This window comes from Staurois parvus, unplaced genomic scaffold (genome assembly GCF_062004578.1).
Source record: "Staurois parvus isolate SC_StPar_1 unplaced genomic scaffold, SC_StPar_1.0 ptg000287l, whole genome shotgun sequence".
In the NCBI taxonomy this organism is placed as follows: Eukaryota; Metazoa; Chordata; class Amphibia; order Anura; family Ranidae; genus Staurois; species Staurois parvus.
In genome coordinates, this window is record NW_028318083.1 from 9,599,288 (window position 1) to 9,743,466 (window position 144,179).

The 144,179-nt window shown below is 40.2% G+C and overlaps 2 protein-coding genes across 3 annotated transcripts in view; both read right to left on the reverse strand.

Moving 5' to 3' along the window:
- Window positions 1-3,931: 3,931 nt before the first annotated feature.
- On the reverse strand, window positions 3,932-77,693 carry SCGN (secretagogin, EF-hand calcium binding protein). The gene is made up of 11 exons (XM_089682227.1): window positions 77,494-77,693; window positions 75,969-76,036; window positions 52,572-52,664; window positions 45,544-45,633; window positions 37,948-38,004; window positions 31,158-31,235; window positions 25,579-25,634; window positions 25,066-25,111; window positions 12,300-12,359; window positions 10,549-10,617; window positions 3,932-4,544 (listed from the first exon to the last, which is right to left on the reverse strand). Exons 1-11 carry the CDS (start codon window positions 77,561-77,563, stop codon window positions 4,416-4,418), a joined length of 816 nt encoding a protein of 271 aa, XP_089538353.1. The 5' UTR covers window positions 77,564-77,693; the 3' UTR covers window positions 3,932-4,415.
- A 39,615-nt stretch (window positions 77,694-117,308) lies between these two features.
- Window positions 117,309-144,179, reverse strand: part of CARMIL1 (capping protein regulator and myosin 1 linker 1) — a 401,711-nt gene continuing 374,840 nt past the window's right edge. For both annotated transcript variants that reach the window (XM_089682230.1, XM_089682229.1), the window contains 5 exons: window positions 143,162-143,621; window positions 139,545-139,608; window positions 131,457-131,663; window positions 124,506-124,646; window positions 117,309-120,070 (listed from right to left, as the gene is read on the reverse strand). In XM_089682230.1, coding sequence (XP_089538356.1) covers window positions 119,907-120,070; window positions 124,506-124,646; window positions 131,457-131,663; window positions 139,545-139,608; window positions 143,162-143,621 — 1,036 coding nt within the window. In that variant the 3' untranslated portion in view covers window positions 117,309-119,906. The remainder of the gene's footprint in view (window positions 120,071-124,505; window positions 124,647-131,456; window positions 131,664-139,544; window positions 139,609-143,161; window positions 143,622-144,179) is intronic.

A 144,179-nucleotide genomic window follows, 5' to 3' on the forward strand; every position in this document is an offset into this window, starting at 1 on the left:
AGATTCAAACCATGTATGGGTAGGCTGAATGTACCCAAGTTGATTAATCGATCAACTAGGGTACAAAGAGCCTGTCAGATTTTACATGCAATTATTGCTAGCGGCTATTATAGCTGCTAGCAGTAATCACTGTGTTCTCCTGGCCAGGCCCAATGGCTCCCGAGAAGGGATTCCCCCATCAACACTGAGCTCTGCCTATTGCCAACTTTAGAGAAATGGCTTATCTATCCCTTCTGGGTAGGTGTTTTTTTTCCATGCAGACTGTATCTTGAGGAACTTTTAGTAAAAGTCCAGCATATACCTGCAATTGTTTTCATTTAACAAGTACAACTGCCATCTCTATGCCGATGACACTCAAATCTATCTCTCTACCCCTCGCCTCACCCCTTCAGTCTCTGACCGAATCACTAGCCTTCTGAACGACATATCAGACTGGATGTCACTCCACTTCCTCAAATTAAACCTTGCCAAAACAGAGCTCCTAGTTTTCCCTCCAGCCCACGCCCCCCCCGACTTCTCCATCATGACCAACAACGCCACCATCAGCCCCACCCCGCAAGCCAGAGTACTAGGTGTCATTCTAGACTCCAATCTGTCTTTCCAGCCCCAGGTCCAATCGCTGACAAATTCATGTAGACTCCACCTCTGCAACATCTCCAAAATACGTCTGTTCCTAACAGAAACTACAAAGCAACTCATTCACTCTCTTAATATATCACGACTTGACTACTGTAACTCCTTCCTCACTGGCCTTCCTCAACACAGGTTATCCCCGCTTCAGTCTATCCCCGCTTCAGTCTATCCTGAATTCTGCGGCCAGACTCCTCCACCTTACTAACCGCTCCGTATCCGCCACCCCCCTCTGCCAATCCCTCCACTGGCTTCCGATTGCCCAACGCATAAAATTCTAATTACTAACATTGACGTACAAAGCTGTTCATAACACTGCCCCAAACTACATCACCAACCTGATATCCATCTACCACCCAAAACGCACTCTCCACTCCTCACAAGACCTCCTACTCTCTAGTTCCCTGGTGTCCTCCTTCCATGCCCATCTCCAGGACTTCTCCAGGGCTTCCTCCATCCTCTGGAACTCACTACCCCAATCCATCAGACTGTCACCTACCCTCCTCACCTTTAGGCGCACCCTAAAGCCTACCCCGCCCTCACCTAATTGCCAATCTCCTCCACTCTTCCTTCCACTCCATCCCCCACAGCTATTTCCTCCTGTACCACTATTCCCTCCCTCCTAGATTGTAAGCTATAAGGGCCCTCGATCCCCTTGTGTATTTTATTGTATTGTTACTGTACTGTCTCGTGTACTGTCTCCCATTATAATGTACAGCGCTGAGCAAACTGTTGGCGCTATATAAATACTGTATAATAATAATACTGGTAATTCTCTGTTATACTTCTTTAGGATGAAGGTTTTATAGACTTAAAGAAGAACTCCAGGATGGTGATAAAATTTGCACATTAGCCCTGTGTAGTTAGTTAAGTTAGTAAAACTGCTAAAAAGTAATTTAGAATAAAATTGCATGCTGTGTACAAAACTCACGGTTTTAAAAATCAGTGATGTCATCTCGTCAATTTTCTCTATCCCTGGGCTTCAGGAATAGGGATCTCTGAAGCGGCGACATCACTTCCCATTAGTGCTTATCAACGCATAGTAAGACTACAAATCCCATCATGCCCTGGAATTTAGAGTCTGATAGGGCGGCAGTGTAGGCAGGACTGTGGGCGTGCATGGTATGAGCTCTGATGAAGAAGGGACCCCCTTCGAAACGCGTCAGCTATACTGAACACCCATTCCCTTGATTGGACTCACGCTATCTTCAAGTCCCTGTGAGGACTTACATGCCTGATTTCATTCGCTGTTTGTGGGTATGTTTTTTACAATTAATACATTTTGGTAGCTGGGGTAGTGCGCAAGGTTGGTGCGCTTCTCGTTTTCATTTCATTCTGCCGTGCATGGTATGAATCAGACTTCTGGAATGTCCATCTAACTATGCTATACAGTGGGAGGACCTGAGAGTCTCAGACTCCCTGTCTGATCTGCCCACTGTACAGCATAGTTAGGTGTACAAGGCAGGAGCCTGATTCATACCATACACATATTCATTCCATACACTGCCACAGTTCTGCTCACAATGCTGCCCACTGAGACTGTAGTTCTCAGTAAATCCAACTCTTGCTGCAATGGGCAGACCACAGATTCTCAGACTCCATGTCTGATCTGCCCACTGTACAGCATAGTTAGATGGACAAGCCAAGAGCCTGGTTCATTCCATACACACCCACAGTCCCCTCCACATTGCTGCCCATTCAGACTGTAGTTCTCAATAAAGCTCCTGAATCATTGGGTGGATCAGATAATCTCAGACTCATGGTCCAATCTGTCCACAGTCTGAATGGGCATGTATGGGAGGAATACAGTATGTATATGGATGAATGAGAATTCTGGTCTATGCTGTACAGTGGGCAGATCAGACCGGGAGTCTGGGACTCTTGTGTCTGAGCACTGTTGTTCGCTGTGATGTTTTCACATTACTGCTCACCTTACCAAGAACTACAGGGGGGAATGTTCAAGGCCAGTGGCCAGAGGAATAGAGGGAAAAGCAGCCACAGATCTTATGGATAACAGGATATGACGAGAACAGAGGCTGCTGTCAGAATAAAGAAGGCTGGATTTCTGAATTCCAAGGGGACTGTGCACTACAACACAAAGAAATTCTTTAAAGGTATGGGAACATCTGTGGACATATAGCATACAATTTCTGCCTTACTTTGCTTTACTACTACAAAGATAAAGGTAACCAATCTGTGTTCCCTGAGCAGTGGGATCTCCTTATGTATGAGGGCTTTCCAGTAACTTCTGAAGTTTGCACAGTATTGATCCAGTATATGTCTCAATACAAAGCCACTGGGGTGGGACAGAACCACCATATTTGAGTCATTGTGCCTTTAGTAGTGCATTTTAAAAGCATGTTGATCAATACGTAGGGATGTGTTTTGCTGTTCTTACTAAGGCAAGATACCAACTGCTGGGAACCTTTTAAGTATTTTCCAGCAAAGTATGTGATCTCTCCCGACCTTATTAGGTTTTGAGTTTCCTCATCAGGCTTTCCCCAGTTCTGCTTTTGGTTTTATAATGTATAAGTGGTTTCTAAAGGGATGGTAAAAAATTAATGTAGGGAATTAATTTTTGTAGCATGGGGATCTCACAAAAACCTTTATAAAAACTTTTAAACAATTACAAGTAATTTTAAACAATAAACAATTACATGTTGAGCTAAAGCTACCTAAAATGTCACTGTTGAGTATGTTATGTTTCTCTTATAAATGCTGCAAGGATTGCACATCACCCCCGGAAAGCAAAATTCTTAAAACTATTGAAGTCTAACAATAGCAGGCTAAGGGGTGTTGATGTGGAAAATCGGGCACTGTACTCAATCTGCCATTGTTTATCAAGATAAGTGGCATGGGTCACAGATCAGAGGGGAATAAACTTCATGGTAAAATGTGAGCTGGATGGCAGTTTCCAACATCCAAAAAAAAGTCAAATGAGAACTATAGCAGAAAGACATGCATATACTGCATGTGAAAAATCAATGATATGTCTTAAAGGGAGTTTTAAATTCTTTCTTTGCACAATGGCCAATTGCAAAATATGCTCACCACTGCTGAAGTCCTTAGGCCTTGCACACATGGATGCTGGATGAAGGAGTGAAGCATACCCCTGTGTTCCTTGGAGCATTGTTTTCCTGGATTTCACTCTGAAAGAGTTTGACTTTAATATGCAAAAGTATTGACCTTCGAACTTTCATGACCATAGTTAAAACATTCTTGAAAGTTTTTTTTTTGCAAAACATTTTTTCTCTGAGGGTTCCAGGAATTATTTGCAAACAAGCCAATAATGACAAACTGCTCAGCATGTCAGATAATCTTTATTGTGAAAGGCCAGGTAATCAACAACTCACAGTTAGATTGCTGTTTTTAAAAAGAACATAAAACTTTATTGTTCCACAACAGTGCAAGATGGCAAAAAGCACATGCACTTATCAAGTGTTGTAATTAACTAAAACTGTTACTTGCAACAAATATTACAGTTAGGATTAAAAGGAAATATATTATCTTTTTTGCTTTCACTAGATTGTCATTGAGAAAAAAAGTGATACTTTTAAAGAACTCTCAGTTTTTAATCATAGAAGTAAACAATTTTGCTGGAAACATTGGAATTCGTCAAAAGCCTTTCATGCACTCATAATGTGTCTACTCATGCATTTAACTTGCATTTGCTCCTAACTCCACAATCACCAAGTGTGACAAGGATCTGTAGCAGAACATAGTTATTCTTAAACCAGCAAGTTCTGACATAAGAAGAGGCACAAAAAGGCAGATTCTCCATGACTTCATGGACTTATTTTCAGACCGAGGCATAAAGCCAGTTCAGACTTCTGGATTTTACCATCTCTGTTCACATCACAATGGTTTAGTAGAATCTTACGGAATTTGTCCAGGTCCACACCACTGATACTTGGCTGTTAACAAAAACATACACATATAACATTAGCAAATGTGAATCAAGTTAAACAAAGCTTCACTTATTGACTATATCTAAATTGGGGTGTCATTGGTCAGGATATAGTAGAACTGGCTCCCAATCATGTGATCACTGTGATTAGTCAATCACATTCAGCACTGATGTGAAGACTCAACCCAACATTGTTTCTCCTCTGTGAAGAGTAAAAAATGTATTGTATCTTTTGCTCCTCACTAGAGGAGAAGTCTAAAACAATGTTGAAAAAAATAATCAAATAACTAAAGAATAACTATATCAGGGCTTGATCTAGTTAGTGAGTGTTAGTGTTAATGTAGTGGCAATGTCAGTGTGTCAGCTAGTGGCTGTGTTCTTTACCTAGGAAAAAAAGGTCCTATATTTAGTATCAGTGCGAGCATTAGTGTCAATGTGTTTAGGTAGAATGAAAAAAACAAAATGCATACTATTATTTCTTGGCCCTGTTTCGGGTACAAGGAACAAATAGTGCACATATACGAGGAGTATTTATTTTATGGAATTTTTTTGGTGGTGCATCATGGTAATGTCATAAAAATATACAGCTAAATTTGAAAAATATATGTTTTTACTATTTACTATTATCCAAGTTTTCCTTGGGTAATAAAAGAAAATCATGAGATATCCATTAAAATTAACCACCAAATGAAAGCCTAATCTAAAAAGATCAAGGTGTAATCCACCTGGACATACTAAGCAGTTGTAAAATGTACAGTTTTACTAGCAATATCAACGTTTCAAAACTGGATTTGGGAATTAAGATTTGTTTTGACCTTGGTCATGAAGTGGTTAAGCCTTACAGAAAATCATATCTTTATATCCCTTGGTCCTCAATCTTTTTTTAAGACCCTGTGCTTCATTTTCAGAGTATTCATTCTTTATACAGTTTCTACTGTTAAGTTTTTTTTTACCTGACACATTTTTATTAATTTTCACAAAGAATACAGAAAAGCCATGCAGCATGAACACCATGGCTTTAAAGTGTACAGTACCAAAAAAATATCAGGGCAACAAAAAAAGGAAAGATTCTCCAATCATACAGCAGAGTTAAACATGGATCAGTTTAACAGCTGGTAATTACTGGTAGGTATTACTGTATATCTGAACCAAGTACTCCAACGATCAACTTTTTTTAGTGACCCCTGCATTCTTCCAATATAATATTGCTTGCTATGGGCTTTCTATATAAAATTGTGTACAATTTTCCTTCTGGGTCTTTCCAAATTTTGATATCCAAGTGAAAAAATGTTTAAATACAAACAGCACAAATAAACAAAAAAAAAGTAGCTAAGGGGAGAAGCATGGTTCAAGTGGAACTCCACCCAGAAGGGGAAGTTCCGCTTTAATAACTGGTGCTCCGCTCCCCATTAAGGATTGGCAACTTTAGGGAGCAGGTACCCGAAATTGACAGGTAATCGGAAGTGGAAGTTGTCCTCCCCCTCCCTGTAGTCTTCTGGGACTCATGACAGGTCCCAGAAGACTACAGGACCATTCAGAAAGGGCAGCACTACTCGCTCATGCGCAGTAGGCACCTGGCTGTGAAGCCACAAGCTGTCACAGCCGGGTGCCCACAGTGAAGATGCCAGCACCGGGAACACAGGACGGCCTGTGAAACGGGCTGTGCGGAGGACACCGCAGGATCCTGGGACAGGTGAGTGGCTGTTTTTTAAACATTAGCAGCTACAGTTTTTGCAGCTGCTGACTTTTATTTTTTTACAGTGTGAGTGAAGCTCCGGTTTAAGGCTGATTAAGATGAAAAAAGGATTCCAATGTTTATTAAAAACTTGGCAAGTTGCTTTAACCGACATTAGAGAAGATCATAGCAGGTTCCTTTGAAATCATAATAAAAAAAAAAAATTTAAGTTATGTGTTTAGAGGAAAACCCTTCCTTCAGAACTTCAAACAACACAGGACAGAACCAAGCTATCACATAGCCTACAAGTTTTTTTTTTTATACTTATACAGGAGAGCTGATAGTGGCTCCTGTATAAACTAAGCATGCAATGCAGATTTTTTTATACTACAGCTGCTGCAACACAGACCAGGACCTAACTATTAAAATAAGATTTGGTTGCAGTGATTTCAAGTGCCCCTGCCAGAGGGACACCCAAGGGAATAAGCCTTTTTTGTCTTATTAAAAATATCTCCCTGCCTAAAACACTACGCAGGCAAAATGATTGTCCAGTATTTAGGTATATTGTTTAAAATAAAAGTCATATGACCACCACTGAAGGTTATATACGAAAAGTCATACGAAAATTCTTTGAACATTAGGTGAATGGACGAACGTTGTTCGAAAATTGTCTTTTGCTTTTAATCTATACGTGTCTGGCCAGCTTAAGACCTGTGTTTTGAAATGGGAAAAATATAAGACAGGTCCTCTTTGCTGATTGTTGTGGCTTGTCCTGGAAAGCTTTTTTATATTTGATCTTCTTTAAATCTTACCCAGTGTTAAGTGCAGCATAGTTACATGGAAGGACAAATTAGGTATACCCTTTTAAAATGTCAAAGTCAACTTGTTCCATAATCATTTCCAGCAAAATAATTATTTAACCATCCATTATGACCTTTGCAAGGTCAGCCAGTAATCTACTTGTAATATGAAATCACATTTTAATCAGCTTTAATCATCGTGTGACTTCCATACAAAGACCGGAACCCAGCACCTGAAGGTTTATAATACACCGCATGAAAATAAAGCAAATGCACTGTGCTTTTAAAAGTACATACTTTATTTATTCATGCCAGGGTGAAAAAAAATAGTTATTGTTTTTTTTTAGTCAAGTAAACATGAATTATTGCAAATTAATATTTTGCATTCTTGTATACAGTCAGAAATTGGGGCTTTTCACATTTCCTAAAGTGTCTGAAGTGTAAATTGGCCCCTTAAGGTGTTCCTGGAATGGGAAGTGAGGGTATATCTTCTGATGGGGATACTTGTTGTGGTGCAACTGTCTAATAGTGAATTTCCACAATTGTGGAGATGTCCTCTCACTTCCTACTGCATCACTAAGACAGGAAGTGAAGAGAAATCTCCCAAACAGGACACACATGGAGTAAAATTTATTGTTAGGGGTTTTAATACTTCTGCACATTATCCAAAACAATAAAATTGAAGTGTTGGCTATACATACACTTTAAAAAGCAATGAATGAATGAGCTTTAAAATATGACCTCGCTGACACTGTACAGCAAAGTGAACAATCAAAGCACTGAAGTCCTACAACTCAGGTGGAAGCAATATTGTCTTCCCCCCTAAGCTGGCCATACATTATATACTTCTTTTATTTACTTTCCTTCAGATTTACCTTCAATTATGTAATGCAATGCCTTGAATGACTGCAAACAAATTGAAAGTGTTTACTGTAGGTTTGACCTAAAAATATATGGTTTTGGTAAATCTAAAGGAAAATTGTATAATGCATGGCCAGCCTTACTGTACACCTGATTTGTGTTTACATTAGATATTAAAAGAGTCAAAGCAGGGAGCAGAATGAGCTGAACTACTAAAAGTGAAAGAGATATGCCTGTACACTTTGAGGATGAATTACTCCACAATACTCTTTAATTGCACATAGCAGCCTTTGTTAATCATCAAACCATGTGTTATCACAGGTCAATTGAGAAAAACAAACATGTAATCTGAGTGTCCCTGATGTGGACTGGTGATCACGAATGGAATGGTCTGTTTATTCAGGTCAAGCAAGGACAGGGTGATCATCAATGGCTTGCTTAAAAAATTTAATAGACAAAATATACATTGAACAATATAAAAATGCTATGTTCTTTCCCTTATTGCAAATTAAGTTCAAGTTGCTCTTTTTTGTTTGGTTTAAAAAAATTAGTGGGACAGTAACAAACCCAGAATTAAAGATTTTTCAGACTGCTATTTCTACACCATTTAAAAAAAAAAACTTAAATAAGAAAAAATGTACCAAAATAAGGGGAAAAACCTAAGGGAAGGGACAATGAAATGTATATGTTAATATATTCTTAATCGATGTTGGTAAATAATTATTCTTTAATAGTGGAACATAAATACCAAAAATGAACCAATATCAAGCCATTATAAAATATAGAAACATTTTAAACTTTTTTTTAAATTAAACTTTTTTTTTTACCAACACACCGTGTAATTAGTAAGTTAAGTGAGGACATGATAACCATGGAACTTTTGTATACAGACATCACAGTGCCTTTGTATACAAACAAGGACACATTAGCAGAAGGTCCTTGCTTGGCCTGCTGATCAAATTCCTTTTGTTATATGAACAAATGGTATATCACACAGCAATAGGGTTCACAAATACAGGTATAGGATTAGCAGGTCACACAAGAACCCATCAATCGCTAGACTTTTGCTGACATCTTTAAAGACGGCAGTGATTTCACCTTTTCCAATACTTTGAGGAGATGTCAGAAATTTTGTCTAAATATTGCTGAAGGGAAAATTGTCAGTTTTTGCTCATCCCTACAGTAAAGCAAAACTCCTAGTTTGTGAACAAAATATTGATTGCATCTGTAAATACCTTCTAAAATGATTACCCTACTTCTATCTGTGTAACAGTAAACATCGCACAACCACTCACTATCACTATTGTTTAGAACCCTATATAGCCCCACAGACTAAAAAGTGTAATCATGATGTTACCAGCAATGATGATGTATGGGAATGAATGGATTGCAATTTATGCACAATCCCACCCAGTTATTCCTGTCCATTGAGACCTGCTTGCAGCTTGCATTGAGTAACTATGGGTTGTGGGCATTGATGATGTTACGCAGTACTCCTCTTTTATCACCCACAGAATTGCTCATAATTTACCAGATACTGCATGAGTTCCAAAAATTATGAGACTTAAAAGAGATCTATGGCCAAAGCATTTTGGCCCTACTTGATCCCAGGAGTTCAGCACTCCTGTGACCTTTAGTTTACAGCTTTAGCCTGTTGTCGGCTGATGTCACAGAGCCGATACAGGCTCTGAAAAGATCTTGATCAGGATCCACCCAGATGCCTGGATCGGCAGCTGGTTCAGCCATTTAGCATGCCGCTAGGAGCCTGAGCCAGCCAATCCTGCCTCCTCCACAGCTCAGGATGGTCAGGATCCACCCAGATGCCTGGACCAGCAGCTGGTTCAGCCATTTAGCATGCCACTAGGAGCCTGAGCCAGCCAATCCCGCCGTCTCCACAGCCCAGGATGATCAGGATCCACCCAGATGCCTGGACCGGCAGCTGGTTCAGCCATTTAGCATGCTGCTAGGAGCCTGAGCCAGCCAATCCCTCATCCTCCACAGCCCAGCACTCCAGTGAGCGCTGGAGGGACAGAGCAGAGAGTTGGAGATTGAAACTCACAGCTCTCTGCTCAGAATGGAGGGGAGAACTGAGTGATCAGCGGTCTTTGATCGCTCAGTTCTCACAGTTCTCAGTGCAGTGCCAGCATGGGATTGATGTAGCATCGACCCAATGCTGCATCCATGTAGCTGAGTTTAAATGTTTTTTTCATAGCCCCACACCTCTATATTAATTTCAGAAAGTGATACCAACAGCACACCCAAACTTCCTTCTGTTTCCCTGGATTTTCAATTGACTCAGGGTAGACACAATTTTTACCAAGTAAAATATCGGATGTGGTGGCAGATTTGAGAGACAACATATTTGAGGGAGGTGAGTTAATGGAACTTTAAGACATTGTCATGGGAAAGTGATCATGAATTGGGAAGCTGATGCTTTTGGCTCTCACCTCTAAAAGCATGAACACATATTAGTAACAGTCTAGACAGACTTACTCATGCATGCACTTTTTTCACACTTATACAGGTGCAAGTGAACATGTACTGTGTCTGTGTATACACATGCATGCTAACATGCAGAGGGACATGAACATAATAAAATATCATTAACTGTGCTGCTATTTTGGAAGGCTAAGCATTTTTCATGTTAATATTTTGTATCTGGCTATAAAACTCACCTTCACTAGTTCCATCATATCTTTGACAAATCCATCAACTTCAGGCCCTTCAAGGGCTCCTGTTTTACTCTGGAAAATATTACATATGGTTATTCAGCATATCTAAGGGCCCAAAAACCTTCTTGTGTACAGTGAACATAAAAACCATATAGAAACCCCACTCTTAAAGTGTTACTAAACCCAGGAACATGCATTCTCTCTATCTGGTCTCCCGCAGTACACACAACATGGAAATGCAATTATTTTAGTAAATATAAACTGCTATATACCTTTTCTCATCAGCAGTTAGAGCAGTCTTGTGACTGCTATCAGTGTCTAGTCAAGCACATGTTAAAACTTGTAGGAGGGGTTTTATTTCTGCTCTAGGAGGATGCAGAGCCCCTGTCCTCTGTCTGGAGAGTGCTGATTAACCCTGTGCTGATCACATGCACTTTCCCAAGAAAAAAAAGCCTCTCTAGCAATATACACTAAACTGAGCATGTGCAGAGTGTCTCCACACATATATCTTAACAGGACATCAGAGGGGGACACAGGAAGAAGGGGAGGATCAGAGAAATAAGGATTAAACAGCATTTTTGCACAATGCAGAGGATTAACCCCTTAGGTTCCACAGTGAGTATAACAAGCATGCTTTACTGCATATACAGACTGATTTTACTGTAGAGGGTTTAGTAACACCTTAAGAGTAAACAATTCAAACGTGTCTTTAAACCAAAAATCTAAAAATATAAATCCATCACTGCCACCACAATAAAATATAAGATATCCTAATCAACTTGAAATAAAAGTAAAAATCGCTTTCACTCCAGTCTGAAAGCAGTGCAGTGACTTATCATTATCTCAAAACCTCAATGCCATTAAAATATATATAGTGTTGAGTTCATAGAAAAAAGTCCACACAGAGTCCATTCATTGTGCAGAAAAAAAGTAACCGCTTCCACCAGGAATTTTCTTTAGTCACCACTCTAGCATCTGAGACACTTCCCCCTCCAGGAATAAACTCACCAAATCAATATGCCACCCTTTCTCATGACTGGCATAAAGCACCTGTATAAAATACCACAAATTCCTGGGATGAATCACCACTGGGCCACTTATCCATCCGGCTCATAAATCACTGAAATCGCAGAGCCTGCTCCAGGCTTTTACTGGAAAGAGCTGCAGCTCCTGTGTTATGTATGGAATCCTGCCCCTATGTGCAGAGGCTCCAGTGAAGGGGGCAGGCAGAAGAAAATACCTTGTCATCAATCAATTTTGAACAAAACCAAAGAATTTCATTAAAAATATTCTGGCGGGTCTGGATTGTGAATCTGATTGTAGAAAAGTAGGCATATTGTTCAATGTATGGCAAATTGAACAATCTTTTCGATCTTCTGATCCTATTTTTCTCCTGCATTCTATATAAAAATTGTTCCCCATATGGACGCCATTAGATAACCAGCACTATGTGAGGCAATGTAGCCCAGACCAGCTTTCCAGTCTGTATTGCTATGCACATGAATACAGAAAGCTAAAATAAAGACATATGCAGGTACTCATATTAGCAGTATTTCAAAATGCATGTAAATGCTTGTAATTATAATGTAATGTAATGCTTGTAATTATAATGTAATGTAATGCTTGTAATTATTACATACATTGATTTACATCTGCCTTGGATTTAGGATTAACCCCAAATCTAAAACTTGATATTTATATTTCAGCCATACATAGTTATGTTGTTAAAACAATGAGCAGTTGATGGTACTTACTACATCATAGTGTGCAAAAATAGTTTCAAAGTCCCTTTTTCTCTCATCTTGACTGCTTGCCTAAGAAAGAAAGAATGTCTGTTAAGCATGTTGGTTTGAATGTTATTGTGCTTCTATTTATTCAAGTTCATTGGTTGATTGTGTGTAAAGCACAGGCTTGCTTATACAAGTGAAAGGCCTTGTACACACATTTTCTATTTTTTGCTGCTCATGCAATTTTTTTTATATAAAATGGTCTGTCCATATTAATTTTTGACCAGTTATGATTTTCTAAAAGTGACAAAATTCAAATATTGAGTCCATGTAGTCATGTTAACCATGTAATGTTCTAGTCTTTTTTTTCTCTTACTACGAGACAGGGACTGATCATGTGATTATAGCAGACCGGCCCTCTCACCTAGCACTCAGGAAGTGGGAAGTGATGGGAATCCAAAGAGAGTAATAAGACATTAGGTTTTATAAAATGCTTGAAGTATATACAGTATATCATTTTTTATTGACAAGTGGACTTACACTTTAAAAACAATCTTGTAGTACTTAGAAATGCAATGATGATATCACACTTTATTCATTTGACACCTTGTTTAGTTATTTAAACACTGTCTAATCTATGGTAGACAGCTTCTGCCTCCTTGGGTCAATTATTACCAACAAAGGATCTAGCAATCAAGAAACACTAAACATAATTGCCTTTGGAAGAGCAAGTCTGAAAGACCTAGTAAAGATCTTCAAATGTATTGAGGTGTTTATAAATACAGCAATCAGTACTGGCTCAGGTTGGGATAGCACAGAGTGGGGTGGAACTGGCAGTAATTCTTCTTGGATAAAGTATTTTCTTGGATAAAGTATTGCACTTCTGCACTGCATCATCTGAACATCATTTCTCTGTCCCCTCACAGGTAACCTATGCCGATTTCAACATCCACCTCTAACTGAAATCGACTCATTACTAACAATGTGCTTCATGGTAACCTATGCTGCTTTCAACATAGCCCTCTACCTGAACGTGAATAATTACTATCCATGTGCTTCATGGTAGCCTATGCTGCTTTCAACATCTGGAACCCTGTCCATATTATTGTGATGTGTATTATGTTCTCTTATTGTCTCACCTAAATTATGAGCTGATCTTAAACTTTACAACTCTACAACTTGAAGTCTGCATGCTAGCCATATGTCCTTTATGAATTCCCCACCCATCCCAATATAAATTTAGACCATCTTTATGGGGAAAGCACAGGCTGAGTGACACTGGCAATTATTCTGCTTGGATAAAGTAATTTAATGGATTAGCTATTGCACTTCTGCACTGTACTTTAGCTAAGGCACAAAAAGAGAAAATCAGCAACAAATTACTTTGCAAAACACTAAACCAACTGCAGGTGACTCTGTGCCCCAATCCAACTCTTTCATCTCTAACCAATTCTGCTTCTTATTATTTCCACCCAGTAACATGTGCCCTACACTCTTCCTCTCCTTCTCACAGTTGTGTCCTATTTCTTTAAACTCTCTTTCGCCCCTCTTGTGCACCCCACAGCTGAAATATATATCCCTCACTCCTGTACTCTCCCTAATACTGCACTCATCAACCCCTGCTAAATCTAAACCCATATACGAACATAACCTCCAGGTCACTGGTGCATGCCCCTCCATATAATTCAATCACACTCCCATATTATCTCCCTCATCCTTCTTTGTCTCCTGACTTCTGGAGATATTTCCCCAAATCCTGGGCCTCCATCACTTAACTTTGACCAACCCCTCATCCTCTGGCAGCAGCCTCAATCCACACAATCTAGTTTCTATTTGTCTCCCATGCGCTCTCCTATGATGGCCTCCTCTGGACCTACTCTGCCAGACCCAGTGGACAGAAGGGAGGTGAAGTGGGAATCCTTCTATCTCCACATAGCACTTTTTAGATTCTTCATTCACCTCCTTTTCTGTCGCTCTCCTCATTTGAGGCTCATTATGTTTGTATATTTTTACAGTTTCTTTGAGAACTGCTGTGATATATCGGCCTCTTGGACTGGTACCAAGCTTCCTTATTGATTTCTCTGCCATACTACCCTACTTTCTTTATTCTGAATTTCCCAATTCTCATTGACTTCAACATCCCTATTCATATTACCACTCCTGCTGCTTCTAAACATCTCAGCCTAACCTCCTCTTTTGATTTAAAACAATGGACACATGATTCTACTCACTCTGAAGGATACTTCCTTGACTTTGTATTCTCTTACCTATGCACTCCTTGCAACCATTCCAACAATCCTTTTCCCCTCTATGATCACTACCTCATAAACTTCACTCTCTTTCACCTCCTTTCCCCCCAACCACCTAACAGTTACCCGTAGAAACCTTTGCTACTTTAACCCTTCTCTTTTCTGAAACAGACTACATCTATGAAACAATCTCACCCCTGTGCTGCCCCAACCTAGCCACTTCCATCTACAACAATTCACTGTCATCCTTCCTGGACACCCCCCTTAATACACACAGGATCAGGCTTTCACTGCTACAACCTTGGCAAACAAACAACAGAAGTCTCAAAAAACGTAGCTACACTCTTGAGCATCTGTGGTGTAAGATTAAGTGCCAGCAAGACGTCATCCAGTATAAATCTGCCCTCCCAAAATATAATTCCTCTCTCTTTGATGCCAAATAGACCCTTTCAACATTCTCATTAACAGCCTCTCAGGCAGTGCCCGTCAACTCTTTCTTACCTTTTTACTTTGTCCTTCACTGCCTCCACCCACTAATTCATCCACTGTCCAGGAGATTGCAAATCACTTCAAAATAGGATTGATACTATTCATGATCCACTGTACAGATATCTGCCCCACCTAACAATCCATGTCCACCTGCACGCTCAATACTTCCCTCGTTTAACCCTGCTACTATGGACAAAGTTACTAAATGTTTTTATAATGCCCACCTAACCACTTGCCCCCTGGACCCTGTTCACTTGCAAATACTACGGCCACCCTCTCTCCCTTTCTACTGGCTTCTTTCCCAACATTCTAAAATAGGCACTCCACAGAAACTGCTTTCCTAGAACTCTCAAGTGGTTTAATAACAGCTAAAGCCAATGGTCACTATTCTGTACTCTTGCTCTTGGGCCTCTTTGCTGCCTTTGATGCAGTTCACCACCCCCTTTTACTCAAAAAACTCCATTCCCTTGGTCTTCATGCTTGTACTTTTTGTTCGCTCTTACCTATCTCACAGCACCTTTAGTGTCATTTATAACTCTTTCTCCTCTTCCCTTCCTTTTTCTTTCAAGGTCCCCCAAGGTTCTGTCAATCTACACACCTCCATGGGTCAGCTGATAACCTCCCACAGCTTCCAATACCATTTCTATGCTGACGACACCAAAATCTATCTTTCAACCCCTCAGCTCACCTCTTCAGTCTCCTCACGCATCACTAACTTAGTATACAAAAATTAGCTCATAATATTTCCTCCCCCACATACCTCTTCTCCTGACTTTTCTGTTGAGATTGATGGCACAATTATCAGTCTTTCCTCGACAGCCAGGGTTCTAGGTGTAGTCCTGAACTCTCCTTTTTGCACCACATCCAATCCAAGGACACCACAAACCTTCTAATTTCCTCTCTCGTTATCTCTCGCCTCAACTATTGCAACTCCCTCCTCATGGGCTTACTTTTACATAGCCTATCCTCCCTTTAGTCCATCATGAATGCTGTTGCCAGACTCATCTACTTTATTAACCATTCTGTGCCTGCTATCCATCTCTGTCAATCCCTCTATTGGCATCTGCTCACCTTACAAATAAAATTTAAAATGCTTACAGCAACCTACAATGCCATCCACAACTCGGCCCCCCGCTAAATCACTAATCTTGTCTCAAAACTCCAACCAAACCATCCTCTTCAATCCACTCAAGACCTCCTGCTTTCTATATCCCTCATTACCTCCTCTTATGCTTGCCTCCAGGTTTTTTTCCAGAACCTCTCCTATCCTCTGAAACTCCTTACCCTAATGGGTTTTACTATCTACTACTCTATCCACCTTTAGGTGATTCCTGAAAAAAAACACCTCTTCAGAGAAGCCTATTCTGCCTCCACCTAACAACTAAACATTTATTTTTCTCCATCAGCATAGTTATTACCTTTTGTATCACTTGACCCTCCCTTTTACACCGTATATTTTTCTGGCAGGTACCTGCTCCCACTTCCCCTCTGTTTTTCTAGACGAGCAGAGCAAAAGTTTGCCCCCCCCCCAAATTCAGAAAGCACAGCATGGCTAGCACAGTGGGTAACCAGCTGTGAAACACCAGAGAGTCACAGCCAGCTTCCCAAAACCAAGGTGTCAGTGCTGGGGACCCATAACTGATGAAGAAATGGCCCGGGTGGAGACAGTGCTGGACCCCTGGGCCGGTAAGTGTCTCTTTATTAAAAGTCAGCAGATACAGTATTTGTAGCTGATGAATTTCAATTTTTATGAAAATTACTGTAGCTGCTCTTTAAAGTGAGCTTTAATGTCTGGAGGCAGAGCAGCTTCCCAATTGGCTAGAAATAACAAATCTATGGTCACTTTTTCAGTACTTATGTTATGTCTTGTCTTGCTAAAAAAAATAAGCTTAGTGTTCTTGTACATGGATTCCATGTCTGAAGCAATGCATTTTTTTCCTGAGCTGAGCCTCTTTTGGGTTATTGTCTCTCTGTCTGAGCCATGTAGTTGATTTACAACACAGGTTCATTTTCCTGTTATTCTAACATTTCTTTATACAATGGGTTTATAGATATTATGGGCGGTTGTATTCCTCTGTGCTGCCAGTTTCATTTTGTCAACAGTATCATACTATAATTCACATGGCCATGAATGTTTTATAGAGAGGTTATGACAATGGTATGAAATGGAAAAAAAACTGCTTTTACAGGAAAGTCTTGTTTCGTACAGTACAGGACACGGGGTCTTTAGTCTTGACCATGAGTTACGCTCAGGGGTGTTTCTGAATGTATTGGCCCTGTGTGCAATACCATGTGGGCCCCACTGTGGGCATACAACAAGGGACAGCTATGCCCCACTACAGCCAAGTACACATGTACATTTTTTATAACCCCCCCCCCCCATACCAAAAATAATTTTAGTAATAAAGTGGCATGTGCAGTGTGCTGTGCCAAATAGAAGTGGCCAGATTGTGCTTATAGTCGGAGTGTCTTAAAAGGGCGTGGTTAAATAACTGGCAGTTTACCAGATGTACAATGCTCAGCACAATCATTTGAAAAAAAAAAAAGAATTTTCCCATTAAATAATATATTTCAGCCTACCTTACAGAGGAATAATCAGTGACTAACTAGCAACTAGAAAGCAGGCAGCAGGGCAGTGACATCAGGATCCCCCCATTCACATCAGGAGCTCCCTCTTACATCAGGGTACCCTATTACATCAGTCTCCCCTTACATCAGAGTACCCCCTTACATCAGAGTCCCCTCTTAAATTAGAATCTCCCATTACATCATAGTCCCCTCTTACATCACAGTCTCCCCTTACATCAAAATTTCCTCGTACATCATAGTCCCTCTTACATAAGAGTCCCCTTAAAGCAGAGTCTCCCCCTTACATAGGAGCTCCCCCTTACATAGAAATCTCCCTTATTTGGCAGTCCATCATCCAACCTTACATCTGAGTCCTCTGTTACACAGATGTCTACTGTCCCTTCCTTACATAGGTGTTCAACCTACATCCAAGTCCCCCGTTTACATTGGAGTCACCCTCTTACATAGTTGTCCACTGTCCCCCACTTACATCAGTGTTCATCCCTTACATTGGAATTTCTCCTTTACATCTCAGTTCCCAATTACATCAGAGTTCTCTCCCCATGGTTAAGATGAAAGATCCTGTGTCCTGTACGGAACAATTAGGAAAGAAGGAATTTCGACTTACCTGTAATATCCATTTCTTGGAGTACAATACAGGACACCATTATTAGGGGATAAGTAAGCATGGGCAAAAATTGTAATTGTTACAAAGCTATTGTCAAGTTTCATGAAGTAATGAAGCTGCTCTTACGTGGCCAGGTTGGGCAGAATTTCTGTTGTCAGCTATGGGTTGGTTATTTGGCAAAGCTTTGGTTGTTTACAGTGTGAAACAGATGTTGGATGATAGAAAAGTCGGTGAATGTGAATGCAAGAGCCAGTATTGTCTTTGAATGAATATATATTCCATCCCAGTTTTTCTATAGCTGAATGAATACCTGTGAGCCTTAAAAATATCCTTATTTTCTATACAGCGACTATTTATTTGCAGGCCATCATACCCATTTTTTTATAGTGCATATTTGGCAATGGAATTGATTTTTCTGTATTTATAATTAGCTTGGCTTACACACAGCAGCACCCCAACTGGACAAATTTTGATGTTGCAAAACTCATCTGCTGCTGGGCAATTCTATCAAACTGTCATTCAGAACTAGGAAACTGACAATAAATCAGTTTAAAAATTGGTTAGCAGCAGGGCAGTTTTAATGACTAGACTAGGCCAAAGAGAATAGAGACACAAGGCAGAGGCAGTTGTTTTAATTTATGACGGATGATTAACAAGTGTAAAATTGGCCAGGATCAGTACAATTTTAATCAAAAAGAATAGATTTAAGTTGTTTAATTTTATTTTTAATATGGGAATGGAGGTGTGCTGAATGTGAGTGGTAAGGTAGGTTTTTTTATTTTTTAGGGCCGGTTCACACTATAGAATAGCAGTCCATATGTGTTTTTCCATGCACATTTTTGATGCATTCCAATGCATTTTTGATGTGTTTTACCACTTTCCAGTGCAGTTCTGTCCAGAAAAAATGCAGCCTGTTCTACTTTTTTTTCTGCAACTGGAACGCATTGGAACTGCAAGCACTGATGAGAACTATGACATTGACAACCATATTGCCTACTTTCTGTGTGTTTTGGATGCAGAAAAAAAGCAACTGAAATGCATGTAGTGTGAAATGGACCGCAAACAATGCACTTGCATGTTGTGAACAAAAGGCAGTTCCAAGTACAGATTGTCTACAACCAGTAAATTCTGCACTTTAACCATGCCAAACTTAAAGCAGACCTTGAATTGCCAAGCAAGGTCTGTTTTTTTAAGGGCCACCCTTTCTTGTAAAAATGCTGTAGAAAGCTGAAACTAGCATAGTTGAATGACAAAGGTTAGTATACAGTATATACTTATCTTACCCCGCCTGCATGTTGCAGGGGTAATATCACCATTCTTACTATCAAGATCCCAAGATCAAGATTTGCTGAGTGCCTGAAATCTTGTGAGAAAACACTCCATCACAGTGCATTAGCATCTTCTTGATAGATTTCGGGTGTTCAGCAGTGCGAAAGATCTCCCCAGTGGGGATGGCGATGTTATCTTTGGTTACAAGGTAAGTATATTAACAACCGCACACACACACACTCACACACACACACACGTGTTTTATTTTATTGTGCTGCAGTGTTTGGTATGGAGAACAGGCCATAAAAAAAGAAAAAAAGCAGATTTGCATTTTTAGGGCAACTAGGCCCAATTAACATACCATAAAAAACAAAATACCCTAAAGGAAATGAACACCCCAAAACACCACCGTGAAACAAAAGCCCACATTTTTTAAGCCGAAAACATTTCTATGGATGGAACAGCATCTAAAAGTGACCACTTCCCTCACATCAAGCACATGCAATAAATAAGAACAAAAAAAACAACAAGGCAGCAAAAGGGGTAAGTATCTAAAGAGTTAGCAAGCAGAAGAAATGTACAGTTTCCTAACTGACCCTAATTTTTCCCCTCATGCAGTTTGTCAGCTTTCTACTTCCCTACAACAGCTTCAATCACTATCCCTTCTCCAAACCCCCACTTTTATAGTGAGGGAGCTGGCCTATTCAAAAGTGGATTTATTGGACCTTATAAACTTGCTGACATGGTCCAAAGGCCAATCAAAGCAATCTAGTTAAAATAAAAATCACGAAAGTGTGGCCTTAGCCACCCTGAAATTTATAGACAAATACTCATTTTCTAAAAGATAAAAACTACATTGGCATGCTTTCCACCTCCTATATGGCAATGCTGGGTTTCCGCAATAAGGCTTTCAGAACTTTGCACTGCTCTAGGACATAGAGTAGGGGGGTCTGCTTACCACATACCAAGAAGTCTGGATTTTTTAACATCAAGCCAACTTTTACTCTACTCTACTTTTACTCTACAGTCCGAGTAAGATATTGCACCTAATAAAACCTTCTATTCAACAGTAAGCTTAGTTTATAGAGTTTTAGTACAGCACAGGTTTACCTTAACCACTTGAGTTCCAGAAGATTTTACCCCCTTCATGACCTGGCCATTTTTTGCTATACCACACTGCGGTACTTTACCTGGTAACTGCGCAGTCATGCAATGCTGTACCCAAACAAAATTTATATAATTTTTTCACACAAATAGAGCTTTCTTTTGGTGATATTTGATCACCACTGGGCTTTTTATTTTTTGCTACATAAACAAAAAAGAACGAACATTTTTAAAACAACACAATATTTTTTACTTTCTGCTATAAAATATATCTAATTTAAAAAAAAAAAATCAAATACATTTTGGCCAAAATATATTCTACTACATGTTATTGATAAAAAATCCCAATAAATGTATATTGATTGCTTTGTGTGAATGTCATAGTTCCTATAAACTATAGTATATCTACTGGAATTTTCATTTATTTTTTTTATACTACTAATGGCGGTGATCAGCGACTTATAATGGGACTGTGGTAGTGCGGTGGGCAATCTGACACTAACTGATGCTGGGGGGGAACTAACTAACTGCCACTGACATCACCAGTGACATTAATACAGATCACTGATAATATTATAAACTGTCACTGTACTAATCACAATGGTTGGGAAGGGGTTACCATCTAAGGCGACTAAGGGGTTAAATGTGTGCCTAACTATGTATAATGTGTGTAAAGTGTGCTGTTTTTACTACTAGATCTCTACGTTTCTCATCTCTGCTTTGCACGGATGAGAAACACAGAGATCATTCCCTCTGTACAGAGCTCTGTGTTGATTGTCAACAGTGTCAATCTGTGTTGATTGTATACAGCCAATCAGATGGCTGAGGGGTGCACATACACATGCCTGAAAAACGGAAGTAGGTAGCAACGTACGGGTACCTCGCTTTGCCTACAGCGACTGCCCGTCCACAGTATATTGTGGGCAGGTGGTTGTTAGGTGGTTAAATAAACTGTTAAAATACTGTGTTTTGTCTCTAGGAAACTCTTTTGTCAGTAAAGATTGCAGATAACATATTGATTGACTTACAAACAGAATTTTCCTTTCAGTGTAAACATTACTGTTTATAGAGAGGACCTTATGTAGGTTGTCAGACTGTAAAAAGCTGTGTGCTGCAGCTCATACTGTCCAGTTCATTTAACACAAGTGAATAGTAAAGGCAATCATGTGTATTAGGCCTCACATGTCAAATTGGAAATCTAGAGTTGTAGGTTTTTTTTTCTGGAGTTAAAACACATTGCTGGCTAGATGCATCAATCTCAAAAAGCACAGTGGCTAACAGGTTAGCACTTCTGCCTGGCAGTACTAGGGTCGTTGGTTTGAATCCCAACCATGGCACCACCTGCCTGGAGTTTGTATGTTCTCCCTGTGCCTGTGTGGGTTTCCTCCCACACTCCAAAGACATGCTGGTAGGTTAATTGGATCCTGTCTAAATTTGCCCTAGTATATGTACAAATGTAAGATAGGGACCTTAGACTGTACAGCCCTTGAGGGTTAGGGACTGATGTGAATGTACAATATATATATATGTAAAGCGCTGTGTAAATTGATGGTGCTATAGAAGTACCCGTAATAATAATAAAAAGTAAACCTACATAGCTAATCATCAAGCAAAACTGCATGAACATTTTATTCTGTGTGAATTAACCCGCGTTTGCTTGTTATTTTTATTTTTTTCCACACAATGTAAAAAACTGTAGTGGTTGTGCAAATGGGGGTAAAATCAACTGTTCTTGGGGTATGTTTTCTTATTGAATGTTCTTAGGAATTTTCTCTTTGGACAGAATGTTCTTAGGGTATATTTTCTTCTTAATAAATGCCAAATAAATGTTATAGTGTATAGTTATAGTGCAAGACAACTTAAATTTCAGAAAATAACATTTTGCACATTATGAAAACACTTGCAAGGCTGTTAATCATGATTTTTGTGAAAATGCTGCTACAGTCGCATAGCATATTTTATATAAAAAGCTTTGTGTATTGTTGTGTTTTTGTCTTCATATCTTTGAAAGAGTTGCTATTGTTTTTATTATTCTGTATTTAATATTTTGTATCGTTTGCTTTTTTTTCTACACAGCTTTCATAGCACCTTTTTCACAACTGTCTACGACTATCTGCTGAAGATAATTTTCAGTCAAACATAATTTTTACACATCGTTTTTGACGTCTTCCTAAATGATCTGAAAGACAGTAAAAATGATGGCTTAGTTGTTGGAGGAGATGGAGCAGTTTGGAAAGGGGAACAAGGTGGGTCAATTGGCAGTAAATTAATAATAAAAAATGAAATTTTTTCTTGCTGCAGACACACTGATGGTCTTTAACCTCCCTAGCGGTCTGATTATGTCCATATTTCTGTGCTCAAAGCATACATTTTTTTGCATGGAAATATGTGTTTTTTTATTGTAGGCCTGTAATTTTTAGGAATACCTCACTGAAATCTGACCGAACAAGAGTCTAGTAAACATCCCATGTATGTTAAAATTTGAAACACGAAATCATAAATTATAATATAATAAATAATCATAAAAATATTAATATAATAATAATACATTTAATTCAATAATATAATCAAACCAAAAACCCTGAGATTTGAAATAGAGCGCCAAGTTTGCACATCACTGAGCAAAGTCGCAAAATCGTTTTCAGTGTCTGATGACGAATTTCCCCACGAATCATTATCACTCAATTCTGCAAGTAGTTCTAATTTACTATCTCCGTTCTCTAGCTGGTTTAAAACCGATCTTGACCTAAAGGGACGCTTTTTGGACGCCATGGACAATTCTCAGTTTCCAGGCAATAAGAACAGTAAAAATGCAGGCAGGGCACAGGACAAAGCACTAGGGACAAAATGTATGTGAAATGGTTTGATACAGGAATGTTTTACTATGTTATTTTAGTGAATTTAGTGAATGTCACTTTTTGTCATTTTCAAATTTCTCGTCGTTCCGTTCCCGTACGTCCCAACGTCGCAGGGGACGGAGCCCAGAAGACAGATGCCGGTATCCGCCGGAGGACAATACAGGGGACACTGCAGGAGGGACATCGCGGGAGCACAGGACAAGCTAAGAGAAGAACAGATCCCGGAGCAGCGCCGCATGGTAAGCCCGAGTGTAGCTCGGGGTTACTGCTTGTGGTACTGAAACTTTACCCCGAGCTACACTCGGGAATACCGCCAAGGAGGCTACGTGCCTTGGATGAGTCTGAATTTTTTTGTGTGTTGCTGCATATCTTTAGGGAAAATGGGGTAGGTAAGCAATTTTAAACCCCTGTTTCTTTCTTTTGCTATTGTTTAAATTACCAGTAATGTTCTAAAACACAGTTTAAATGTACCTTATTATAATGAACCTCTATTTTCAGATTTGATTAGTTTCAGATGAAGAATTTCCACGGAAGTCATTTGTAAAATGGACTGCAAGGTCCAAAGCACAGTGGCAAACATAAAGTTTGCATCTTATTCAACAAAACCTAGGTGGTAAATTCTCATCACTTTCATCCATGATTCACACATTTTCAATTGGAAAATAGGTGTAAATCTTGGATAAAATGTATCTGAATATTGAGTAAAACATTGATAAAACAGACCCCCTAGTCTTTCTCCGTCCATCCATCCACACCCTTAACTTTTTTACTATATTGGTACAGCACATACCATTTTACATTTCATACTATAACTGCAATGTAAATTCACATATGACAAATACAGACATGGCTACATTTTTGTTACTGTACATCAAATGTAGTTTCACAGATGTGTCTACATAAACTTTGCTCACTATACAAATATTTTTCTAATTTCACGATACCCATCCACATCCGTTACTAATCATAAAAACAATATGTTGGGAAATAAGTATTCATCAGCAGCTGGCATTGCAGAATCTGGTCTAATAAATAGAAGCCATTGAATGGCATAAGGATTACAATGCTACTAAAGACTGGATATTTTTTACCTAGAATTAAAAAAGAGGTATATACTTAACTGCTCTTTGCAAATATGTTGCACAGAGCAGCCCTTCCCTTCTCTTCTGGGGTCCCCTGCTGGCACTGTCCGATCCTCCTCTTTTGGATGTGCCCCCATAGAAAGCCATGTGCTCAGTTGAGCGCCAAAGCCAGGCTGTGTGCATCCATAGATGCACACACACAGCATGTCTTGGCATTGACCTCTGCTCCACCCTCACTAAATTTGAATGACAGCAGCAGGAACTAATGGCTCCAGCTGCTATCAGTCTGTTCTCTGAGAAAGACTAGTACTGCTGCAGACGGGCACAGTGCCGGATCAAGAGAAGGGAGAAGGAGGAAACAAACAGCAAGGTGAAGGTTTTGTCTTGTGGGTAATGCATTAAGGTAAAAAAAACCTCATGACTATAGAACCACTTCAAATGCTTAGAATTAATATGTATGAATTCATTCAAAACCTGTCAGTAGTTTACTATGACAAGTTGGATATTTAATCACATATACCAGTAATATGCTGCTGCTGTACTTACATCCATTTTAAACTGGAGCAGAAAATTTTCTTGAAGTGCTAAAATCCTTGAGATAAAACATAAATAAACAAGTAAATTAAATACATTGAAATTAAAACGTCTTTAAAATAGCCTAGTAAAATACTAAATCTCAATTTATTTACATGTACTATTCAAAAAAGTCTGTACTGCCAATGGTTTGCTAATATTTTATTTCATATGCAGCATAATGAAATGCATTTATATAGGACAAATAAAGATTTGTTTTTATAGTAGCACAGATGAAGGCCATATCAAATGACAGACAACCAGTAATAGCTTTTCTAATCACTCTCCATCCATAGAGAACAAATATGAATAAGCAAGGTTATGGCATGCAGAAACCAATGTTATAAGTTAATTTTACTGCTTTTATAGTGATTGTATTAATAATTCTCTATGCCTTATTTTCCATGTACCATTAAAATTGCTCTGTAAGATGAAATATTTAGAGTACATTTAATAGATTGCGACTCAGTACAGTGAAATACTCACTTTGCTAAGTCATTTAGATCCAAACGACCATCTTTATTCTTATCAAACAGGTTCATCTAAAAGGCACAAATTATACAGTCAGTACACTGAAAAAAATGATAAATACAATGTAATGGTATATTTGATGTCCATCTTAAAAAAGTACCATACTGTTTATTACCAAGTAAATATCATCAGTGTGAGAACTGTCATATGTACTATTTAGACTCTCTGACCCCTTATATCCAGCTGTGACATCTTTCACTAAACAAAATGTGCTGTCCACTGTATGTGGTTTTTGTTCTTGTAAAGGCTTTTGATACTCCTACTATGACCAAAGACTGTTGGAAGCATAACTAATTGCAAAAGGAGTTCAATTTATAAATAAATCAAGGAAATACTGGCATAAATACTTTGCACAACATTAATGTCATTTAAGACTCTTGACCCTTCCCAAAGCAATTGTAGGACCTATAGTTTTAGACCAATCTCAATGAGTAATGTTAATTTAAAGATCTATGTGATGACTACAGCCATATAATGCTTCTGATCTAAGATAATCCACCCAGAACAGAGGGATTTGCTCCATAATGTGAAGCACAAAATTACAAGATTAAAGCCATCACCCTCATAAATTATTTCCATAAACATGAGCAATCCCTTTGCCTATTGTCCTTAGATGCAGAGAAGATGTTTGATCACCAAGACTGGGGTTTTACTCTTGCCACTGTAACCAAATAGTCTTGCCTACCGTACCACCTAAATAATGGCACAATACTCCTCTCCCAACACCAGTATTAGAGTAAATGGACTCCTCTTCAACTAGGTAACAATATCTAATGGAACCTGTGAGAGCTGCCCCCCATCCCTGTACATTTTAGCAATGGAACATCTGGCCAATGTTCTAAAGGCCAACAGCTCCATTCATGGAATAACAATTGGAGGCACCACCCATAAGTTGAATCTCATTGTGGATAACTTTTTATCTCTGATAAGTGCTTTGGGAATATACAGTATTTCAACTACATACCCCAGCAACTGAGGAACTAAATATACAGTATGCCATCTGATCCTACATGTTATTGGGACTTTGTATAAGTTCTATTTATAATTGTTTCTCAAGAGTTTGTTAACAACGTTCCACTTGATATGAACACCTATAGGGAGAGAGCAGTGACCAGGTTTAATTTGTTTTTAACAGTGTTGGCCAATATGGTTTTATTTAATGTGTTTGTGTTCCTCTTTTTTCTGTTTGTTTTAAATTATTTTCACTATAGCACACTTTGTATACTACTGTATGTTAATTTGATGGTTCCAGACTGTTCCCAGAAATAGTATTACAGTATTCTACAATATTTTTCAGGATACATTATGGAGTTGGGTCTAAGCCAGCTTTTTATATGCCAGAGTTGGTATATTAGATAAGTACATACTGGTAACACCTCCTGTTCTTTATTTTGGAAGCTCTGTATTTTGGTATTGTTGAATGATATGGGATTTTGGAGGACTCGTGAGTTCAGCATATGACAATTAGAAAAAAAAAAATTGCCGTTAAATGACATTTCCCTGCCAGCTTGTTTTTTTTTTTTTAAAAGAATGGCACGAGGATCCCACAGAATTAAACAAAAGTCATGCCCCCTAGGGATATTTACAAAGGAAAAAAAGCTATCCAGTTTGCAGCAGCTCTTTTGATAGGGATTAAAGGTCAATAATGTCACTTCCCGCTGCAGTAGCTGCCAGAGGTTTGCACGAGCGAACAGACCAAATCTAGCCAACAATTTGCCTTGTCCATGAATCGAGAATATACAAAGTTCAATGAAAACCCTGGCCACAAAGACAATCCTCATCCCTACTTCCAACGTAGACACTTCCACACTTATCTCAGCAACCTTGGTTCACTTTCATGGGAACTGACACCTGTTGGGAAGCTATGCCTAATTCATATTGAATGTCCACATATTATTTCTCAACTCTACAACTTGGAGATGAGGCATGTGTTCCTAAAATGACCCTCTTATACTAGTTAATGGGAGAGGGAACTGAGGCATTCTATTTCAGACTAAGATTGTCTGAATTAATTTTTCCTGCCGAAATTTAAATTTAGCATTGTAAGCCAAGCACTAGAGAGAAATACAAATTTAAGATATTGATCTGGTAGTGTCTCTGCACAAAATATTTCCCTTTTTTGGATGCTGTTGGAGATGCAGAGATGCAGATGGCACTATTCTCCACATCTGGCAGAGCGGCCTTCACATTCAGCCTTTCCATCTTTTAACCTATGCAACCAAATCATGCAATGGTCAGAGACTCCTGATGTAACCCTACTTTCCATAATCCCAGAACTTCTGAAGGCAGCAGAAAAGGTTCTCCTCTCTGTAGGGAGACTGCTGATCTACAGACATTGCAGAACAACAACCATTCCACATGTTAGAGTATAAATTAATTAACTCAATCTCATCATGAGAATAGAAGACTTAAGAATCCATGTGAACGCTACTCAGCCTTTAGTTTGACATGGAGCACCTGGATCAAATTCTCCAACTGCACCCATCTTCTTTTATACCAGAACCCCTACCCCTTCCTCTCTTTTTGCCTTATTGTTTTCTCACTACCCTCTGTCTATTTTGGACGGTGAGGACAGAATGCTCCCCAACCATATTAAGCACTTTGATTGCCTTGGTTTAATTTGCATCACAGGGTTTTCCTCTTCGCCCATCTTCTCTTGACACACCACAGCCATCTCCATCGCCCATTATAACTCTATGTATTTTGCATAGAATCTACAGTATCTCAGATGTTTTGATGTTTTTGGAAGGGTAAGTCTGTCTCCAACTCCTGTGCACTTTATGCCGTATGCATTTATGTTGATAATGTTGCTCCATTGAGACAACACAAATAAAGTATACATTTGGGTAATACTAATGCATCCATTAGTAACCTTGGGTAGCTCTTCACAAAATGAAATCATGCTTCAGTGTAAGATCTATGTTATACATAACACTGGTGCTTAGAAGAATGAAAAGGTTTTAAAAACTGCTGTAGGTACATACACTGCTCAAAATAATTAAAGGAACATTTTATAAAACACATCAGCTCTCAATGGGGAAAAATATCATGCTGGATATCTATACTGATATGGACTGGGTAATGTGTTAGGAACATAAGGATGCCCCATTGTTTGATGGAAATGAAAATGATCAACCTACAGAGGACTAAATTTAAGGACACCCTGAAAATCAAAGTGAAAAAATTATACAGATGACTGATGGTGTTCTGGGGTATTTCTTCCCAGATCTGGACCAGGGCATCACTGAGCTTCTGGACAGTCTGAGGTGCAACTTGGTGGCATTGGATGGACCAAAACATGATATCCTAGAGGTGTTCTATTGGATATAGGTCAAACGAGCATGGGGGCCATTCAATTGTATCAATTCCTTCCTCCTCCAGGAACTGCCTGCATACTCTCGCCACATGAGGCCAGTCATTGTCGTGCACCAGGAGGAACCCTGGACCCTATATACCAGTGTAGGGTCTGACAATGGGTCCAAGAATTTCATCCTGATACCTAATAGCACTCAGGGTGCTGTTGTCTAGCTTGTAGAGGTCTGTGCATCCCTCCATGGATATGCCTCCCCAGACCATTACTAACCCACCACCAAAACGGTCATACTGAACGATGTTACAGGCAGCATAACATTCTCCATTGCTTCTCCAGACCCTTTTAATGTCTGTCACATGTGCTCAGGGTGAATCTGCTCTCATTTGGGAAAGCACAGGGTGCCAGCGGTGGACCTGCAAGTTCTGGTGTTCAATGACAAATGCCAATCGAGCTCTATGGTGGCAGGCAGTGAGCACAGGGCCCACTAGAGGACGTAGGGCCCTTAGGCCACAATGATGAAGTCTGTTTCTAATTGTTCAGTGAGAGATATTCACACCAGTGGTCTGCTGGGGTCATTTTGTAGGGCTCTGGCAATTCTCCTTCTGTTCCCCCTTGCGCAAAGGAGCAAATACCGGTCCTTCTGTTTTGGTTAAGGACCTTCTACTGCCCTGTCCAGCTTTCCTAGAGTAACTACCTGTCTCCTGAAATCTCCTTCATGCTCTTAAGACTGTGCTGAGAGACGCAGCAAACCTTCTGGCAATGGCACATATTGATGAGCCATCCTGGAGGAGTTGGACTGTCTGTGCAACCTCTGTAGGGTCCAGATATCGCCTCATGCTACCAGTAGTGAAACTGACCCTAGCCAAATGCAAAACTAGTGAAAAACAGTAAGAAAAGATGAGTAGGGAGAAAAATGTCAATGGCCTCCACCTGTAAAACCTATTCTGTTTTGTGGCTCGTCTCTGTCAAGGTCCTACCTTTTCCCTGAGGTTATGTTACTCCATGTGCTGGCGTCCATCTTGGATTCTGCTGTGCATTATGGGAATCCTTTTATGCCTTCAGGTTTCTGTGGTCCATCCCCCAGAGGGGTGTGGCTGATGACATATAAGCCTGTGGCCCGCACATGCTCTTTGCACTTGTGTCTTGTGTCTTGGTGTTGCTATTACTCTGTTCTGACTCTCGTGACTCTCCTGGTATCTGATTCGGCTTGTGACTTAACTATTCTTTGTATTCTCCTTTGATCTGACTCTCTGTTGCTGAACCCGGCTCGTGACCTGTGATTCTCGTCTGCTGTACTGTACTGTTTTGTCCTGTTGTTGTTGACCCCAGCTTGTCTGACTACTCTTTTGTCTCTTCCACCAGCTACACGCCATTGGCGGCGGCCATTACCGCAGCTGAGGTGTCTCGGGGGCCGCGACCTGGTTCCTGGCTGCGTCAAGTCCATCCCCACCATCAGGGGCCCTGGTGAAGGGCAGCCTGGGACTTAGACTCCGCGCCCTGAGGGACTTCGGTCTGTGGGTGGTGGTTGTCGTCAGCCAGTGCGTTACATTGTTAGGCCTGCCTGTCCGTTCCTCAGCTCCTGCCCTGACAGTCTCATTGTTACCCATCTAGTGCACCTGTTGTTAATTTCATTAACACAAAAGCAGCTGAAATAGATTAGTAACCCCCTCTGCTACCTAACTGACCAGATCATTATCCCAGGAGTTTAATTGAGTTGATGCTATACTCTGATTAGAAAGTGTTCCTTTACTTTTTTTGAGCAGTGTATATCTGCAGCAGCCCCAAAAGACTGAGGTTACGTCCACAGGGCAGGCTGCTCTGATTGATTAAACTCTGAAACTTCAGGGTAATATCAAAGCTTGCTGCTACCTTTCACCTCCAAAACTGATACTGGCCAGTCACTATAATAAGGGCCTAGCTGGCAAAGGAAGGGTGAGCAGGCAAGCTCTGGCACAACCAACACTTCGCCTGTCAAGGCAGGCAGACATAACTTTAGGCTATCAGAGGATGCATTGAGTGAGTGCAGGCACCTAGGAGCATGTACTTTATACCCAAAGCATTTTTTTTAACAGACTGATTCTCTTTAAATTTGCAACAACCTAGAACGGCAGACACATATGACAATTTTACAAGCCTTGAACGTGAGTGGTTTTTCACTTTGAACATACACAAATATAAACAATAAAGACATAAACTATATATCTAAAAAGCTGCAACTTACCATAGTATCAGTGTACTCATCCAGTTTATCAGGAGTTATACATTTTTTGTGTTGTGAAAAAAGATCCTGTAGAAAATTCTAAGGTAAAAAGAAGTATTAGAATTTATTTTTTAGTATTCTAAGTTTCAATAAATTCCAAAATGTTAACTTCCATTTCACAAATGGTGCTGTTTTATATTTTCCTATATGGAATACAACAACAAATCTTAGCATTTAAGAGATGTAGGGTGTTGATCAGGTTATCAAAAACACACTTTGCCCATAATACACTGTACCCTCTTTCAATTATCCCGTAGCTGTGACTGGGAAATTTAATATATTCCTATTGCTATTAGCTCACCAATATCTAAGAATGAATCCTAAGCCTGGTTACCTTAGCTGACTTCATACTATAGAAATGTCATTACAAACTGATCAAATGACCAAGCCCTAGCCCCTTCACGAATGTGTACTATCTTCAATAAAAAGGTAATGTTGCTTTCCAGAGGGTTTACAATTGGTCAAATGCTACAAACTAATCCTGTATATACTACAGCCAAAACGTGGAATAGTTAGTCCCTACAGAACTGCGATAAGCATATGTCTGTCCTGATCATCTGCCAAGCCAAGAAATTGGGCAGGGAATCCTTGAAAGAACATCTATATTCTTCCTGTAGCTGAGCATTCTTGTTACATTTTCCATTATCATTACATTTCTTATCTTTATTTGTTACTATATAATTAAATGTTATATACAGTTTAATTTTAACTACAAGTGTTTGTGTGATCTCTCTTTGCACATCTTGAAACCCCCCAAAACATAAACTATCATGGAACCGTGATAAAACACAAGTTACCCATGTAGCCTTAAATACTGGTTTATGTTCCAGACACTCCTGAGGAACCGAGGAAGCTACTTGGGTGAGTGGTGAAACATCTCTAAAATGACAGAACAATTTCAGCTAAATAAAACTAACTAATAATAGCTATACAGTATACTACAATGCGCTCATTAAATGCCTGGCTGTGTAACATGCTTTTGTACAATAATTACATCAGTCAGTATTTTATTCATTTACATTACTGTGGCTTTACCATAGGCAAACATTTTAACAATGACAGGTGTTTTGCCAGCATTGCCAAAAAAATGGGACAAACTTCTTAAAGCACCAATACTAAAAAGCACCAGGTTCTTTGGTGCCCTAGTGCCCAAGAGGGAATGCCAGCATTGTGCTCCTTTTTGTTTGGTGAAGTTTATGCACAAAGAAAGATAAGTTGTTATCCATTATCCATGGTCCTGTTTGGATGGTTCTTTAGTTCTAATACCTGTGCATTCTGAGTGCACGACTGTAAAAAGAAGAAAACACTTACCCCTTGTTTACCACTTTAATGTCAAACATTTAACAAAAGTATAATTCAAATATTTATTTAAAGGCATATCTGGTATGGGAGAGAAAATAAAGACCACCTATTGATTATACTTTGTTCTAAATTAAGAACATTAAATTGGTAATGAAGTTGGGAAGACTATTACGTGTGTACGTATTGGGTATAGGTAAGGATTCTGATTGGCCTATTTATCAATATATAGGGGGCTGAAACCGGTCTTCTTTAGCTGTTGTATACAATCCCCCACTCAGTGCTAACATTCCCTGCTGATCACTGGGGATTTGCAGATTGCCCAATCTCATCAGCATGAAACATCAGTGCTCTTTCAAAGCACTCTTTGATTGGGAAAGGTGCTACAAAATGACTTTTAAAAAATTATCACAACTGAAAAATGTTACTTGTTTGTCCCGAAAGTTTCTTGAGGTTCAAAAGTTTCAGTTATTAGTTAATAACACCTAAAATTCTAACAACTGATGCATTCTTTTTTACAAGGTGAAAGAGCTATAAAAGAGCCTATATAATCTGGAGTCTGACATGAACAGATGGCTGAATGGTCTTTCCGTTAGTTCCTGACTCACCTGTGACCTGAATTGCTACTTCTGCCTTCCCATGTATGACCTGGTTTTCCTTTGACCTGTCTCTGGATTCTTGTCTGCCTGTTGTGACCTCATGCATGGAGGTAAAAAACCTTCTGTGTGCAGCATCCCCTCCCCCCCCCCCAGCCTCCCCCCTAATACTCACCTAAGCCCCCTCTCAATTCAGCGATGTGCGATGACGTTTAGGATATCCTAGGACTCCCTCTGCTCATTAGCTGAGACAGAAGCAGGAGCCATTGGCTCCCACTGCTGTCAATCACAGCCAGTGAGCCATTGAGAAGAGAAAGGGGTGGGGCCGAGCTGAGACTCTGTTTGTGAATAAACGCACAGAGCAGTGGGTGCCCCCATAGCAAGCTGCTTGTGTGGGGGCACCCAACAAAAGGGAGTGGCCAGGAGAGCCTGCGGAAGACCCAAGAGGAGGAGGATTCAGGCTGCTCTGTGCAAAACCACTGCACACAGCAGGTAAGTATAGACATGTTTGTTATTTTTTCTAAAAAGAAAACAAGCTTTTAGAATTACTTTAAGTTTCAGTTTTCATCACAGACTCAGGCTCATAGGATCGCAGGTTCAGAAAGTCATTGTGTTCTTACACTTCAAATAAATGGACAAGCATCCTCTATACAGGGGATTAACCATGTTATATAGTTATCACTGAAATCGCATACTGACAAGATTCCACATTTTAAATGTATATAATGTGATCTAGTTAAGTCAACATGTTATTAATGGATTATCCTTTTGAATCATAGCTAAACATATTGTTCTCAAAAAATGTCTCAAAACTTGAATTCTATACAGAATATGAGAGTCGATGTTCATTTTTATGGTGATGTTTCTTTTAATATAACTAAACAGGCTAATCCTTTTTGTCTTCTTTTAAGAAAAGTAGTAAGGATTAGAAAGCCTATCCTGACCAGAACATACACACAAGAGATCACATCATATCCTACACCCACTTCTTCAATGCCATTATTTAGTAGGTTGGCATTAAAGTATTGCTTTATAGTAATAATGGAGTAGAATGTAGAGTAGAAAGAGCTGCATTATTGTGTGCTGGTGCTTCAAGAAGCCTGATTTCATTGTGCACAAGTGGGATCATACATTTACTACTATTAAATTCTAAAATCTTGCAATCTGTCTCTTAGGGGCATGACATTTACTGAATATCCATAACTCTACAACTGAATGTTTCAACCATAATATCTATCAGGGCAAAGTCAATGAGGGTTATTACATATTCACTTAGCAGATGAGTGACTAAACGACACAGCTTAGTTCCACGCCATTATGTTCATAGAACACTACATCTCGACAAATCTATTGTAGAAACAGTCCACTGAGTCAAAGCTGGCCCATTTCCACCTCTGATCTGCAACATTCTCAAATACAATTTATTTTCATTTTGCTAATGGCTTTACACAGCCAGTCACTAAGTGGATGGTAATGGTTCCTCTGGGCGATCTGTTTCCTTTCCAACAAATAACTGTTGTTGTTGTCCACTGTAATCATTAAACACTGCACTTTGCTTTATACAAGACAATACACAGTACTACAGTACTGTTAGAATTTTAAGGTCTGAATATATGTTAGAAACTGAAATAAAAAAGGATTTAACTGGAATTTTATGCTACTGATCTACATATAAATAAGTCTGTAATGCAAGTGGTAAAAAATCCCAATGATTTCTCAGATAAGCTGTGGTACAAACCAACTGCCTTTAGGAATTATATAAGTAGCTAAATGAAAGCACCACATAGCATTGGATTATTAAAAATGCAAATTTTGAACATTGGTTCCTAATCAAAACATGATAAGAATACGGTACAACCATGATTCTGACGAGATAAGGCTGTCATCCGAAACTCGGCCTGGGACAGAATGTTTTTAGTCTTGGAAACAAACAAGAGGCTAATGGGAACTATTAAAGAGCTGCTCAGATCCACAGCTGAAATAGGAGAAAACACTAGCTGGACTGCTGAAACCTGAACAGTCAAAAAGACAATGCTGAAAAAACTCTATATCACATCGTCTTTTGAGTTTTCCTGAGCAACGTGTGTGAGACAGGTGGAAAAAAGATGTGTTTTGAGAAGATGAAAACTGAACCTTTCAGAAAGACAACACTGCTCATCACAAAGGGTTTAACGAAATACAGAACACTTGTTGAGTAAAAACCAAACCAGCCTGCAATAGAGAGGAGACTGAGATGAGATTTAACTTCTAACAGTATGTAAGTATGTAGACGTTAAACAGAATGCCAAAGCTATATTGGAACAGTTTAACCAAGAACCTGAATGTTTAGAAAGGACCCAGTGATACACAGACTTCAATCAAGTTGAGAATCTGTCACAAGACTAAAAGTTAGTTTTCATGAACAGTCCACATTGAACCTGACAGAGTAATACCATTGAAGTAAATTGTGATTATGCCCCCCGCACCAGCTATATAAAAACCTCCAGAAGCATTATAATATTCCTTACTGCCTTCATTAAATTCTCCAGCACTTGCATCATTATCATCTTAAAACATCTAGGGTGTCTATCAATGTTTTCACCCAAGATTCACACAACTTTTACCCATGACTCATCCATTTTCTTATTAAATCTTATGGGGAAATAAATGAACCCTGGGTAAAGTTGTGCGATTGTTGGGTGAAAACGTTGATAAGACCCCTTAGTATTATTATGATCTCAGCCACCATTACAAAGTAACAAAGTGAAACTAAATTAGAGAGAAGCACCCAAAAAACACTTTGTTGCTAATTAAGGTGAAGACCCTATGGCGTATCCTTACTGTGTGCATATCACTTTGGCCCCAAGGCTTAGGGTCCCACTACGCACTCACTGCTCACATAACCTCGGTCACATCGGGTGTGACTTGGCATGTGATCTGCATTTCATGCAACTTGCAAATCGTATGCCAAGTCCCACCCTGTTGTCCACTATTGCAGCGGTCATATTGGTGCGGTTCCGACTTGGTGCACCGATTTCTAAAGTAGTAGTAGTACGGGGGTTGCTAGGCATTTGCCAAGCGTTAAAAACACCCCACAAATGCCTATAATGAAGTTTGAATGGTGTTAACGCTCCGCAAACGCCCCGCAACCGCGTCGCAACCGCACCGCAAACGCCGACCGGATGTTTGCGGAGCGGCACCATAGACTTGAATAGGGGGCTTCAACTCCTCCTGACTCGATCAGAGGAGTCTGTTTTGCCGCGACGCAACACGACGCTAACGCTCCTGTGTGAACAGCACAATGTGCTGTAATGTGCAGAATTTTCACAGGCATTTGGGAAACGGTAAAAACGCTTCCCAAACGCCTGTCTGCCGCTTGCAAACAAGGCTAGTGTGAACGTAGCCTAAGTCGCACAATTTAAAAATCGGCTTTGATGTGACCGGGGTGTTAAAGCTGTTGTAATGTCTCAGTAATAAACTCCTATTAGCCTCTCTCTTTTAAGACCATTGTAATTACAGTGTTTTTTTCAATAACATCGCCTAACACCTCTTTAAACCAGCACTTCTGTGCAGTCACATGCAGTTCTCTCCTCTCATTCCCGAGCACAGAGAGTCCTATGTATGTAAGATAATCATTCTTTCAAGACAGGAGGGAAGGGGAGCAAAGAAGAGCAGATTTACATAGACCACAGAAATGACAGGGAGGGAGGAAGGGTAGAAAGGGAGATACAGAGACTCTGTGCAGAGAGACTTATAATGAAAGATGTAAACTGACCACGCTATCATGGATCGGCAGCCATGATTAGCATGGTCAGTTTACAGACAGGAAAAGGCAGGATCAACCAGGTATTCTACAACATGGAAAGGACTATATAACATTGCAAGATTGCTAAGCAGTTTATCCTACTTTAAAGAGACAGGAACATGATTTGTTTTTAGATTTACAAAAACTTTTGGATTTAATCACCCATTTGCAAGAATAGAGCTGTCTCAGCTAGCCTCAGTCAAGATCATTTTTCTGTGCACCCTAGCTAGCAAGCAAAGGGAGGGAATATTGTGAAACAACTGTTCCACTCCACTGTTTCTGCTGTCAATGCCACACACTCCGTTGCTATAACTCCACCCTTCTTCCTTTCTTCCTTGCTGCTTTGACTCAGGGTGAGAAGAGGGAAAAGAGAAGGGGAACCATGGAATGGGTTTGTTGTATTTTGATGTCATTTATTGTGATCTTTAATAAATAATAATTGGGTAGTATTAAATTGAGGGGTTACTTGCTTTGTGGTGCCATAGTCACCTTATCTTCTTTGGTAGGTATATATAATTGTGGTGAGGGAACCTTCCAAATATTTTTTTTTTGAGCAACAAGAAAAAGACACAAGGAAGAGCAGAGTTGATATCAGTATGTGAGTATGTGGGGTAGCATTATGTACATTGAACTCTGGAAGAGGCCCAACTTAAGATCCTGCACACAGGCCCACTGCATTCAGAAAATGGCCCTGTAAAGACAGGATTTTTTGTTTTGTTTCTGAAGGGCTATTATAAAATTTCATATGGTGTATAGGTTCACTTCAGTATTCAGCATAAAATGTTACAGCACGTCAGATGACTTCAGTTTTGGCTTTTTACCATTTATCATATCCTACTGTATGTATGGTCACTTTCTCTAGGACATGGGAAGAGCTCCAGCTCACTATATATTGGAACTATAAAGGCTTTCTTTAAAACTGAGAATAAGTAGGATAAATTAGATGTAATGTGTACCAAAAGAGAAATTCTACTATTAAACATTTAATCTGAAATATTTTAAAGTTCAGTAACACTTTCAGCAATGACAGATTGTGAATTATTGGAAATGAAAAAGAAATGTGAAACATTACCCTAAGTTCCACTGCAGAGATAAATCCACTGCTGTCCTCATCATATTTCCGCCAAATCTGAAAATAAAAATTAAAATGTGTAATTTAAAAGTTGGATAACAACATAAAGTACCCTAACACATGAGGGTCTATTTATAGAGATATATACACCTGATTTACATAGCTTCCTCCCTAGATGCTCACACTTTTCTAATTGGATTCAATTGGAATAATGTGAGAATCCTGGGAGAAAGTTGTGTGAAAATGTTTATAAATATACGTCATAATATATATACATAACCCCAATCCACACACATTAAAATGACAGCATGATATACCTGTCTACTCACTAAAGTGGGTCTCAATTACTATATATAATCATGTTCTATCTTTTGTTGTCCATGTTCCATGTACCTTCTGTTATTTGTCACATCTTAAAGCTGTATTTACACCTGAGTGAGCTTTATACAAGTCATTTAGGAGCATTTTTTTTGTGTGCTTTTAAACATTTTTTTGGAGTATTGAGGCTTCAGCATTTTTGTGTAAGCCAATATAAAAGTAGTTACCAGGAGGAGGAAATTGTTAGTTAGGCTCATTTCAAGCATTTTTCAGGCACTCTCATTGAAGTCTATGGGGCCAAAGAATCCCCATTCGGCTTCAAAAGGCATTGAGCTACAAGCCCCTGAGCATTCATATGGGAATAGGTACAATTCAAAAGCATAGCATTTTGGTTGTTGAGCATTCTGGGGATTTAAGATTCAAGCTACAAATCGCTTAGGTGTGAATGGAGCCTTACTTCTTGACTGAAATGCTTGCTATTCCTTATTTGCACAATACTCAATAGTTGAGGCTCAAAGGAAACAGCTGTGTGTTTGTAATATTTTAATGTATATAAATTGCATATACACAAAGTATATATATATGTATAGTTATTTGCTATTAACTGTAAAGTGTTACTAAACCCACAACAGTAAAATCAATCTGTATATGCAGTAAAGCATGCTTGTTATACTCACTATGGAACCTAAGGGGTTAATCCTTTGCATTGTGTAAAAAGGCCATCTGATCCTGTCTTCTCTGCCCCTCCTCTTGTTCAAATGTTCATGTCTTATCTCCTGATAAGACAGACTGAACCCGTAGCCATTCTGCACATGCTCAGTTTATTGTGTATTGCTAGAGAGGTTTTTTCTTTTCTTGGGAGACTGCATGTGATCAGCACATGGCCAATCAGCACTGTCCAGACAGAGGTCAGGGGTTTTGCATTCTCCTAGAGCAGAAAGAGAACTCCTCCTACAAGCTTTAGCCAGTGCTCTGCTGGACACTGATAGAAGTCACAAGACTGCTCTAACTGCTGATGATAAAAGGTATTTAGCAGTTTATATTTACTAAAATAATTGCACCTCCATGTTCTGTGTACTGTTGGACATAGTGAACGCAGGGTCCTGGGTTTAGTAACACATTAAGGATGTCAAATAAACATTACTCAAAACAGTGTAAGGTTTTATCTCCCCCCACTTCTTGTTTCAATTAGGCAAAATAAAGTGAATTAACAGGCACAACACAATATATCATTAATCTAATAGAGGATTGTTAGTAGCAAAATGAGCACTGGGCACATTTAAATAAATATTATGATATATTCAGATAATTAACACAGTTACTACGGAGTAGTTTAGAATCTACCAGTTAAGAGCAAATAAAATAATATTTCATATTTACCTAATTCAAAAATATAACTATATATATATATCTATATATATATATATTGTTTACATTTTCATGTTTTAGGCTCCATTTACACCTGTGCAGTTTGCTTTTTGTTCATTTTGCCGTGCTTTTCGCAGTTTGTTTTGCGTTTTTCTACAAGTTTTGCATTTTGCTCAGCTATTTTTTTTTGCTAAAGTGGAATTTTTTTTGTAGCTGGGCAGATTAAAAATACAAAACTCAAAACGCGGCAAAAACACGGCAAAAATGCACTACCATGCATTTCAGCAGCCTCTCCAGTGAACTCTATTATAACAAAAATGCTCCTTTTTGCTTTTAAAAGAGTACCTGACCCTTTCCAAAAATACAGCAGCTCAAAAAAGCATAGATGTGAACATGTTCCATAGGAAACCATGTTAAATGGTCTGTAGTGTGTTTCTGCAAAAAGCACTAAAAACGCATTGGTGTAAACGGAGCCTTAGTCCTCACCTTAATACAGAGAAAAAATATTTACAAAACCATGATAAATGTATTCACAAGAGTACACAAATGCATGCAAATCTTCTCACAAATTCTCTATCCTATAACTGCAGCAAATACATTGCCACTAAAGGTCTTTAAAAATTGTCAGACATATACCAGAACCATCCTGTCAGCTAAATAAACCCCAAAAAACGTCATCTTATTTACTGACAGCAAATCATGGCATAGTACCCTCATAGCTAATGTAGTTTGCTGAGTAAATTTAGTGTAGTCATTGTAGCAGGGATTGATTGCGGCTGCTCAGTGCCTCAAATGCTACTGATATGACTGCTTCCCCCTGCATTCTAGAGGATTCTAGAATCATAGTGGGAAGAAGGATAGAGAGACAGCTTCAATATTTATGGGGATCTGGCCAATACTTGGGGAGGTGTTCAGTAGGTGGCTGGATGGCCCATAAATAGCCTGAGACCTGGGGCAGAGTGTGTGGATCCCAGCTTCAGTCCTGCTAAGGGGAGACCTCTGTCTAGAGGCTCTGCCCTTGAGGGTAGGCTGCTGGAGGTGCTGTTCAGGAGTTATCAAGGTCCCAGCTGAAGTTTAAGCTGGGGGGCCTATTTGAAAGTCTGGTCTGGGAGTTTTCTTTTGGGTCTGGAGAGCTCACTGAAGAGTACCTTGTAGAAGTGGGGGGGGGGGGAGATTATCCAACTGTCATGTGGTAATGTGAGTCTGTGTCGACCTCACTGAAGACTGCCCGGTAGATATCAGGAAGAGGCAGCAGATGATCCTCTGGCAAAGTGATGTGTCTTAGTGACCGTATGCAGTTTTCTAAAGGAAGTCATAGGCATCTTTCAGCCAGTAGAGAGTTATGTGGAACATTTTGTTGACATCTGTGTGAATAGAAGAGTCCTCACAGAAGTCAGTTCAGAAATTCTGGGGTATCGCTCCCTTCACCCCATGCAAATTTATTCTGCAATTAAAGCATAAAAAGACACCCCTAGACTGTTCTGTTCAAGTCAATGGAATAGAGAATTAGCTGTGTGCCTGGCCGTGTGAGCACTAATCATGGAGAATGGAATCAGTTATCATTAGCTGCTATTTCAGGAGAGCGCTACAATAATATAATAACCCACCTTAAAAGCACATCAGTACAAAAATGGGATAATTATAACTGAAACCTACTAATTTATCTTGTTACAAAAAGTGCAAAACCACAATGTTAGTAAGTGAATATCAAAGAGCCCTTGTGGGGAGGGAAAACATAATGAGGTGTATTATGTCATCAATCATTGTAATGGGAGACATTTCATTCAAAATTCAGGCCAACCAGTAAAGTAAAAATTCAATACGCCTCCTGGCAACATAATTTAGGAAACATGTCCCCTCCCCTTACTTAGTATATTATAACTACTTACCTGGAAGTATGGCTCATCAATAGAGGGAGCTGTATCAACTACCAGCTGGGACTGGAAACATCATAGGCAAACGAACATATTTGCCAGTACACCATGGATCTCGATATGGTCCAAAAAGGTTTTTAATCCAAAAAGATCACATCACAAAGAAAAGTGCAAGTTTCAGAGCCACGCAGGACCCCTTCATCAGGCATGTGATATCACATGCTTGACAAAGAGGTCCTGCGCGGTTCAGAAACATTGCACTTTTCTTTGTGATGTGATCTTTTTGGATTAAAAACCTTTTTTGACTATATTGAGATCCATGGTATGCTGGCGAATATGTACATTTCCCTCCCCTTACTTAGTGTCGTATTATCCATGTGTGCAGAGTGTGTGGTGCACACAGGCCCCGAGGGCAGGGGGCCCACTGTGCGCTGTCTCACTGTGGCCTCATGGAGTCAGAAAACATTTGAAATGTAATGTGCATTTTTTTGGTCCCAGAAGAGGGCGGAGGGCAGGGCTGTGCAGAGCAGGAGAGCGGTGCCGCTGCTGAGGACTGGAACCTCCTGAAGTCTTTCTGGCTGTGTCAGGTGGTGGTAATGGTGGGACTTGAGCCAGAATGGTGTGACATACAGAAGCCTGCTGCCCTGCCCTGGACTCAAGCAGAGAAAATACTGTCACTGTGCCCTTTTCTAAGCAAGCTAGTAGTAGCAGTATTTGTTTGGTAAGAAGAGACTGTGGCCGGCATCACTGGATTAAGCAAGCTAGTACTAGCTTGTTTAATCCAGGGCAGCAGACCACAGTCTCTTCTTACCAAACAAGTACTGTTACTACTAGCTTGCCTAACCACTTCCAATCAGTGCCCATCAGTGCCACCTATCTGTGCTACCTATTAGTGCATCCTCATCAGTGCCCATCAATGCAGCCCCACCAGTGCTCATCAGTGCATCCTCTCCAGTGCCCATCAGTGTAGCCTCACCAGTGCAGCCCCACCAGTGCCCATCAGTTCAGCCTCGTCAGTGCCCCCCTCATCAGTTCCCATCAATGCAGCACCAAATGTGTCAATCAGTGCAGCCTCACCAGTGCTCATCAGTGCACATCAGTTCAGCTTCATAAGTACACATCAAACTTGCTGGCTATTGGCATTCCTTTCCTCAGTGTAAGGAAAGGAGAGCCGGTAGCTGGTAATTCTGATAAGGCACATTTACACTGATAAGGGCACTGATCATCAGTGCAGCCCCATCAGTTCAAATCAGTGCCACTTATCGGTGCTCATCAGTGCAGCCTCATCAGTGCAAATTAGTGAAGAAGAAAAATTACTTATTTGCTAAATTTTATAGCAGAAACAAAGAAAAAAAATTTTTTTTTCAAAGTTTTCAGTCTTTTTTTTGTTTGTTTAGCAAAAAATAAAAAAAACCGTGGTGATTAAATACCACAAAAGACAGCTCTATTTGTGTGAAAAAAATCATAAAAATGTAATTTGGGTACAGTGTTGTATGACCGCGCAACTGCCTTTCAAAGGGTGACAGCGATAAAAGCTTTAAATTGGATTGTGCAGGAAGGGGGTGAAAGTTCCCACTATTGGAGTGGTTATTCCAGGGCAGCAGGCCACAGTCTCTTACCAAACAAATGCTACTTCTAGTAGTAGCACTTTTTTGGTAAGAGACTGTGGCCTATTGCTCTGGATGGATTAAGCAAGCTAGTAGTACTTGTTTGGTAAGAGATTGTGACAATGTATGTGACTTGGTCTTGGTGGGACACAGGCTGTGTTGCAGATAGTATACTGACCTGACAATTTGTGAATCACTGTTGGACCTGTTTTCACAGATCACTCCTGGACATCAGGTGGTGGGAATGGCAGGAGTACCTGAGGCCTATGACACACATAGTGTATGCTCTCTGTTGACAAGATTCTACAGTTGTTTAACACAATGGATCTGAATGTAGATATGTAATTGCATAAAATAAAATTGCAGAATTACATCTGCACTTGTGAGTTATAAATGACCTTGTTTCCCCGATAGACATTTTGAAGATTGACTCTGTTTTACCTTTCTTACGACTACATCGCACAAGTGAAACACCCTTTCCTATCCTGTTAATTATTTCAATGGTGGTAATATCTTAGGGTTCTCATTTTGCTCCACTATGCCAACCCAGCCTCTCCATGCACTCATCATCCTTTTTGGTATGGGGGGGGTTTTACACTTGGCATCTTTGCTCCTTCGTTCTGCACTGCACATTCCCCATTTACCATTATCACATTCTGCACTATGTAAGTCATCTCACCCACAGTCCCTTAAGCCACACCCAATAATTAGCACCATTTAAACCAAGCTTGCTTTGTGCACTGCATTTTTATCTTTCTTGATTCCTAAGGCCCATTTTTGATCTTGCACACGGGCCCACTGATTTCATGATACTTCCCGACCTCACTGGGTTTTTTATGTATTCAGTCATTTGTATTGTTAAACTATCCACATTTCTAGCATGTACATATATAAAATGTTTCACCACAGTCAGTATATTACTTTTGATATTCCAAAAGTCTATCGCATAGGTGTTTATTTACTAAAGCTGGAGAATGCAAAATCAGGCTCACTTCTACATAGAAATCAATCAGCTTTTAACCTCAGCTTGTTCAATTAAGTTTTGACAATAAAACCTGGAAGCTGATTGGTTTCTATGCAGAAATTAACCACTCCAGCTTTAGTAAATAAACCCTATAGTCTCCTTGTAGTACAACCTACATACTGTATCCCACAATCTTTGCAGGTAATAACATACACTATAAAGCCAAAAGTATTGGGACACCCCTCCAAAACATCGAATTTGGGTGTTCCAAACACCTCCATGGCCACAGGTGTATAAAATCAAGCACCTAGGCATGCAGACTGCTTCTACATACATTTGTGAAAGAATGGGTCGCTCTCAGGAGTGGTGGTGTAAAGCCCGCCACCAAAGGACTCTAGAGCAGTGGAGACATGTTCTCTGGAGTGACGAATCACACGTCTCTGTCTGGCAATCTGATCGGCGTGTCTGGGTTTGATGGTTGCCAGGAGAACGGTACTTGCCTGACTGCATTGTGCCAAGTGTAAAGTTTGGTGGAGGGGGGATTATAGTGTGGGGTTGTTTTTCAGGGGTTGGGCTTAGCCCCTTAGTTCCAGTGAAGGGAACTCACTGGAACTAAGGGGCTAAGCCCAACCAAGACATTTTGGACAATTTCATGCTCCCAACTTTGTGGGAACAGTTTGGGGATGGCCCCTTCCTCTTCCAACATGACTGCACACCAGTGCATAAAGCAAAGTCCATAAAGACATGAATGAGCAAGTTTGAGGTGGAGCAGCTTGACTGGCCTGCACAGAGTCCTGACCTCAACCTGATAAAACACCTTTGGGATGAATTAGAGTGCAGACTGTGAGCCAGGCCTTCTCGTCCGACATCAGTGCCTGACCTCACAAATGCACTTCTGGAAGAATGGTCAAACATTTCCATAGATACACTCCTAAACCTTGTGGGCAGCCTTCCCAGAAATGTTAAAGCCGTTATAGCTGCAAAGGGTGGACCAACCTAATATTGAACCCTGAGGACTAAGACTGGGATGCCATTAAATTTCATGTGCGTGTAAAGGCAGGCGTCCCAATACTTTTGGTAATATAGTGTATATCACATACTGTGTATTGCAATTAACCAAGTGTTTAAAACTATAAACATTGCTTGGTGATGTAGACACTACCTTGTGAAGATGTCCCAGGTGACCACAACAAGAAACCCTAGTTCCTCCACATCTAACGAGAACCCTGAGTTCTCAGCCAACTATTTCCATACATATGGGATCTGGTATATAGGCTAGGTGACAGCTTGGTTTTAGTATGCCTCGCTATACCACATTTGTTTTAGACATTTTCTTTTCTGATAATCTACTAAATCTTTTTTTCATATCAGTTCATCAGTCCTGGTAAAAGCTCTTTTACAAAAACTTGTATAACTAATTTATAATTGTTATATAACTGTGTAGAAGCACCTTTGTCTCACTTACTCGCATGAATTCCACGCTGTTATCCAAAGGAGTTTCTCTGCGAAAAAGTAACAGAAAGTTTTCATCCTCTGGCAAAATCATATTTGCAAGCTGCAAGAAAAAAATACAGTATAAAGGCTTTAGAACAATAAGAATAATTTAAATAATCAAATAATTTAAATAATCAAAATGTAATCATCACACAAGAGTGCATGACTTTTTAATACTATACAAAAACTAATAGTAACCTATATAAACATTATTTTCACTAAACTATGTTGTATTAGTATCTTCTTTTAGACAGTCACAACATTTTCTATCATTTTTTGTTGAATATTATTATTAACAGCAATTACTGATGTTTTCATGATAACAATTCATTTCAAATATAGTATTCTATAAGAATTTTGAAATGTCAGGCTGCATTTCTAGGTAATGTATAGTCTTAGTGCTTCCACCCCAGGTAAAAGGTGTTCTGAGAATATGAAATGTCATTTTCTGTGGTCTGAGTTAATATTGCTTTGATGTCAGAAAAGGGGAATGTTGGTCCCCGAGAGCATTTCACATATTAAGTAAGGGCTCCTGCAGTACAGCTTCTCTAAATGGTTGGGTGGATATGGGACAAACATGCTGTCTCTCTCTTGTCAAGTCCACAGCTAAAACTGTTCTGCATTACTTAACTTTTGACAGATCTATGATAACACCACTATGAGTTTTATACTGCTAAATGTGTCAGTGGGTCAGAATGAAATAGCAAAACACTTGTTACAAATCTTGAAAGAGCAATGCATAAGGAGAGGTACTTTTATATTTATATTTCACAAACATTTCAATAGCTGGAGCTTAATAACTTCTTCTGCTGCCAATCTCTGTTAACCAAATTATAAGGGACCTTTGTTAATTCTGGCGCACAGCAAGGAGATGCTAAACAGGAGCAGTGAGACATATAATGAAACATATTTCCTGTAAGATCACTACTGAATTTATAAATTCTTCCCTTTGCTGTGCTACAGTAGCACTACAAGAACAGAAAACCTGCCCCTGACCACTTCTTAATTGTGCATGTGTTCAGTTGTGCAGTTGGCTGCCCAGAATTACAGGTGCAGGAGTTGCAAATACACCATTGTATATGCTCTGATCATTTTTTTTTGCAAACTCTTTTTATTCAATTTAAAAGTATAAAAATATAATGATCTGACAAATTTGTCTCATTATGTGTACAGAAGTGCTACAAATCCCTTTTAGGTTTTCATGGACCACCTTAAAGGTGGTATTAAACCTTTTTACCTAAAAAGCGTCTAGTATTGATGACCTCAGCACTTACAATATTTGATGTGTGCCTTCTTTGTAAAGTTTGACATTGCTTTGTAATCAATCCCCTTAAAATCTTCCCTCCTTTGTTTCTTGCAAAAGGGCTCATGAAAGCAGACATAAAAACAGAATATGCTGTACACAGGTATACACAGTATACTCTGTACACAGGTATCACTATCAATGTAAGGAGGACTACCTTGACCATCAGTGTAAGGGGGACTACCCTGACCACCAATGTAAGAGGACACTAGACTGATCAACACTGTAAAAGGAGACTATATTGAATAGCAATGTAAGAGAACACTACACCGATCACAAATGCAAGGCAATTGTCAACAGACTATCAATAAAAAGGGAACATGACAATTTTCCTTGTTTGCATAAGTTTCACATTATTTTTAATGGGTTTTCCAGAAAGGGTGATATAGAAATACAATGGAGTATTATATGTTTCCATACAAAGGTTTTAGGTAACAGTCAGATGTTATGTAAGAGGCACCAAATTAAAATTCATAAGACATTCGTAAGTGGAGAGGAAGGGGTGGGTTTATTTGAGGCATAGGATACATACATGGGCTTGCAAATCCTGTGTAAATGCATCTTTGGGGGGTGCAGTTTATTTTTGATAAAGCAATAGATAGGAATATATGGGACTGAACATTAGAATATATTTAGTGATGTCTTGAAGAGAATCGAATTCAGAGGCCGGGAGAGGGCATACAGAGGGAGAGAAGCCCAAAGCTTCAGATGGAGTATAAAGTGTGGACAAGGGGAAATGGAAGAAGAAAAATCAGGAGAGGGAAAAATATGGAAAGGGGAGTAGGGGGTGGGCTCAGGAAAGATAAGGGGGCTGACGGAGAGTGCAAAATCTGGTGAAGCTGTGCATGGTAGCCAATCATCTTCTAACTTCAGCTTGCCCAATTAAGCTTTGACAATACAACCTTGAAGCTGATTGGTTTTTATACAGAGCTGCACCAGTGCTTTGTTCTCTCCACTTTTAGTAAATCAACCCCTTTGCCAGTGAATAGCATATGTTTAGCATATTTTTATGTTGTGTTCTCAGGATTTCAAGGCTGTGAATTCAGGGGTAGGACTGCCAAGGGTTCCAGAGCCAGTAGAAACATATGGGGTTAAGGGGGCAGCCTTAGTACGTGTCTCGTTTTATAGGGAAGGGTTAGAATTCAAAGCTCATGTATTTATTGGAAGCTGAAGGGTGGACATAATTGAAAGAAACCCAAGAAAAAAATGTTAGTTCAGTTTGCAAAAAGCAAAGACAATATTCTGAGATTGTATCAAAAGCTTTGTAAACATCAAGGGGGATAGCAGCATTGTCTCTACAGAACCCTGAATGGGCAAGATCTAAGGATCTTCTTATATTATCTCCTGCCTGTCTTGAAGGCAAGAAGCTGACTATTATTGTGAATACGTCAGCTCAAGAAATTATTTATCCTAGCTACCAAGATCTTCACAAGAAGCCGTATATCAGAAGCAAAATTCCTCTGTAAATTGACCATGTGAAGGTCTATGGAGGTTTGGAAAGCATTATAATGTTTGACCTTGATGACTCTCAAGAGAATGAGCTGTGATGTATGATGGAGCTAAAGACAGTGGTTAGGTGGGGTGCAAGGGTTGGAGTGCGCACTGGTTTTAATGATTTCATTGCCTGTTAAATATTCAATTCATGATGTCTGTGTCTAATGTTGAAATGTTGAGCTCTGACATAGAAGGAATGTTCCCTTGTTTGCATTTCTTTTTGGCATAATATTATTAATTTACTTGCGTGATTATTCCTGAAATTATTTTGTTATTGGTGTCACATAAGCTAAGTAAGCCACTGTTTGTGCTTAATGGATAGTTTGCAAAATGTTGTTAATCTGTAAACACATAAAATACTGTGTATTTTATGAGCAATCTATAAACAACAATAGGCAACTACAACTTTTACAGATTCAGTTTGGCAACAAGGGAAAATGCAAACAATTTCAAGTGTCCACAGTAAATATTTCACCAGCTCATCCAAGCATAATATAATAAAACTAGCAGGAAGTTAAAGTTGTAAAGATGATTTCATACTCATGCATTACATTATTATATTTGTGAAAGAGATGGAATTGTGTTGTTCATATGTAAGTGAGATGGTTACGCTATATTTTATTCCAGTTTATTTATACTATAAATATTCTGACATTTTATGTATTGGTTAATATTGCATATTTGATTATTTATTGAATGTATTGGTAGTGACCTGGTGATGCTGTGTACTCTGTCTGAGAAGATTTTAGCTTTTATTGTGAAAGCAGAGACTTTCAGGATTGACTGCTAAGCAACCATAAGCTGCAAGTTCACAGTGTGAAAGAGGCCATGGAGAAAGTGACCTAGATCAATGGGCAGCCAATGCTTGGCTTTCAATTAAATCCCTCCATGCTGTGACAGAGAGTCTTCTGATGACAGATTCTGGATGAGGATGCTTACTTGACTGTACAATAAAAACTGACTGCTTCTGCTCCTGTATGGTATAGTAAATAAGACCTAGGGTGGATCAAGGGCTTAAAGGGGTGATATTTTAACCAACAGCCAGGGAGCTAACTAGAAATCACATGACCAAATAGCAAATATTTGCTGCCCCCCCTTACACACACACATATACATCTACTCCACAACACCCTATTTATCACAGAAGTGGCAATTTGACAGGTATTAACCCCAAAGAGTTTTACTATTATCCAACATAAACTTTTATTGGTGGCTAGTGTTTTGGTTTAGTGGTGAGTGGCAATGCCTGCATTAAATTGATGGTCAATGCCCCCATTACATAAGTGGTTATTGTTAATACCCCTATTACCTTGGTATTCAGTATTAATGCCTACATTATAATAGAGGTAAGTGCTAATGATTCTGATTCATTGTGTTACACTGTTAGCCAGTGTTAATGCCCCATTACAGTGGTGGCCTACATCAATAAGAAGAGAAGTGTAACCATGCTTAGGGAAAAACCTATATATGAGAAAAGCAGGCAGCACAATATTCTGATATGCAATGTTCAAAAAATTGCTAATACAAGTGCAGCATTAATCTCCACCAAGACAATGTAAAAAATCAGTGCAAAAACTCAATAAAGTGATAAATGCGCTTATTTAAATTCACAAATAATAGAATATATATTATAATTAACCATAAATACAAATTCATCAGTAGCAAAGCTCAGAAAAAATGTCCTAATTCTTGTGCAAATATGTGCAAAGAAATGATCTTCCAAGCAGTGAATGCCTTCACTTGATACCTGCACCACTTCTGTGATCATAGTGAACAGTTACCAGATGGTAATGACACCCAATATATGAGTGGTCAAGAACAGCTTTAGGAGGTAGGTCCTCACATAAGACCCACAGGAAAGATACAGGGCTTCTCAAGTATCCACAAATGGCACAGAATATGTATCATCACCAGGAACACACAAAAGAAATGCAGGGCTCCACCAGTATCCCCAAAAATTACTCATATATATGGATAGAGAAAAATACAGAGAACTCCCATAGTGTAAACAAATGTATTAAAAGGGTTAAAAAAAATATACAAACTCATAGTAAGTACAGTATACTGCTATACGGATATGGATATCACAACTCTGGTAGTGGTTGCTGACATGCATGGCAATGTCAGCACGTCTAGTTCCATCCAAAGCATTTTATAAGAATATGATACCATCAGGGGCAGATGAGTGATTTATAGGGATACTGGTGGAGCCCTTTATTTGATTTGTGTGATCCTAGTGATGATACATTGAAGGATACTTGGCAAGCCCTGCATCTTGCCTCTGGGTCCTATATGAGGATATACCCCCTAAAGCAGTTTTTTACCACTCATATACCGTGTTTCCCCTAAAATTAGACACTGTCTTATATTTTTTTGGCTCAAAAAAACACACTAGGTCTTATTTTCGGGGTAGGTCTTATTTTTTAAATGTCCAGGTGTGGACAGGGGGTGCAGAGGTGAGCTGCAGGCAGTTGTGGATGAGGGTTACTATGGAGAGGGACAGTTGATGACAGTTGTGAGCTGCAGTCAGGTGTTGCAGGGGTGACTTGACAGGTGAGTTTCAGATGGTGCAGATATGAGCCACAGACAGGGTGAAGGGGTGAGTTGCAGACGTGGGATGCAGAGCGGAGCTGTGGCCAGGGGGTGCAGAGCTGAGCTGTGGCTGGGGGGTGTAAAGGTGGGCTGCACCCTGTCTGCAACTCACCTGACTCAATTTACCTCTGCAACACCTGACTGCAGCTCACCTTTGCACATCCCCCCTCCACTGCCCTCATATGGTTAACTAGCTTTGCAAAACACAGCTGTCAGCAGCCGGCCCCTCTCTATAGTAACTGTTTCAGGTCCTATCTTCCCACACAGTGCACCAAGCACACTTACTCACTGCTCCACCTCTTCCCCACTGGCCGGTGATCACCCCTGGGGCATCGGCTTCCATGCATTAGGCTGCAGGAGGAGATGCCCCACCCCTAAACACACTGCGCCCGCAGATATCTGTTCCTTCCCTGTCCCACAGTGAGTACAGAGGTAGGGAGGTTCTGTGGGAGCGGATGGTGCTGTCACTTCAGCTGCGCTTCGGTGTTTATAAGAGACAGTAGATATGGGTGCGCACAAGGCCAATGGCGTAGGTGGTGGAATGGCGTTCCACCATGTTCCGGCTGAAAAAAAGCCATGATCACAATTAGGTCTTATTTTTGGGGTAGGCCTTATACTTTAGCAATTCCCAAAAATAGCACTAGGTCTTATTTTTGGGGTAGGTCTTGTTTTAGGGGAAACAGGGTATTAGTGGTCATTACCATCTGGTAAGCATTCACTGTATCACAAAAATGGTGTGAATATCACTTGAAAGCATTCATTGCTTACAAGATCATTTGTTTGCACAGATTTGTACAAGGAGTGTGACTTTTGGTCAACGGTTACCTAAAATACGTGGCTAAGGGGAGTTAAAATGCCCTTTTACATTAGTGGTCAGTGGGAAGCCCCCTCTTATATCAGTTGGAATAAGTACCCCCTCTTACATTGGTGATCAGTTGCAAAAATGCCTTTGCTATCATTGGTGGTCAGTGGAAAAAATGTCCTCTCTTTTACTAGTCATCAGTAGGATGAATACACGTCATATATTGGTAGTGAATGGAAAGAATGCTACCTCATTTATTAGTTGTCAGTAGGATGAACACCCCACCCCCTCCCTTACATTGGTGGTTGGTGTAAATTGGCAGCCAGTGGGAATTTTAAATGCTCTATTTGCATACAGTATGTATTATCAGAAAATCAGCAATGTAGACCTGTGTCCGAGTCCCTTTTCACATTTTTAGATGATACAGAACAGGGTTTGACCCAGCACAAGGTCTTGACTCCATACATCTGCTACAACAACAATATCTTATCCAATTCCAGTTGTTTCAGTTTTGACTCGGCTGAAAGACACATCTTTTGTTTTACTTGTAGCACTTTTATTTTTCATATATTCCTATAGAAACCCCACTAGGCAGGTGACATGTAAACTATGATACATCTCTTTGAAGGTCTTAAATCATTAAAGTAAACCTATCATGATAGGGACTGCTATCACTGACTTTCAGTAAATACTAGTTGCCAGGCTGTTGTGCCTCCCCCATTGACTTCAACATTTACCCTTTACAGGTCATTATACTTTTGAAATATTCCAATATTTTATCACTTAACACTATTGGCTTATTACATACCTCTCGTATTTGTAGGCGGCCATCTGAAGTGACATCATAAGCAGACATGAACCGATCCTTCACTCTTTGGACTTTCTCTGCAGTAATTGCATTCTAGATTTCAACACATAATTGAATTTGAAAGGATTTATAAGGTATGTAACTTGTCCCCATACAACAGTATAGACAATGTTTATGAAGATTCTTATTTATTAAGGTCATAGTATAGCTCTTAGCAGTTGGTCACATTCAGCTGTACATGTTTTATAATCCAATTGGCTTTCTCATTTAAGTTTAAAAGGTGTCTAGTTGAATGAGACTACAATCTATAACTGTAGGAAATGTAATTCTGCATGTACTACATGTGGAAATACATTGTTGGGTTATACACAAAAGAAACCTCCTATAGTTTGCACCAGAGAATACAATTAAAATACATTAACTAGCACTAGCTACAAAGCAAAGATAAAAATGCATATGCTGTTCTGTGGCATTACAATCCAGCATTTGATTTCAACTTTGCTGTGCTTTGACATTAGTATTTTTATCAAATATTCAGAAGGAAACATGAACAAAGACAATTCCTATCTAGTAGATAAATTGATACAGGTGAAAGAAATACTGCAGGCAACAAAGAAGAATAGGACTATAAACTGTACATAACTTAAAAAATAATACTGTATGACCACTGGCTTGGCAGGTTGGAACAAACCTGGTTTGGCCTCTGTGGAGTAAAGGCACACATGCAGTAGCAGCTCACTGATTAATTACACTTGTTGCCTGGAATTTCCCTTTAAATGCAGGCCATAGACGGGTCGTTTATCGGCCGAATTTTTGTCCGCACGAAAAATCGACCGATATTCACGCCAATAGTGGGGCTAGCCTGTCGGTCGTTTTTATTGGTCATGCTGGAAAATCCACAAAAAACGACCATTTTTCGTGGACATTGGTGGCAGCATCGGCAACGGCACCGACCAATTTTTCGTTTATCGGCCAACAATTCGGCAGATAAACGGCCCGTCTATGGCCTGCCAAAGAGACTCTGTCGACAGGTCATCCAGTTAACAACAATCTTTCCATAGGTTTATTTGTCCATTTTATGCTTGTTGCTTAGTTGTAAAAGCCTCCCTTGTGTAGACATTCAAAAGCCATAAGACTGTTGCTGAGCACTAGCAAACACAAATGCTCCTGCGCTTGGGGATGAACTCGATGCAGGCTACAACCACATTAAGAATGATCTGGAACATGCACACCTTGCTGCCCTCAATAGACCGGGGAAATCCAGATATACTGAATGAGGAAAGAACAAACAGAGGGTGCACAGGCCTAGTGCATTACCATAAAAAATGTTTAATAAGAAATAAAGTAGGTGTTGTACTCACAAACGACAATAAAGTCAAGGCACGTCTTAAAAGAACAGCTGGGTCAACACCGCGCTGAGTAACAGTCCGCAATAGGGAGAGTAGACATCCAATAGGTTGACGCGTTTCGAGGACTTGCCTCTTCCTCAGAGCCACTGTGGCTGTGTTGACCCAGCTGTTCTTTATGATGTGCCTTGACTTTATTGTCGTTTGTGAGTACAACACCTACTTTATTTCTTATTAAACATTTTTTATGGTAATGCACTAGGCCTGTGCGCCCTCTCTTTGTTCTTTTCTCATGTTGCTGAGCACTGCCATCATGGATAAGAGGTCAGCAGCCCAAGCAGACTCACAGCTGCCACTCAAGTGGCAACCTGTAGTATTCCCTTTCATCCTTCCCTTGAACGATACAAAAATACTTACGTAGGTTGGTGAGGGAAAGGGCAGAAATGTTGGGCCAGAAAAAAAAATAAGAAGAGAAGACTATGACATGGCAGGAGGGAAGGGCTGTACAAGAAACTGACTAGTCAAATTTTCTGGCAATTTCAAAGGCACATTGCAAATTAAAATGAGCATTTAGGGCTCTTTCACAGCAGCTGTGTTGGAAAGTAGCCGCTGGTGTTTAGTTTTGTTGCGCAAACTTTATTGAAATTTCACAAGTGACATTTTATTAGGTCCTATAGGCTGCATGGTATAGAATGGGGTAGTTGCTGCAGTCCTGCATGCTGTACTTTCTTCAGAGCACACAACTGCACCATAGTGGTGTGACCTGGCATAACAGGAACAAAGCTGTTAGCCCTGGCTTGTATTTTAAAATCTTGAATCTTCTTCACTCTGGTTTGTGGGCAAGCCCACCTACAATGAAGAACTGCTCATCCTGCATTGTTACTCTTGACATAAGAGTGGAACTGACAGATGAAGCGCCAAAGAGTATCAGCTTTGAGGACCAACCGGCCATATGGAAAGGAGAAAGACTGTGAAATAAGGTAATTAAAAATACATTTTAATGGTACTCTCAGTGCCAAATGGGTCCCATGTCATTTAATGGCAACAATGGATCAAAATAATACTGATTTGATCTTGAAAGAAAATTACAGTGAAGCTTTCTCAAACTGTTTACAAAAGATGGAAAAATGAATTAACTCAAAGAAACGAAAACTTTACATTAAAGATTTCATAAAGAAAATACTATATTAATGTAATGTACCCAATAAAAACCTAAAGTACATAAACAATAGACCTTAGGTTCACAGTTTGTCTCTTACAAAGTCATCTTCTGTCCGCTGTCAGTTTGTAAGAAAAAATTGGTCCAACCTATATACATGTAATGTATAATAATGATGGTCATCTCCATCTAGCAGCCAACGTGCACACTATTTAGTTCAATGTTATCCCACTGGAGCGCGAGCACAAGAAACCTCCAGAAACCTGTGATGGAGGCTCCAAGGTTTTGATTGCCTAGGGGCCTCCTCAGGGCATTGGGTACACTTGGCAAAATTGAGCAATTAACCCTTGTAGTGTACTGGGAGACCCATTGCAGAGATAGTATTAATTTTTCCCAAACTAGCTTAAAGCAAATTGGTGGCTTGGAAAACTTCTTGCTGTGTAACATCATCATTAAGGGTTTTTGTTGCTTCTGCTGGCAAACTTATTCAATAGTAATTTAGAAAAATGACTGCCAACCTTGATGTGATGAAAGCTGTCATTAGAGATGAGCGAATCGAACCAGGCGAACCGGAATTCGAGTCGAATTTCAGGAAATATTCGATTCGCGTCGAATCCGAAATTTTGCCTACTTCGGGTGCGCGAATCGAACATTTCCCGATCAGCCGGCAAAAGTGTCCCTGCAGTGAGCTCCGCTATTTCTGACAGTTCTCTGACAGAAGGAACACATGTTTAGCGGTTGAAACATTGTATCTATTAGTTTCCATTTAGGATACAGATGTTTCAACCGCTGTACATGTGAAGAAGCTGTCAGAGAACTGTCAGAAATAGAGGAACTCTGCACATACACTTTTTGCCGGCTTGGAATTATTCTTCTTTTCATCCTACTTCTTCTTCTTCTTCTTCTTCTTCATCCTCATCCTCATCCTCTTCTTCTGAGGATGAGGATGAGGATGAAGAAGAAGAAGAAGAAGAAGAAGTAGGATGAAAAGAAGAATAATTCCAAGCCGGCAAAAAGTGTATGTGCAGAGTTCCTCTATTCTGCAGATACACTTAGAGGAGCTCTGCACATACACTGAAGAAGAAGAAGAAGAAGAAGAAGAAGTAGGATGAAAAGAAGAATAATTCCAAGCCGGCAAAAAGTGTATGTGCAGAGCTCCTCTAAGTGTATCTGCAGAGCTCCTCTAAGTGTATCTGCAGAATAGAGGAACTCTGCACATACACTTTTTGCCGGAAACCGCTGTATGGAGGGAATGTCCCATAACTGTCAGAAATAGACTATTTCTGACAGTTCTGGGACATTCACTCCATACAGCGGTTGAAACATTGTATCTATTTTTTTCCATAAATGACATTCTGCAAATACATTTAGAGGAGCGCTGCAGATACACTTTTTGCCGGCTTGGAATTAATCTTATTTTCATCCTACTTCTTCTTCATCCTCATCCTCATAAGAAGAAGAGGAAGAAGTAGGATGAAAATAAGAATAATTCCAAGCCGGCAAAAAGTGTATCTGCAGCGCTCCTCTAAGTGTATCTGCAGAATGTCATTTATGGAAAAGAATAGATACAATGTTTCAACCGCTGTATGGAGTGAATGTCCCAGAACTGTCAGAAATAGACTATTTATGACAGTTCTGGGACATTCACTCCATACAGCGGTTTCAACCGCTGTATGGAGGGAATGTCATAGAACTGTCAGAAATAGACTATTAATGACAGTTCTGGGACTGTCCTTCCATACAGCGGTTGAAACATTGTATCTATTTGTTTCCATAAATGACATTCTGCAGATACACTTAGAGGAGCGCTGCAGATACACTTTTTGCCTACTTCTTCTTCTTCATCCTCATCCTCTTCTTCTTCTTATAAGGATGAGGATGAAGAAGAAGAAGAAGAAGTAGGATGAAAATAAGATTAATTCCAAGCCGGCAAAATGTGTATCTGCAGCGCTCCTCTAAGTGTATTTGCAGAATGTCATTTATGGAAAAAAATAGATACAATGTTTCAACCGCTGTATGGAAGGAATGTCATAGAACTGTCAGAAATAGACTATTTCTAACAGTTCTGGGACATTCCTTCCATACAGCGGTTGAAACATTGTATCTATTTGTTTCCATAAATGGATCCATTTATGGAAACAAATAGATACAATGTTTCAACCGCTGTATGGAAGGAATGTCCCAGAACTTTCATAAATAGTCTATTTCTGACAGTTCTATGACATTCCCTCCATACAGCGGTTTCAACCGCTGTATGGAGTGAATGTCCCAGAACTGTCAGAAATAGTGTATTTCTGACAGTTATGGGACATTCACTCCATACAGCGGTTGAAACATTGTATCTATTTTTTTCCATAAATGACATTCTGCAGATACACTTAGAGGAGCGCTGCAGATACACTTTTTGCCGGCTTGGAATTAATCTTATTTTCATCCTACTTCTTCTTCTTCATCCTCATCCTCATAAGAAGAAGAAGAAGAAGTAGGATGAAAATAAGATTAATTCCAAGCCGGCAAAATGTGTATCTGCAGCGCTCCTCTAAGTGTATTTGCAGAATGTCATTTATGGAAAAAAATAGATACAATGTTTCAACCGCTGTATGGAGTGAATGTCCCATAACTGTCAGAAATAGACTATTTCTGACAGTTCTGGGACATTCACTCCATACAGCGGTTGAAACCGCTGTATGGAGGGAATGTCATAGAACTGTCAGAAATAGACTATTTCTAACAGTTCTGTGACATTCCTTCCATACAGCGGTTGAAACATTGTATCTATTTGTTTCCATAAATGGATCCATTTATGGAAACAAATAGATACAATGTTTCAACCGCTGTATGGAAGGAATGTCCCATAACTGTCAGAAATAGACTATTTCTGACAGTTCTGGGACATTCACTCCATACAGCGGTTTCAACCGCTGTATGGAGGGAATGTCATAGAACTGTCAGAAATAGACTATTTATGACAGTTCTGGGACATTCACTCCATACAGCGGTTGAAACATTGTATCTATTTTTTTCCATAAATGACATTCTGCAAATACACTTAGAGGAGCGCTGCAGATACACTTTTTGCCGGCTTGGAATTAATCTTATTTTCATCCTACTTCTTCTTCTTCATCCTCATCCTCATAAGAAGAAGAAGAAGAAGTAGGATGAAAATAAGAATAATTCCAAGCCGGCAAAAAGTGTATCTGCAGCGCTCCTCTAAGTGTATATGCAGAATGTCATTTATGGAAAAAAATAGATACAATGTTTCAACCGCTGTATGGAGTGAATGTCCCAGAACTGTCAGAAATAGACTATTTATGACAGTTCTGGGACATTCACTCCATACAGCGGTTTCAACCGCTGTATGGAGGGAATGTCATAGAACTGTCAGAAATAGACTATTAATGACAGTTCTGGGACTGTCCTTCCATACAGCGGTTGAAACATTGTATCTATTTGTTTCCATAAATGGATCCATTTATGGAAACAAATAGATACAATGTTTCAACCTCTGTATGGAAGGAATGTCCCAGAACTGTTAGAAATAGTCTATTTCTGACAGTTCTATGACATTCCCTCCATACAGCGGTTGAAACCGCTGTATGGAGTGAATGTCCCAGAACTGTCAGAAATAGTCTATTTCTGACAGTTATGGGACATTCACTCCATACAGCGGTTGAAACATTGTATCTATTTTTTTCCATAAATGACATTCTGCAGATACACTTAGAGGAGCGCTGCAGATACACTTTTTGCCTACTTCTTCTTCTTCATCCTCATCCTCTTCTTCTTCTTATAAGGATGAGGATGAAGAAGAAGAAGAAGAAGAAGAAGTAGGATGAAAATAAGATTAATTCCAAGCCGGCAAAATGTGTATCTGCAGCGCTCCTCTAAGTGTATTTGCAGAATGTCATTTATGGAAAAAAATAGATACAATGTTTCAACCGCTGCATGGAGGGAATGTCCCAGAACTGTCAGAAATAGACTATTTATGACAGTTCTGGGACATTCCTTTCATACAGCGGTTGAAACATTGTATCTATTTGTTTCCATAAATGGATCCATTTATGGAAACAAATAGATACAATGTTTCAACCGCTGTATGGAAGGAATGTCCCAGAACTGTTAGAAATAGTCTATTTCTGACAGTTCTATGACATTCCCTCCATACAGCGGTTTCAACCGCTGTATGGAGTGAATGTCCCAGAACTGTCAGAAATAGTCTATTTCTGACAGTTATGGGACATTCACTCCATACAGCGGTTGAAACCGCTGTATGGAGGGAATGTCATAGAACTGTCAGAAATAGACTATTTATGACAGTTCTGGGACATTCCTTCCATACAGCGGTTGAAACATTGTATCTATTTGTTTCCATAAATGAATCCATTTATGGAAACAAATAGATACAATGTTTCAACCGCTGTATGGAAGGAATGTCCCAGAACTGTTAGAAATAGTCTATTTCTGACAGTTCTATGACATTCCCTCCATACAGCGGTTGAAACCGCTGTATGGAGTGAATGTCCCAGAACTGTCAGAAATAGTCTATTTCTGACAGTTCTGGGACATTCCCTCCATACAGCGGTTGAAACCGCTGTATGGAGTGAATGTCCCAGAACTGTCAGAAATAGACAGAAACTGTCACAGAACTGTCCTTCTTCTCATCCTTCTCCTTCTTCTCATCCTTCTCCTTCTTCTCATCCTTCTCCTTCTTCTCATCCTTCTCCTTCTTCTCATCCTTCTTCTCATCCTTCTTCTCATCCTTCTTCTCATCCTTCTCCTTCTTCTCATCCTTCTCCTTCTCCTTCTTCTCATCCTTCTCCTTCTCCTTCTTCTCATCCTTCTCCTTCTCCTTCTTCTCATCCTTCTCCTTCTCCATCTTCTCATCCTTCTCCTTTTCCTTCTTCTCATCCTTCTCCTTCTGCTTCTCCTTCTCCTTCTTCTCATCCTTCTCCTTCTTCTCATCCTTCTCCTTCTTCTCATCCTTCTCCTTCTCTTTCTTCTCATCCTTCTCCTTCTTCTCATCCTTCTCCTTCTTCTCATCCTTCTCCTTCTCCTTCTTCTCATCCTTCTCCTTCTTCTCATCCTTCTCCTTCTCCTCATCCTTCTCCTTCTTCTCATCCTTCTCCTTCTTCTCATCCTTCTCCTTCTCCTTCTTCTCATCCTTCTCCTTCTCCATCTTCTCATCCTTCTCCTTCTCCTTCTTCTCATCCTTCTCCTTCTGCTTCTCCTTCTCCTTCTTCTCATCCTTCTCCTTCTTCTCATCCTTCTCCTTCTTCTCATCCTTCTCCTTCTTCTCATCCTTCTCCTTCTTCTCATCCTTCTCCTTCTTCTCATCCTTCTCCTTCTTCTCATCCTTCTCCTTCTCCTTCTTCTCATCCTTCTCCTTCTTCTCATCCTTCTCCTTCTCCTCATCCTTCTCCTTCTCCTTCTTCTCATCCTTCTCCTTCTTCTCATCCTTCTCCTTCTCCATCTTCTCATCCTTCTCCTTCTTCTCATCCTTCTCCTTCTTCTCATCCTTCTCCTTCTCCTCATCCTTCTCCTTCTCCTTCTTCTCATCCTTCTCCTTCTCCTTCTTCTCATCCTTCTCCTTCTCCTTCTTCTCATCCTTCTCCTTCTCCATCTTCTCATCCTTCTCCTTCTCCTTCTTCTCATCCTTCTCCTTCTTCTCATCCTTCTCCTTCTCCTCATCCTTCTCCTTCTCCTTCTTCTCATCCTTCTCCTTCTTCTCATCCTTCTCCTTCTCCTTCTTCTCATCCTTCTCCTTCTCCATCTTCTCATCCTTCTCCTTCTTCTCATCCTTCTCCTTCTCCTTCTTCTCATCCTTCTCCTTCTCCTTCTTCTCATCCTTCTCCTTCTCCTTCCTGATCTCCAAGGGCATTTAAATTAAAGGTACAGTGTTCTGCACTAATTTAAAGGCTCTCTGAAGCCTAGAAACCCTTTTTATAAGCCATCTTCGTAGCGAAGAAATTCGCATCGAATCGAATTTCATACTGGAATTCGCCGAATCAGCCGAATCGAATTTTTCAATACTTCGCTCATCTCTAGCTGTCATCCTCCGACCTCTCTGACTAGGATCAGTTGTGATTAGGCATTTGCAGGAATTTGAATATTTAGCTTTAAAATATTTTAGTTGTGCTGGTGAAATAAATAAATATTCACCTTTTTTTAACTTTACCTACTTTGTCTGAGCCTGACATTTCAGCTCACACACTCTCTCCCAGCACCTGAGAATGTCTGACATAATAATTAAGAAGATAATCAATAAGAATGTAGAAAACGTCAGGACTGCTGTTTAATTCAGTTATACTGTACCTTCTCAGGGTCTGGAAGATAGTATAATAAGTCAGACATTTGACAGGCAACAACTGTCAGACCTTAGATGATCTCTGAATTTTGACACTTATCTGGCCCAGGAATTAACTAATGTTAAATAAGAGGATAAATGTAGTTTTTCATGAAGTGAACCTGTTATAAAGATATAAAAAGGAATATTAAGATTACTGCATAAGCCCAACTATGACTGTTTCTCTTTAACATGTACAATATAAGAATTGCATGTATAATACCACCCTGGCATGGTGGTAACCCCAGAGGCAGAGGTGGGCTATCATTTCACCTCAGGGTGTAGTTCTCTGGCAATAATGGGAAATGTGAACAGGTGGGTACCAGTCACTTATTGGTAAAACAAAAAGTTTATTACTCACGACTACATGGGAGAGAGAGCTAGGATTACAGATGCTACATGTTAAAGCAAAACTCTTCACACATTAATACACAGGATATGGATCTTTAAGTCAAGTTCAACACTCCTGTGTACAGAATCATCAGTAGAAATCACCACTACGAACCGCATTTTACTAGGAGAGTTGACCAGCACCAACTGAGAGTCCATCCTATGCCCATTTTTCTGCATGAGAAACCATTACCACCCTTTGGGACTACACCCTGTATTCACATGGAGACAATTTCAAATCCAGTTATATACAGACCTATGCTCAAGGCCTAGTCACATCTAGGCACCTTTTTAGGCAAGCAGGCCTAAAGAACATGCATCCTCCCCAGGCTGCAACTGGGGAGAAAGGGCTTGCATCAGCTAACCCCAAATATTTATACCCTTTCCCATGATGCACCACTGGCAAAAAAAAGCTCCTAGAGATTGGCTGGAAAAAAGATAAGAATGTTCATAACCTAAGCCCTGTGTGCTCTCTTACGCTAATGCAAGAGGCAGATTTACTAAAACTGGAGCATGAAAAATCTGGTGCAACTCTGCAAAGAAACCAATCAGCTTCCAGGTTTTATGTCAAAGCTTAATTGAACAAGCTGAAGTTAGAAGCTGATTGGCTACTGTGCACAGCTGCACCAGATTCTGAGTGCACCACTTTTAGTAAATCTCCCCCATAGTGTCAGTTACTGACAGAAAGGAGAACTGACAGCTAGGCTGAACTTAATTGAAGCTGAACAAGACACAGACTATAAATTGGCTTTTTCTGACTGCAGTCATGCAGACTAAATTTAAAGAGTCCCTCTTGCTTATGATGTATTCCCTCACAAAATAAACAAGACTCAAAAATTATTTCTGTAACTGCTACTGTACATTGAATGGTTGCTTACTTTTTAATTAGCATACATTAATAAATGAGGACAAATATATAAATTGATAACACCCAGTGTTTTTCTTTATATTAGATTATGAAAGACAGTAAGAATTTTAACACACTTAAACAGGGTTTTCTTACATAGTCCTCCATTGTCCTGTTCGGCCTTTAATTAATGACAAATGCAACATCTTTATTAATGGCTTTGTTAAAAGATGATTTCATTTTGGAGCTTCGTAACTTATTCATCTGTACAATAACGGCATACAGATTTGTAGATCATGAGTGATAATCATCACAAAGCTCATTCTGCACATGCAGACTGCAAACTATAGCATGTTATCTCAACATACTATCAAATCAAAACGACCACCAAGATGATCCTTGTCTCAGTAGTTTGTATTTACTTTCATTATCATGTCACCATAGCTATTTTCTAATGTACTTTTTGCTGTGAGTGACACATATTTGACAACTCAAATCAGGGTCTGTCACTTGAAAGAGCAGGGTTATTGCTATCCATCCAGGAAAAAAGCTTACCCAGATTCAAGACAGGGACTGCTATTGTCATCTCCTAATGAGAGGGTACCATAGATTTGATATAATGACAATCTCTTAAAATAACAAGGCATGTGGAGTGTATATAACATATTCTATGTACTTCACATTCGTCTGTTTCCTATACCACATCCACAGACTAGTACACGTCTTTAATGTTATGTGATTCTATATACTTCACATTCGTCCTACTAGCACTGTATACTGAAACTTCACATAGTAATACTGATTTGTATACATTACATGTATTGAAACAGACATATACTAATGTTAACCTATTATAAAAAGTTTTGCTGAAATATTGCTTTAAGCTCATAAGGAAAAGCAGGTTTTACACTGATATCTTACTCTTTCTTTATCTACCCCAACAAATCTAATGTAAGGTGTTAAGATTTCAGGTTAACATTTCAGTGTTGATCTTCTTCCAAGTGTTACTTTATTGGAAAACAATATCTCCTCTGACTGAATTATATATAGTGCAATATGTTTATCCAACATATATTGCAAATATTTACTAGCTCTGGTTCTGAAGAAAATATCATAAGTCTAGCCATGTCCAGTGTCTAATTGGCAGAGTCTGCCTTCATTACCATTATCTGAACAACATAAGTGTTGCAATAAAAAAGGGTAGACCTGGCCATTTGCATTGCAAGGGCCTTAAAAAGAATCCCACCAAAAATGAAACTTTTCTTATAGGGGATGACTGTAACTCACCTTCAGGCTCAGTGCAGACTTCTGCAGTAGCCAATCAAGCCTCAATAAAATTAGAAATAGTTTATAGAATGACCCAGCTGCCATATTTACAGGGAAGGGATATTGACATTTTTAGGCAGTTTGAAGAAAATTGTAGCAGTTTCAGACATTATTAAAAGGAATAAAATACATTAATGTTAAATTAGAAAATGTCTTGCATAATTGTTTTTATATATTATGTAATGTTTAAGTGAAACTGAGCACGTTTTTCTATAAAGAGGAAATAAACTCTGGAAGCTGTGCTCAAGAAAAACAGGCAGAAGGCCAAGGACTAGTCACCAGTATTGCCTTTGGTCTACCTACAGTTGATCTTTCCACCATTATAGATGTGTTGCCTTTTTCTGCACTGTATCTTTGGAAGAGGCTACTTGCTTCTTCAGCATCAAAGCTTCCAGCAAGGAGAACAGTCAGCAAAACTCTGGTGACATTTACTCCAAGCAGCCAAAGGCATCAGTGCCCTTGATCTCACACTGCAGATATACAGCAGTAGGGCTGTAGGCAAAGGAGTTCCTAGGCACCCTCACATACCAAGAAGTGTACTGCTATTTTTCTGGAGAATTCAACATAAAAGGTACATTTATCAGGGTACTGCTTAGGTACAATTTACATTTCTACATTTTCCCTATAGCATAGCAAGTCCTCACTTTTGAGTATAAGTTTGCGCAGCTTATTGCATTAGGGTGTGCACCCCAAAGCTCAAATACACATGCGTCTTTTCTGATCTCCCTGTGGGCACATTATCTCCCTGCCTGCAAATTCAGAGTGAAAGAGAAGTGCTTCCACACTTCTCTTATAGGCAGAGCCGATCAGTGTGAGATCTTTCCCATCTCTTCAATGGCACACACAGCAATAATAGTAATGCACACAGGGGATTAGGGTGTGCCCAGGCACAGCTGGCACACCCTGTGTGCACGCTTATGCTTTTGAGTTCACTTCCAGTTTAAAAAGAAATTTAGAGATCACTCACGCCAAGTGCATTCAACTAGATCAACATAGGCTGAACACAAAGAACAAGTGCTCTCTTTGTGTCCTGTTCATATGATGCAGGTGCATTGGTGTGCATTGTAACATGCACCATGTAAACCAGCACGTGTATAGTATGTGTATGTACATGTCCATATCAGTCCAAGATAAGTAGATAAGTCAATAGGTAATGAAATCTTTTTCAAAGAGTTGGAATAGCCACTTTATAACTTTATATCTTTGTTTTAGACTTAAATTGGAACTTCACTCTCCCAATCAACATTGACTATTTTTAATCCTAATGCTGCTAGCATTAGTAAATACATAGGAAGGTATATCATAGTTACTTATTTTAAACTTTTTTTTAATTTCTTCAGTTACTTACTAATTTCCAGGCCTAGGCAAATGATGTCATACATTCCATGAGTCTTCTGGAGAGGAAGATGGGATTTCTCAGCTAAACACACCCTCCTGCCTGCATTCCTGAGCTAAGGGTGGATAGATTCTAGTAAGTAAATGCTTCATGAATCATCTGCCCTTATTCAATATGGCCACTGCCAGATATGCTACAGAAGGTGTTTTTAGTAATTTTCTCAGCAAAATAAAGCATGGAGACATGGATGGATGGGTGAGTTTGCTTTGAATATTAAACATGAATTACAGAGGGTTTTGGGTTTATGGCTTTTAGATGCAGTGTTGTTCCACTTTAAGATGGGACAACTTGTCCTAAACCATTTCTCACAGAATATGAATGTACTGTATATAGGCCCAACACTAGTTTAATACCATTGACTGTTTAAAAATTAGGCCTGCCATATTTTATCAATGCATTTTCAACAATAAATAAGCCACTGCAAATATTTACATGTGAATAAGTACATCAAATTATGCTTCCTTACAAAGAACCACCTTTAAATAGTTTTGCTTAAAGTAATTATTTGCTTTTTGAATTTGCCAGCTTTCCACATATTATTTAAGCAATTTTTCCCAACCTCTTTTTATGATACAGATTCAGGTAATATTTGAATGCATTGCTATGTGTTCAAATCTCATAGCTTTGAAAAGAAAAAACAGATCTCTCAACATCGGGTATAACAATTGCAATGAATTCAACAATCTTTTGTTGTAGATCCTTATGTGCCTTTTGTTCTGCAGTTATGTTCTGCAGATATTCAAATAAGTCATGCCAGTGTGCTAGTGGAATGTGCTAAGTGGGAGGGTAAACCTATATAAATTATCACACCATCAGTCTCACTCTTATAATAAGAATTTGTATTGTGTTAATTCGTCACCATCACTTTCAATGTGCAAATATTGATGAAGATCTTTATGTTCATTCACACCATAAAATACATGGCAACATGCATTGTAGTGTGTTTTAATACATTGTTAACTGCACCCCAAATATACCCATATATTTGAAATATATTTTAAAAATATTCTTCCCAAATATATTGCCATATATTTGAAATACTATAATTTTGGGCATATTCAATATATTTCAAAATATATTTCAATAAATATTTATATATATACTGCATGTTGAAATGCGTTTTGAAATGCGTTAAAGACCTCCAAACTTTGTGTGGCCTTCAGATTAGCACAGCAGTGTGTAGAGAACCTCTTGGAATGGGTTTCCATGACCAAGCAGCTGCATCCAAGCCTTATATCAACAAGTGCAATGCAAAGCGTTGGATGCAGTGGTGTAAAGCACACCGCCACTGGACTCTAGAGCAGTGGAGACGTGTTCTCTGGAGTAACAAATTACACTTCTCTGTCTGGTAATCTGATGGATGTGTCTGGGTTTGGTAGTTGCCAGGAGAATGGTACTTGCCTGACTGCATTATGCGAAGTGTACAGTTTGGTGGAGGGGGGGTTATGATGTGGGGTTGTTTTTCAGGGGTTGGGTTTGGCCCCCTAATTCCAGTGAAGGGAGCTCTTAAGGCATCAACATTCTAAGACATTTTGGATAATTTCATGCTCCCAACTTTGTGGTAACAGTTTGGGGATGGCCCCTTCCTGTTCCAACATGACTGCGCACCAGTGCACAAAGCAAGGTTCATAAAGACATATATGAACGAGTCTGGGGTGGAGGAACTTGACTGGCCTGCACAGAGCCATGACCTCAACCTGATAGAAGACCTTGAGATGAATTCGAGCGGAGACTGCAAGCCAGACATTCTTGTCCAGCATCAGTGCCTGATCTCACCAATGCGCTTCTTGAAGAATGGTCAAACATTCCCATAAACACACTCCTAAACCTTGTGGACAGCCTTCCCAGAAGAGTTGAAGCTGTTATAGCTGCAAAGGGTGGGCCAACTCAATATTGAACCCTGAGGACTAAGACTGGGATGCCATTAAAGTTCATGTGCGTGTAAAGGCAGGCATCCCAATACTTTTGGCAATATAGTGTAGGTTTTGTTGAACTGGTCTTGTCTCATAATTTTGTTTTAACCAAGCTTTAGATGAAACATATTTTATATTGGAGTAATTTAGATTAAAGGAGAGCTTGTGGTGGATTTAACACCACAATTCATAATGTTATATATAAAGTTCTTAGTGATGATAATTTGTGTTATATATTAACCCCTTGGCGCCGGCGCCTCCCAGCCCTTTAAGGGTTTCAGAAGCCGGGAGGTGGGGCGGGGTTTTAAGGTCATGTGACCACCGTGATTCGCTGTCACGACGGTCACATGATTGGGAAAGGTCCTGATCGAAAGAGGCGATCGGGACCTTTCCGTAAGTACCGGACATGTGTGCTGGGAGCCTCCCCATTGGCTCCCACTGCTGTCAACCAGTAATGAGGGAGCTGAGAGAGGGGCCGAGCCCCACTCTGTGTGTTTTATGGACAAACAGAGCAGGGCACGGGAGCGAGCATGCTGCCTCCAGAGCAAGCAGCTTGCTACAGATCCACTCGACAGGGGGGTTGTGCCAGGAGTGCAGGTGGGGGAACAGAGGAGAGGAGGGTCAGAGCTGCTCTTTGCAAATCCATTACACAGAGCAGGTAAGTATAACATGTTTGTTATTTTAATACACAAACATAAGCCTTTAATATTACTTCAAGCATACATGGTGCTGGTAATAAATTTGAGCAAATCTACTTTCATTTTTTGTTCTGAAGACATCCAAATTTTGCAAAGTCTTTGTTCTGGCAGCGAGATACGTTGTGGTATATGTATAACCCAAATGTTTTTTATTAGTTTTGGATAGAGTAGGGGATAGTTAAAACTCCAGCCTTTTTTTTTTGTCTGTGTATCAGACAATTGATAAACTTTAAACAATAAATGTAACTTCCTTTCCCAGAGATTTAACAGGAAGTTAGAGGAAATCTATGTCCCTTTGAGCAATTCTCCCCATTAGAAGATTTCCCCTTATTGTTCACGTCCAGTCAATGGCATGACATGCAAAGATGCTCAGTGCTGCTGCTGGGCGGGGTCATCACTTTCAATAGGACCATGCTGGCAAGCACAGATCCCTCCCCTTACCTCCTTCCCCCCAGCAGTGATCACTCAGGTGGTGGGGACTCACATGGCTCTGTGAAGCTGCGGAGAGAGCGGAATGGGAAGGTCCGTGTGGACAGCTATGATAATCTCTGCTAGTAAACATATCTCTAGCCACAGGGATCTTACTAGCCTGCATAGTTGCCAAGAATGTACAGTCAGCAAGAATCTTGCTGGCTGTACATTCTTGGTAATTATGCAATGGGCTAGTAAGATCCCTGTGGTGGCTAGAGAAATGATTAATAATCTTGTCTTTAGTCACCACAGGGCTTTTACTAGCCTATTGCATAGTTGCCAAGAATGTACAGCAACCAGCAAGGATCTGCTATCAATAAATAGGTTAATCATGTCTCTAGCCACCAGGAATCTTACTAGCCTAAGATCCCTTGTGGCTAGAGACATTATGAACCCTTTTATCGCTAGCAGATCCTTGCTGGCTGTACATAATTAACCCTTTCATTGACAGCAAATGGCTGGACATAATTAACTATTTCATTGTTGTCATATCCCTGATGGAAGCACATGATTAACCTTCTTGTAGAATCACACCCATATTAAATGGATGCTCCACCACTAATTAAAGTACATGCAGATTTCTGGACAAACAGAAAACAAGTGTCCCTAAAAACTTGAAATGTTGGCAACTATGAACTTAGAATCAAAAATGAAAACACAGGTTCAGGATGGCAGAAAAACATAAAAGCACTGCAGAATATTAAAAAGCTGCACAAAGATGGTCTCTTCACAGCAATCTCTCTGTGGCTAAATCAAGGTAACATGTCTAGCTTAGAAATATATTTCAGTAAAACAATACAGAACATAGCTACCTGTGATAATTATCATAAACAATGTCCCTCCTAGTAACGTTCATGGTACCTCTGATAACACAGATGAAAACCTAGAAGGATCCAAGACCTGAGGACAACATGCCATCCTACTCCAGTAGGATGGCACATTGTCCTCAGGCCTTGGTTCCTGCTTGGTTATAATCTGTGATACCAGAGGTACCATGAACGTTACTAGGAGGGACATTGTTTATGATAATTATCACAGGCAGCTATGTTCTGTATCTTTTTACTGAATATATATTTCTAAGCTAGTACTCAGTATTATGATAAATTGGGCCTTTTTGTTAAGCTGCATTCTATTAGGCTCCTGCCACCTGCACACATGCTTATTCTGACAGTGGAGGACCTCCCAGCTGGTTGCAGATCACTTGCCTAGCTACCTTTACCTGATCACATCTGCCTATTTGAGCAACTATGGGTGGGAGGCAGAGAAACGTATCTTCCCTGGGCATGTCCAGGATCCTCGGGAGTTGTGAAAAATGGAGGTAAAATAGTCTCTGTCTGCATCTCAGCATGGTAAGTAATTGGGCACTCTGCTACATATACACTTTAAGATCCATTGGATCTGATCAATTTAATAACTACGACCCGAAAATATTAATAAGTGTCTTGAATGAGCACCTTTTGCAAATATTCTTTATTACTGAAGAAACAAGGACTTCAGATTGTTTGGATTCTGCCTCATAATTCTACGGAAACCAACAAGGAGCAGCAGCTGTTTTTCCAAGACATACAGTATACTCCCCTGCACAAATATGAATTATACATTCACCACTGATCTTCTAAAGATGTGTTAGCACCCTCTGTGTTAAGTGTACTTGATTAATAGCTATTAGCCTCAATCAGCTTCTTCAATGATACGGAAGGCCTGTACTGTATAAACAATTTATATTAACAGGCAAAGTAGTTCATTATTTAATTTCAATGTGTGTGTAAACCGTTTTTATCACACAATAATATATTAGCAGGTCAAATGAATCATGATAGAAACCTCAATGTATATGTTACAGACACGTGTCTGTTCATAACTTTTCTTATAATCAATAGTTTAGTCTTTTAAATCTCTATCATTAAGAGGGTGAGTCACCACTATGAGCCAAACAGAGTGCTCTCGCTTACAGGGAACATACTTACGGGTGCAGAGAGCAAGGGAACATCCCTGCAGCAGCCAGCTTTTTCCGAAGCAGTCATGTCTGGAATTAATATATATATATATATATATATATAGCAGCTTACCAGTCCTTAACTGTGATTTCATTTTTTTTTTATGGAGGGGGTTCTTTTATTTTCACCTGGTGATCTGGTCAGTAACACACTTCCTATCTTAGGGTGTCTCCACTTCACTGGAGCAACAGAGACACTTTTGGACAGCAGCATTGTTAGTCTGGGGAGAGGGTATTGTTAGACTAGCAGATTTAGATGGAAATTAACCGCTTTCCCGCCGCCCTATAGCAGATATACTGCTACAGGGCAGCAGGAGTGCACAAAATCACGTATATATAAGTGATTTTGCATTTTACGGCTGTCAATCACCATGATGATTACCCGGCGGCGCCCGGTGATTACCGAGCATCTCTGGCGGGGAGGAGGACTGTTTTATGTACTAACAGTCCTCCTCCCTGTCATCTCAAGCACACTGCTTTGGATGGCTGTGCACAGCACAGCCATCCAAAGTAGTGTGCTTACAGTGAAGCACACTGACACGGCCTCCTAGTAAAACACTCCCTGCACAGAGTTAACACTTTGAACAGCCCTCATGTTAACCCCTTTCTGCCCAGTGTCATTAGTACAGTGTCAGTGCTTTTTTTTATCACTGATCACTGTATTGGTGTCACTGGGGATGTCAGTGACACCAAGTCAGTTCCCCTCCAGTGTCAGAATGTCCGCAGTAGTCCTGCAGTCCCACTATAAGTCACTGATCACTGCCATTACTAGTGAAAAACAAATCCCAGTATATATTTATCGCCATTTGTAAATAACTGTATAACTTTCACGTAAACCAATTAATTTTTGGGATTTTTATTAGCTAAGACATGTAGCAGAATACATTTTGGCCTACATTTATGATGAAATTTGATTTTTAAATTTTTTTTAATGGACATGTTTAATGGAAAAAAGTCAAAAATATTGTTTTTTTTCTCAAAATAGTCAGTCTTTTTTTTTATAGCGCAAAAAATAAAAAACACACAGGCAATCAAATACCACCGAAAGAAAGCTCAATTCGTAAAAAAAAGGATGTACATTTCATTTGGGTGCAGCGTTGTATGACCGTGCAATCATCAGTTAAATTAACACAGTGCCGTAACGCAACAAATGGCCTGGTCAGGAAGGGGGGTAAATCTTCAGGAGGGTGAGTGGTTAAAGCCAGGCTAAACATTTTTAAGCTGTTGCAGCAACAATTTTTATTTTCTGTTGTCATAAACGTTTTTAACTAAACAAATAAAAGCTGACCATTGTCTCTGCTGCTAGAAAATAAAATGGGCTGCTGAACACTCTAACTGCCATTTGTTATGGACAGCCTGGTCTGTTAAACTAAGCTGAAAAAAATTATAGATTTACTGGCCGAATCACAAGGTAAAAATAAATAAAAAAAGGCTTACAAATAAAATGAATGTAGCCACTACATTTAAGAATTGGTACGTTGAAATGTAATAATATTTTGTTTTGGGGTCTAATACTACTTTAAATTCATGACCATCTTCCTTAAATCTATTATGTTATACTTGTTGTCGATTTTTGTGTAGCATTAAAATGGCGTTTAGTCTCTGCATTGTTTGAAGCATCTCTCTTCATGTTTATTTAATACTTTTTGTAGAATCCCAGTTCCCATTCATGGACCTGTTTTCTTTCCATGAATACAGCAAGCTGTTCACTGTATAAAACTAAAGGAGTGTAGCTAGCGTTTATGTTCATTAACTGATAATGTCATTCATGATGGTATTTTCTATCCAACCTGTATGTTCCATATCATAAAAAGACTGGTACTACAAAAGCGATTCAAAGAAAGTGTGAGCTACTAATAACTAGCTAACCAAAGCTGTCAATGCCAGAAAGTTCACTGTTCTTTATTCAAGTTGCCAGTAATCTCTTAAATCAAGATTCTATAAAGCAGCTCACAGGGTCAGTGGGACAGGAACAGTTTGCTTGGTAGAACCTGTGCTTGCGTCCACTTTATTTGCATACCACACAGGGGCGGACTGACCGTTTGGAAAGTCGGGCACTGCCCGAGGGCTGGGGGTCAGTAGAGGGCCCCATGAGATGCCCCTGGTACCTTTTTCATAGGCTTTTTTGAGTTTGGCAAGGACACAGGGGCCCCATGATCCCCTATTGCCTGGGGGCCCCATGAGTTGTCAGTCCGCCCCTGATACCACATCATATTTAAACTTCCAAAGCAGGTTGGAATCTGATTTGTGGGCGAGAGAATATTCTTAGCACTGGCACGTTTTTGCTTCCAGTGTTTGAGAGGCATGAAGTAGCCTTCAGTGAGTGTTTTAGCTTCTCAGCCAAGGAGGATCCAGAGTGACCACTTTAATAGCAAAGGGACTAGAGTAGACTGGTGTAGTAAATATATGTCTGGATGAACAGCTGAGGTACTAAGTAAGCAGGCAGGAAGTTCTCTCTGTATGAAAATCAATGTTTAATTTTTATTTGTGGAGAGTAACCTTAATGTAACCAAGCTATCCAAAATACACACCAAATATTAGTAGGGCTTCAAAGTGATAGTGTTTTACCATTTCTGATACCTCCAATTCAGTGCATGAGCTCCTACCCATAAAGATTCACCGGACACAAGGCAGTGTCTAGGGAACTTATCTTGAAACTAACTTTATCTCAGTAGCCATTTAGCAAGGATGGCATATACACTGTCATTCAAATAGCAACGCGATGAGGAACTGACAATATCTATAAGAAAGGAGAGTACATCCAGGCAGTGCAATTGTGCAAATAATGCCACACAGCATTAAGTATAATTCAAATAAACTGGAATAAATCAAAATATATACACAATGAAAATACATTGTAATGGGTACCATATTCAATTACATCATAATGTACTGCAGTGTACATTCATACATGCACCAAAAGTAGCAAAGTGCTAGTAAAGCTGGACCAACTCATGGCCAGGCTGTAGCTTCAGCCAGCTTGGGCTATTGCTCATAATGGCAATAGGGTGTGGCAAGGCTTTGCAATGTACTTACATCGACAACATTGTGCTTCATCTTGGGGAAGTTGGTAAAAGCTATGCTAGTGCCTGAATACCTACCGTACTTAGGGAAATCTGACTTGATTTTTATTTGTCCTCTGATGTTATAGTGCTTGAGAGCTATTAACTTAATTAAGTAATTAGCATTAATAAATGGTTCTCTCTATTAATGTCTCTGAGTTTGAGACTTTTATGGAATGATTCTCATTCATGATTGTTTGTCCTTTTAACATCTGTACAATATGAAAGTATATAAGGAATAAACCAACAAAGCGAAAACCTAAACCTAAATCAACAAACACCTTAGATTGTACGCCCCTTGAGGGTTAGGGACTGATGTGAATGTACAATATAAAGTGCTGCGTAAATTGCTATATAAGTACCTGAAATAAATAAATAACAGGTGTTGCCTTAACAAGCGGTTTCAAATGACAGGTGAAATCTATCAGTTTTCTACTAGTGCTATCTAAGAAATAGAATGCCCAACACATGTAGGGTGGGGGGGCTGTTTTCTGATGTCTGGTCTACGCTATTTCCAGTTTTTCTAATAATGTATGAATAATCAGTTTTAAAATTCCAAGGTAGGCTTGAATTTGTTTGAATGTTATGAGGACCTTTTGGTATATCAAGCTTTCTGTAAGTGAGAGACAGTAGGAAGCTGACTGCCACAGAACAGCCCTTGCTGTAGATGCTTACCTTGTGACTTGCTGCAAAGTTATAGTGTTACAGTCTGATCAATGGGGTAGAGGGGACTGAGAGAATTGATTTTTAATGCTAAAAGGTGCAACTTAAAAAAAAAAAACAAATAATAATAAAGATGCTGTATATTGTGACACGCCAGGAATTTATTTGTACAGACTTACTGAAAGGTCCATTTTAATTGTCACCATTTACAAGTATAATATAGCTTGTTCCGTAAGTTCAGGATAGAAATATGAGAGCAGCAATCACTGACTTGTTTATGAAGGTGAGTGTCTTTCTTATCTTTACATCAATACATGTTGAATCAGTCATTAAGCATAAGCATATGCATGGCAGGTGTATGACATCTGATATGCATGTTCTTATTGAGGGTTAGTGACTCACCTGGTAGAAAAAGAATAAAGACAACAGCCTTTGTATACTGCACCATCATAAACAAGGTAAATAGATACATTTATAAAGATAGATAGGAACTGCTACTGATTTTATTATTTTTATTATTTATTTATTACAGGTACTTATATAGCAATAAACAATGGGCAGCACAGTGGCTAAATGGATAACACTTCTGCCTGGCAGTACTAGGGCTGTTGGTTTGAATCCCAACTACAGCACCACATGCCTGGTTTTTGCATGTTCTCCCTGTGCCTGCATGGGTTTCCTCAAGGTACTCTGGTTTCCTCACACACTCCAAGGACATCCTAGTAGGTTGATTGGCTCTTGTCTAAATTGGCCCTAGTATGTGTATGTATGAATGTAAGTTAGGGACCTTAGATTGTTTGACCCTTGTGGGTTGGGGACTGATGTGAATGTACAGTATATATGTAAAGCGCTGTGTAAATTGACAGTGCAATATAAGTACCTGTAATAAATAAACAATAACATCAGTAGCAGTTCCTATCTATCTTTATAAATGTATCTATTTATCTATCTATCCTTGTAGGTAAATTGTGGTCACATAATCTGCTGTAGCAAGTAGCGACTCTAGGTATCAAGTTATTTCTTGTTCAATACATTTTTTTATTCAGTTTTACAATACAAACATATAATGTGAACCATTGTGTGTCCATTAGAAAAACACACATAAATAGTTTGGAGGGCCATGGCTTAAGGAAAAGGGTTCAGAATGGTAATGGTCCATCAGAAAACAGTAAAGGTCCAACAGAAAAATCAAACGTGCACATAGTAGGCATTATAAAGTGAGATGCCTGTTATTGAGTTATTTCTACTATAGTAAAAATAGATAATACAATATGTAACTTTGATATAATTAACAAGCAATCTCATCTTGTTTCAATGCACATTCCAACAAAGCAATAATTCAACTAAAAATAGATTCTGACTATAAAGTCAACATTTTATTAATATATAAATCAGCAATATCAACAAAAACACCATTCTTCATACTTGACATTCTGCTAGCCAAGGCAACTTATTGGTAACTAGTAAGAGCTTCCGCTTTGTCAAGTGATACATTAAAGATATAAACTGAATAACGTCTTTCTGTATTATTAAGCCTACATGTGAAATACATATACACAATATCCACATATATATAGTAACTGTTTTTAAATGTATAGCCATATGAATGCAGCTCCTCTCATATAATAATCTTTTATGCACAGATATATGTTAACATTATTTATGTAAGGACTGCAAATGCATGGGCAAATATATATTCACAAATGTATTTATAAAACTAATAGTTACCATTAAAATTTATATTTCTTAAATATAAACCATAATAGTAGAAGATAGAAGTTACTTACTGTGCCTAGCTTCTTAAGAAGGTGACAAAAGAAATCATCAAGCTCTTTACCTTCAATGTAACCGTTGTCTAGATACATAGAAAATATATTTTAAATCCATATTTATGACTGTTACATTTATGTCTTAAACTAGTACTTACAAGCAAAGAATTTATTTCAGTTATGTATAAAATCAATTATTTGGCTTTTTAAATAAGAAATAGACAGATGCAGTAAGCCATGTAAACCAATCAACAATCATTTATTGTTGCTCTGATTGCTCTAAATAATGAAAGTTGAAATACATTTGTCTATTCTGGTCTACCGCAGTTCCACTTCACTGTTTCAACTGCCTCATTAAATAAGCTCTGCTCTGTATATCCTTAATGTGAAAAAATAAAATAATAGAAGACTGATCTGGTGGGTGAAGCAAGGTCAACAATAATGGGTTATACAAGGTATTTTACACTGTTGACATTTCCGAGGATTGGAAGTCTTTTACTAAGTAAATTACATCCAATTTCCGCGGAAATGGAAAATACTTTGCCTTCATAATCTCTTTAGTGAAGTGATACTGTCAGCTGTAAAATGAATATGAAATGTGAGTTGAAGGTTGTTAACATTTTGCACTAATTATGTCTATAATTATTAATAAGCCTGTCCAGAACCTGCAGTATACACCACTGTGTTGTGTATGATATCTATCTATCTATCTATCTATCTATCTATCTATCTATCTATCCACACATATACTGTATGTTTATTTATACTATATACTGTGAATGTATACAGAGCCTTATTTTTTTTTATTTTTATTTCTTGCACAACTTTATATAGTACAGGTTCAGCTGTGTAAGCTATCCATAAGGCACATTTTATTGTATTTGTTTATTTTTTACAATTATTTTTGTAGTGCCAACAGTTTAGGCAGTACTCTACATACTGTACATTTACATCAGCCTCTGCTCTCAAGTAGTTTACAAGCTAAGGTCCCTACCCCACCTACATACACACATATTCCTATCTCACATTCATACACACACATAGCACAGCCAAATTTGTCAAAAGCCAATTAACCTACCAGCATGTTTTTACATTGCAATGTGTTTTGTCATTCTATTGTGTTTGTATTGCTTACAGAATACCTAACTTGCATACTTTCAATACTATTCAATTGACTTTTTGTTTTTGACTGGAGTTTTATGTATGCTTCAATCAAAAGACTGCAGATTTCAAATTACTTTTGTAATATGGATGACCATTCTGAGGCTGTTTAAAGCTTCACTCTTTTTTTGGTCTATTAAAATCTATGCATGTTGCAGTCAAAAGCAAGTATAATTCTCCAAATGTTTACATTTAAAACAAAGCTTATACAAGTCTTTAAATGGGTAGGCATCATTTTTTACATTATATACACTGCTGCACGGTATTATTATGTGCTTAGATGAAATGAAGTTTTAAAATTTTCTCTGTGTGTTTAATTAGCCTAAAGGTTCAAAGAGACTTAATAAAAAATATAAAAACACATGTGGAGCTGCTTGCTTACCATCAGAGTCAAAACGCTGCCAAATCTCCAAGAACTCCGCAGCATCCAGCTTGAGAAAACCGCTGTCCATGGTGCTAATGTTAGAACAGTGCTGAAGGGAGAAAGCAGAGCAGAACAGACTAGAGCTGAGCCTTTTCTTCCAATTCAGCTCTCAGCTTTATTTATGGTTAGCAGCTATCTCCTCCCATGAAGCACTTGTTGAATTGCCTGAAAAGGAGGCAGGGTCATTTGCAGAAATAATGTATCACATATGCTCTAGTGAAGGTTAAAGTCCAATGAGGCTTATCAGAAGTTCTATTGTTCTGCTAGGTGCCTTGCGTCACTGCTATGTTTCACATGACAGTGACAGTGGCATGTGCACGAAACATATTGTCTAGGCAGAGGCACAGACCTATCATGTACTTAACATTATACATTATAAGTATAGCCTTTAGCGTGTAATGAAATGTACAGTTAGATCAAGGCATTATACAAATGCTTTCCGGTGTGTAATTAATACAGTGAATTAAAATGGAACTAAATGCCAATGTTAAACTGCGATGAGACAGGCTCTTCATTGAAGAAGAGACATGCAATGTCTCGTCTGAAACAAAACAAATCTACTTGCCTGTCCGCAGACAGTGTGCATACGCAGCCCAGTTTACATTCTGGCACAGTGCCTGTGTGCCAAGGTGACTGCGCTCCTGCATATGTGCAGATGTGATGTCATCCCAAGCTGGCCAATCAAGATGGCCAAATACCAACACCCAGAAGAAGATGGGGAGAAGGTGCCAGGCCATGCGGGAGCTGGACTGTTGAAGCAAAGGTAAGTATCAATGTATCTGGTTTAAGGTAATCTGATTTCAAAGTTGATTCCATTTTAAATACTGTATATTAAAGTGTTACTAAACCCAGGACCCTGCATTCGCTATATCTGGTCTCCCACAGTGCACAGAACATGGAAGTGCAATTATTTTAGTAAATATAAATTGCTAAAGGAAGGAATTTTTTTCCCCTGCAGGAGCTAATTGGATCATGCTTTGCTGGGTTCTTTTGTGTGGGTATAGGATTATAACTTTTTTTTAATGGTTGAACTGGATGGACTTTTGTCTTTTTTCAGCCAGACTAACTAGGTAACTATGTAAATACCTTTTCTCATCAGCAGTTACAGCAGTCTTGTGACTTCTATCAGTGCCCAGCTGAGCATTGGTTAACGCTTGTAGGAGGAGCTTTCTTTCTGCTCTAGGAGGATACAAAACCCCTTACCTCTGTCTGGACAGTGGTGATTGGCGCTGTGCTGATCACATACACTCTCCCAAGAAAAAGAAAAGAAAACCTCTCTAGCAATACACACTAAACTGAGCAGAATGGCTATGGTTCAGTCTGCCTAATCAGGAGATAAGACATGGACCTTTGAACTAGAAGAAGAGCAGAGAAGTCAGGATTAAACAGACTTTGTACACAATGCAAAAGGATTAACCCATTAGGTTCCACAGTAAGTATACCAAGCATGTTTTACTGCATATACAGACTGATTTTACTGTTGTGGGTTTAGTAACACTTTAAAAATATTTTGAAAAAAAGCGATGTAAACAATACATTGAAGTAATGTTGTAACATGTATTTTTGTCTTCTTATTTTAAAAGAAAAAATTAGGCATGTGAGGTTGAACTGGGTGGAAAATTGCTCTGTTATATTAAATATAAATATATACAGTAGATGCAGGATAGAGTATGTACATATATATTACTTTCAGATGTGCCTATTGTTCAGTCCTCAGTAAATATTTGTTACTAGGTATCAATGTTGAATTGTTGATAAGGTGAGCATTTACTTGCAAAATGAGACTTGTTAAAGCTGACCTCTGACCTCCAGAGAAAAGAAAACATCCCTTGTAGTGGGACTCCACAGAGAAAGGGTTAAATACTCTCTTATACCTAGGGTACCAGTAACAGAACTTTTACTTACCTAATTCCTCATGCCCCAAAGCAGTTGTCATTCTCCTCTTTTTCTTGAGTGTGTCCCGCAGTGATCACCGCAGGTAAAAATAAACAAAAAAGCTTCCTAGTGGAAAATCCTACTGGAAACAAGGAGAAAAATAGCCAGACACTAAGTACAGCAGAAATATTGGATTCTTTGGGCACTGTAAGAGACCGTAAGAGACAACACAGTAAAATACATACAGCCATTTATTGAAATAAAAGAGTCATATATTCATCATTGGACCCATTGTACAAACATAACATACCATGCTTGTACAATGGGTCCTATAAAGAATATATGACTCTTTTATGTCAATAAATGGCTGTATGTATTTTACTGTGTGGTCTCTTACGGTGCCCAAAGAATCCAATATATCTGCCATACTTAGTGATCACCGCAGGGAGTTGCTGCCTGTGCAGACAGCTGTAAATAACTACAGCCGCTGGCAAATTGACATAATAGTGAACAGAGACGTCGGCTTCACCTGGAGATTACTGCTGCTGCAATTCTCCCCAGCCTAAATCGCCGATGTGAATGTAGCCTAAGGTGCTCCAGGGGTTGCAGACATGCTGACCTCTTCAAGTACAATGCAGGGCCAATAGCCAGCATTAGTGTGTGAATGTAGACTTGGAGAAGAGGCTGCGGGGATTGGTTGTATAGCATGAAGGAAGCCTGCAGAGGTGAGGGAGTAGGTAAGTAAAATTCCTTATTATTGGTACCCTAGACATAAACAAGCAGTTAACCCTTTCGCTGCTGGGAGAGCCCCACTGTTAGCCCTGGTTCACATCTTTGTGGTCGTGAGGGTCGTGATTTGTGTGGGCACGAGAGCCCATTCATTTGAATGGACTCCCGTCCCCCAGGACACACAGAGAAGAAGTCCCTGCACTTCTTTGGAAATCACAGCCCGCACAGGAACCAGTACAGTTGTGATTTCCAGTGCGGGTGGCATGTCCTTAGAATTACTGGCACCCGCCCGCAGGTCCCACATTCCTCTGTGTGGGTGGTGCTGCTGCAGGCATTTGTGTGGGTCCCGCAGTGGCTTCACCCACACAGATGTGAACTGAGGGTTAGGGAGGATTTTTCTTTTCCCCAGAGCTCAGGTTTAACCCCTTGGTGCAAGCATCTTGCGGCCCTTTAAGGGGTTTATGATGGCAGGAAGCTGGGCAGGGTTTGGGGTCATGTGACCTCTGTGATTGGCTGTCACAGCGGTCAGATGATCGTAAAGCTCCAGATCACAAGTAGCGATCAGGACCTGTGTAAATGTGGAAGCGTGTGTTCTCGGCACATGTTTGTTTACAATGGGTACGCAAATATGAGGCCTCTCATGACCCATCCAGCAAGAGGCTGCTTATTTACATACCGTCGGCACCAAGGAGTTAAACAAGAAGGGATTACAGAACAGAAATATGATGTTGTGTATTATCTGTGAGTCTGGCAGGAGGTTTATATTACATTATATCTTGTGATGGGTTTCAGGATGACACTATAATAGAAGTTATGGCATAGTGTAAAGCTGTTTATGAAGAAATACAATTGGTAATACTTCCTGTCAGTGACAGTAGGAAGGAGATTCTAATGATAATACCATATGCCACAGCTGAAACCAATGGATTATTTCAGCTCATTTTATTTATTTTTATTTCAGGTACTTACATAGTGCTGTCAATTTATGCAACGGTTTACATATATACTGTATATATATATATATACACCCTGTTCCAAATTATTATCCAAATGATATGTTTCTCATTTACCTAAATAATTGATGTAAATAACAGTCAGCATAATTCTCATGTTATCAACTATTAAGAGTACAATTCAAATTTTATTGAACAAACCTCCTAATGATAACAGGATTTTTTTTAAACATAAAACACTTACAATGCACTGTTCCAAATTATTACGCACAGTAAGTTTCAAAACACTTTATAGGTTGTAAAGAACTGAAAATTGTCTTTTGTTGTGTTTTGCAGCATATTTACTGAAATCAAAAGCTATTTCAATCAAACTTTTAACAACATTTTAACTTTTTAAACATTTTAACAGGTCACGTTACATTTTAACATAGGACCCCTTATTTGATAGCAGCTTCACAAGTCTTGCATCCATTGAACGTGTGAGTTTTTGGACAGTTTCTGCTTGAATTTGTTTGCACGATGTCAGAATAGCCTCCCAGAGCTGCTGTTTGGATGTAAACTGCCTTCCACCCTCATAGATCTTTTGCTTGAGGATGCTCCAAAGGTTCTCAATAGGATTGAGGTCATGGGAGGATAGAGGCCACACCATGACTTTCTCTCCTTTTATCCCCATAGCAGCCATTGATGCAGAGGTATTCTTTGCAGCATGAGATGGTGCATTGTCATGCATGAAGATGATTTTATTACGGAAAGCATAGTTCTTCCTTCTGTACCAGGGAAGAAAGTGGTCAGTCATAAACTCCACATACTTTCCAGGGGTCATCTTTACACCTTCTGGGACCCTAAAGGGGCCGACCAGCTCTGTTTCCATGATTCCAGCCCAAAACATGACTCCACCACTGCCTTGCTGACGTTGCAGCCTTGTTAGAACAGGGTGGCCGTCCACCAACCATCCACTACTCCATCCATCTGGACCATCCAGGGTTGCACGGCACTCATCAGTGAACAGGACTGTTTGAAAATTAGTCTTCATGTATTTTTCTGCCCAATGCAGCCATTTCTGCTTGTGAGCATTGGTTAGTGGTGGCCGAATAGAAGGTTTATGCACAGTTGCAAGACTCTGGAGGACTCTACACCTTGATGTCCGTGGGACTCCAGAGGCACCAGCAGCTTCAAATATCTGTTTGCTGCTATGTAATGGTATTTTAGCAGCTGCTCTCTTGATCCGATGCCTGGATCTGGCAGAAATCTTACTCAATGTGCCTTTATCTGCACAAACCTGTCTGTGCTCTGAATCAGCCACAAATCTCTTAATAGTGCGATGATCACGCTTTAGTTTTCGTGAAATATCTAATGTTTTCATACCTCGTCCAAGGCATTGAACTATTTCACTCTTTTCGGCAGCAGAGAGATCCTTTTTCTTCTCCATATTGATTGAAAATGGTGCTCTGCTTAATAATGTGGAACACTGTCCTTTAGCAGTTTTTCCTTAAATTGGGCTCACCTGCCAATCTAATTATCACAGGTGTCCGAGATTGTTTTCTGTGATCAAAAGAGCCCTGAGACACAATGCCATCCATGAGTTAAATTGAAAAACAAAATATTTAATCTTTGTGACACTTAAATAGAATTTGCATAATAATTTGGAACACGGTGTATATCGTACATTCACATCAGTCCCTGAACCTCAAAGGGTGTACAATCTAAGGCCCCTAACTTACATTCATATACTTGGGCCAATTTAGACCGGAGCCAATTAATCTACCATCGTGTCTTTGGAGTGTGGGAGGAAACCGGAGTACCTGGAGGAAACCCACACAGGCACAGGGAGAACATGCAAACTTCAGGCAGGTGGTGCTGTGGTTGGGATTCGAACTGACCCTAGTACTGTCAGGCGGAAGTGCTAACCATTTAGACACTGTGCTGCCCTATTTTACTAAATATGTCTTATTCCATTGGTCCCTTTTGCAGCAGAATATAAAGTTAGTTTACAACTCTGCTGCATTCAGTAAATATGTCTGCATTTGTGACATAACTTAAAAGCTAAGTCCATCTTTCTGATCATGGTTTATTTTACATCCTATTTAGGGTGTAATATCAAACATGGTCAGAGTCCACTGCCCCTAAGTTCAAACTCCCCCTTTCCTTCACACTTAAAGAATCATCTCCCTGCTGGCTTCTTTTTTGCTTCAACTTGTCATCAATTCACAGAGATCTGTTAATGAGAAAACTACAAGTCCCATCTTCCACTGCCGGAAGGACTCGTAGTTCTGAATGGAACACCAGTGCTCTGATGTCATCACACTTATAATCCACTGATACTTTCTCCAGCTCCGTAACAAAAGGTCTGTATTGAGGTTCCTGAGCAGGAGGAAACATCTGCAGGAGCTAGGCATTCTATCCATTATCCATTGATCGCAGTTTCAGTGTTTTGCTGAATCAGTACCAATAACATAATAAATGCAAATTTTTTTATTTTTGCAAAATGGGTATATTAAATATATTTAGCAGAAGGTGGAATTTTCTTTTAAGGTGTGTGGACCCTGAATTTGGTATGACACGGTTGCTCAACCTGCTGTACATTGTAACTAGAGATGAGCGAATTATTCAAAAATTTGATTCGGCTGATTCGCCGAATTTGCGGAATAAATTTGATTCGATGCGAATTTATTCGCTGCGAATTTAACTTATTAAAAGGGTTTCTAGGCTTCAGAGAGCCTTTATATTAGTGCAGAACACTGTACCTTTAATTTAAATGCCCTTGGAGTCTGCTGGGGAAGAGAAATAATACTGTCAGTCAGTATGACATGCAGATGAGTGCCGTCGATCTTAGAATCACCGCACACTTCACTCATTTGGGCAGTCACGGGGCCAAAACCAGAGTGTGGAGCCACAGTGTGGCGGTGGAGGCAGCAGCAATGGGAGGCCATACAGCACCCTATGACAAAATGGAACCCACCAGCAGTGTGAGGAGACCTGAAAGTGGCACATGGCAGAGTGTGGCGATGGAGACAGCAGCAATGGGAGGCCGTACAGGGACCCATGACACACTCTGGACCTGGCAGCAGCATGAGGAGGCGGTACAGGGGCCCATGGCAGAGTTGCGAAGCGTAAGCAGCTTAAATTGAAGGCCATACAGAGGCCTATGTTAAAAAGTCCCCCCAGCAGCAGTGTGGGGAGACGACTATCAAGAGTCCAATGGCAGAGTGGCGGAGCAGAAGCAGCTTCAATTGAAGAAGAAGAGGATGAGGATGAAGAAGAAGAAGAAGAAGAGGATGAGGATGAAGAAGAAGAAGATGAGGATGAAGAAGAAGAAGAAGAAGAAGAGGATGAGGATGAGGATGAAGAAGAAGAAGAAGATGAGGATGAGGAAGAAGAAGAAGAAGAAGAAGAAGAGGATGAGGATGAAGAAGAAGAAGAAGAGGATGAGGATGATGAAGAAGAAGAAGATGAGGATGAAGAAGAAGAAGAAGAGGATGAGGATGAGGATGAAGAAGAAGAAGAAGAAGAAGAAGAAGAGGATGAGGATGAGGATGAAGAAGAAGAAGAAGAGAATGAGGAAGAAGAAGAAGAAGAAGAAGAAGAGGATGAGGATGAAGAAGAAGAAGAAGAAGAAGAAGAGGATGAGGATGAAGAAGAAGAAGAAGATGAGGATGAAGAAGAAGAAGAAGAAGAGGATGAGGATGAAGAAGAAGAAGAAGAAGAAGAGGATGAGGATGAAGAAGAAGAAGAGGATGAGGATGAGGATGAAGATGAAGAAGAAGAAGAAGAAGAAGAGGATGAGGATGAAGATGAGGATGAAGAAGAAGAAGAAGAAGAAGAGGATGAGGATGAAGAAGAAGAAGAAGAAGAAGAAGAGGATGAGGAAGAAGAAGAAGAAGAGGATGAGGAAGAAGAAGAAGAAGAAGAAGAAGAAAAAGAAGAGGATGAGGATGAAGAAGAAGATGAGGAAGAAGAAGAAGAAGAAGAGGATGAGGATGAGGATGAAGAAGAAGAAAGAAGAAGAGGATGAGGATGAGGATGAAGAAGAAGAAGAAGAAGAGGATGAGGATGAGGAAGAAGAAGATGATGAGGATGAAGAAGAAGAAGAAGAAGAGGATGAGGATGAAGAAGAAGAAGAAGAGGATGAGGATGAAGAAGAAGAAGATGAGGATGAAGAAGAAGAAGAAGAAGAAGAAGATGAAGAGGATGAGGAAGAAGAAGAAGAAGAAGAGGATGAGGATGAGGAAGAAGAAGAAGATGAGGATGAAGAAGAAGAAGAAGAAGAGGATGAGGATGAAGAAGAAGAAGAAGAAGAAGAAGAGGATGATGGTGAGGAAGAAGAAGAAGAAGAAGAGGATGAGGATGATGAAGAATAAGAAGAATAAGAAGAGGATGAGGATGAAGAAGAAGAAGAGGATGAAGAAGAAGAGGATGAGAATGAAGAAGAAGAGAATGAGGACGAAGGAGAGGATGAAGAAGAAGAGGAAGAGGATGAGGATGAAGAAGAAGAAGAAGAAGAAGAGGATGAGGATGAAGAAGAAGAAGAAGAAGAAGAGGATGAGGATGAGGATGAAGAAGAAGAAGAAGAAGAAGTAGGATAAAAATAAGAATTCCAGTACAGCAAAAAGTGTATCTGCAGAGAGCTCCGCTATTTCTGACAGTTCTCTGACAGTTCCTTCACATTTACAGCGGTTGAAACATTGTATCTATTTGTTTCCGAATAAAAACATCTGTATCCTAAATGGAAACAAATAGATACAATGTTTCAACCGCTGTAAATGTGAAGGAACTGTCAGAGAACTGTCAGAAATAGCGGAGCTCTCTGCAGGGACACTTTTTGCCGGCTGTAGAAGGGATGAAAATCGGCCGATCGGGGAAAATTCGATTCGTGCATCCGAAGTTTGCTAATTTTCGGATTCGGCGCGAATCAAATTTTTCCTAATATTCGAAACGAATTCCACTTCGCCAAGTTCGATTCGCTCATCTCTAATTGTAACTATATGGACCCAGTCTTTGTAAAAAACATAGCTCTATCAGTCACACAAAACAGGTTCACAGGCTATTGCTTTGACAAACACATTATCTCTTTGTGTAAGCCAAATAAATTGCTACATATACAATATACTTCTCATCAGTCCCTTTATGAATCCCATACTAATTGTAAAGGAACAGTTCAAAGCCCCCAGAGGTCAGATGACTGACTTCTTAATCATAGTGGAAGAGTTGCTAAGTTCATAGCTGTCAATTCACACAGGAAACTCAAGACTTTTTTGTGGGTCCTCTCCAAGTTCTCCTGGTTGTCTAACAAATCTTGTAAATCTCTAGAACAGTGGTCTCCAAACTGCGGCCCGGGGGCCTGATGCCGCCCTTTGCAAAAGTTAACACTCATATTTACACAGACATTGCTAATTATGTTATGTGTGAACTATGAGGACTTAGGAGGACGCTTCCCAAAATGGCAGGCAATGTGAGCTTTCAATATATTTTAAAAAACGTGTAGCTTATTAAATGTAAGCTGCTTTATTATGTTTAAGAAAATAGCAAATATGTTTTAAATCAATTTAGAGTTTAATAAATTGAGTGCTTTTACTGTTAAAAAATATGTAAACTCAACATTTCATATTCCCGATATGTGCCTGCTGTACCCTATACTTGTATTAAAAAGTATCCTCTTCTCTTTGTATTGCTTCCTTTGTGTGAACTCTCTGGTGTTCCTAACAGTCCCTCTGCTTTCCTATTAAAAACTGACCACACTAGGCAGGTGAGCACAGTGTGGTCAGTTCTCTAGCTGTGCTGGGAACTCAGCCTACTCTCCTCCAACGATCAGACTTGGGCTGATACACCCCCCCCTCGGACAGCAATTTACTGGGAATGTCGGTGTACTGCTGTTTCTCCTCCCCCAGCGCTATATGCAGCTAGAGCAGAGGGCATGTGATCACTTATAAGAAAGGGACAAAAGGTATTTATGTTTTTTATATGTATACATGTAGGTTTACATATACTTTAAAAGAATCGCTTTGCAATATTTGAAAAACACATATGTATGAAGTAGAACTCCATAGACTGATCAGTCTCTTAGCCCCATACAAATCTATAGGGTTCTACTGCTAGTGTGCAGGCAGCGGGGCCTGTACCCAACATTTATTTACTAAAACTGGAGAATGCAAAATCAGGTGCAGCTCTGCACAGAAACCAATCAGCTTACAGGTTTTATTTTCAAAACTAAATTGAACAAGCTAAAGTCAAAAGCTGATGTACCCAAAGAACCCCCAGTGGGACTTTAATGCAGCAATATGATCATACATATATTGAAAAAGACATTTGGTTAAAAAAAGATTATCAACTTTATTACATACACATTTCCATGGTAATGTTAAATACATGATTTCTAAAAAGAATATTGCTCTGACAGTATTCTTACAAGAAAACTCTTAATACAAAATATGAAACCACACAGAAAAGAAAGAAACAATTCCCACCGCATTTCGATCATTCCATATTCTAGATCTTCCTCAGGGGGCATGAAAGACAAAGGACTTTCTAATGAATATATAAACAATCATAAATGAATATACCAAAAATAAATAAACAGATAACCCCAAAAATGTTTTCACATAACCAAAAGATTTTGTACTTACAAAAGCATATGTCAGAGCAAAAGAAAGGATGACTTCCAGGATGAGAGGCTGGACACCATGCTCCAGTGGGGTGCATCATCCAAGAGGGCAAGAGTGGTAAGATGTGAGTCATGAGACAAGGACTGACAGAGGGGCACCAGAACATCCCCCCAATGGGACTAAAGATGTTCATACAGTTTGTAATGGGATGTGGCCTTTAATTTGAAGCCCCACCAGCTCACACCACCTTCCTACACCACCTTTCTTCTACTGCAACTCACACTATAATCCCTGACCTGGCAGCTTGCAACCATTGACCTCCGCTGCTGGTCAGGAGGACTGCTACTAGTATTTGTAGCTACAGTTGATAACACCTAAATGGAGGCACCATTCTCCACTGCTCCTTCAGTCCCTCACCACCACTATACCAGCACCCCCCATTACCATTGTACCAATGCTTCTATACTCATCACTACTACACTGACATACCCTTCCATATTCAGATTGATCAACCAACAGGCATACTTTGGCTATACATTGTATGAAATAGTAAAGTGTTACTTCTCTTTTTCCACTATTCCACTAATATGCTATCCTTGAATGGTGCCTGTTTGTGTGGATAGATCTCACAGACCCTCCTTAGGGGCACCTGCAAACATCCACCAACTATTCATAAACTGTTTTTATTGTACACACAAAATCTTAAACAGAAATGTAAATTATAAAATCCATATAAAACCTCCTAGACAAATCCCAACCAGGGTTTCATCATAGATTATATATATCATATATTCCCTGCAATACATTCATACAATACATGCATGCATATCTATGCTCAGATCACTTAAAAATACATCATTATGCAGTCAGATTGTGCTTGACATCTAATATATTTGGCTTTCACCATAAGGAAGGTAATCCTCAGGGCCCCTGAAATTGGACTTTGCTGCAACATTCATCTGGTGGTATCTCTATTTTTAATATAGGTATATGCCCAGGTATATATGCACAGTTGCACCAGGACACCATCCAGTCCTTTGCTGATAATACATGTCCTGGCCCTGTCCTTCGTGGAAGCAATGCCAACTTTATTATCAAATCCACTCTTCCACTTGGCGAAGGTTCTGGTGATCTATTTTTCCAACAGGTTTAGAGCAATATCCTGTTTGGAGAGTGCCAATTCACGGAACCCTCCAAAAGAGAGCTACAATAACTTTTGTAAAACTACTGAATCAATATCATGTTAGTTAGGGTATATGATATATTTGTCAGTTTGTGAGTTTGCATTTTTATTCATTCCACAACACTTTTTGGGCACTAAAATATTTTTGATTTCAAAACACAGATAGTAATCAGCAAAGGAAAGTGACCATTTGTATGCATTAGTTTCACATCTGGTACAGTTGGCAAGGTATCATCCTAATGTATTTCCAAAGTTATCTTTTTGTAGATTGAGAAAGTATAGGAATTGCAAGTTACAATCATTTTATTTATTTTCAGTAGTTTTATTTGGAATGGTAAACATGCAATTACACAGAGTTTCTTTTCTAATGTTTTTTTCAGCATTATAATTTAAACTCTGTTAGCATGTGGGGAAATGCATGAAGTTATTATTGCTAATGTCACTCATGTGTGTACAGGCCCCTCATTGCCAAAGGCCAAATTACTGCACTGGGCCCCAAATGCCATAGGATAACGTCCCTTCACTTGCCAGTCACACCTGTCCTGATACTGACTATAGAGTCATTTTAAGGGGAACAGAGTTGAATGCTATTTCCCTCCACCAGCTCTTCACCACACAATGATTCTCTGTTTCAGTCCTGTTAAGTGCTGTGGTGCTTATATATTTCATTATTTCAATTGTGTCTCTACGTCATATAAACAACTAATATCTCTGACCCATACATGGTAACTTCACGGATACACTCCTGATCACATCTTACATGGTCCTCACTGTTCACTCACTGTTTGAGTGTGGGTACATGACCAAAATATATTGATTGCTTGGGCTAGAGAAAAGTGTAGAAGAAATGAGACTGTGGTTTTGAATCCAGTTAAAAAATAAAAGAGAATGCAATTTTTTTTTGAATGATTGTTTTGGATTCCCAACATGTTGACCTGTTATACCAACATGGTGGTGAAACTTTAACTGATTTGAACATGTCTGTTTAGTCCAAGGAAAGTGTTCCAGCATTCAGAACCTGAAAAAAAATACGGAATCCAAAGAAGAGTTTGTACAGTTATTGCAGAGAGGAATCTATATGACTATATTACGTTGGGTGGAAACCCTACTCAACCTAATGTTCCTCTATATCCAGAAAAAGCTGACTTTTTCACAGTGTTGTGCTCAACTGCATAATGCACCAAACACCATGAAGTTGTCACATTAGATTTTAATTCTTTCTGTCACTCACCAGATCCACCTACATTATTGGGCTGACTCTGTAACTAGAGCATAGTGATTTGTATACACTCTTAGATTAGCCTACACTCCAAGTGGTCCAGTTGTGGTGTTGGCCATTATTTAATGAGTTCATGACATTGATGTCCTTATGAATATAAGCTCATAAACACACATTCCTTAAAAGAGATTTCCAATTATATCCATTTAGCAGTTGACCATCAAAGCTTCGAAAAGTACTGGAATACCAAGTGGAGACGTTTATATGTCTTACAATGGTGCAGGGATGGGGCAGCTCCAAGACCACCTCTTTTATGCAATATTTTTAATAGGCATTATTTTATGGGCTTCTACACTGTCAAAATTCACGGTAGACAGTGATTTTCAAATAAAGTACAAAACCTGCTCAGTGTAGTATGGAAACAATTCACATTGTAAAGCAGAAAAACAAATTAATTATAGAAGTGAAAAATAAGATATTACCCTAATTGATCTTCCTTTGGGTCCTTAAAGTTTAGTAAATAATAGCAACCTCAAAAAATCTTCTTTATGTATGTTCTTGTGCCATGCTTAAAGCCCAACTCTGGGCAACATTTTTTTTCCCTAACTCTTTTCTCACCAGGTGTTTAGCTTTTTTTAGCAGATGAAGTCAGTTGCATTCCCCCCATCCAAGCCCCTTGCTAATGCTGAAACACTTGTGCGCTGCTACACCATAAATAAAATAAAAAAAGGAAGATTGCTCACTCACTAAGTGTACTCTCACTTAAAATTTATATAAACCAAGAATGTGTAGTGTGCTAACTCCTCATCCAGACATATAAATGAAATAAAATAATCCTCCAGTAATCCAATGCAAGATAAATCCACACTCCAATAAAAGTCCAACTCCCAAATCACAGAATGTCCAGATTAGTGCGTTTAACAATCACTTTCCAGAAGACGTGCTTGTGCTCAAGACACTCTCCCTGCTCACCTTTAAGTTTGACCTACATCTTATAATAGGACAAATTCATTTTTACAGAAGTGAATCTTTTCATGTGGCGAAGAATCCCAAATTTCTTCACTCAATCACGACTCCAAAAACGTGTATATAAAAAAACAAAAATATATATCTTAGTGCAACACCGTTTAAATGAAAGCTAATAGTTGAGTACACAAAACCTATACGCTCACATTACAGCAAAACACACCATGCTCCACAACAGTGTTGTAAAGTGTTCACTTCATCCAACATATACAAATGTGCTTCCCATCAACAATGAGTGTGCCATGCACTCACCTTCTTCCTTGACCCATATATCATATAGGTCATAAGCACTATAAACATTGGTAAATCTTTTGCTTGTCCACCGCTATCCCTTAGTAGCTTTTTCCTTGCTACTGGTCCTTTAAGAGACCAGATAACAGTTTCCTACGGGGATGGTAAATGCTCACGGGAAAAGAGGACAAATCATAGTGCAACCGCATAAAAAAGATTTCCTTTATTAAGCTATTACAATCCACTCACAAAGTTCAACACAGTGAAGGCACGTAATTCCAATGACAAAAATGGTTTCTCTCACCACACTTCCTGGTTTGCACAATACTGGAAGTGACGTCACTAGGCTCCACCCATGTGTTACTTCACTGGTCATGTGACTTCCTCAGGACCCTCAGTGTGCAAATTTTAAATCCCTTGTACCTTGTCAACAAGCTAACTCCCCTCAAAATGCAGAAGTTGTTATCTTCACAAGGAAAGTTACTGGTGATTAAAAAAATGGGCAAAATATGACAAAATCTTTTATTTGTGAATTACAATTACTAAGTTTTTTCCTTCTTATGTTGTATAATTTCATTATGTTATGCTTACGCTATCAAAACCTTGAGTTCCTCTGATACAAGAAGCGTCTAAGGAAAGTAGCCTACAACATAGAACAAAAGTAATGCATGTGAATCTAAAAGGAAGCAGTGAACCTTCCACACAAAGGTAAATGTTTAGCTAACTGGACTCAGCTAACTCCAGTTTGTGCATTGCTGATATATAAACTTCAAACTATGTTTTATGATGACATAAAAAAATGTGGGTGTGTTGTGCTAAATTATTTATCATGGCAAAATGTACTATGTTTTTTTTTCACTATCATTTGGTTCAGCCATCATCCCATGAGTTTAAATTATTCATGTGTAGCATACTGAGTTGACAGAACTGTCCTTCAAAGCCCAATTTTAATTCTTTAGAAAACCCTTCAGGTTTAAATAGTGAACATCTGTTACAAAACTCAGTTAGACCTTGTGGCAAACCTGTCAGATATCTATGCATCACAGCATGCACAATTCAGCACAGCCAAATATATTTTACAGTACTAATAACTTTATTGGGTCAGATCTTGTGAACCCAATATTTTAATGATTGGTGGGTGCAGGTTGACTGAATCACTTACTGGCTGGTTGATTTGAATTTTGTCCATTACATATTCGAGCTGTAATTATGACCCCCCCCCCCCCCCTCCTACCATCACCGCCAGCACACCACCAAATTATCTGGCTTGACAGCACAAAATAAAAAGTCAAAACTTTTTTTTTTCTAGCTGTGGATAGAGTCAGGAAGGATTGCCTGTCAGATTTTTACTGTTCTCCATGGCTCTGTTAGAGAGATTCCTGTCCTACTGACAACTGTGTCTGCACATTCATCACCAGTCTATAGTTTTACAAATGTTTGGAGGTGTGTAAGAACTCCTTCCTTGCTGGGCATTACTAAGCCACTGTGTGGATTACTGTGCAGCCTCAGATCAGCCCCTATGTAATCTGTAAAGTGGTGATCCTAGTCTAGGCTTCAATTGTCTTATCCTGGTTTCCATAGCTTAGACCCCTGGTGCCCAACCTGTGGCCCTTTGGTATATAATGTGCAGCTCTTGGACCTCAATAGTTTGTAGTGGGAACATTGTTTAGGGTAATAGCATTTCTACTAGCGTTATGTAACATATTTCCAGTTTCATATTGTCTTCTCCAGCATATCCCCAATCAAAAACGTAGGATGTCCACACTCTCTGACCCTCACTTCCTTTATTAGGTCTGCAGCTTCTGACAGTCCTCTTAAGCATTATAGTACATATATTGAACATTATGTGCAGCCTATTGGTGATGTCACTGGCCACGTTTGAGGCCCTCTTTAGCCCATAGGCGGACAACCACTGGCTTAGACTATGACTTTCCAATCCTTTTTGTCTGGTCCTCTGCCTGCAAACCCTGTTGCTTAGTTTGAAGCCATTTAGGGTTTCTTTCCTTTAACACCTGACCTTACATTCTAGCATGTGCTTGGACTTCTGGTTTCATCCTGTTCTGTACCTTATGTTTGCTTTCTCCTCTCTTTTCTTGGTGTTTTTGCTTCTCAGCCTCAGCCCTGTTTCCCTGTGGTCTATGTTTCCAGTCCTACACCTGCCTTATTCTCCACCTTCTTGATATCCATTATATACTGCTCTAAAAAATTAAAGGAACACTTTTAAAACACATCAGATCTCAATGGGCAAAAACATCATGATGGATATCTATACTGTTATGGACTGGGTAATGTGTTAGGAACGTAAGGATGCCCCATCATTTGATAGAAATGAAAATTATTAACTTACAGATGACTGAATTCAAAGACACCCTGAAAGTCAAAGTGAAAAAATGATGCAGCAGGCTAGTCAATTTTGCTGAAATTTCATTGCAGCAAATCAAAATGGTACTCATTAGTTTGTATGGCCCCACGTGCTTGTACGCATGCCTGACAATGTTGGGGCATGCTCCTAATGAGATGATAGATGGTGTCCTGGAGTATTTCCTCCCAGATCTGGACCAGGGCATCACTGAGCTCCTGGACAGTCTGAGGTGCAACCTGGTGATGTCGGATGGACCGAAACATGATATCCCAGAGGTGCTCTATTGGATTTAGGTCAGGCGAGCGTGGGGGCCATTCAATGGTATCAATTTCTTCATCCTCCAGGAACTGCCTGCACACTCTCGCCACATAAGGCTGGGCAGGAGAAACCCACTGCACCAGTGTAGGGTCTGACAATGGGTCCAAGGATTTCATCCCAATACCTAATGGTATTCATGGTGCCATTTTCCAGCCTGTAGAGGTCTGTGTGTCCCTCCATGGATATGCCTCCCCAGACCATCAATGACCCACCACCAAAACAGCCATGCTGAACGATGTTACAGGCAGCATAACATTCTCCATGGCTTCTCCAGACCCTTTCTCCTCTCTCACATGTACTCAGGGTGAACCTGATGTCATCTGTGAACAGCACAGGGGCCAGTAGCAGACCTGCCAAATCTGGTGTTCAATTGCAAATGCCATTCGAGCTCAATGGTGATGGACAGTGAGCACAGGGCCCATTAGAGGATGTCGGGCCCTCAGGCCACCCGCATTATTATTATTATACAGGATTTATATAGCGCCAACAGTTTGCTCAGCACTTTACAATATAAAGGGAAACAAGACAGCAACAATACAGTTCAATACAAGAGGGTTAGGAGGGCCCTGCTCCTTGGAGCTTACAATCTAAGAGGGAAGGGCTGGTGGTACAAAAGGTAATAACTGTGGGGGATGGATTGGTAGGAGGAATAGAAGATTCCATTATTAGCTGAAGGCAGGATAGGCTTCCCTAAGGAGATAGGTTTTCAGAGATTGCCTAAAAGTGGGCAGAGTAGGCGATAGTCTGATAGATGGGGAAGAGAGTTCCAGAGGATGGGGGAGGCTCTGGAGAAGTCCTGGAGATGAGCATGGGAGGAGGAGACAAGGGAGCTAGAGAGCAGAAGGTCGTTGGAGGACGGTTTGGGTGATATTTGGAGACAAGATTGATGATGTAATTTGGGGCAGAGAATAAATGGATTTATATGTTATTGTTATTGTTTGGAATTTTATTCGTTGGGCAATGGGAAGCCAGTGGAGGGATTGGCAGAGAGGGGTGGCAGATATGGAACGGTTTGTAAGGTGGATGAGTCTGGCAGCAGTATTCATGATAGACTGAAGAGGGGATAGCCTGCGATTAGGTAGGCCAATGAGCAGGGAGTTACAATAGTCAAGGTCAGAGATAACCAGGGAGTAAAAAAGTAGTTTCAGAGGTTAAGAATGGCCGCATCTTGGAGATGCTGCAGAGGGGAAGCCTACAAGATTTGGACAGTGATTTGATTTGGGGCTGAAAGGACAAATGGGAGTCTAGGATTACACCTGATACCCTGCCATGAGGGGAGGGACTGATGGTTGTATTATTGATCTTGATGAAGAAGTCAGGGTGATCTTGATGGAGAAGTCAGGGGAGGGGGCATGGGCTGGAAGGAATACTAAGAGCTCAGTTTTAGAAAGATTGAGTTTGAGGAAGTGGAGTGACATCCATGCCGATATATCACTTCTCCTCCTGGCTACCCTTCTTCCTCTCCTCTGAGCTACCCACCATCATTCTTGGGGATTTCAACATCCCTGTCAACCTTGACAACCCGGACACAGCCCGTCTCCTCCACTTAACCTCCTCCTTTGCACTTGCACAGTGCATACAATCCACCACCCACTCCGACGGTAATATCCTTGATCTTGTCTTCTCCAACCGCTGCGCTCCCCACAACCTCACTAACACCCCCTTCCCTCTCTCTGACCACAACCTGATCACCTTCTCTATCTCCTCGTCCTCCAACGCCTACCCCTCCAAATGTCACACTACTACCAGCCGTAACCTCCGCAACCTTAACCCTGCCCCCCTCCACTCTGCAGCTGATCAACTCCACGACTGCATCCTCCCCCTGTCCTGCCCCGACTTGGCTATGACTGCCTACAACAACGCGCTGTCAGCAGCCCTTGACTCACTAGCGCCTTTAACCACACGCAACATCAGACTCCGACCGCTCCAGCCCTGGCAGACTGATCACACCAAAACCCTCAAACGACGCAGTCGTGCCCTGGAGCGACTATGGCGCAAAACAAAATCCCAACAAGCTTTCACCTGCTACAGATCTGCCTTCCGCACCTACACCTCCTCCCTCCACGCAGCCAAACAAGCCTACTTCCTGACCCTCATCAAGGCCCTCTCCTCCAATCCTCGCCGACTCTTCTCCACCTTCAACTCTCTACTCTCTCCACCCCCACCTCCACCCAGCACCTCACTCACCGCCCTTGAGATTGCCAATCACTTCAAAAACAAGATTGACACAATTCGCAAGGACATTGCCGCAACTCACACGCCCCCTCAACCCGTCCCCTCTCACACAGCTACCCCCTCATCCCCCCTCCCCCTCGACATTACCCGCAGGGACTTCGTCACTGCTCAAACTCCCTCCAACCCCGTTCCCCCTCACTCAGCTACCCCCTCATCACCCCTCTCCCACGGCCCCACCACTGCTCTGACCTCCACTCCCACCCCACCCTACATTCCTCATACTGAAGCTCCCCCAACACTCCACACCTTTGACCTTACTACCATCGAGGAAGTCTCCAAGATCCTCTCTGATGCCCGCCTCACCACCTGCCCCCTCGACCCTATCCCCTCACAATTCCTACGACCTCCCTCCCCCTCCATCCTACGTTCCCTCACCCACATCTTTAATCTCTCCCTCTCCTCCGGCACTTTCCCCTCCCCACTGAAGCATGCACACATCACCCCCATACTTAAAAAGCCCTCCCTGGACCCCAATGACCCGAACAACCTCAGACCCATCTCCCTGCTCCCACTTACATCTAAACTCCTCAAGCGCCTCGTCTACACCCGCCTATGCTCTCACCTCAACGACAACAACCTCCTCGATCCCCTACAGTCTGGCTTCCGCCCCCTACACTCCACCGAAACCGCCTTACTCAAACTCTCCAACGACCTTCTAACCGCCAAAGCTAATGGCCACTATTCAGTGCTCCTACTCCTTGACCTCTCTGCGGCCTTCGACACAGTTGACCACCCCCTCCTCCTCAAAATACTACACTCCCTCGGCCTCGGAGATTCTGCTTTCTCCTGGCTCTCATCCTACCTGTCACAACGCTCTTTCAGCGTTACCTATAATGCTACCACCTCCCCCTCACTCCCCCTCTCTGTTGGGGTCCCTCAAGGCTCTGTCCTTGGGCCCCTTCTCTTCTCCATCTACACCTCCTCCCTCGGCCAACTCATACACTCTCACGGCTTCAACTACCACCTCTATGCCGACGACACACAAATCTATCTCTCAACCCCCCACCTCACCCCCTCGGTCTCTGCCCAAATCACACACCTACTGAGCGACATATCAGATTGGATGTCGCTCCACTTCCTTAAACTGAATCTCTCCAAAACCGAGCTCCTTGTCTTCCCCCCAGCCCGAACCCCACCCCCCATTGACTTCTACATCACATCCAACAACGCCAGTATCAAACCCGCTCTGCAGGCCAGAGTACTTGGTGTCATTCTGGACTCCAACCTATCCTTCCAGCCCCAAGTCCAATCTTTAACAAACTCGTGCAGACTCCACCTCCGCAACATCGCCAAAATCCGCACGTTCCTAACCCCAGAAACCACGAAACAGCTCATCCACTCCCTCATCATATCACGACTCGACTACTGCAACTCCCTCCTCACTGGCCTGCCTCGCCGCTGGCTATCCCCGCTTCAGTCGATCCTGAATACGGCTGCCAGACTCATTCACCTTTCCAACCGCTCCGTTTCCGCCACCCCCCTCTGACAATCCCTCCACTGGCTTCCGATTGCGCAACGGATCAAATTTAAAATCCTAACACTGACGTACAAAGCTGTCCACCATACTGCCCCGAACTACATCACTGACCTAATATCCAAGTACCGCCCAGCACGCACACTCCGCTCCTCACAAGACCTCCTTCTCTCTAGTTCCCTGGTCTCCTCTTCCCATGCCCGCCTCCAGGACTTCTCCAGGGTGTCACCCATCCTCTGGAACTCCCTGCCCCAACCCATCAGATTATCACCTACTCTCCTCTCCTTTAGGCGCGCCCTGAAAACCCATCTCTTCAGGGAAGCCTACCTCACCCCCTGCTAACTTGCTGACCTCCTCCACTCTTCCTACCACTCCATCCCCCACAGCTATCTCCTCCTGTACCACCATCCCCTCCCTCCTAGATTGTAAGCTCGAAAGAGCAGGGCCCTCGATCCCCTCATGTTTTGCATTGTATTGGTATTGTTCTGTCACATGTTCTGTCCCCCTTTGTAATGTACAGCGCTGAGTGAACTATTGGCGCTTTATAAATACTGTATAATAATAATAATAGTAGGTTAGTAGTGCGAGAGGAGACTGAAAGGGTGAGATGAGGAGTAGAAAGATATATTTGTGTGTCATCAGCATAGAAATGGTAATTAAAGCCATGGGAGTTTATCAAGTGACCAAGGGAGGAGGTGTAGATGGAAAAGAGAAGGGGTCCAAGGACAGAACTTTGAGGGACCCCTACAGAAAGAGGAAGTGAAGAGGAGGAGACAGAGTTATAGGTAACGCTGAAGGAGAGCTGTGATAGGTAGGAGGAGAACCAGGAGAGAGCAGAGTCTTGGAGGCCAAGAGAGTGAAGTTTTTTGAGGAGGAGGGGATGGTCAACGGTATCAAAAGCTGCAGAGAGTATACAGTAGTGGACATTGGTTTTAGCAGTTAATAAATCATTAGTTAGTTTTAGTAGGGCAGTTTCAGTGTGGTGAGCGAAAGCCAGACTGCAAAGGGTCAAGAAAGTTGTTGTCAGTGAGGTATGAGCTCAGGCGATTGTAGACTAAGAGTTCTAGGAGTTTAGGGGTAAACGGGAGCAGGGAGATGGGTCTTAAGTTGTTCAGGTTGGAGGGGTCCAGCGAGGGCTTTTTAAGTTTGGGAGTGATCTGTGCATGCTTTAGAGGGGTGGGGAAGGCACCATTAGAGAGGGAGAGATTGAAAATGTGAGTGAGGGAACATAGGACAGAAGAAGAGGGTGACCATAGTAGTTGGGGGACAGGATTCAGGGGGCAGGTGGTGAGACAAGCTTCTGTGAAAACTTTAGTGACCTCTTCAGTAGTAGCAAGATCAAAATAGAAAAGTGTTGATGGAGTTTTAGTATAAGGTATGCTAAGTGGGATAGATGTCTGTGTAGTGGAAATGCCCCTACAAATTGCATCAATCTTGTTTTTGAAATCATGTGCAAACTCGTAAGCAGTGAGTGAGTTACTGGGTGGAGGTGGAGGTGGAGAAAGTAGAGCGTTAAAAGTAGAGAAGAGATGACGAGGACTGGATGACAAGGTATTAGTAAGAGTGACAAAGTAGGCTTGTTTGGTAGCATGGAGGGAGGAATTGTATGTTAAGAAGGCAGATTTATATAGGGTAAATGCTTGCTGAGATTTGTTTTTTTGCCACAATCGCTCCAGTGCACAGCTATGTCGCTTAAGATTTCTAGTGTCATCAGTCTGCCACGGTTGTAATGGTCGGAGCCTGATACTTCATGTAGTTAGAGGAGCAAGTGAGTCTAGTGTGGATGAAAGCGAAATGTTATAGACAGCATTGGCCACTTCAGGGCAGGACCGGGGAGAGATTCTGTCATAGAGGCGGTCAGTTGCAGAGTGGAAAAGAGAAGGGTTTAATTTGTGAAAGTTTCTGCTGGTAATTGTTTGCTGCTTGGAGGGATAGGTGTTTGAAGATGAGGACACTGTGAAGGTGATGAGATTGTGATCAGAGAGAGGAGAAAACAAGGTCTAATGTATTCCCATCAGAGTGAGTGGAGGACTGTGTCCATTGTGTGAAGGCAAAAGATGAGGTTAGGTTGAAGAGTTGGGATGTAGCTGGGTTGTTCACATTAATGGGGATGTTAAAATCTCCAAGAATTATAGTGGGTATTTCAGAGGAGAGAAAGTAGGGTAGCCAGGCAGAGAAGTCATCAAGAAAGCGGGACGCTGGTCCAGGAGGCCGGTAGATCACTGCAATCATGAAGTCTGTTTCTGATTACTTGGTCAGAGATATTCACACCAGTGGCCTGCTGGTGGTCATTTTGTAGGGCTCTGGCAGTGCTCATCCTATTCCTCCTTGCACATAGGAGCAGATACCGTTCCTACTGATTGGTTAAGGACCTTCTATGGCCCTGTCCAGCTGTCCTAGAATAACTGTCTATATCCTAGAATCTCCTCCATGCTCTTAAGACTGTACTGGGAGACACAGCAAACCTTCGGGTAATGACACATATTGATGTGCCATACTGGAGGAGTTGGACTGTCTGTGCAACCTCTGTAGGGTCCAGGTACCGCCACATGTTACCAGTAGTGACATTGACCCTAGCCAAATAAAAAACTAGTGAAAAATAGTCAGAAAAGATGAGTGGCCTCCACCTTTAAAACCATTCCTGTTTTGGGGGTCGTCTCATTGTTGCCCATCTAGTGCACCTAGAGTTTAATTGACTTGATGCTATACTCTGTTTAAAAAGTGTTTGTTTAATGTTTTTGAGCAGTGTATATCCAGCCTGATGTTTATGGTTCTGTCTGTCTGTTTGTCCTAAGGCATTGCTTCATTGCACATTTGACCAGTGTCTGTCTTTCTTTTTTGTTCCTTTCGTTGCATGTCTGGCCTGGGTCAAGGAGTGTACTGGGTTTTCCAAGTACCAGTGCATGATACTTTAAGAGAAACTAGAAAAGCTCATTAGGACTGTGAACCCTTTCTTACATCCATGACTAGATGTTAAGTATGCCTTTTTTCATTGTGTGTTGCTTTTCCCTGTCTCAGTTTCCTGACCCCTCCATTGAATCCCCCACCATGCTAATGTCTGAGCGGTTCATCGCCCTGACCCTTGATTCCTCCTACTCCTCAGTCCCTGCCCAGCAGTTCTCTGCTGCTTTTGGCAGGTATCCTTTCTGTGCTATATCATTCTGTACTGATTTCTCCTGACTATGCTATTTTTGTTAAAAGCCTGTTACAATTAAACTAACAATGCACCTATGTAAATATGATACATTCTTTGCTCTGTCTTGGGCTCTGGTGTTTTTTGTATTTGATTGACTAATTATATCCACTAGGTGTAGTTTTCAGTGTTCAGTTCAATAACCAACACCGGGTGTTATTTCACTGTTGCTTCTGTCAAGCTTTATGTGTTGCTTGTCAGATATCCTTCACTCTCCGGGATATAACGACCCACCACAATTCTTTTTTTAGGCCAATCTGGGTGCAGTTGTATTAGTCAGTTCCAGTCCTGCAACGATTGCTACTTGCTGGATGAAGGAGTGGTAGGTTTATTATTAGCAGCTTGAGACGCTAACAGGCAATACACGCTGTCATTCATTTTTTTTAATCCAAGTTAAACCTTGCATAGCAGAAATGGCAACAAAGTGGGACATCACTGTTGGTGAGCAGTGTTCATTAGTCTCTAGTAAACACCCTTCTTGTTAGTGTTTTTTTATGGTGGACACATAAATGCAAATACAACAATTGGCTGTAGATCCTTAGCTGCTAAGAACGTTCTTCCTTCTGTTTTCTTACTGTCTCTTCACACAGTATTATAGGGTAGAGTAGGGCTATGTTAACTATATTCTATTAGCAAACAATCTGACTTTGTATAGATAGGGGACCAAGCCTTTATTAATTATTTAATGACACATTCCAGTCTTATGAACTAACAATTTTTCTGAGGTCCTCTGAACGTTCCATATTGCAACTCAACAGAATTCTTTTGCAAAGGACATGTATCCTGATTGTGTGCAATATTATTCTTTGCTGAATTTAACTACGGTATTTTTTAATTAATCCTATTGAGTGTTTAAGCCATTTTCAATACATTATAGACATGTAAACTGTTGTGTACATTGTGCAATAAGAAAATATGTATATGATCTTAAAAGGACCATTCCATTCCAAAAATTCCAAACGGGTATACCTGCAAAGAAAGGTGAATACTTCGCTTTCAAGCTGTCTACACCACCAGAACTGACCACTCTATCACTACTGTAGGGACATGTAGGGCAGATGAGGAAACACTACCACAAAATATGTATTTCAAATCATTTAAAGATCCTTCACATATATTAAAAGTGTAAAAATATGGCATAATCACAGGTGCCAATGTGAGGAAACAACAGTCCAAGGTTGACTGATTTTTTTATTTTTTGGAGTTGCTATGCAAATACTGTACATTATATGTAAAATCAGCAACAAAGATATTTAAATCTGCTTACATTTTAGGGAATGTGACCATTACATAGGCTAATATTAGGCTGAATCAGGCTTGTAAATCCCAGATGGTGCTGTAGCAGAATACGCTTGAACGAGTCAATTCAAATGAACCGCCAACACATTGGCTCTCAACGCTCTTAATTTTTTTTATTGCAGACAGGCCTCCTCTGATGCATTTAAAACAGATGGCATTTAATAATACAGTGGAGAGTACCAGCACAGTGTGTGTGTATATATATATTGTATATAATTATGGCAATTTTAAATCTGATAAGATCTTATAATCATAAACATGTATTGTATCACATTCTTTCCAAAGTTTTGTGAGTTTGCACTCTGAATATTAAATCAATTTTTCATCTTCATAGACATGTAAATGTGTAACCGAAATCTAGTTGCTTTTGCTGCTTCCATTTAGACAACAAACAGGAGATTTACACCCTTAACAATATTTTTTGTTATTTGATGTTTCTTTTTTCTGTAATCGTATAAATTATCTCTAATTTGCTCAAAAGTATGATTATTAGGTTATTAAGTGATCACAGTAATTATATAAATAACAATGTTGATGCTGTGTAAAAAATACAACTTTTCTAGCATATATGTTTTTAATTGATATTTTACAGCATATCTATATTTTTTTTCACTATTTATATATTTGTTCTGAAAATTACCATTTAATACTGGCTGCCCTGATAACCAAGTTTCCTTGAGCACTCTGGGTTTTATAAAGAGAGATAAAATTTGAATTTATTAGCTTTCAGACACTCCGTTCTTTTTTTAAACCTTGTAGAGGCATTTGTAAAGATAGCCAGAGCTCTGATCTCATAGTTTGAAACCCATATTGGAATACTGGAAGGGTCCCCAGGTTCGGGTTATTTTAGACAAAGTGATGTCATCATAATTCTTTGTAGTTCTCTATGCAATGCAGGCAGATCATAGGTGGTGGGATAGGCTGCACATAGGCTTCTTGAAAACATCACAGCACCCTACCTCAATACACTTCTCAATGGACCTTTGTCCTGATGCAAGCAGTGGTCTGTCTCTGGTGAGGAGCTATGCAAATATCAAAATGATATGATAGGCTGGTATCAGTCTGGAGGAGTAGGAATTCTTAGGCACACTGCATTTGCATGTATACCATCTTAGGCAGTGCCTAAAAATGATTCTGAGCCTCCATGATTGAAACACCTGAAATCCAATACATGAAAGGAGCAGGACAATAAACCAAAAACGATTTCTCCTGCGCTCCAGGACCCAGGCCGGTGGTGAGTAGATGGAAAACACTCCAGAGAGGCAACCACCGGAGTATTTGGTCATGCAGCTCCAAACCAAGGCTGGGAAAGCCCGAACAAACTGTGAAGTGAAACAACAAGAAGCGCACCAACCTTGTGCATTACCTCAGTAACCAAAATTTATTTAATGAAGGAATGGTACTCACAAACAGCGGATAAAAACAGGCATGTAAGTCCACCAAGGGACTTCAAACGCAAGAGACCAGCGCGAGTCCCATCATGGGTGTAGGTACTCAGTCCAGCTGACGCGTTTTGAAGGTCAAGCCTTCTTCCTCAGAGCTCTGAGGAAGAAGGCTTGACCTTCGAAACGCGTCAGCTGGACTGAGTACCTACACCCATGATGGGATTCGCGCTGGTCTCTTGCGTTTGAAGTCCTTGGTGGACTTACATGCCTGTTTTTATCCGCTGTTTGTGAGTACCATTCCTTCATTAAATAAATTTTGGTTACTGAGGTAATGCACAAGGTTGGTACGCTTCTTGTTGTTTCACTTCACATGAAAGGAGCAGGCCAGGGACAGTTCACCTGTGGAGAAAAGGGGTAGATATGCTGGATGTCCTCCAGCCAACATTTATCTGGCTTTATCTGGCTTGCTGCAGCTTCTAAAGATTCCCACAGTGTCTAGTGAAATCGGAGTAAGAAATTTAGTACAGGAGAAATGCTTGCACAATTGTGAAAGACTGAAGGTAAGTCAAGAGTTACCCTTTAAGTCCGCTTGGAGTGGTATTGAACCAGACAACTTAGATAAGATGGGTGGCATTGGGTTGTTCGCATTACTGATAAGATCCATTTTGAAACTGGGGCTTAATTGCCTCTAATTATGTAGTGCACAAAGTGAAGCTTCCCTGGTTCTCGTTTTAACTTGGCAGTACTATATCAGTACATTGCACCAAAATTTAATAGTGTCCTTTTAACTTAATAACCATCTATATTCTCCTATAGCTTAGAAGTGGATTTAGTAGCAGTCTTTAACAGCAGTCTTTAACATGTCAGAAAAATAGAAGTCTGTGTGACTGAAGGTGTGGTTGCCATCATCCCTAATCATACATAACACACTAATTAGTACCTCAGGGGTGGGATTTTAAAGGCAACCATACAAGTAAATTTGAAGTTAAAATATAGCTTTTTTTATTCCTCATTATTTAATGAGTTTAAGAATTTTCTGATAAAATAATGTCAAAGTATAATCCAAGACATACAAAAATGATAAAAGCAATATACGTCAGTGGGTTTACACACTTACATATCCATCAAAGTCTATTATTATTATAATTATACAAGGTTTATGTAGTGCCAACAGTTTGCACAGTGCTTTACAATTACAATACATTTCAGTACAGAAGGAAGGAATAGGAGGGCCCTGCTCTTGGAGCTTACAATCTTACTACATTATACATAGTGGTATTCCCAATTGTTGGTTTTCAAATCCACACAATCATATTACTCTGACTTCAGGTTTGTTCAGGAGTAGGGTATCCAATTCATTTTATGCTTTTTCAAAACAATCCCTTCCTCAGGGATATGATACCACTACATAATATAATGTAGGTTTATATCAGACGTCACCCAAAGTTGTCACCAGATAAGTCACCCCCACATCAGAAAACTTCAGAGACTGTGCAAAGACTGCCAAGTCAATATTCAAATTGTCAAGACTTCCTCCATATTCCATATAAATGAAAATTCTCAAAGATCAACATGCTGACAACCAGGGCTTTTTTTCAGTGGGAATGTGGGGGAATGCAGTTCAGGCACCTCCAGCACTGAATGTATGCAATGATGAGGGGTGCTAAGGTGTGCTGGAGGGTCTACTGATTCTAGTTGCCGGGGGATCTATTGTTGCGGAGGGGTCTTATGTTGCTGAGAGGGATCTACTGTTGATGGATGGATCTATTGTTGCTAGCGGCTAGAAGTTCTATCGATGCTAATTGCTGGAAGATCTATTGTTGCTGAGGTGGTATTTTGTTGTAGGGGGTCTACTTTATTGTTTTCGGGGGGATCTATTGTTAATGGGAGGGCCTATTGTTTCACTGTTATTTTACTGTTTTGTTATTTTTGTTATTAACAAATTCCATACAAATCACTTGGCACTTAAAATGATACTTGGTTCTGAATTCTCTAAAAGGGGTGGTACTGGTAGGTGGGTACAGGGTGGGGCCGAGAGACAGTGTTCAGAGGTGGGTAGGGGGCGGAGTTGAGTAGTGGCTCGGGGGGAGGGCTGTGGGGATTGGAGTACCTGCACCTTATCTCTGAGAAAAAAAAAGCCCTGCTGACAACTATAGCTCTAACTCTTTCTCATCCCAAGCGTCTGAGATGTCTAGAAGAATCTAGATGACATACAAAGGTCCAGAAACTCAATAAAAAATCCAATCTTCTTTATTAGAATTACATCGAGACATAAAGAGGGTTTAGCATACAGAGAGGTTGACGCATTCCAGGGGCCTAAGTCACAATGATTAGTGGACACAGAACAGCTCAATAAGTTATCAGTCTAACACCCCAGCTCAAGGAAAAGGTGGATCAATAATTAACCCTTCAATCCACCACTGCAGCTGGACTATGTGGGATTAGTGTAACAAACAGCAAAAGAAAACTCAAACAGTATATAAACAGAAACCAAATGAGATATCACATGATAAATCACAAGATAAAATATCACAAAGTAATAATAACAAACAAAAAAAACACAAATAAGAAAGAAAGGTACACTTTAGGAGGGATTGAAAATGCAAAAATCATAGGAAAGGAAATCGAACCAGAGAGAGCCAAGAGGAATATCCGGAAATGTAGATCCAGGTCCCACCTGTGGGACCCTGATCTGCAATTTGAAAATCCACCAGGCTTCCCTCTGTAACACTCTCTGGTAATGGCCAGCTTCCTTCAGACCCAATACAATTCGCTCTATGCCGCAAAATCTGACAACCCCACACGAATTTCTCTAAAATGCCTTGAGGAATTAGATACATTTTAGCGTTGGTATTACTAGAGTCACAAAAATGTTCCCCTATTTTCACCCCAAGGGGATGTGTGGTACAGCCAACATACTGCAATGAACAGGCAATAAAAAAAACTACAAAAGTGGTTCCACAATTGATATAGTGTTGCATCGTGAATTGTTCCCCTGTGGTATAGGAGTGAAAAATCTTGGGATGTAAAATTAAATGGCAATACCTACAGGTGTTGTGACCACAGGGATATAAACCTGGGCATGACAACCACATAGGTGAAGCTTTGTTTGAAGTAAAAATCTGGGTGAAAAAGAGATCAACTAGTGTGGGAGCACAACTAACATCCCTTTTGTAACATCGAATAAAGTGGTTTATCAGAATACAGGACAGGCAAATTTCAGAGAGAGATCCCTGCATCACACATCATTGTGTTAATGCAGGGATCTCTTTGTTTCTTTGGTTTTTTTTTTGATTCAACTCATAGGTTGAACAATAAAAAAAACTATACATGTATACCCTGCTTAAAGTGGTTCTAAAGGCTCAAGGGTTTTTACCTTTATGCATTCTATGCATGCAGGTAAAAAACCTTCTGTGTACAGCTCCCCCCCAATCCTTACCTGAGGCCCCTCCAATCTAGTGATGTTCAAAATAGCCTCGGCTGTATGGGGACTCTCCCTCCTCATTGGCTGAGACAGCAGCAGGAACCCATTGGCTCCTGCTGCTGTCAATCACAGCCACTGAGCCAATGAGAAGAGAGCTGGGGCAGGGCTAAGCCACAGCTCTATGTGTCTTATGGACGCATAGAGCAGCGGCATGGGAGTGAGCACACAGCAGTGCCCCCACTTCAACCAGCTTTCCCAGGGGGCACTGCTCAAGGGGGAGGAGCTGGAAGGCTGGTGGGGGACCTGAAAAGAAGAGGATCAGGGCAGCTGTGTGTAAAAATCCTGCACAGAATAGGTAAGCATGACACGTTTGTTGTTTTATAAAAAAAAAACAAAAACGTAGTTTTAGTATCACTTTAAGTCTGAACAATCACAGTGTCTATAGCATACATGGGGTAATAACCTCTTCCAGTAAAACAAATTTTTGTGGAAAAGACTAACCAAAAGGGCTGTAGCAACAAGAAGGCTAGCCATACAACCAGAGAAAAAGAGAACTGTAATAGATCCCTTAACAGCGTACATGGGGGAATCTTTGCTGCTGGCTATTTCTTGCACTGTACTGTTCTGCCAACAATTTTCCACCTGGCTCCAATGATTTTTCATTTGAATTTTGTTGAGTCAAGTGGTACTGACAGGGCCACCCATTGGTAGAATTTTATCCAAAGCAACAGGAATCTTCTGAAATTAGAGCTGTGTATTTCCAGCTTAAAGTGTATTGCCACTTTTGTTGGAAAAAAAAAAAAAGAATCAACCCCCTTTTTGTGATATATGTCATTTACCAGGATTTTTACAATATTTGTAGCAGATTTTTACCTTTTTCTGTTCTGAAGATAAAAGCGATTTGTTCCACTGTGGCCTTGAAGACGGATTCCTGAGTGGGGTGAGTTTGTTTATTATAACCAACTGGTGCACTCTCAGTGTTTTAATGATGCAATCTGCAGTGCCTGCATCCCTTTAGAAGTAATTACAGTATAACTAAAACCAAAACTTTTTCTTTAGTTTTGGATAGAGTGCAGAGGTTTTATAACGCTTGTCAGTTTTTATTACTGTCTGTGCCCCCATGCAGGAGATTCACACTCTCTATTTGTCCTGTTTATCAATATTATTGTTGGTGAAAGTAAAAGAAAAACCCAAATTTTGGGTTGTCCCCAGAAAAGTAATAGGGAGAATAGGATTATTATAATGGGGACACCAGTTCTGGTGACCTGGGGGGGTCCCCAAGCAATTCCCTTAATTTACAGGCATTTCCTCTCACTTCCTGTTTGGCTATGGGACAGGATGTGAAGGGAAATCTCTGTAATGGAACACAGATAATGAAAAAAAATCTGACAGGGGTTATAACCCTACCTTAATCTATCTGAAATTAAAAAAAAATGACCAATAATTCTACTTTAACCTGTAGGGAGTATCTAATCAAAAATGAAATTCATATTGCAGTGGATGCCTAAAATTGTATTTGTAACATAGTGCAGACTTCTAGTAAAATACGTGAGCCAAATGCAGAAGCAGGAAATTGCATATCTGGGAGCGTCCTGTACACCAACTGTGTACAAAATGCCTCCAGGTTGCCATATTGCATCATATTTTTTTGTGCAGTTTTAGAAAATTATAGCAGTTTCAGAATGAAATGGAAAGGTAATTATTTTAATTGTACAGTATAAGACACATGCTGTGTAATTATAAACCCTGAGTTATAGGCTGGTACCTTCAGGTAATTGGACATCGACAACTCTACCCTACTCCATGAATCCTCAGTTCTTTGCTAGTGTCCTAATTTGATGGACCTCTTCTCTCTTAGAGAGAAATAACTGCTTTATTATTTTATCTTCAATCAACTATTTACTTCCTTCTAATACAACAATAGAAGCAGTACATTCAGATACCTCAGTAAAACCTTGGGAGCCATACTTGGAACCCATGCAGTGGGGACAGCTTAATGTTCCTTTGGGCATTGGATCCTGCAAGGGTGCTCACCTTGGCACTTTGTGGAATGTGTTATCCAAAGGGTGCTATACAGATCCAGGGTTGTGGTCCATTCCTATGGAACCCAGATTCTTGGGGTGTCTACCACAATGTGTGAAGCCTGGACCCTATGTAGGCACCAGCAGTGTAGGGAGGTAAGACAGGCTAACCCTGTATCTCTTTAAATTACTGTAAAAACTAGGACTGTATTAGGACTGTGTGTGAATTTATTCACTTTACAGTGTAAACTTTTCAAACCTGGTGATAAAAATTTAACCACTCAGAGCTTAGTCTCAGGTGGATGACTGGGTGTTACATCACATCACAGGCCACACACTTTACAGCCATTTCAGTCTAAACTTCTTACAAGGTACTTAGGCGTTTCTCCCCACCCTTTTACCAGAAGAACTTCCAACAGGATGGTGTGCACTTGCTTCCTGAAAACACTTACTCTTCATCCCACACCCTACTTGGTGAGTACCCCACAAGGGAATACCCTTACCAAATAGCAATGCAAAAACCAAGCAAAAGGGAACCATATTAAAAGTTCAGGTGAACATTCACTCTGTCGAAGGCACGCTTAACACTCAAGCCAGAGTGACGATGCTTCCCTGTCAAGTCCCCCTCCCAATAGGGAAAGGAGTAGACAGGACCCCGCCAAGTTTAATCTGGTTGTTGATACAAAATATGGAAAATAGGGCCGAACCCAAATTTCTCAAGTACAAATGCCATATAGGGCCAGGAAACCAAATCAAAGGCCTTTTCAAGAGCAAGCATCACCAACACCCCAATTCCTTGATCTCCTGATGGTATTCGCAGGTGATTAAAGACCCTATGGAGATTGACATCTGTAAATTTACCCAGCATGAAGCCGATTTGATCTGTGTTCACCAATGTGGGGAGGAACTTGATCATTCTGATAGCAAGAACTTTCATAAGGATTTTCAGAACATAATTAAGGGGGGAGATGGGTCTATATGCAGAGCAATACATTATCTTTCCCAGGATTTGGTATCAAAACTATGAGGCTTGGGAAATGGTAAACAGCCTTCGGTCAGGCAAGTGGCGTATAACTGCGGATGTCTTGGTACCAGGTCAGGGGCATAGAATTTGTACCAATCTCCTGGGAGGCCAGGTGTTTTCTGAGGGGGTAAGAGAGTGGACAGCTACTTCAATTTCCTCTGCTGAAATGTTGGCATCTAAGAGGGCAACATCCAACACAGCTAGTGTAGGTAGAGACAATTGCTGAGTGAATCTCCCCAAGGGTAGGGGATGGGATAGCAGGATAAAGAGAGGTGTAGTAGAGACAAAATTCTTGAAGTATGGCGGAGGGGTCAGAGGAAATGCCTCCACCAGTCATATGAATAAAGGGGGGCTACTGTCTGGAATTTAGGTATGGCTACCAGATTGGTTAGGAGCCTCACGTTTTTGTCCCCAGATTCAAAAAGTTTGGCCTTCAACAAGTTGACATCTGAAGTAGTCGAGACAGTGAAGTGCATAGCAAGCAGTTGTCTAGCCCGAGCAAGAGATGCATACACCTTCAGGGAGGGTCCAGTGTGAATTCAACCTCAGTATCATTCAATTGTGACTCCAGCCTGGTTGTTTGGGAGGCATATTCAACCCTGGCCTCCTTATTAGCAGAGATATAGTTACATCTCACAGTGGCCTTGAAAGTCTCTCAGGTCACAAAAGGGCCTGCTCTGTGTCATTCAGCTCCCAGTATTGGGTAATTTTCCTTTCCATGCATTCCTCAAAGAATGAGCAATTTTTGACAATTGGGTCAATCCAGAAAAGATATTCATCCATTTGAAAATCACTGCTGAGTTTTATGCATCAGAAAAAATGTTCATTAAAAAGTGGTCTGTCCCAGTAGTTGACCCTTTAAGCCCAGTTGTTGACAAACATCTCACTGTACCAAATGAAAATGTTCCTTCACTCTTAAAGACTCTCCTTACACTTGCAGGGTCAGTTCTGCAACAAACTATTGCTGCAATTTCTGTTTGTCAGACTCCAACTAAGTGGCCTAGGGTATTGAACAACCAACGCGATCCTGTATTCCAGGAACATGTTTTAGTTGGATAATTACAGCAATTACCTACTACTCTGCTCTTTTGTGTGGATGCCCTGGAACAAGTAATGACACAAATTTACAGAATGGCTCTGATTTGTATTCACCGGGCAGAATATTGTGGTTCAAAGCCTGGTCAGCTTAAGCTGCCTGTAAAAGATTCCTCACATGCATTCCCTTTGAAGTAGGACATCTCTTTGGTGAAGCACTTGAAAAATGCATCAAAGGTGTCACAGGAGGGAAGGTTCTACTTCCACAGCAGAAAATGCCAACACCCCTTCCTCAGGAACCTCCACCTCTTGAAAGCACAAAGCACCTTAATGCTCCACCTAGGCTTCAATGTCAAAAACTTACGTCAGCTCTTCCTTTCAGCTTAAGACTTGCCCCGCAAAACCCACCAAGTCTTCCCCATAGCTCTCTTCCTGATAAAGGAGTACCCCCACTCCTAAAAGTGGGGGGAAGTCTATTTTGCTTCTCTCTGTGGGTTCAATCAGTGATTTTAAAGGTGTACAAAATAGGAGTTCAAAATTTAGCAAAATGTCCTGAACAATCTCTTGTCCCAGGGAGTAGTTGTGTTAGTATCCTTACACAACAAGTTCAATGGATTCTACTCAAACCTGATCATGGCACCAAAGTCCAACAAGGTATTCATCCTATCCTAAAATCCCTAAAAAGAAAAACCTTCAAATTTCAATTTTTTTACATGGAATCTGCAACCAAGATGCTGATCTGCCTGTTCTATTTATCAATCACATCAGCGTTTTCTACACTTTGCAGTAGGAGACAATCACTTCCAGTTTGTTGCACTGCTGTTTGGCTTATCCTTTCTTCACAGAGTATTTTCAAAGATTCTTGCACCTCTTCTTGCCCTTCTAAGAACTCAGGGTATCCAGAGCAGAGGCTAACTAGATGACCATCTCCACAGGCAGTTGGGGCACGGGAGTACCGGGAAAACCAGATGGGCCCAGTTCCTCCTGAATTGAATGGGTCTACCTTGGCTGGCCAGGGAGGCAGAAAGTCAGCAGAACTGTGCCCCCTGAGAGTAGTTGACCCAAGGGTGCTCCTAGTAAGTGCACATGGTCACAGTTCTAAACACTTTTTCTGCACTGCACCTTTTAGGGCTAGGCCTTTTGTCCAGGGCAATTTTTTTGCTACAGGCCTCATGGCCCAGCTAGTGCACTATAGCATGGTCATATATTTATTGTTCTTTACGTGTTTGTCACCTTTCACTTATGTGTGTTTTTTTTCCCTCACTGGATGGTGTGGGTCCTCTAGGGGGAGGATGTGTGACCCTTAGGTTGCTTCCGCCCCTGATCCTTGGTTGAGGGGCTCTCCCAAAGAGAGACACCCCCCAAGTACTTGGTTGTCTGCTTTGGCTGGTTACAAGGAAAGGGGTCTGCCAGGCCTTTTGGCTAGGTGGACCATGTTGGAAACCCTTTGTCCCTGTCAGGAGCCTTGCGCCCCAGGGGATCAGGGTAGAGGACCCCACCCCTTTGGGAATTGGGCAAAAAGCACATCCTTAAGCGTGCTTTTTTGGTGTTTTGCACTTGCACGCTTTTGTTCACTTATGGGGTTTTAGTTTTTTTTGCATTTTAAAAAGCAGAATTAAAAAAAATAAATAAATAGTTCTAGGTCTCATGGTAGCCTACATTGAGGCTGTTTTATTTGCCAGATATACGTTAAGAACTCTCCAACAGTAAATCCCTAGCTTAGTGGATCTCCAGCACAGCCTTAACAATAGGGAAGTCTTTTCTTCTTTGGAAAGAAAACGACAGATGCCGGTCTTTCAGGCTGGGAAGGAGTGTACCATCCCTCACAGTTCAGGAAACATGGTCATTGGTGGAAGCCAAGCATTCCATCAATAGTACCATTCTGCAGAGTGAAGTAGAAAATCCAGGGCTGGGGGCATAGCTAAGGACAACTATGGATGGACTACTTAATACCCTTTTAAGTACTTTTTAAGCATGTTCATATTATGTAGCCATAAGATCTTTGCATATAAAAATAATTAAAAAAAAAATCTTGTTTAGAATAACAAACATTATTGTGGTTCATAAATAACATTTTAAACCATGCACTTTTACTTGAGGTTCCCAGCATGATACTACTCTTTGTCTACTAGCATAACAGATTTAATCCCAGATCAATGCGGATGCATTTTAGCCAGCCAATTTACCAAAAAATAAACAACACCTGCTCTGAATGCAGCCAAATTTCACAATGCTGAAAATCAAACCTTAACAAACATGCTATAGATATATCAAAGATGTGCGCAGGTTTAATGGGCTACTCTTAAATTACTTTAGAGACTAATGAAATATTTTATCTTGACAATATGCCTTGAACAACCTTAGTCAGTGTTCCGTGGTGCTAGATTAGGGAAAACACCAAGCTTCCTGATAAAAAGTCAACTGATATTATTATTCTGTGAAACATGAAATTTTGTGTGCCTTTGTCTAGAGTTAAAGCGGACTTCCAGTCACACTGTGAAAAAATAAAAGCCAGCAGCTACAAAAACTGTAACTGCTGCCTTTTAAAAAAAACAGCCACTCACCTGTCCCACGATCCCACAGTGTCCTCCCCGCAGCCCGTTTCACCAGCAGTTTGGTGTTCCAGGTGCCGACATCTTCAGCATGGGCACCCGGCTGTGACAGCTTTTGGCTTCACAGCCAGGTGCCCGCTGTGCACAAGCGAGTAGCGCTGCGCTTCCTGAATGGCCCCGTCGTCTTCTGGGACCTGTCAGCCTAGGCGATCACAGTGGAAGTGGGAGCAGGTATCTGTCAATTTACGGTACTCACCCCCCCCCCACTCCCCAAAGGTACCAATCCTTAATGGGGAACCAGTCTTTAAAGCAGAACTTCCCCTATGGGTGGAGCTCCGCTTTAAAGCTTGCTTTTTTGCTGACCAAAGAAAATGTATTCAAATGAAACAACAAATTATAAACAATTCAATGACAATAAAAGCAATGGGTATAATTAAAGTATAATGAAAGTAAAACTTTTTTTAGTTTTGGATAAAGTGGAGAGAGATTAGAATACCTATCAGGTATTTATTGCTGTCTGTGACCCCGTTAAAGAGATTCATTTTCTCGAATTGCCCTTATGAATGTTGTCTCCGAAAGTAAAAGAAAATCTAAAATTTTGAGTGGCCACAAAACAGGAAGAGGGGAAATCTTCCAATAGGGACACTATTGCTGATGATCCTGGTGACTACCAGGGATTTTGCTTGCATTAGAGGAATTTCCGCTCATTTGCAGTTTTTGCTATGGGATAGGAAGTGAAAGGAAATCTCCAAGATGGGGCACAAATGGCAAAAAAAGAAAATGGGAAATTGTATCAAATACTGCAATTTTCCTTTCCTGACCCCAAGCCATGGCAGTATATGAACCCTTGCTTTTTTTTTTTTACCTCATTCTTTTTACAGAGAATGGGGGAGGTTGTTCTTATAGAGGGAGCACATAAGTGTGCCATTATGGGAAGAGGCTTCCTATGGTGGCACACCAAGAAGAGGAGGAACTAGGAGCGCCAGTAGGGGACCTGAGAAGAGGATGATCGGGGCTGCTCCATGCAAAACCATTGCCCAGAGCAGGTAAGTATAACGTGTGTTATTGTTAAAAAATCAAGCTTTACAATCAGTTTAATCAGTGTTGGTACCATGTAGTGGCTAATTTACAAAACACTGTTTTGATATAACACCAAAGTAATGTACAACATGAAAGTCACATGAAGCTACTTTTAGGTAAGCACCACTATATTATTCAAAATGCTCATGGAAATTATTTTTGTCTTTCCCTTTGACATGTTTAACTATGATTTCCTTGTGACTCATGTATGAGGACATTGAAATGCCAAATATATTACCCATTAGTTGTAAATTTCTAAAGGACTAATGACAAATGAAGTCTCTCCTAAACAAATGTTCTTTCTATATCTGTAAACAAGTGTGTAAGTAAAGGTGTAAAGTCCCTAAATAAATACAGCCCACCACGTCTCAGTGTGTGCTTTTATACAGGCATTATAATAATAAACTAACAGTTACTGGGTAGTGACTGATCATACTAATTATCCCAGCACTGAATACCAGGCCCATGCCAGTACCTTTTCCCATTTCAAATTCAAGCTAGCAGTTTATCATTGCTGACGTTTTCTTTTCTGACCAGACATCAGGAGACCGAGTAATACTCGTGTTTATTCAGTGTCTCCCTAGGACTTGTTTACTTTGCTGAACCAGAGATTTCTTGTGACTTTTTAATTATGGATCATGTATCCATCACACGGATGGTTCACAGTAGGATTCTGCCTAGTGCTGCAAAGAACAAGTATTAATCCAACAACAGAAAGCACCTGTAGTTTATTTGGTAGCGACCTTATCCATGGAAAACAAAAACAGATCTTTACAGAAAAACATTTTTGTTTAATACGATCTGTTTAGTTAAGTGCAACTCGATGCAGTAAGTAATATCAATCATTGCACAATTAATGCTGACTGGGACACATTGCACAGTCAATGAAGATAGAAAAAAGATAGCTGTAAATTCTGCACTCCCAACATATTAAAAACAAGTTTCCTTTAACTAAACCTAAGAACAAAAACGTAAAATACATTACAGCTTATCAGTCATTAGAAGCGGTGGCTGCATTAGTTTTTTTTTTCAAGCTAAGAACATTTCAGCAACTACAGAGAATATCTGTTGATCTTGCCAGAAATTTAGTGTCCTTGTTACATCTTGTGAGATGAACTGGAAGCAAAACCATGTTGTCTTTCTTCGTAAGCTACTAATCCCATCCACTCCCCACCAGATAATGGAGATAAACAAAGGCATACATTTTTGAAGTCGAACCTGGGTGGCAATCAGGACTCCCTCCATAGACAACACAGTGGAGGACTGAGGGACAGAAAATGTTTTATTTGCAGGATAACCAGGTAAAAATAAACGGAAAGAAGCATAAAAAAGAAGCTAAGGCATGCACCTCATCTAAGGACTGGAACACTGTGATCTATTACATTTTCGTGTTTAGGTTTCAATACTCTCAGGAATTTTTTTTTTCTATACTGAGTCTAGCTGGCAGTGCACACTGGTTTCTGCAATCCCAAAAATGGGTGCCTATAGCAATCAGACTGGAAACTATCCTATACTTTTCACAAGTTTGCCCATGAGCCCCAAAATACTACAGGATGGTATGTGGTCATTACTCTGCACAGAAACATTGATAGGGCTATTGTTTTTGTAATAATGTCTTCACATCACCATGGTCCTCTAGCTCAAATGGTATGCTCCCAAACTTAACTTGGTTCTGCACCTAATTTAACCACTTTGCCTGATACCCATGTTCACTCCCTAGGGACCAAAACAAATTTTACATTTCTACAATGGATCTGATTATTTGGCAATAACTTTGTCATTACTTAAAGCAGAGCTCCACTCAAAAGTGGAAGCTCTGCTTATTTGCCTCCTCCCCCTCCACTGCCATATTTGGCACCTTTTGGGGGGGAGGATGAACGGGTACCAGGTTTTGACAGGTACCCGCTTCCACTGCCAGCTCAATTTGCCGTGGCGAAGTGACCTGGAAGTTCTGGCCCCTCTTTGCTCCTGCTGTCTCCTGGGAACTTTCACAGGTCCCAGGAGACTGCCAGACCAATCAGGAGGCAGGGCGCGACTCGCACATGCACAGTAGGCACCAGGCTGTGAAGCCGAAAGCTGTCACAGCCTGGTGCCCACAGTAGAAATGCCAGCACTGGGGAGGAAAGAAGGGACTGTGCGGGTGAGTACATCGCTGGACCCCAGGACAGGTAAGTGCGTGTTTATTAAAAGTTAGCAGCTACAGTTTTTGTAGCTGCTAACTTTTAATAAACACAAAAACGGCTGGAACTCCGCTTTAATATACCAAGGTAATACATATATTGGGGTAGATTACCAACACCAAAACTGAAGCACTCAGAATCTGGTGCAGCTGTGCATGGTAGCCAATCAGCATCTAACTTCAGCTTGTTCAGTTAAGCTTTGGCAATAAAACCTGGAAGCTGATTGGTTTCTATGCAGAATTGCATCAGATTTTTCACGCTCCAGTTTTAGTAAATAACCCCCATTGCTGAATGACTTGCAAGGCTTTCTCTTCATGATATTGTCTTGCAACAATTTTTTTTTTCGCAACCCTTTGACAATAAAACACAACAAAACGAAACAAAACGCACTTTTTCTTTATTTTTGAGCAGTGTTAGTTTAAAAATTAACAGTGTTACTGCACATATAAAATGTGTGCATTTTATTTACAAATTAAAATGTTTTTTTTAAATTTTGTGCTTTTTTCAGAATGAGAAATGTGTAAAAATGTTACCAAACAAAATAGTTAAATAGAGAAAAAAAAAAAATCAGACGGAAAATAATAGTTGAAGGCAGAAGGAGAATAAGGAGTTAATTAGGGCTGATCAGAGTAAACAGAGTTAATAAGGGGTTAAACAGAGGAGCATTTTATTAAGAAAAAAAAAAGAATTAACTTGTCAGGTTGCTTTAACTAACATCTGCAGATCTAAGTTCATTCATTTGATCTACAGAAGAATGACAATGATACAAAAGTTGCATTTACATTATGTTATGTTGTTTATAAACATTGACTAGCTGCCTTTTTGACAGCTGCAGCTGCTGACACCTTCTCTTAGTACTCAGTAATCCCAGCTTTGATTAACCGCTTCCCCTCCGCCTTATAGCAGCAATACTGCTACAGGGTGGCACGGGTGCGCAAAATCACGTATATATGCGTGATTTTGCATTTCCATGTAGGGGGCATGTGCCCTACCCGCGCCACTATTCTTGGCCTTGGCTGTCAATTACCGGGTCCCGGCCAGTGATTACTCGCTGGCACCCGGTGATCGAGGAGCATTACCGACAAAGGGAGAGAACCTAAGTAAACAATACAGTTATCTCCCGTCAGCTCCTGCACACTGCTATGCATGGCTTTGCATAGCAGTGTGCTTACAGTGAAGCACACACACAGCACACAGTTATCCCTTTGATCGCCCCAGATGTTAACCCCTCCCTGCCCAGTGCCATTAGTACAGTGTCAAAGCTTTTTATTAGCACTGATCACTGTATTGGTGTTACTGTGGATGTCAGTGACACCAAGTCAGAATGCCAGCCACAGTCCCGTTATAAGTCGCCGATCGCTGCCATTACTAGTAAAAATAATTTTTAAAAAATCCCAGTATATATACCGCCGTTTGTAGATGCTAGAACTTTCACGTAAACCAATAAATTTACACGTATTGGGATTTTTTTTTTTTTGCAAAGACATGTAGCGGAATGCATTTTGGCCTAAATTTATGATGACATTTGAATATTTAAATTTTTTAACTGGACATGTTTAATAGCAAAACGTCAAAAATGTTTTTTTCTCAAAATTGTTGGTCTTTTTTTTCTGGCGCAAAAAAAAAAAAAAAAAAAAAAAATCGCACAGGCAATCAAATACCACCGAAAGAAAGCTTTATTTGTCTAAAAAAAAAAAAAAGACCTAAATTTCATTTGGGTGCAGCATTGCATGACCGCACAATTGTCGGTTAAAGTAACGCAGCGCCATAATGCAAAAAATGGCCTGGTCATGAAGGGGGGTAAATCCTCAGGAGGGCAAGTGGTTAATCAAAGATGACAATTGCTGTATACTGGGAGGTGGGGGGGCTCCAAGCAGCAGGGCAAAGAGACTGGATGTGCTACACGTCCTGTGTACAATGATGACGTATTTTGGGCCTATGTAGCTTGCCCAAACTCTGGAACTAGTTAAGCAGATTTATATTTTGATATGGTGCTATTTATTATGTTGGTGCTGTATAATACATGATAATAGTAATAATTCTAACAGTAATAAAGCAAGTAGCAAAGGTTGGTACAAATAGGAATCCAGTAACAGGCTAAAGTTGTAAAACTGTTTTATTGATACAAATATACATATGAATAAACCCCTGTAACCTGTAATATAAGTGAATATCTATGTTACTGTATTGTCAAAATTTTTTTTTTCTTTATTTACAGCAGTTAGTAATTTCCTTTCAAAAATGGCATAACAGATGCAAAACTTATAGGTCAAAATGTAGGACGGCAGGACGTGTCATCTCCCATCATCAAACTAAATAATAACTAGTGTCTATGTAAATAGTTCTGCTGTTATTAGTGTATATCTCCAGTCATTGTGTACAAGATGTGGGTCCATGCTTGTGCTTATTAATAAGTGCATGAATAGATATTTGTATGTACAAGCAGAGGAAGGAGAAAAGATTCCTACCAGAGGATGTAAAAACATTTTCCAGTCATCATATATATATATATGCATGTAAAGAGATATTTGTTTATATATATATATTTACCATTTATACAAATAATCATTAGTGTGCTCTGTTAATTACAATGTGCAATTGCTTACATAGAGAGACAGAAGAGACTTGACAGCTACAACTCCATTTTGTATAAGTACATAAAATGAGTAACTGGCTAGACAATTAAGAGCTTACTCAATAAAGCAGTGCAAAGAGAAATCTATAGCAGACATCCACAACTCTGTAGTCTGATACGGTTCACAGATTGCTATGATTGTTCTCTGCACTACCTTAGTAAAAAAGGAACGTTGAAGTTGTGTACCACTGCTCTTTGGAGTGCAGGGAATCGACTACAACTACATTTGAAATCCCAGGACATACAAACAAGGTGCATAAATCAAATGACAGGAAATCAACATGGAAGCTAAGAGTAAAAATGTAAGGAGGGCTGAAGGGCAGTGTTGCAAACAGATGTTTAAATAAAAACAAACTCCTTTTCAACCTCCTCCCCAGAGTCACTGGACTTGCTTTGCTGGTGAGAGTCTTTGCTAGATGACCTTGATTTTCGCTCCTGTCCTTCACCGGCAATCTGTCCATGATTTTTTTTGGGTGATGAGTCAGATGGAGTCACTGGTCGTGCTAATGAAAACAATGAGAAACACTTTCTTATTAAAAGAGACTCAAGTGAAGAGATCATAGTTATTTCTTATTAAATGACACTTCATCAGACATAACAGATACAACCTGGGCTCTGTAATTTACATGAAATCAGAGTCTTGTCATCTCATGCTTGCAATATATTGGCCACTTTGGATAATGCTTATGGGAGTGACATAGAAGCCAATGTAAGGGGCATTTTCCTGGGTTACAATTTTTTTATCCAGTCCTTTATTGTTCCTTCATTGTAAGCAATATACTAAAGAGTTGCATTAGGGCAGCACAGTGGCTAAATGGTGAGCACTTCCGTCTGGTAGTACTAGGGTTATTGGTTCAAATCCCAACCATAGCACCACCTGCCTGGAGTTTGCATGTTCTCCTTGTGCCTACATGGGTTTCCTCTGGGTACTCCGGTTTCCTCCCACACGCCAAAGACATACCGGTAGGTTAATTGGCTCCTGTCTAAATTGGCCCTAGTGTATGTATGAATGTAAGATAGGAACCTTATATTGTTCACTCCTTGAGGGTTAGGGACTGATGTGAATGTACAATATACTGTATATGTAAAGCACTGTGTAAATTGATGGCGCTATATAAGTACCTGAAATAAATAAATAAAATAAATGTACACCGTAGCTCCTAAACTGACGTTCAGGAGCTGTTCTGTGTTTTTTTCAGCAGCCCCTGAACTCTTCCTAATGTTTTCCTATGTGTCCATGTATACAGTCATTTAAAGGCAGTTGAGTTTACAGTCGTTTTTTTTTACCGCACCAAATTTGCGTTCAGGAGTAGATTTTACCAGCGTTTCAAACGCCAAACGCTTGTAAATGCGGTTAACCGAGTTTATAAGCGTTTGCGTTTAGAAGCGTTTTTTTAACTGTTCCATATCCAGATGCTGTCCAGAGCCTTTTTTCATCATCAGAAATGCATGCACAGCGTTTTCCATGTATTCAAATGGACCCAGTACACCAGCGCAGTCAGTTCCAGGTTTTGTGTGAAGGAAAAAAATGGTAGAACGTGCCGCATTATGCTCATGATGGGATCCATAGTGAATACAACCAGAAAAGACAGGTCATCATAACACATACTGCTCTCTCTGCTTCTGCTCTCTCTATATTTCTCAAAATGTCTGAAATAGTTATTTACTATTTTTCAGTGCATTCTGGGCATTTGGGAAGGTCTCCTGAGGTTATCTTTTAAAAAAGCTTCTAGACGCTAAACGCACATAAACGTGGTATGCATACGCATCTAAACTGACATTTTTTAACCTACGTTTTCCAGCAGTCAGTCTTCATCATTCAAAAGAGTTTTCCCAAACGCCCCGTGTACATGAGCCCATAGACTCATGTGCACTAATCCCCAAATCACAGACTATGGGCTTGATTTACTAAAACTGGAATGCGTACAATCTGATGCAGCTCTGCAGGTAGCCAATCAGCTTCTAACTTCAGCTTGTTCAATTAAACTTTGATTAAAAAATAGCCTAGAAGCAGATTGGTTTATATGCATTCACACTAGATTTTGCACTTTCCAGTTCTAGTAAATGACCCCTATATCTTGATGTGAACAGCACAAAGAAATCATCAATCTATTGCTGGCAAGCAAGACATAAAAGAATTATTCTTCCAAAAAAACAAAAAAATCTGAACTTGAAGTGTTACTAAAACCAGGACCCTGCATTTACTATATCTGGTCTCCCACAGTACACAGAATATGGAAATGCAATTTTTTTTAGTAAATATTAACTGCTAAATACCTTTTCTCATCAGCAGTTAGGGAAGTTTTGTGACTTCTATCAGTGTCTGTCCGAGCACTGGTTAAAGCTTGTAAGAGGAGTTTTCATTCTCCTCTGACTAGAAGGCTGTATGACCCCAGACCCTCTGTCTGGACAGTGCTGATTGGCTCTGTGCCAACCACATGCATTCTCTCAAAAAAAAAAAAAAAAAAAAAAAAACACCTCTATAGCAATACACACCCAACTGAGCATGTGCAGAGTGCCTCCTAGGACTCTGTGCTATCAGCAGATGGATTGGGGGATTGCGCGACCTGCGATTTTGTATTCACAATTGAAATGAATGGCACCTGAACATGCGAATGTGAATTTTCACATTACGTTTTCAAATCGCAGGCAGAATCACACCGATCCCACCCGTGTTTTGAAATGCGTGAATGGAGCCTGGCACTGTACCTCACGACATGGCAAATAAATTGGCAACTTTAGTCACAGAAGCACCAGCTAGGCGGCACCAACAATTTGTCCTCTTTGAAGCTTAGTAAGCTCTGACATGACTCCGTATTACTAGCACCACATGCAGTGAATGAACAAAATAAGGCATCCCACATGTTAGCAAGGTGTCTCATCACACAGTAGAGGCAAAAAGATATTACCTGCACCAGATTTTACACAGTTTTAGAACATCAACCCCAATGTCTTTTATCACCCAGTTTGCACCCCTTTTCCAATACACATTACCAAGGGAATTGTCTGGAGACTAGATTTATCTAAGAAAAACCAACTGAGAGCAAATAAACAATTGGATAAAAGTTTCCTAGCAACACAACAGTTTTTTTTTCTTTTTGCACAGAGGAAACCGTTTCTTTCACCCCAAAAAAAAACCTCCCTGATGCAAAACTGAAAATTTTGTAATACTGACTCCATACATAAGTAGCTTTATATTTTTGTGATACAAAAGTTGTTTCTGCAATCCATTGCCTTTTTTCACAGTTTCAGTGCCTCCAAGTTCTGGAATCATAGTAATTTCAAAGCAAATAAATACAATTTCCAATAGATATTTTCCTATACAGAAATGCTTGCCTGTAATATAAACAAACAGCCTTAAGTCTGCCAAAAACGTGAGTTTTAGCAGCTGAACAGTTGTGGACAGTTTCACAGTTTTCTTGCCAACTGAAAAATTGGCACCCTCTACAATATTTGTATAGTTATACAATCATAACATAAATACATAACATTTCATATATTTACAATCAGGAAATTCCAGAAGCTTACTCATGCATTTAAAGCAAGCTATACACTGTAATTCAGTGCTTAGTGTGCCACCTTGTGCCTAAAAATATTAATTCCAAAGACACATTTAACTATCTGTTTAAAATGGAACTAAAACGGGTTGCATGAACATAAAGGTTACATTTATAAAAATGTATAAAATATTATAAAATTGATACATTTATAAAGAACAAAGGGTTGAATGAACATAAAAAATAAAATACATTCACATAGATGTATTCAGATACCTTCTAAAAATAATAGCAAGAAGGCACAACACACAGTGACATGTACCAAATGAATATTATCCATGGCAATGCATACACTTCATCATTGTACTGGAAACAAAATGCAGCCATAATCAAAGTTAGGCCCCAAGCACCAGCATTACAAACTAAACAGATTTACCTCTAAGGCCTCATGTACACATGAACTGCCCTAGATGTTTAGCCTCCTGGCAGCAGAAAAATACTAAACAGTAAACGTGGTACAGTGTTTAGCGCTTGAACGTTTATTCATTTGACTGACCAGAGTATTTCCCATTGACATGAATTAACACCCAAGTGCATAACATGGCGAGTGTTTAGAAGCGTATACACACGTTTTTTGCCGCATTTAGCATTTTTTGTCCAAAACTTTCCTCTCCTGAATGCAATCCTTCTGCGTTCAGGAGAGTAACGTTTAACTGCTCCTAAGCTCTGTTGCTCCTAAACGCTGGTAAATGCCTATGTGTACATGGGCACAAAGGTTTTTTTTTCAGTTGAGTTCAGGGGATTTGGCAAAATGCTCCTAAACTTGCGTTTAGGAGCAGCAGTGTACATGAGGCCTAAATGCATTATAAATGTTACGTTTCCCATTTGAGATAAAATAGTAGGCCCCAGTGTCCCGATTTTCAAATCCTACTGTATTTGCACAACCTTCTAATGACAACTCATTCTTCTTCCCCAGTACTGTACATGTACCGATGGTGTAGAAAAGGAGATGATGCTGTCTGGTTTATAAGGGTGAATGGTGGGGCACACACTATCCAAGATCTGTACAACAGTGATCTATGGACTTTTTAGCATAACATTGACATAGAATGCAGTTTAAATGTTCTTATAATAATTTATACTTATAGCATACAACCTGAATACAGCGCAAAAAAAAATAAATTAAAAAAAATGGAAATGTACTTTTTCTCCTGGGATTTAAGAAAGCACAACAAAATGAAAGAGGTTGTGTATACCCTAAACTGATTACGTGCTCATATTTAGCATCTGTTTGATGTCAGCTTGAAGCTGTGGGTGACATGGGAGTGAATGTTGCTTTTAAATCAAGTTTCAGCTAAAGCAAACACACAATGCTTTGAACATTCCAGGTCTATTGAAATGAAGGTGATGGCAAACAAAATGAAGACACTGTTCTCCTTACCTTCCTCTGTAACAGGTCGAGGAGATGGCTGTGGGCTGCTCTGGCCATCTCTGTCCTTTTCAGATGGGACCCTCTTCAGTGCTGAAGGCAGGACTGTAGTTTTAGGGGAACATGGCCCAGATGGAGAATCAGGAATGTCTTCTATTAATATGAAAGGCACAAAAACACAGGTCATGTTGTGAATTATGTTGCAGTTTGATGAGGAGAGGAGGAAACTCTACAGTCCCTTCTTAGCATACTAATAGTGTATTTATAAAGGTACAGTAATATTGGCTGTCAAGCTTAAAATATAACTAGTTGATGCATTCCCACATATACTGATGGATTTGTTCATCCTACAATCAGATTTTTCATTTTACCGGATCATTTTTACTACCATGCAGAAAACTTTTATTGGCAAAGTGAACCTGCTCTAATGCAGGACCTGGAGACAATGACATCTGCTCACACACAGAAAAAGCACACAAATTCCTCATTTCCCTATTATAGTTGTAGGGGTACCCTCTATGTATAACAGCCAATAATAAATTTGTTTATAGTCAAGTTGTAGCAACACAGAATAACTAGCAACTAGCAACAGAGACCAAATTGGAAACATTCGAACACTGACCCGAAAGTGATTCCTTCATTATTTTTTTTTTAATCTGTACAATACAAGATTACCTTTAAAAGGAAACTCCAGCCAAACACACACACACAGTTAAAGCTTAACTATAGCCAAAAAAGTTTTTTCCTTTTTATTACAGTGGGTTCAAATTTCCTAACAACAGTTCCTAACAACAGTTTTAGCAATAGGATCCTGATAGATGTTTTATACCTTCCCATGCTATTCAAAACCTATGCACATGTTGCTGTCATCCACTAAATTGTGTCATATGGTTGCATAAAAAGCTTTATTGCCCAACCCCCATAAATGGGGTGGTGGAGCGCTGGTGGAAACCTGGAATGAACTGGATTGATTATTTTTTTGGCAGTATTCTATTGTCCGGCGGGGCCCGTTGCAGAAAAGATGAGTGCATCAAGCCATAGGACATGTGATATACATTTATAAACTTAGCCAAATGACATATTCTCTATGTCCTTAATATATTTTAGTACTGTCACATGAATGTATTGATACAGTCATTGACCAAAAGGACTGCTTTATAAAAACTGTCTATATTATACTTAAGCCCAGATAAAGAGGGATTTAAGCATGACCCCCCCCCCCAAGCTGTCCACTACTGATAGACAATTTAATTGTTACAAAGAAAAAAAAATCATATCTGAACCAATCCCTATGGATTGGCACTTTCATCTCTCTCTTCATGCAAATTAGCCCACCCCTGTCTGCTTGCTAGTAAGTATTTCCATGCTACTAGAAACAGAATGGCTGAACATCAGGATTCCTTTCCATTAAGAATTCCATTACAGGCAAGGTAATTTTAAATACCCAAAAAACAGATTTTTGTACTTACCTGTAAAATCCATTTCTTGAGTACACCAAGGGACACAGAGCCACCGTATTATTCCTTACACATAGGGTAATGCACCATCTACAGATGATTGGACACTGGCAAAAAAAGACAAGATGTCCGTCCCTATATATCCCCTTCCACTCAGGAAGACTTTCAGTTTTGTTACAAGTAATGTACAGCAATAGAGGGAAGGGATCTCTGTGTCCCCTGATGTACTCCACAAGAAATTAATTTCATACCGAAGTACAAAAATCCAGCTTTATCAAATATCACGGGACAGAGAGCCACCATATTATTCCTTACTCATACGAATGTCCTAAAGTAATGCTCATGAGGGGGGGAAAACATAGCCACCACTGACAGCCCCCCAAAAAAGCAGCCTGCATTAAAAAAAGATGCCTAAAGATGCACACCAAAACCAGGCTGTGACCTAGCAGACCTGAGCCCCTGCAGCCTGATAACATTAAGCCCAGAAGGTACCAACAACCCTAGTAGACTGAGCCATCACTGGAAAATGGTGGAGTTTCTCTTTCAAACATAGGCTTGAGAAATAACCCGATTCAATGAGAATGGAGGACTACAACTGCAAGACCCTTATTTGGTCTTTCTGGAGTCTGACTACCTGATCGCAGCAGTAATTACTGATACATCCTGACAGCCTGAACAACATCCAATGTGTGTAGGACTTTTTCCCTCAGTGACTAAGGCCTGGGAAAAAATATGGCAAAACAATAACCTGGTTGACATGAAAACCCGAAACTACCTTTGGCAAAAAAGATGGTTGAGGTCGAAGTAGTGGTATATCAGAAACACCAGCTTCTGCGTTAAAAAGCATAGAAGGAAGGCCTCACCTCTGCTTAAATGCCGATTTATGCAAACCCACAGCTGTGAACAGCGACCTGACTGGAGAAACAATCTGCATGACACCTTAAACAAAGGCAAGCACCAGGAATGAGAAGCAATTGGGCCCTGAAAAAAAGACTGCCAATGCCAAACCTGTCCCTTGATCATACACAATGACCATCTAATACCAACCCCTAACTGGAAATTAAAAAACAATATATGACCCACAACATACTTGCGAAGATGAAACTTCTTAGCCTCACACGATGCCACATAGGTTGTCCAAGTCCTGTGGTACATTTTCCTTGAAGTAACCTTCCTGGCTCTTAAAGGTGTGAGGATGACTGCATTAGACATTTCAGTATCCTACAGGACTCTGCCTTTAATAGACATCAAAGCCAGTGATTGTATGTAAGGATATAAGATCAGACCTTGTGCCAGAAGGTCTGTGCGAGTTGGAAGAGTCCAAAGACTATCTACTCATATGTTGATAGTGTTAGAATATCATGTACTCCTAACCAAGCTGGTGTCTTAAAAATCACCTGTGCTCTTTCCACCCAGGTTCTGCAAAGCAGACGCAGAAGCTGTCATGGAACTAGTTCCACTCCTCCAGCGCCAATTGTTGACGGTTGAGGAAATCCACCTGCCAATTCTCTACTCCCGTGATGTAAACAGAGTGGTAACATGGCATTTCCCCCAACACAGGATGAGAATCACCTCTTCTTTGGGTGCCCAGCTTCTGGTACCCTTCTAAAAAATTTATATATGCCACAGTCATATAATTGTCCAACTGAACCCTCAGTGGTGGGTCCTACAACTGGTCTGACCAATGCAGAAAAACTGGGAGAATAGCTCACAATTCCAGTAAATTAACAAACAGCAACCTCTCCTTTGGAGACCATGTTCCTTGCATTGAAAGTGACACAAAACTCCTCCCCAAACTGTTAGGCTGACGACTAACCAGCACCCTCCAAGAAGAAGGGAAACATTTTTCTCTGTCTCAAATCCCTATGGGAGACAACCATTATTCTTAGAACTGTAGCAAGTTGAAACATAGAGGCATCCAAATGTCTGGAGATTATCTTAGCATCTGGACAATCTTACTGAATCACCTGAGGTCCAGCATTGGGCGAGTTTCACGGTTTAGTTTTTGGGATCATATTCAAAGAAAAAAAAAATGTTCAAGTAAACTCTGTGAAACCCTTCGAAACTCTTCATCCTCTGGAACTGGCATGATCATTCCCTGACAAGAAAATTATCAAAAGCCTGCACCAGCCACACTGCTTCCTGCAGATTCATAAAAACATTTGAAGGGGAAATTCCTGGAATTCCCACTTGTAATCATGAGCAACCACAGAACATCCACATTCATCCTCTACCTCCCCCTGCCACAGATCTGCAAATGTTTGCACATGTCCTCCTACCAGAGTGGGGGCGTTTCCTGGAGGGAAATTTAACATCCAAATTTGTTTGCTAACCAGGACCTCTTATGGAACTGGCCCTGAACCTTCGCCCTAGAGGTTAAAACCTGCAAGCAATTAAGGACTGTCCTGTGGATACAGGAGCATGAACAGTCACTTTTGTGCAGTGCTCTTACTTTCTACAGAAGTGGTGAAAGAGAATTCTTCCCTCTTGAATCTTATGGATAAACTTATCACGGACTGGCACAAACAGAAAATTCCCCTGATAAGGGAAATCCTGCAAACAGTTTACTGCAGGGTAATTCTGAAGACTAACCCTTCAGCCAAAGAATCCTGTGCATGTGTACGGACAAAGTCCTAAGCGCAAACTTGCTGAATGGAATCTTCTTAAAATAGCAGGGCCCACACACAGAGCCTGGCCAAGCCTCAATGTGGAGTCTAGCTTTTAGAACAGATGCCTCCTGCCCCCAGGGAAAGATGCCTTTAGTAAAGATTCCTGACATTTATCAGATGAGTCTAGTCCGTGATACTTTTTTTTAGTTGCACTAACATACAATTTTGAGGACAAGCTTTCGGGGAATGTCCCCTTCTTCAAGGTCTAAGCAGTACCACTCACAAAGTTAGCAGAATGTTAGAAGAGATGAAAGAAAAAAAAAGGAGGCTAGAGATAAGATGCAGTCAAAACGAGGGGGGAGGGGGGGGATACTACACTCACACAGAGGGAGTCAAGCTACAGCTAATAGTCATAAAAATGTCGGATAATGGTTGAGGAATCCCATGTCCAAATTAAGGCCCTTATCTCTTGTGTCAAATAGAATTATCGTTCTTAGTTCAAAAGTTTTTCTTTCCTGAATGGATTTGAAATTTCCTTTAACTACTAAAACATTGAGGTCTCCCATATTGTGGCCTGGTTGTGCGAACTGGTGTCCTACAGTTGTGCAGAGGTCATCTTCTTTATGTTCCTTGATGGTATGTCTGTGCAAATTCATCCTTGTTTGCAACTTCTGTCCTGTTTCACCAACATAAGATCCTTTGCTGCATTTTCTGCACTGGATAAGATACACAACATTACTGGAGGTGCAGCTGTATGATCCGGAGATATTGAAGATCCCTTTTGAGTGTCTGACACTTTTTGATGGATTGATTTGGTTGCACAGTTTGCAGCGTTTCTTATTGCAGGGTTTGCTTCCATTATTTGTGACATCATTATCAGAAGGAAGTTTCCTACTGATTAGTTTATTTCTGAGGTTGGGGGTTGTCTGAAGGCCAGTATTGGGGGTTGCTGGAATATTTCTTTCAGCTGTAGCTTGACTCCCTCTGTGTGAGTGTAGTATCCCCCCCTCCCCCCTCGCTTTGACTGCATCTGATCTCTAGCCTCCTTTTTTTTTTCTTTCATCTCTTCTAACATTCTGCTAACTTTGTGAGTAGTACTGCTTAGACCTTGAAAAAGGGGACATTCCCCGAAAGCTTGTCCTCAAAATTGTATGTTAGTGCAAATAAAAAAAGTATCACGGACAGTACTCAATTGTGTCACAAATGCACTAATATTGCTACAATCAACTCAATCAGATGAGTCTACAAACACTAGAAAGTCAACCACCTGACATGTGAGACTCTTAAAGCAACAGATTGCTGCACTCACTTACTCCCCCATAGGATATAGCTGAGCAAATTTCTTTGGCAGGGTGAACCCTGTCTGGGTAAGCCCCACGTGTGTGCATTAGCTCCTGTAGACAAGGGTGCAAAGGAGAACACTGGGACCTTTATGCCAAGAATCCAGGGATGAAATCTCAAAGATGCAGACTCAGGAAGTGGCAATCCTTAGATCAGGACAGACCATTTTGGCTAATGAACTTATCAAAGCCTTCTGGATCTGGATTAAAAACCTGATCCCGGAGTTCCTCAGTGCAGAAGCTTTAGCTGAGGAATCTTTTGCTTCCCCATCCTCAGGTCTCCATCCACATCGTCTGCCTCTTCCTCAAGGAGAGAAAAGTAGATAAGGAGATTTCCTTCTAAATACATAAGCCGGTGAGAACCAGAAGTAGCCACAATGCCTGGAACTCTTGTACCTTCATGGGATACTGAAGCCAAGGGACCCAGTCTAGAATCTCCTTGGCCTTAAGGACGCACTAGTGACCCATTCCCTCCTGTGTTCCCCCCTCTCCGGCTGCACCATTTGGAAGACATATGACTTGCTAACCTGAACAGTACTTATGAAAACTAGCAATCCAGAATCAGCTGAGAGGTTACTGATCACAGACAACAACAGCTGCCACTGCCCTTCCTCAATGCTAGTACCCATGTGATTTGTCATAATGACTGCAGAGTTTGCCCTTTATCCTGGAACTTCATAGCGTTCCTGGCTTAGCTATACTTCTATACCTCTAATGCCTTGTACATGCATTATTACAAACACAGCCGCCTTCACCAGGCCCAGCCTTGGACATCATCATGGTATGCATGCACCTACACACAAGAACGGGTGCACACCCACCCACTGCTCTGCTTCAGCCTGCCGGCAGCTCTGCCGTTTTTAGAGAGAGAAGAATATAACAGTGGGTGCTCTGTCAAGTCAAAGTACCAATGTAAAATCAGCAAATTCAGCAAACCAGGCTCAAGACACAGTCTTTCATGCCACTGCACCATTCCCCTCTAGTGGAGAGAAAGGGGTCCAGCGCTGAAAGGTTGTATTACAGGCAGTCCCTGCATTCAGACTTTCTCCATCACAGTGTGGTCCAGGTACCATTCATCTGAATATAACAGCTATAGGAATGGATCTGGATATCAAGCAGGAATCAATCTCATGATCCCTGCTGGAACAATTTGAGCATCTGGCAGTGTTTTCTGCACAAGGCTGCACATCAGTGACCATCACCTTCAGACAAAGAATTAAGGTACTTTCTGTATGGGAGGGGTTAAATAGGGGAGGACTTCTTGTCTTTTTTTTCCAGTGTCCAATTGCCTGTAGGTGGCCCTATGAGAAAGGAATAATATGGTGGTTCTGTGTCCTGTGATGTACGTTAAAGAAAACGTTGTTTGCTTATTTTTAATAGACCCGGGGTGGGCAACTGTGGCCCTTCAGCTGTTGTAGAACTACCAGGTCCCATGAGGCATTGCAAAACTGACAATTACAAGCAAGACCCCCAAAGGCAGAGGCATGATGGGGCTTGTAGTTCACCAACAGCTGGAGGGACACAGTTGCCCACCCCTGTAATAGACAATTGGCTTACCAGTGCGGGAACTACTTCTTGGCTTCTGAGGAACAGTTGGACGCACTGCCAGAGATGGCTTGGATGACTGAAGCGGTGGCTTTGGACTAGTTGGTGTACTAGAGGAACTTTTGGACCGTACGCTGGCCTCTGGTTTGACTTCACTTTTGGCACTTTTTTCAGGGGATGAATTGGTAGAATCCCCTCTTGTCAGAGGGAATTTGCTTCCTGCAAAAGTTATTCATAAATTAATTCCTTACTAACAGCCCACTGGGAAACATCAAGTGAATTGTTGTAACTATGCAAAATAAATCTGTTAAATATTAACAAAGGTAGACAAAGGAAATTAACATATTAAGCAAACATTGTCCCGCATACATTGTAAAATAACTAACACAATTTAGTTATAATTTCCACAACACAATACAAAGGTTGGTTAACCACTTGCCATACTGAGGATTTACCCCCCTTCCTGACCAGGCCATTTTTTGCGTTACAGCGCTGCATTACTTTAACTGAAAATTGTATTCATGCAATGCTGCACCCATATGAAATTTAAGTCCTTTTTTTCCCATGAATTGAGCTTTCTTTTGGTGGTATTTGATCGCCTGTGTTTTTTATTTTTTGTGCTATGAAACAAAAAAAGTCCAACAATTTTGAGAAAAAGAAAACAATATTTTTGCGATTTCTTCATAAATTTAGGCCAAAATGTATTCTGCTACATGTCCTTGCTAAAAAAAAATCCCAATACATGTAAATTAATTGGTTTACGTGAAAGTTATAGCGTTTACAAATGGCGGTATATATACTGGAATTTATTTATTTTTACTAGTAATGGCGTTGATCAGCGACTTATAGTGGGACTGCAGCGGACATTCAGACACTGGGGGGAACTGACTTGGTGTCACGGATATCGCCAGTGACACCAATACCGTGATCAGTGCTAAAAAAAAAAAAAAAAAAAGCACTGACACTGTACTAATGGCACTGGGAAGGAAGGTGTTAACATGAGGGGCGATCAAAGGGTTAACTGCGTGCAGGGGAAGTTTTACTAGGGGGCTGTTTCAGTGTGCTTCACTATGAGCAAACTGATTTGGATGGAAGTGTGCCTGAACTGACAGGGAGGAGAACTGTTAGTAAACAAAACAGTCCTCCTCCTCGTTGGAGATGCTCGGTAATCACCGGGCGCCATTGGGTAATCACTGGCCGGGACCCGGCGTTTGACAGCCGTGGGCGCGAAATGCAAAATCACATATATATTTTGTGCACTACTGCAGCCCTGTTGCAGTATATCTGCTATAGGGCGGCGGGAAAGCAATTAATTTCCATCTAAATCTGCTAGTCTAACAATACCCTGTCCCCAAACTCCCCGCGTGCGCCCCCTTCCTGGAAATGCAAAATCACGTATATATATATATACACACGTGATTTTGCACACCCCTTCCACCCTGTAGCAGTATATCTGCTATAGGGCGGTGGGAAAGTGGTTAAGACTGAAACTGGCCATATACAGTAATCATAAATGTACCAGCAATCATGTAATACAACATGTATGAGATATATCCCGATACATGTAACATAATGAATAATGGGTGTCCCACCTATTAACTACTGTTTAAAGTAAAAATAATTAAACTGAATATTTAATATGTTGCCTTATATCACCAACTTAAGTCTAGAAAACGCAGATCCAGCTGGCTGGGAAATTTACAGTTAGGTTCAGTGCTACCTACAGACAGGCCAGAGCAACATTTGTAGGAAATGTGGATTAAGACATGCTCTTTATAAAAACAAATATATTGACAGATCACTTTGCCAGTATCTTTGAAGTGGAATCAATCTAGACTGCCTTCACTTCCTTCACCTAATTGTTTTCATGTTATGTTCTTTAAGGTGCTGCGCAAATGTAGATGTGTTAGCCTAGTCTGAGCAGTCTATATAGCTGTCTATATAGCTAGATGTGAACAATGCAGAAGTGGAGCTCCGCCTGACACTGAACATTTATGGAGGCATGTACCACTGAAGAAGATAACAATTTATATGCACAGGCAACAGCATCACCAAGTATAAACAGTATGCAATGTAAATAGTTTCATGTACACCATTTGCTCCACTTGCATTACAGTAGCACACGTTACAATGTCATAGTTCAATTAAGATATAATAAATCATAGTGGTTTTGGTAAAACACTGTGCCTTATAAGCTACTTCTATGTGAATCTGGTCCACCTGGAAACCTAGCCCATTCTTCTCATCTACAGTTATGCACTTAAAGTATCATTAAACCCAAATCGTCAACATATGCTATTTTACATTGTGTTCAGACTTACTCATCCACTAAAGCATTTGTTTTCTGTAGATTGCAAAAATCCTGGTGCCGTTCACTGTTCCTCCCTCCTTGTATGTGTCCCCTCTGCAGCCTGACATTGTCTAGAACACCTGTTGACATCTACTGAGCATGCTTCAGTTTAAGTTCTCTTCAAAGCTGTTCATTTGCTCCTTTTTCTTACCTGTGCAGTCCATGAGTGGGCTACTACACAGTGGTAAATCACACTCCCTTTCCTCCCTCTTGCTCCATGTCCTCATATTGCTAAACAAAACGGGTGCAGGATATAAGATGTTGATTGATGGAGGCTTCACCTCCCTGTTAGTCCCAGCACATACACACCATAGACACCGGCTGGATGGGATCAGGACACAGCCTGTGATTGGCAGACCTCCTTCAGATCTCTTTACAGTGTGAACAAAGTGAAAGCTATTATCAGTCAACTTAAACCGGAGTTCCACTCAAAAGCGGAAGCTCCGCTTATTTGCCTCCTACCCCCCTCCACTGCCATATTTGGCACCTTTTTTAACAGGTACCTGCTCCCACGTCCAGCTCAGTTTTCAGCGGCGAAGGGAGCCAGAAGTTCGGTCCCCTCTTTCCTCCCACAGTCTTCTGGGAAGCTTCACAGGTCCCAGAAGACTGCCGGACCAATGAGAATGCACAGCGCGACTCGCGCATGCGCAGTGGGCACCTGGCTGTGAAGCCTCAAACTGGTACGCACAGTTGTGATGCCGGCGCCGGGGAGAGAAGAGGCAGAGAAGGGATGGTGAGGGTGAGCACATCTCTGGACCCTGGGACAGGTAAGTGTGTGTTTATGAAAAGTCAGCAGGTACAAAAACTGTAGCTGCTGACTTTTAATAAACAGAAAACTGACTGGAACTCTGCTTTAAACTCTGACTACACCATGTTCATGAAAACAAAAATATAAACATTTGCTGTGAAATATAATTTTGTATAAAGCTTTAAAACATGTTGTTGCTAATATTTATTTTAATTCTCTAATCTGAAAGCCTTTTTTTTTATGTCATGTGCAGGGGCAGACTGACATCTCATGGGTCCCCCGTGCAATAGGGGATCATGGGGCCCCTGTGTCCTTGCCCAAACTCAAAAAAGCCTATGAAAAAGGTACCAGGGGCATCTCATGGGGCCCCCTACTGACCCCAGGCCCTCGGGCAGTGCCCGAGTTTGCAAATGGTCAATCTGCCCCTGGTCATGTGACTGACACAGCACCAATCAGCACTGTGCAGACACAGATTCATATATCAGCAGAGTAGTAGAAACTCTTCCGTCAGAACTTTCTCTGAGGAAAGGCCTTGAAGTGTCATGTAACTGCTGGACAGCGATGATTAAATAAGTTACTCGTGTGATTTTTTTATATTAATTTAAGTACAGTGGCATGAACTTTAAACACAAATACAAGGGATAATGGTAATAAACATTGTAGGTTTAGTATTACTTTAACAACATTAACACACAAAGGCTGATTTACTAGAGGAATAGAGACTGTTTACTTAACAAAATTAATCTTCGCTGAATTAAGCCAATCATGCGTTAGCAAAATGCTGTTTATTTTCCTTTGCACCTGATTGGATATTCAAACTGAATGCAGTTTCTCCCTATTTACTAAGCATATTGAAAACAAACTTAAGTGAAGATCCTCCATTTCTTAAGGAAATGAAGCCCACAGTGTCCAAAGTGTATGCAAGAATGTAAAGTACACACTCATGTTTGTGCTGCAGCACACATTTTGTATGCTGTACAGTCTATACTGTATATCCTATTTTTTATATGTTTGGTATCTGATTAACTATCATGAAACCAAACTACTATTAAACAAACAAAAAAAAAAAATCTATGGAAGTGGTTTCATCTCAAAAGGGTACATCAGCCAATAACAAGGGAAAACCTGGATGGCAAGGGTGTGAGACACAATCCCCACAGTTCACCCCCCCCCCCCAAGCCAAAGACCTGCATATGCCAAAGCTGTGGGAAAAATATATATGTATACAAAAATAGGTGAAGAGTGTATTACAGACACAATCCACCAATCCAGAAACAAATATGCACAAATTCCATCAATAGAGCCTCCAAACACATAATTACAATAGTAAGGTGTCAATCAAAACAGTTAAAACGTTTGTAAAGCCTTTTTTTCCTTTTAAAATAACAAACCTGTTATACTTGCTCTGTGCAATAGTATTGCACAAAGAAGCCCCAATGCTCCTCTTCTTGGGTCCCCCGCCAGTAGTCCTGGCAACTCTTCTCCTCGATGTGCCACCACCGGAAGCTCCTTCCTATTGTGGCACACCTATGGGCGCGCTCCTGAGCTGTGCTGCCTGTGTCTATAGCCACTTGATGACCAGTGACGAACTAGTACGCTGCTGGACTTCAAATGGCTATACCGAGATGATGTCTGCAGTTGCTGTTGCAGGCATCATCCTGGCATTGCTTTGTTCAGCCGGCAGTTGGCTTTATTGTAAGAGCAATCCTAGTGGCTAATTAGCCACTGGGTTGCTTTTAAAAGCAGTGGAAGGGGGTGTCCCACAACTCTACCACCTTCTGCGGTTCTCTTGGGCTCTCCTGATTCACTGGGAGACCTGAATCAGCCAGCAGTTCTGCCGGCTAACCATAGAGGTAATCAAAAACCTGTTCTCTATGGTATAGGAAACTGGAAGCAATGGAGAATTTAATCAATTACGGTTACAAAGTTGTAAACAAACCCTTAGGGATTTAAAAAACGCATTTAATCATACGAATTTTGGTATGATCCAAAGCTTTTAAAGGTAGAGGAGAGATCTGGGGTTTAAGAGATCCCAGATCTCTTATTAAAGAGTACCTGTCACTGCCTATTGCTGCCACAGGGGATATTTATATTTCTTGTGATAACAATAAAAGAAAAATGCAAAGCAACAGTTTAAAAAAAAAAAAAAATTAAAGTGCTCCCACCAAAGAGAACGCATGCATCAGTCCCGCATGTGCGCAAAAAGCGATTGTCTCACACATACCACCTATATGTCCCACACATATCACTGCAAATATCAGATCAAGGGCAGTAATGCTAGCACCAGACCTTCTGTGTAAATCTAAAGCAGTAACCTGTAAAGGCTTTTAAAGCGTGACATGTTTGGCGTCTATTTACTCTGCATAGCATCATATTTTAAATTTCACCAAACAATTGCGTAATATATTGTGTTTTTGTGCATTAACATTATTTTAAAAAGTGTATTTTCCCCCCAAAAATTACTTTTGAAAAACCTCTGCGCAAATACTGTGTGACATAAAAAAATTGCAACACCAACCATTTATTCACTAGGGCTTTTGCTTTAAAAAAAAATATATTGTTTGGGGATTCTAAGTAATTTTCTAGCAAAAAATACTGATTTCTACATGTAAAAAAAAAAAAAAAAGTGTCAGAAAAATCTTGGTTTTTAAGTTGATAGACACAGACAGCGAGGCTCGACCCCACCCCCCATCACAGGATTTTACTGACAGTAGCAGGGAGATGAGGAGAGAGTCACTACAGCAGGGCACAGCGCTAGATCAAGATTGGGCTCAGGTAAGTACTGTATAAAGGGGTGATGGGGCAATATGCATACTAAAACATTTTTACCCTAATTCAACCACTAAAAAAATCTATATTCAAATTCTAGGTTTCAGACACGACTCTGGCCTCCCCCTCTGTGGGACTTATTCATCTTCCGCCTATGGTGTGGATGGTTGCCTTCACATTTTCCCTTCTCAGGGATGGTGTCTGTGGCTCCCCGCATTTATTGGAGGCCTTTTGCGCCTTTGACGTCACCTGTTTTGCGCATGACCAGCGTGCAATAGATGGTGCAGATGCCATCTTTTCTTTGCCATTTTTTCTTTTCTTCTTTGAAATCCCCCCATGCACTTATCCCATAGATGCTTGTTAATACCAAAAAAGTGTTTTTTATTACACAATTAATGTGCTAGCTTTGTGGCAATTAAGCTCTATATGTTTAGTATAAATAGTGGGGCTGACTAGAGTAAGATCTCTAGACCTTGGGCCCCATTCTGGATTATATATCTGGTGACTTACCCACATGTGAATTTTGTAGGGTACATCTATTTTTCTTTACTTGTCAGGCTGGTGGTGTGCCAATATTTCTAAGTGGAATCTTTTATGTCTCTCTCTCTCTCTCTCTCTCTCTCGCTTTACTGTAGATCATTATTGGTGGAGTGCAGTGTCCCTTTAACCTTTTAACACAAAGACACTTTATATCTCTAACTTTAAACCTTGCAGGTATTTTTGAATATTTAGCTATCTATACTATCTTTTTCTAGTATGTACCTATTAGTTATACAACAATATGAATATAGGCTCTTTTACTAGTTTGATGGGTGCCTTACTATTGTAATTACAGTATGTGTTTGGTTACTGTGTTGATAGGATTCGTGCATGGGGATGGACTATTTTGTTTCATTGCTTAAAGCGAAGCTCCACCCAAAAGGGGAAGTTCCGCTTTAAGGACTGCTCCCCCACTCCCCATTAGGGATTGGCACATGTGGGAGGCAGTGGGGAGCGGGTGCCCGAATTTGACAGGTACCCGCTCCCACTTCTGGTCCGATCACCTAGGCGATCAGAAGCCGAAGGTGTCCTCCCTCCCTGTAGTCTTTTGGGACACGTGACAGGTCCCAGAAGACTACAGGACCATTGATAAAGCGCAGCGCTACTCACGCATGCTGCAAGCTGTCACAGCCAGGTGCCCACACTGAAGATGCCGGCCTCCTGGAATACAGGACGGCCGGTGAAACGGGCTGCAGGGGACACACCGCGGGACCGAGGGACAGGTAAGTGGCTGTTTTTTAAAAGTCAGCAGATACAGTTTTTGTAGCTGCTGACTTTTATTTTTTTTGACAGGGTGAGTGGAACAACGCTTTAAGGATCCAGTTTGATTTGTGGTTTGTGTCTGTAAAACATTTTCCTCCTATTTGTATATACATTTTTTTCACACAGTTTTGGTGCTTGCAGGTCCTTGTGGCACTGATGCCTGGGGGGGTGGCCACTGTGGATATTGTGCCTCATACCCTGTTTTTGGCTGACATACATTGTAAGTTTAATGATGTGATGTTCATAGGTACAATATAAAATTAAAGAATACATGACAAGTTTATAACATGCAGTGTAAATTCTACAGAGAGTGTACTAAATCTCTTCTCCCCTGAGCAAGAAAACAAAAGTGAAAAGTGTCAGAGTTGCAGGGAAACTTGATGAGTGACACAATTTTCTGAGTATAGATACTGTCAGCCTTTGCTTGTTTTTAGATTTATTTTTGTACTGTATGTAAACCTGTTTTTTAATCTGAGATCAAAATATTTTTTTTTTCTTTATATATAATTTGTGTACGCACATGATAAATGCCTAAAAAGTCCCAGGTTAGCTTTTTTTTTCTATTTCTTGTGGTATAAAAACCCTTCAATCATATATGCTTGTATAAGGTATAAGTAATGGTGACATGAGTAATGCCATTCAGTTTAAATGTTCACAAACTGATCAGGAAATCAGTTGCACAGGCGAACCACTTGAATACACATGCCCTAATTCCAGTTGCAAGAGTTCGTGATTTATCGAAGATCAAGTGAACTAGTACATGCAAATTCAAGAGGAGCCATGAATCACAGTCTGCCTGTTCAATATCAGATTTTCAATTTTTGGAGACAAACATACATGAAACAAATTGTAATTTGGTATATCAGAGACTAAAAGTAGTGACTACATATTAGCATCTTCAGCAGTTAAACATCAATGAACTCAAACAGACCTGTTGCACTTCCTTCTGTTTTTTCCACATCTATAGAGTTTTTGCTGGTATCACTGCCAAGTTTCTGTAAAACAAAAATGTACATATTACATAAACTTGGATTCTAAAAGTATATTGTTTTATTATCATATGGTTGCTGCTCACATTGGGGGACATTTTTTTTTACTGAATACTACAGTTGGTGCAGCTGTGATATTATTAATTTTCTTGGCCAAAATACATAATAGCACAGCATGACTAGGGATAGTCTGGTATTATAAAGTTTGTATGCAATATCAAGAAATGAAAATGGCACTTAGCAGATCTGGCATGTAAAAATCAACATATGACATCAGAACCTGCAGGCATCCTCCTGCACTGAACATATTTGGGCTTACACATTGTGATTACTGGCCCAGCTAACATTCAGACAATATTTATGAAGCTCCTAAGTGCTACTAGAACACTATTCATTTTTTATCAAATCAACAGCAGACATAAATAATTGTTCAATTGATCTATTATAACTTATTCACATTTTCTTTTGGTGAAAGCACCAAACTATACCTCCCATGAAAGCGGTTTTCAGTTTGATGTCCCTACCATAATTGCACAGTCTAGCATGTGATACAAAGTCTAGAACCCATCAACTCAAACTGTATATTGGTAAATCAGTTAAATCAGTCTGCAAGAACTCTGAGGTACTAACACCTTGTTTAAATACGTTCTTGTGTATCTGAAGCCTGGAATGCTGAGTTGTTTGTGAAATCAGGTTGCCCTCAAGGACCCAAACCTTTCCACTGACCTACCATGTATGTAGTCATAACAGAAAATGCTATAAGATATGAGGACTCCATTTTGCAAGCTCAGCTTAAACCGTCTCTGAACTTGTCAGTGAAATGACTCAAATGAAAGTCTTGTTCGTGTAAGAAGCAAGCAGCTTGCAGTGTTCCTGTGATCATTTGTGATGACTCCTAAGCAACAAGAAGCTACACCTCACAGAACACTAGATGGAGACAGAGAATTTGAAACCTTCACTGCTGCCTCTTTAATCAGATTTTATTGCCCTGCAGCACCACATGTTGTTTCAGCAGCACTCCTGCCATCCCACTTTCTGCATCCCCTATGAATTATTAATTGATGTAGTTAAGTTCTAGAGTATAATTCACTTGTACAAGCAGGCTTTAATACAATGATGATCAGACAGGCAGACACATCACCCAAAAAAAAAAAAAAGAAAAAGATAATGAAAAATAATTGAATTCCCAGCAGATACGGAGGAGACAGTGATCGTGGTGGTTGATAATGACTAAATCTTTCAAGATGAAAATAAAGCGATATGATAAGAATACAGCAGATAAATACTCAGTTTTATCCTGCAATGGCCTATTAAGTCCTCATGCACACTGGAGGTTTTTGAGAACGCTGGTAACATTAGCTGTGTAAAGTCATGTTAAAAACATGAGTTTTTCAGCTTTTTTGAGGGTTTTTGCATTAGCATCTAGCGGCGGTTTCCCGTGTTTGCGGTTTTTAGCGTTTTTTTTTTTTACCAAAAAAAAAACAAATTTTTGGGTCAAAAAAACATCCAAAAACTTTGGTTTGCGGCAATTTACCATGTTTTGCCAAACCTCTAGAAACTCACTAGTCCTAGGTTTTTTTTCCAGCCAAAACATGTTGATTACAGTCTACGTGTGCATGGACACATAGGATAACATGCTGGGGGGTTTACTAGCTGTAGAAAAAAAATGTCAAAAGCCAAAAACAGCAGCTGTAAAAAGGTCAAGTGTGCATGAGGACTTAAGCTCTGGGTGCAAGCAGATATATACAACATCAAACTCTCCATCTAGTTCTTTTAACCTAGCAAGTGCAGACAATTGAGTTAAAGTAAAGCTGCCAATTTGCACATTTAGGACAAAGTGACAGGTGCTCTTGATAAGAGACTATTCCCCATACATACACACACACCTCCATGATAATACTTTGCCACATTTACCCAGCTCTCTATTTGCTTGCCAGAGCCCTTGGAAATACTCAGTACTTCCAAGTATAGTGGGGATGTGATCCTTGTGCCTTTTTTTTCCCAGTGCTTGGGTGCTGTAGTGGCCAATCGGCATGCTTGTGTACTGTCATATGGGAGCAGAGTGAAGGTCAGTAACCATGCATAAAATATTTATCAGTAGGAGGGAGTAGAGCTATCAAAAGAACCTGTCACTTTGACCAAAACTGGAAACTAATGCCTTATGACATCAAAGAGCCACTAATTATTATTATACAGTATTTATATAGCGCCAAAAGGTTTGCTCAGCGCTGTACATTATAGTGGGGGACAGTACATGAGACAATACAGTAACAAAAACAAAACACGAGGGGTTCGAGGGCCCTGCTCTTTCGAGCTTACAATCTAGGAGGGAGGGGATAGTGGTACAGGAGGAAGTGGCTGTGGGGGATGGAGTGGTAGAGATCGGCTGTTAGGTGAGAGTGGGGTAGGCTTCCCTGAAGAGATGGGTTTTCAGGGTGCGCCTAAAGGTGAGGAGGGTAGGTGACAGCCTGATGGATTGGGGTAGTGAGTTTCAGAGGATGGGGGAAGTCCTGGAGAAGTCCTGCAGTCGGGCGTGGGAGGAGGAGACCACGGAGCTAGAAAGTAGGAGGTCTTGTGAGGAGCGAAGAGTACAGGAGTGAATGTAACAAATATAACGTACTTGTTTTCCCCAATTTGGGTGAAAGTGGAAATATTCTTAAGGCTAAATTCAGTCTGATTTATTGCAGTGATAAACCTGGCACTATTATTTTGAAATAAGGATCATTCATATCCTTTTTTTCGTTTCCTGTACACTATATCCAAGACTCTATGATCAGAAGGGGAGCAAAACCATGATGTATAAATACATAAATGTATATGTTCTGTCCATTGGACAACAAACTTAATTATACCTTACTCAGATTTAGCCTGGGTTCACATACATGTGGGTCAGGATGCGATTTTTAAAGGCCGGCGCAGTGATATTTTATTCATGCGGTGCAGGTACAATTCCAATGCGAATTGTTAAAGTGTATAAGATTGCAAATTGCACCCACACCGCACTGAAAAGGACCCTTTTTAAAAATCACACTGCAGCTGGCCCATGTGTATGTGAACGGGCTTCACAGAAAATGATTTCATTTCACATGTCATGCGAATCGGTGCGGTTCAAAATGCAGCCGAATTGGCATATATGTGAACCGAGGATAATACTCCATCAGCACCTTTAATAATACAACTTATTTGACAAAAGTAAATTGTGTACTAATGTTTTTAATCTGTCCTTCAATATTTGTTCTTTTAGGCGCAGTAATAGAATACCTGTTTTCTTAACTGAACTTGATTTGAAAAAGAAACCTATGTGTATAGTCTCAGCAGGGGGCAAGCCATTTAAAAACAATTACAGTTGTATGGGAGGGATTTTTGCTCTGTATTATCCACAGATGCCCCACACTATAATGTGCATTGCTATTAGCTGTCCAAGGGAACGCATGATCACTGTTAAGCTTTGTTGTTACTAGCGCCTGGATAAAATCAGAACTCCTTTTAACTCTCAGGATTGTCTGGGTTTTTAACAACATACTATATGCTAAAAATGAACATATCTTAAAGCACATACCTTGTTTGCTGCTCTTTTTTCCTGCTTGGCCTTCATCTCTGCTAGCAGCCCGCTCCCCATCACTTGCACTCCGTATCTCCTTCCACTTTGTGGACTGCTTTTGCTATCCGCCCGCTCAGGTTTAGTGACATCATCAATTTGTAGAATATCCTCTATAGAGTCTGGCGTTTTTAGCTCCTCCGACCTCTCTGTACTGCTGCTTGGTCCACTACTTGCAGCACTTGCGCTAGAACTCACTGCTCCATTGGTGTCAGTTACTTTATCCTTTCTGCCACTGTCAGGGGCGGGACTTTTGACAGAGGGTCTAGGAGACAGGGGCTCTTCAGACACGATAACAGTTTGCGGACGCTCAGACTTGGACCTAGATTTAATTAAATTAAGAAAGCCGCTCTTCCTGGACTCTCTCCTCTTCTTTTCATCACCTTCACCACTGTCGTCTGCACCTTTGAAAGAGTGTTTCCTATGAAAAGATAGATAAAAAGCATTATAAAGGCTGATGTCAGAAGGGCAATTCCGCCGCTAGAGACAAATTGTCAACAGATCCCTGCAGAGGCTGACTTTGTGTCCCTATGCAATTGACCCCTCTGTAGCCAGATGCAGTGATATGTCTCTTTGTCGCTTGCTAGAACACGGACGAATCTTGACAGTTAGCAATGGAGCGACATCTCGCTGCTTCAGCTACAGAGGGAGTGATTCCATAGGGACAACACCACCTAGCAATCTGCTAGTGATTTCGGCAAATGTTCAAAAAACAGGATCTCTAGAAGCAGTCTTGCCCATTTTACAGAATAAGTTGTTAGAAACAATGCAAAACCTGACTTTAGAGTCTTTGTTGTGATATTTGAGAATCAATAACTTGACATAAAATAGGTCAGGCTTGTGTTAAATCTCTTTTACTGTTTGTTCAGAAAATGTAAATAGTGTAATGTCCATAATATGGGCACAGATGCCCTTAAACCCTTTCTCGCCTAGGCGACCCTTTAATAGGTTCTGAACACTCAGAGGATGGTAAGGATCG

Excerpts from the sequence above, each read along its gene's own strand:
- SCGN (XM_089682227.1), bottom strand. The coding sequence starts at position 77,563 with ATGGACAGCGGTTTTCTCAAGCTGGATGCTGCGGAGTTCTTGGAGATT. Across the intron at positions 52,665-75,968 it reads TTCTTAAGAAGCTAGGCACA|AATGCAATTACTGCAGAGAA; the intron begins GTAAGTAACTTC and ends GTTGAAATCTAG. Across the intron at positions 45,634-52,571 it reads GCCGCCTACAAATACGAGAG|CTTGCAAATATGATTTTGCC; the intron begins GTATGTAATAAG and ends TTTTTCTTGCAG.